The sequence below is a fragment of the Taudactylus pleione genome, unplaced genomic scaffold (genome assembly GCF_031769625.1).
Source record: "Taudactylus pleione unplaced genomic scaffold, aTauple2 ptg000199l, whole genome shotgun sequence".
Classification (NCBI taxonomy): domain Eukaryota; kingdom Metazoa; phylum Chordata; class Amphibia; order Anura; family Myobatrachidae; genus Taudactylus; species Taudactylus pleione.
Genome location: NW_028284601.1, coordinates 2227847 through 2372025, shown reverse-complemented (window position 1 = coordinate 2372025; position 144179 = coordinate 2227847). Strand labels below are relative to the sequence as shown.

At 46.4% G+C, this 144179-nt stretch overlaps 1 protein-coding gene across 1 annotated transcript; it reads left to right on the top strand.

Moving 5' to 3' along the window:
* The first annotated feature begins 36289 nt into the window (after nt 1–36289).
* LOC148518693 (leucine-rich repeat and fibronectin type III domain-containing protein 1-like protein) lies at nt 36290–112669 on the top strand. The gene is made up of 5 exons (XM_088477146.1): nt 36290–37506; nt 50850–52241; nt 84601–85097; nt 86420–86494; nt 112285–112669. The coding sequence occupies exons 2-4, from the start codon at nt 50860–50862 to the stop codon at nt 86476–86478; spliced, it is 1938 nt and encodes a 645-aa protein (XP_088333272.1). The 5' UTR covers nt 36290–37506; nt 50850–50859; the 3' UTR covers nt 86479–86494; nt 112285–112669.
* The last annotated feature ends 31510 nt before the right edge of the window (nt 112670–144179 follow it).

Genomic DNA, 144179 nt, shown 5'->3' with positions numbered 1-144179 from the left:
CGTTTGTGGGCGGTCCTACTGACATCACTGTTAGAGCAGGAAGTCCACTCGGCATTGCGAGTGCTGAGACCCTACCTTAGGGTCTCCTCGCAATGCCGATGGTCGCGATAATCGCGACCATTGCCAGGCCGCTCGCACTAGCTGTAGGTGGTCACCCACAGCTTTGTGAGTGGCCTGTAGGCCAAAACTATAAAAAAAAACAGCCCGCCCTGATTCAGAGCGAGCGCTCGCAAATAGCAAGCACCTCTGAATCAGGGCCACAGTGCAGGGTACATTGTGGGTTGGATACAGTGCAGGTCGTATATAGTGTTGGATACAGTGTGGGTTGGATACAGTGCAGTTCGGATACAGTGCAGTATACAGTGTGGGTTGGATACATTGCAGGTCGGATATAGGGCTGGATTCAGACCCGCTTGCTAGTTGCTTTCGCACGCACCCAGCGTATGCAAATCTTGCAAAGACAGGTGATCGCATGGCAAGGCATTAGCACGCCCACTATGTCTTGGCGGACGAGCACTTTGTGTATGCAGACGCCCACCAGCCTGTCTTAAGATGCCCACATGCGCACGTCATCTCCAGGAAGTGTATGCAGCCATCGAACCCATACACAGCACTTGTGGCTGACCATACCCTACCGCAAGCACTTCAGTGTAATATTCAACCAAGTGACGTGTACTATGATGCTGTCTCTTAATTATACACTCCTCGGAAACGGCATTAAGACGCTCAGGCACGCCTGCGTTCGCACCTCCACTCCCCCATTTTTAATGGCCAGCCCCTGTCATCCCCCATTAATAGCTTCTCCTGTCACTCATTCAGCCGAACTGTCTATACCCGTCGAGCGAATGTTTCCTGATCGCTCGGACTGCTTCGCACACGCGCACTGCGATGCATGCGCAGAATGCAAAAATCACCTGGCTGGGTGCGTACGGGCCCATAGTGCAGTACATAGTGTGGGTTGGATACAGTGCAGGTTACAGTGCAGGTTGGATACAGTGTGGGTTGGATAAACCAATAGTGCACTTACTGTGACAGCGGTGTTGGCAATGCGGGGATGCTGGCGGTGTCCTCTGTAGGAGAATGCCAGTGGCGTTCTCAGTGCGCAGGTGCTGGTGGTGTTGGCAATGTGGGTGTGTCAGTGGTGTCCTCAGTGTGGGAGTGCCGGCAGTGTCGGCAGTGCAGGGGGGGACTGACTGTGTCCTCGGTACAGGGGGCAACAGTGTGGGGGTGCTGGCAGTGTCCTCAGTGCAGGGTGCTGGCAGTGTCAGCAGAGTGGGGGTACCTGCGGTGTCCTCAGTGTGGAGATGCTGGTGGTGTCAGCAGTGCAGGGGTGCCAGCGTTATCCTCAGTGAGGGGGAGCTGGTGGTGTCGGCAGTGCAGGGGTGCCAATGTTGTCCTCAGTGAGGGTGTGCTGGCGGTGTCGGCAGTGCCAGCGGTGTCCTCAGTGCGGGGATGCTGTCGGTGTTGGCAGTGAGAGGGTGCCAGCGGTGTCCTCACTGCGGGGGTGCTGGCAGTGCCCTCAGTGTGGGGGTGCCAGCAGTGTCCTTAGTACGGGGTATCGGCAGTGTGGCGTTCAGACAGTGTCCTCAGTATGTTGGGGCAGTGTTCTCAGTGTAGGGTGCCAGCGGTGTCGGCAGAGCGGCGTGCCAGCGGTGTCCTCAGTGCGGGGGTGCTGGCGGTGTCAGCAGTGCAGGAGTGCCGGCAGTCTCCGGGTGCTGATGTTTTCCTCAGTACGAGGGGTGGCAGTGTCCTCAGTGCAGGGTGCCAGCAGTGTCCTCAGTGCGGGGGTGCCGGCAGTGTCCTCAGTGCGTGGATGCCGGCAGTGTCGGCAGTGTGAGGGTGTCGATGGTGTCCTCAGTATGGTGGCAGCAGTGCAGAGTGCTGGCAGTGTCCTCATTACAGGGTGCCGGCGGTGTCAACAATGCGGGGGTGCCAGTGGTGTCAGCAGCGGGGGTGCCGGCGGTGTCTGCAACAGGGGGGGCATCGGTGTCAGTGCGGGGGGATGGTTAACATCTTTCCTTCTCTTCTACCTCGGGTCACGCATGCGCACAGCCGCCGGGGAGGAAGTAAGGAGGCGACGGAGGGATCCGCTAGGATCCCTCTTCGCATCCCCAGAACTCCTTCCCATAGGAAGGACCAGGGATCCAAGAACAAGCGCTGTCTGCAGATGGAGCTTGTTCTCAGCAGCAAACTCCGAAAACTTTCAGTTTTCGGAGTTTGCTGAATACCAAGGGGGTCCTATCGTACCACTGATGATGAATGGCCCGGTAACTTAAATATGCAGGAACTAGCGTTTCTACATGGCTACCGGGCCATTTATCATTTGATGAATAGGCCTCTGAGTCTCTTATTATAGCAGTGAGTCTCTTATTATAGCAGTGAGCCTTTTTTATAGTAATGTCGTCTTATTATAGCTGCAAGACTTTTATTATAACAGTGAGTTTATATTATAGCAGCAAGTCTTTTATTATAGTAGTGTCGTATTTTATTATAGTTGCAAGACCTTTACTATACTTTAATATAGCAGTGAGTCTCGTATTATAGCAATGAGCTTTTTATTATAGCAGTGAGTATTTTATTATAGCATTGTGTCTTTTATTATAACAGTGAGTTTTTATTATAGCAGTGAGACTTTTATTATAGCAGTGAAACTTTTATTATAGCAGTTAGACTTTTTTTTTATAGCTTAGACACTTTCATTGTAACAGTGAGACTTTTATTATAGTACCTATTGGCAGAGTTAGCAGAATTGGCCAGGTAGTACTTTGAACCCTAGAAGGACTAGAGCGCTGGGTTGCCCAGCAGGTATGTAAGTTCGTCCACATAGTAGGCAACTTAACCAGGTTTCAGGTTCATTAACCAGGTAGCATGCAGGTGGCTTTAGTTTAGACACAGGGTTAAACAGGCTATTTGTATGTTAGATGCAGCCTGGAGAGATTGGGCATGCTGGATGTTATAGTGCACCAAATGGTAATGGGGCATACACCCTGGTGGTGTGTAGTGGTATGCTCCTTAAAACAAATGGTGGTGGTATAGAGTAACAGGGAGACCTATGGGGCCATGTATGGCTCTATAGCTGGAGATAATCTCAGGAGCACGTCCATGTGGTATGTGTTGAAAGTGGAGTGCGCTACTGCGCAGACTCCAGTCTTCCTGTTTCTCCATGGAGGCTTCATATCCTGTCACAAGATGGATGCCAAGCTTACTACTGAGCATGTGCAGGGACCATCTTCTCTTTACTGTATAGAGTGACATAGTGGGAGACAGAAGTCTCCTACTTAGCTCCTATGACAGACCTGGTTGCATTTAAAGCTTTTCCAGCATCCCTGTACCACGGTATCCAGATGATAGACATCAAAAGGTCAGGGCCGAAACTAGGATTTTTGTCACCAGGGGCAAGACAGTAATTTGGCGCCCCCCATGTAATTCCCCCTGCAGTAGTGCCCATATTGTAATGCCCCCATAGTAATGCCCATATGTTAATACCCCCATAGTAATGCCCTTGTAGTGCCCACCATACAGTAATGCCCCTGTAGTGCCCATGCTCCCATATTAATGCCCCTGTAGTGCCCATGCTTTCATAGTAATGCCCCTGTAGTGCCCATGCTCTCATAGTAATGCCCCTGTATTGCCCATGCCCCCATAGTAATATCCCTGTAGTGCCCTTACAGTAATGCCCCTGTAGTGCTCATGCCCCAATAGTAATGCCCCTGTAGTGCTCATGCCCCATTAGTAATGCCCCTTATTGCCTATGCCCCCATAGTAATGCCCCTGTGGTAATGCCCCTGCCCCCATAATAATGCCCCTGTAGTGCAGCTTATTAAAAAAAAAAATACTTACCTTGAACCCCGCTCCTGCATCCAGCGTCGCGTCCGGTCCGCCGGCTGCTCCTTGGAACTATGGGGGAGATGTCATGACGTCTCCCCCATAGTGCCCGTGGGGAGAGCCGGAAGCTGGAGTTCGGGAGAGAACTCCAGCCTCCGGCTCCGGCTACACCGCGTCGCTGCAGAGAAGGAGCCGGGCGCCCGCTGGTAATAAATATTACCAGCGGACGTCCGGCTTGGAGCCTCTCTGCAGCGCCGGGCTGGAGGTCACTGGCACCAGGTACAGTGGCTCACCCGGTGCACGTGCACCTCCAGCCCCCCCCCTAGTTGCGGCCCTGAAAAGGTAGACCGTAAATAGGTCGTCAGGGACTTAGGTCAACAGGGTCAAAAGGTTGACAGGTCAAAAAGTTGATAGGTAAATGGTTGACAGGATCCAAAGGTCAGAAGGTCAACAGACAAATAGTGGGTAGGGTCAAAAGGTCAAGAAGCAAATAGGTGACACAGAAAACGTTGACACATGATTTTTCATGCTCTTTAGGGTTAGGATAAGGCACTTGGAAGAAGGTTAGGCTGCGGAGGAGGATGGTTAGGCTTAGACACTAAGGGGAGGGTTAAGGTGGTTATGATTATTAGGGTTAAAATATATTTAAAAAAATTGTGTCTACCTTTTTTGTGTCGACCTTTTGACCCTGGTGACCTAAGTCCATGTCGACCATATACATGTCAAGCTTTTGACCCCGTCGACTATTTACCTGTCAACCTTTTGACCTTGTTGCCTATTCACTTTCTACCTTCTGGTGTATATCTACTGAAGTCTCTATCAATGTCACTTACCTGGGGGTATATTTCATACTCGCCTACTTTTTTCATCTCCTCTGTCCGGGAGTAGCCCAGAGAGGAGATCCAGCTTGCTACTTCGGGGGGACGGGCTCTGACGCCATCATAAATTATGCAGTTTTGCATCTTTTTAGTCCCGTCCCCTCCACACAGAGCGGCGATTCCTATTTCTATCTACCCCAATCTGCCTACTTTACTAGGAAGTGGACGGAATGTGGAAGATCTGGCCACTGTTCTGGGGGTGCTGGGGGCTACGCAAAAAATTGAGAGCCTACCACAACTTCCGGGAGAGTATGTAAGTATGGTATATTTACTAAGTGGCGGATTTTGTATGGCAGTTTACTGGCAGGAGACCGCACAGAAGGCAAGCTTCTTATAATATATTGAATACATATAATACATTTGACATTGGTTCACCTTAGATGTTCTTAACAGTAGAAGTATAGAAACCCCTGGATTTATTAAACGGCGGACTTGAAAACCATCACAAAACCGCTCACAAACCCGTCCAAATAAATCACCTGAATTAGGTAGGCATGTTTGTAGAAAGCTCCCCCTCCCCCCATATCCCTAGGATCTGTGCAGGCTTCTGTGTTAAAATTTGTGAAAAATAATTTTAAAAAATGTTGTCTAGGGTTAGTTGACATTATGGCAACTGGGACCCCACGCTGAGTATCTCCCTGCAAGAGTGTTACCAGCAATGGCGTCTCAGATCTGCGCTGGGTGTAGGATTACTCAGAAGGCTGATCAACTAATCTGTGACCAATGCTGCGCCTTTGTACGTAGTCGCTTGGATTTGCAAAGACGCCAGTGGGCGGCTCAATACAAATCCTGGCGGCTGCGAGATTTGCATATTTTTGCACAGCCGCTGCATATAAATTAGCAGCTGCGGTGGCAGTATTAGCATCCATCTCTAAATGAGGCCATTTGTGTTCCACTTTTTCCTAAAAACTGACTGTTCGCGTTTCACTTGCATTTGTTGGATCGGAGAGAGATAAAGCGGAGAAAGATAAAGTACCAACCAATCAGCTCCTAACTGTCACCTTTTAGGCTGGATTTAAAAAATGACAGTTAGGTGTTGTCACACTAGACCCGTGTCAATATCATCCAATGCCTCCAATTAACCAATGAGGTTCATAAACCAGGTACAATCATCAGAAGGTATGCATCCCGACTGTCTAATCCCGGCAAGGGTCTAATGACAGGCGTCGAAATCCCGACGCCTGTCATTTTACCTACGCCAGGAGCCCGACATCCTGATCAAAGGTATGCCGGGCGCCAGGCACGGACAGCGGCGGGGCGGAGGGTTAGGTTAGGGGCTCCCGGAGAGACTTAGGGTTAGGCCTTCCCCGGGAGGGTTAGGCTAGGGCATGGGGGGTTAGGGTTGGGCACTTAGAGGGGGGGTTAGGGTTAAGCACTTGGGGGGGAGGTTAGGGCTAGGCACAACTAAGGGAGGGTTAGGTTAGTCAATAGGAAAATACTTAGAACCGCCGGTCTTCCAGCGTCGGCATTAGAACCGCCGGGCGTGCGTCCGGCGGTAAATCATACCAATCCCCATTAGAAGGGGTGTGGACATGCATCAAACAACCTGGGTTGCCCCATTTGCACTAACACACAAAAAAGGGTTTTCCCAGGTCCATACCTCGGTTAGAGAGGAAAAACAGATAGGTAATTATTAGGGATGGTCATCGGAAACCGATAGTTGGCAACCATCATTGTTTCTGATTTGATGGAAGTATTTTTTCCATCGAATACCGGGAACTCGATGGTTGCCAGCCATCAGATGCAGCTTTACGATGCCCATCCGATGGCTGGCTTCGTGGGTAAAGCACATACCGCTGCTATGCATATCAGAGCAGCGGGTGAGCAGTGGGAAAATAAATGCCGTGCCCATGCGCACGGCATCTATTCTCTGTATATGGGGAGCATGGGGGCAGCCCAGCATCTCGGAGAGTGCTGGGCACTCTCCCACAGTAACGTGAACGGGGGAGCCAAAGGCTCCGCCCCCTTTCACAGACTCTCCGCCCCCTACCACCAGTAAATGAAATAGTTTTTGCCATCGAATTCTTTTGATGTAATGGTTAGTTACCATCACATCGAAAGTTTCAATGGTGTAAGCCCAGCCATCAATTGATGGTGGGCTTCCGATGTTCATCCCTAGTAATTATTTGGCATGACTTTTTTTAAATTGAGTATTTTTTATTGAAAATGTTTTCCAATTGAATAATACAATATAACGATAAAACAAAACAAACAAAAAACAACAATAGTTATCACACATCAAAATTGAAAAACATATCCATCATGTATATACAACACCGAATATAAATAACATATTCGCAAACTGCAGTGCATAGCAGAGAAAAAGACAAACAACATTTACAGCATATATAAACATATTATATAAGTATATGAAAAAAAAAAAGAATAACAGACTGTGGGCCTGATTCACTATGGATCGCTATTGTGCTTATACGCAGGCAATGCAGTTGCGAATATCAGCGGTGACATGTACATTTCTGCATACGCATTGCGATCTCAGCCTGATATAAAGACGCAGACTTCCCCATACTCAAATCTGTATTCTTTGACAACATATAGAAACAATCGGTAACATCGAGTAACATCGGACAGTTAGGGGAGCCCAGACCTTACTCAGGAATTGCTTACTTTTGCACACGCTATGATGCCTCAGGCGGCATCTGGTATCACAGTGGATAATTTATACACGCCCCTGCAACGGCATTGAAACTCACTGGCACCCCTGCGTTCACCCGACCACTCCGCCGTCACCATCGACAAATGGCACTTCCTGTCAATCCCTCTGTGTGGCCTCTGCAATCGATGTTTCCATCGTAGTGTCTGGCTTGTGCACACGCACTGAAATACATGCGCAGTGCGATTTAATCAACTGATTGTGTGCGTATAAGCAACTGCGTTCCTTGCTGAATCAGCCCCTCAGGGCAGAATAGTATCAAAATCATCCAGTACAGAATACACAATATATTTTACGCTGGAGCATTAACACTTAAATGTTACAGCACATAATGTAGAAGCCTCCATTCCCAATATGTATTAGATAATCAGATATAAACATCAGTGAGCAAAATCCAACCATCGTCTGACTCCCAATCAATAAACATAACATAAAATTTAGAGTCTAGATAAAGTATGCTGATCCGGCGGCAACTTAGCATATGTGCATTGTAACCATCTCTGCCAAATTCGGTCAAACTTAGATTCAGTTTTACAAGTAGTAATAAAAATACCGCTCATGAGATATTGTGGGATTAACTAGAGCAACCCATGTTTGAAACTCAGGACCCGTAGTAGCCATCCACGCTCTCGCTATACATACTTTGGTCAAGGTACATAAATTATTGTCTAGTGTACCTATCAAAAACCTCCTCGGCCAAAGTACCAAGAGTACAAACTTCTGGAGTCAAAGCAGATTGGGGTATATTTGATGATGTAATCACTCCAATTACCTGGTCCCAGAAACTGTGCTCCTTTGGTCAGGACCAAAGGAGATTCCAAAAGGTTCCTTGGGAACACCCACATTTAGGACAAATATCATCAGCACACCCCCCAAAGTTGAAGCAGACATACAGGTGTGAGGTAAGTCCCGTGTAGTATAAATAATTGGATTTACTGGAATCTAATAGCCGCCGTGGATTCTCTTGGACTACAAAGGGCCAGAGACCGATATTCATCACACATTGAGCCAACCTCCACCACACACTTTTGTTTAAGACTTGGAGGGTTAGATGAATGGTGAGCATTCATAATAAAGGAGTAAAGACATGAGAGAGAGCTCTAGCAGTGTTTAGAGACAATAGAAACAACTTGAGCACAGAATCCTGTAACATTAGAGGTACACCAATAAAATTGTGTATTTTTAAAGCGTGTCTAAGCTGTAAATATCTGAAGAATAGTGTATGGGGAAGATTGAATTTACTACGTAATTGAGTAAATGATTTTAGAACATTATCGTCATTGACCTATCTCAACGGGAAGCAGTCGGGAAGCCAGGTACAATCATTAGAAGGTATCCCGACTGTCTAATCCCGACAAGGGTCTAATAACAGGCGTCGAAATCCCGACGCCTGTCATTTGACTTACGCCGGGAGCCCGACGCCCGGCATCCCGATTGAAGGTAAGCCGGGCGCGGACAGCCGCGCGGGGGGGTGGACAGGGTTAGGTTTAGGGCTCCCGGGGGGGACTTAGGGATAGGCACCCCCCTGGGAGGGATAGGTATAGGCTAGATAAAGGAGGGGTTAGGGTTAGGCACCCCCCAGGAGATTTAGGTTTAGGCAGTGGGGAAGGGGGGGTTAGAGTTAGGCACTGGGGGGGAGGTTAGGGCTAGGCACCCCGAAGGGAGGGTTAGGGGGGGGGAAATTAGGGTTACTTACCTTTAGCAGCAGTTGGGTTCTTCACCCCTGCCGGGCTTGCGTTGTCAGGATTTGATTTGCAGCTGGCGGTTATACATACCGATTCCGTCTTAACACAGTTATTCCTCTGCTATCCCATGCTGCTTCCGCCTCTAAGTGTGACAGTTCTGGCAACGCTTTAGCATTCCATTAGGAGGTCTTCATAAAACATAAATTTACCTGTACTTGTTTGGTTGCCTACACTCTACAACATTTGGCTGATCAAATAAAGTGTTATTGTCCATTGTAATACATCTACCAATGTATTCTATAAGATGTATTATCATTATTATTAGTAGTAGTATTATTATTATTATAAGATGTATTATTATTATTATTATTATTATTAGTATTATTATTATTATATTCGTTAATTTTGCTTTAATACATTGGAATGAACTGAGCTGCTCTGAGAGATGAGGCATTTATTTATTTCACAAAAAACCATGACATGATAATGCAACAAAAACACCAAGGTTATGAATCATAGCACAAATATTTCTTACAAAGAAAGCTAAATAAAAGTGTTATATTTATCCCTGTGATAAAAGGCAAAGTGCTGCCACTATGACCCGACTTTTCTCTGTTGATTAAAACTGTACAATAAGAGTAACCCAGCATAAAGGTTTAGTCATTAAACGTAGCCAGTATAGGAAGATTGTTCCCACACGGAATTGCTATCCTTTTGCTGAAATTAAATAATAATTTGAATAAACCCCTTTGAAATAAGCCATTGTAATATCTACAGTATATAATAAAACATGTTAAAAGCACCTACTTATTGTGCCAATTGTAAATGTTTAGAAATACAGTTATAACTGCTTCAGTGTCATTGGGGCTAATTCAGTTTGTGTTTAGAATTAGCCCTGTGTTGGCTACGTAATCAGAATGACCATCCTCACCACCAGATGTGATTTGTCTTTGATGACAGTGATTTATTCCATTGGAGAATATTTTTAAGCTAAGTTATATGATACAAGTGGGCAAAGCTTGGTTATTTTAACATTACATCAGCCTTCTACAACACTGACTACCCCATCCTCCTGCAAATCTCCAGGCCAGTGTCGGACCTGGGCATGAAGAACCCACCGGGAGAATGAAGTGGTAGGGTCCCGTGCTTACGGGGTGTGGTCATCCACCAGAGGGGGTGTGGCCAACAACCATAGATGCTTGGCTAACCAATTAGCAAATCTTAGTGTACTTTCTATAAAAAGGAACCAAGCACCCATGTTGATCAGTGGTCCTGCTCCAACAGGTAACCGGTCATCTAATAGAGTAACAACATATAATTTGAGGTCTGGAACCTGACATATAGAGGAAGGAGTGTTGGTACCTCAGGTGGTGATGCCCACAGGGGATTTCCCCTGTACCCCTGTGGGCCAGTCCATCCCTGCTAGAGTCCATCTGTCTCATTGATACTGCACTTATGGTTCACCTCTAACATGTCCAACTGCTTGTTATCTATCTGTACTCCTGAATCCACCTAGCCCTCACTCTCCCTGTCAGTGCCCTTACGGATCAGTCCTTGGCTCCCTTCTCTTCTTCTTCTATGCTTTTACCTTTGAGAGATTATCAGCTTTTTTTTTACCTCCATTACCATTATGTTTATATCACCAAATTTCACTTCTCTTCCCCTGACCTCTCCCAGTTCACCAACTGTCTACCTCTCATCTCCTGATGGATGGCCCAGCCATTCCTTAAACTCAACAACTCTAAAATGGAAATGATTGTCTTCCATCTTATAAGTCCCCCTCTCTATATAATGTTCCCCAAGTGTAATGTCTAGGTGTCATCCTGGACTCTACACCCCCCTCCACCAACATTTAGTACATCTCCCAATCTTGCAACCTCCACCTCTGTAACATTTTTAGGATTAGGCTTTTTCTTACCCTGGAAGACTTCTAGCACAGCCTGCAAATGATAGTGAGAAGCTGATTGGTTGGTACTCTCACTTCATTTTATCTCTCACATGGCTTAGTACATCTACAGTACCCCTGTGCTTTATTGAATGAAGTTTAAATTCCTCCCCCTCAACTACATATCCATCAACCACGTTCAACACCCCCCCACATCTCCAACTTCATTCCCTCAATCGCATTGTAATATTTATCTAGCTATAAATGGGTGACTTGGCAACAGCGGAGGGTACCTGATTGAAATGCCCTCCAGGGCTCTTACATCCTATCCTGGATTCACTTCCAGCATGCCCATCTGCTATCAAGCCACCAGCCATAGGTCACATAGCAAGATTATGAATGTGCTATCTTAGTGTTTGGTGCTGCCCGTTCCTTGCTTGCCAGTCACTACCATTGCCTTAGTTAAGCAAGCCTTGCTGCCAACTTGCATGCTTTGTTCCAGTAACCATCTATTACACTCAGGGGGGGAGATGTATCACACCTAGAAGAGAGATAAAGTAGAAAAGTGTCCCATAGCAACCAATCAGCTTCTGTCTTTTTATAGACTGTTCTAGATAAATGATAGCTCGAAGCTGATTGGTTGCTATGGGTAACTATAACTACTTCACTTTATCTCAAAGGTTGGATACATTTCCCCCTCAGACTCTGCCACCTTCTCCCTGTCCACTCCCTTCCTGACTCTTGATTCACTCACCTGCGAGAGGCGCTGCTGGGAGCAGACAGGAATAAAAGCCCTTTGCCTGGGTTATGGCTGGTGCAATTATGGGCTTTCCCCTCTATCACCCTCCCTGTGCCCACTTGCACATGAACACCATGGGTGCCAACATTATACATATTTTAAAATTGTGGCTCTGACAAGGAGCTGGGCACTCGCACCCCAGCTAGAACAGTAACCTTTTCCCTGCAGCCCGGGTTTTTCTGTCACTTTAAGATCCAGCCAATAGCGGGAGAGAGGTTGTTGCTGGGCACAAAAGGTGCCAATACGAAAGATATTTTAAGATTAAGTTGATTAAAGCATAACCACAGAACAACATTAAGATGTACTTGAGCCTTATTATTTGGATTTTCCTCAGAAAGCTCATCTAAGCGCTCGTCTGTTAGAGGAAATGAGTGCGTTTGTACATTCCATTTCTACAAATATGTCACATCATAAAAAGTTACTTCATCTGCCACTGATAATATTTTAAGACATTATCTGGCTAGTCCATTTTACAGGCATCAATTTCCCACGGCCGGCTTAAGCTCCAGCAGTACAGAACAGCAAATATAAGCCGCGCTTTTATGTCAAAACCATTACACATTTTATTTCGCCCTCATATTATGGTGGTTATCTTATTTTTCGGTATTTTAAAATCGGCTACATTGCTGTATGGTACACAGTTAGGCTTCAAATGTCTATAATACATTCATAATAACTGGCTGTGAGAATCTTGCAATAACGGCAATAAAAACAGGACACCTTAAAATTTACCATTCGTTTAATCCAGGGATGGGGAACCTCAGGCCCGGGGGCCGTATAAGGCCATGGAATCATTTGGTCTGGCCCTCAGAGTTTTTTTCTGCTAGCCTCATCTGGCTAGCAGGGTGCATAGAATGGCACCCTGCAACCAGAATCTATGCAGCAGTGCCGCCTGGAGCATCCTTAGGATGCTTCAGACGGTCACACCGCTGCCCTTACAGCTCCTCAGAGCATCCTCAGGATGTTCCAGGCATTGCTGTAATCACCAGCAATTGTGGCCCGCCCCCATGTGACATCACATGGAGGGGGTGTGGCCTGCACCAGGCTCACAAATAATGTTATATATATCAAAATGTCCCTCGGCAGAAAAAAGGTTCCCCACCCTAATCGATGCACAAACAGAGGGCCTGATTCATAAACGGACGCACAGACGACAGATCCAGCGATTGTTGCTAATTAACATGCGTGAACACCGTACTGCACATGGGCAGTGATTACTTTGCAATTACGCACGCACAGACTCCCACTTGCAAAGTGAGTGACAGGTAGTCAGCGTTTGGGTGGTAACAGGGGGGAGTGTTAGAAAAATTCACCCTCTGACGAAACCGCCATTACCTACAGCGGAGACACACATAAGGGTCTCCCTTACATGCTACAAGCTGGTCTAATGTATAATATACAGTGTTCCTGTCAGGTACCGGGAAACCACACATGAGACTGCAATTGCAATTGCAAAGTTATATCAGCTCCGTGAGTGATGAACATGGAGCTCCGTCTGATCTCAGCAGAGGGGTTGTGACACTCTCTTCAACAGCCGGCCGGCGGTAAGCAGTTACCATTTCTGACTATTATATGAGAGTCAGTCTCAAACTCATGTGTTTTGGATGGTGTTACAAACCATCGGGGTGGAAGAGTCTATCACTGAACCAGTGTCATGGAATATTCTAACAGGTCAATTGATTACCTGCTACAATTTGATTGCCGGAAATTTGATGTGTGGGCACTTATGGTGCGTACACACTGGGCGATTAAAGTGGACGACTGAACGATAACGATATCGTTATCGTTCAGTCGTCCACTTTATCGTCCATTTTTAACACAAAAAAGATGAACGATGACGACGACGCGCGTTCCCGCGGGTCGTTCGTCATCCTCGTTCATCGGGCTGACATGCAGGCCAACCTGACGACCTCGTCAGGTTGCTGCATGTCAGGGAATGGGTGAGAGAGCCCGGCGCTGAACGATATCGCTAATGATATCGTTCAGTGGCTGTGCTCAATGTCATGAACGACATTGAGCACAGCCTGCCGGGGACACACTAGACGATATCGCTCAGGGAGCATATCGTCTAGTGTGTATGCACCTTTAGTTACAAATACCATATAAAACACCCTGAGGTGTTTGAATTACAAGCCGTGTCACTATCGGCGATACTATTATTATTTTTTACCTGGATGACAGAGACTATTTTTCATGAAACCATAGTATTGATATTACACATTGTCACAGGAGACACCTTCTGCGGAGGTGGATCTCCTATGTACAGATATGAGAGATTATTAATACTTAGTACCAGCTTATATTTTATGTATGTGTGTTATTTTTATTTACTTATTTCATCTGCATTTCCTTGTGTTATTTAAACATATATTAAAGTGTTATTTTTTTTATATCAAGCTCTTTTTTGTCTTGTTAAGTTAATTTATACAAATAATATTGCTGACCAATTTAGGCATATAACATTTAATACCAACTGATATCTAATCCAGGCTTTTTTATCTTGAACCCAAGGTGTATATTGCAGATATATCACGTTTAGGAGGATTCAGTATGATTTACCGCCGACAGCGGCATCCCGGCAGCAGTGAAAATCCCGATCATCGAGAGGTAAGTATTCACTAACCCAGGGCCGCAACTAGGGGGGGGCTAGAGGTGCACGTGCACCGGGTGCCAGAACTCAGGGGGTGAAAAAGGGCTGATTCGAGGTGGCTTGGAGGCTGCAGATTCAGAAAACTGCCATCTAAAAATGGCCACTGCCAAGGAAGAGACAGATGCTAGAGGTCCTTATTGGACCTCTAGTGTCTGTCTCCTCCTTGGCGGTGGCCATTTTTGGATGGCCGCTTTCAGCAAATTTCATGCAGACTAGCCCCCCGCATGGACTCTGATGAAAATGGGCATCCAAAAATGGGCACTGCCAAGGAGGAGACAGATGCTAGAGGTCCTATTGGACCTCATAGCAACGAGCATGAAACCCCCTGGCAACAAGCATGTAACCCCTAGCAACGAGCATGGAACCCCTGGTAATGAGCATAAAATCCCTGACAATGAGCAGATAATTTTAAAGTAATTAGAAGCCTTACTGTGGGGCATAAAATGGTGTCAGGCAAATATGTAAGTGGCACTTTGGTAATAGGCATTACAGTGTGTGGCGTAATATGTAATGGGCATTATGGTGTGTGGAATAATGTAAGTCACTATACCAGGGATGTCTGACTAGTGCACTGCCTTATGGAGGAGCAAGGACAAAATCTAGGTACGGGAAGGGAGGTGGCGCAAAATTGCTGCCTTGCACCGGGTGACAGATATCCTAGTTTCGGCCCTGACTAACCTATCCTCCCCCCTAACCCTAACCTTCCCTTAGGGGTGCCTAACCCTAACCTCCCCCCCAAGTGCCTAACCCTAATCCCCCCTCTAAGTGCCTAAACCTAACCCCCCTTCCCCACCACCTAAATCTAAGTATTCCGGGGGGTGCCTAACCCTAACCTCCCCCCGGAGGTGCCTAACACTCCCTTCCCCTAGCCTAAACCTAACCTCCTGGGGGGAGCCTAACCCTAAGTCCCCCCTGGAAACCCTAAACCAAACCCTCCCCCCCGTGGCTGTTTGCACCCGGCGCCCAGCTTACCTTCGATCGGTAAGCCGGGTGTCGGGCTCCCGGCATAGGTAAAATGACAGGCATCGGGATTTTGACGCCTGTCATTTAGCCCTTGCCGGGATTATACAGTCGGGAAGCCGACTGCTTCCCGATTAGGAGCAGCTTATCAAACCATCAGTATATTATTTAGGAATCTCTATCATATGTGCGCCTGAATTGTATATATGATTATATATATATATATATATATATATATGTATACATATAGTTTTGTGCATGGGTTAGAAAAATGCAGGCGGGTCTGACCTTTCAAATGCCGTTTCATGGACGTGCATAAATTAGTCATAGCGATCTAGCAATGACATTGCTTGAAGGAGTGGTCAGTTTATCAGTATATATTGGCTCATGTGCTTGATGACAGCCTCTTAGGTGATGGATCTTTGAAACCCACCATCCCACCCGTTAATGAATTTTGTTGTGTCACACTAACCTTTTCTTTCCCAAATAGGGGAGGCGCAGCATGGCGGGAGTACGCTGCAGCTCAGTGGCTTTATGTGGCGTAAGATAACTTTGTGGGGGCACTTGCCCTCGACTGTCCCTGGCAAATTTGTCCTTCTCTGTGCGGGGGGTCCCGGGCGCTTTTAGTTCGTAAGCGCCTCGGATTGGCCCAGAGTGGAAGTGGGACCCTCACATCGTTAGTGCGTATTGAGCGGGGACGTGTCAGTCGTTCCCCGAGTATTTGAGTGAAAGAAGGCTGGAACTGAGTCTGCAGCGTCTCTTGCCACCCTGGTTAGGTGAATTAATTATAAATAAAAGCTGTGACCTTTTAGCCAAGCTCTTGTTGTCTATGTCGTTATTTATCAGTTTAATGAAGTAAGCTATACAAGGTTGTTAAGGGTTTGAAGCAATAAACTTATGTATTATCTTATCAAACTTGAACTGCCCAGCATGTCGACAGTAGCCATGTTAGCATTGATCATGTGTGGTACCCCCAAGTTTGTTCCGAAATAGGGGTCCCCCAATATTTTTTTTTATATATGTACACATAGATATACTGCAGCCCCATTCCATATAATAGGCAGGTATAGTGAACTCTGACTGACCTTGGTCTCCCTGAACCCCACTGAGCATGTGCAGACAAGGAGGTAGAAAGTGCCCCTTGGTCAGCGACCCATTTTTGGAGGGAAAATCCTGCCCCATTGATTGGTAGCCTGGCTGTCCAAGCAGAGATCCCTGTAGGCGCCCTGTTGCTGGGTCCCCTCTGTCCACTCATAGATGCTGGACCGACAGGGAGGAGAGTGAGGGAGAGCTTATATAATACCTTCCTCTAGGCTGTCAGTGCCGAGTCTGGGAGGAATTTCTGTAGAAAGAGTCTGGGGAAGAATTTCTGTAAAAGGAGTCTGGGAGGAATTTCTAAAAAAGGATTGTCTATGAGTTGCTGTGGAGTGTCCCTGGATCTGTACAAATAGGGCCGGTGAACTACTGCTTCCAGCATAACCCTTGTTATTTTTCTCAGTAGGGCCAAGTATTAGCAAAGACTGTGTTAAGTGCTGCAAATCTGCCGGTGAACTGCTGCTTCCAGCATAGCCTAATTGTTGTCTCTATGTTTCTCAGCAAAGGCTCAAAGACTGTGTTAAAACTGTTGCAAGTTGCCGGTGAACTACTGCTTCCAGCATAGCCTAAGTGTTGTCCCTATTTTTCATAGCAAAGGCTCAAAGACTCTGTTTAAACTATTGCAGGTTGCTGGTGCACTACTGATATAAGCCTAACCTGCATGTGTTTTTCCCACGTTTTACCCAGCAAAAGGGAGTGTTAGCACAGACTGTATTTCACAGCTATAGACTGCCGGAGCACCATTGATTCAAGCTAGACCAGCAGGTTTAATATTTAGCTCTCTCATTTGTTTTTTTTGGTAAAGTTCTGCAGGAATTGTGGTTCTTGCTGGTTACACATTGCTTGCCAGCTGGGGTCACCGGTAGGTGACGGGGAGGTAATAAATAAATACCTTGTCATTGAATAGTGTAATTAATTTCATTCCATCTGTAAATGGTAAATATCTCCTGTCATTTGTTGTTAATTATTAACAAATAATAAAATTGCGTTGCACCTTCCCTCCTGACTGGTCATTGTGTCTGCAAAAGTCACGGTGTGTCCTATCTGAACACGGGGAAATTGGCTACCGAAGCAATCCGAAACACACCTGAACCTGGTGCTAGTGGTGCAGCACCGTACAAACCAGTCAGTACATCACACATGTCTACAGTGCTGCTGTGTGATAAGTTATAGCTGGACATTGGTCAGATTGTCACAAACTCATGTAGTCCTGAGCGTCTCCCATACATTGTATATGCACATGCTTCTATCTGAACCAACGACTACGACAGCCAGAGCTGGGTTGAGGCTTTGGGGGACCCGGGGAACTTAAGACTGGGGGGGCCCTAAAGAGCAATATTGGGAACGCAGGAATAGGTGCTTGGGCACAAGCCATCAGCACATACATGAAAAAACATGTTCACACATCATGTCATGCAGAGAGCATGTACATTGCTTTTCTAGCTGATGGGCTGCCCACTGCTTCACAAGCACAGAAGATAAGAGCGTTCCCTCCCTACCTTTCCTCCTCGCAGGACACTGCAGTTTTTTGGGTACTGTCCCACCGTTTCACCCACAACTGCAACTGCAATTTTGTGTTTGTGTGGGGAGGGGGGTGGGGGGGGAGTTAGGTGGCCCCCTCTCACCTGCTGCTCTCCATAGCAGAACAAGCAGTGAATAGGAGATGTGCGCTTGCACGTGACATCTATTCATTGGAGACAGGGGCTGGGCATGCCTCCAGCGTGATGAAAATGAGGGAGGTGAGGCTTACTGGGTTGACATTTCTCATGAAGCCATGACCCTTACCGCAAGGCCATGCTCATTGCAGTGAGGCCCCTTTTCAGCCACATATGCTTTCAGTGTGTCCAAAAGTACCTACTCTTCTTTACAGAATGTTGGAAGGTATTAATTTCTACACCTGCACACATACAGGCACATAACATAAAAATAAACAAACAAACATAAAAGTCTCAGCACTCCTTGTGCTAATCAGTCAGCAATGGCTTGTAGCCACAATTTGAGCATGCTCTCCCGGCATAGCCCTTGGACCCTAGCACTACAACACTGTGTCCCTACTTCCTGGCTGCAACTCAGCATCAGGGCAAGGAGCATCAAGTGTGTGGGTGTTGTAAACCCTTTCTGTTCTCCAGTGATTATTCCTGCTGGGTCTGTGTAAATGTGAAAACCTGGAATTCCACACCTGCTAATGGAGAACACACATGTTTCACTCCAGCCTCCCTTGGAGGGAGCTGCTTCCACCAGAATGTGGGCAATGCAGTTGAGAGACAATCCGTCTCACCACAATACATAGATACAGACAGTGCCCTCTCCCTGAATCTTCCCGGTTGGCTTATAGATGGTCTTTCTCAATCTGTGTTTGCAGCAGCAGTAGCTCCTCCCGTCCTCTCTCCCATGTTGCTGCCTCTGTCTGTTTAGTGCTGTGGAGCCCTGTCCCCTAGTCAGTCTCCACTTCCCTCTTGTCTTTTCCAGCTCGCAGTGCAGCAGTGGTGCTGAGAAGGGGGGGAGCGGGTACTAATTACATGGGCCCGGGCTGCTGGAGGGGCCCAGCGCCGCCCCCCCTCCATCTTAAATCACAGCAGCTCACCACACGCTGCTGTGTGCTGGGCTGCAGTGGGAGACTGCAGCTGCAGCAGTCTCCTATTCCTGTGGGGGGGCAATCATGCTGTTCACGCTCCCCCGCATCTTTGTGTTGAGCTGAGGGGCTCACAGCGCCACCCTCCGCAACGCTACGCGGCAAAAATATATTTTTTTTTACACAGAAAAACCCTCCAAAGGGGGCGTGGCCATGCCTCCCACTATTAGGCCAAGCCCCCTACACCCGGGGCCGGCTGGCTTCTCTACGCCCCTGCAGTGCAGTTCTGGTTTACACTGCAGCTGTAATTAAAGAATGGGGGGCCCTGAGAGAGGAGAGCCTGGGGTATTTGTCTCCTGTGCCTCCCTCCCCTAATCGTGCTTTCTCTAGAACACACACACCTCGAAGTGTTGGTCTCCTTAATGAGGAATTTCCCAGCCTGTGGTAGCATCATCATACCTGCGGCCTACCAGGGCTCTAATGCAAGGGGGCCTGTTATGCTGCCTACAGCAAGTGGTGCTTCTAATCCACCATTAGAACAGGGAAAAGCAGCTGTTTGTATAAAGGAGACTTCTGTGCACAAGGCAGCTGATTATGCCTCGGTCTGATATTGTGCAGATGGATTGATTTACTGGATTGTATAAGAGTGCTTACACACATAGCGATGTGCTCACAATCCCACAATGTACACGATTTCCCCCTGAACTCTCCCGGGAGCTCCCCGGCAGTCATGGGCATGATTCGGGCTGAAAAAGCTGCCAATGTGACACACGATCTATCGTGCCTACTAAACTATCCAGTGTATCGTGACTTGAGATTGTCAGATCTACACTACAGCACGGCAGATCTGAAGATGCGATGTGTGACCTGCGGGGACGGGCATCGCATCGTGATCGTGAGTGGGGTCTCACGATTTGGGCATATTTTACATGATCTGTCGTTCCGATGCGTCGGAATCGGCCAGATCGGGTAAAATATCGCCGTGTGTAGGCACCTTAATACCTCCAAGCAATTTTCACCATATATACAATACATTGCACTATATTTCTTGCTTCCATGTAGGGTTATATTTTCAGAAAGATTTGTTTGGTTTCATTGTCTTTGGATACAACATAAAGCAGCTTTCTGGTCAGGGGTGTATCTAGGGATCCGAGCGCCCCTGGCAGAGTAGGGGACTAGCGCTCTCTCCCATTTTTTTAGGTATCATTACACTCTGTACTAAATGGAAGTGCAGTACATGACGTGAGAGTATGACAGGAATTGCTGCAGTAATATAGGTTGCATGCCAGGCATTAGGGAAGCTCCTGACAGTAATAAGGGGATGACTAAAGTAATGGTTTGGAAATTAAACTTGCTAAGTAGAACTCCCTCGTCGTCCAGCGCTGATGCTTCTGACTGAGAGATCAGCAGCAGCACAACCTTTAGACAGACATAACTGGGTGCGGCTGGCTCGGCGCTCCCCCCCTCGGCCAGCGCCCCTGGTGACTGCCAACCTGGCCAATAGGAAGATACGTCCCTGTTTCTGGATACAAATACATCAAATGGAGAGAGCAGAACAGAGCTATGTCATATCCATGGGCATAAACAGAACCATCCGAAACCAATTTGGTGCCCTAGGCAAGATTTTGGCTGGTGGCCCCTAGCAGATAATCCCACCACCAAGCTTAATGTTGCATTCAATATGAAAATTTGCACTCCAATGAATTCCTTAGCATTTCCTTTGAAACCCAACCAATTTGAAAAATAAATTATTTTAATGTAGATTAACACTACTGTTCTCCCCCCACAGCTCAGCACAGTACCCCTCAGCCAGCACAGCACTACTCATCCAGCACCCCTCTTCCCTCACTGCACAGCACCACTCTCCCAGCACAGCACCCATCCCCCTTCACCCAGAACTGCATCCCTCATCCATCACCCGTCTGCCAGCAGAGCATCCATCGCCACTCACCCAGCACAGCACCCCTCTCCCCTCACTGCACAGCACCCATCACCCAGCACAGCACCCTTAATCCAGCACTCCTTTGCCAGAACAGCACTCATCACCCTTCACCCAGCACAACACCCCTCAACCACCACCCCTCTCTCAGCACAGCACCCATCACCCCTTACCTAGGACAGCACCCCTCATCCAGCACCCATCTCCCAGCACAGCACCCATCACCCAGCACATTACCCCTCTGCCCTCACTGCACAGCACCCCTCTCCCCTCACAGCACCGCTGCCATCACCCAGCACTCCTTTCCCTGCACAGCACTCATCACCCAGCAGCAGAGCCGGCCCTAGCCAAATTAGAGCCCTAGGCAAGATTTTGGGTGGTCCCCCCCCATGGGATCCTGAAAAAGTGTGTGGACTCACAGAAGGGGTGTGGTTTCAATGTATGTGGCCCCTTTCCCCATTGTGCTGCACCCCTCACCCAGCACAGATCACAGCACAGTACCCCTCACCCAGCACCCCTGTCCCAGCACAGCACCCCTGTTCCAGCACAGCACCCTCCATCCCTCTCCCAGCACAGCACCCTTCACACCTTTCCTAGCACAGCACCAGTGCTAACCACTAGCCATCGTCCAGATGCCCGCTTACTGTTTGCTGCTGCCAGGCCCAATCGGAGCTGTCAGCTGAGCTCCAATCATGGACGCTGCACAGTGACAGTACCAGCTGCCAAAGTCTCTGCCCAGCCAGCAGCAGGTGCCCCGGCTGTGCCTGCCTTAAACATCTTCTGGCCCTAGACGGGCTTGGGTGCCCCTAGGCATTTGCTTAGTTTGTCTATGCCTAGGGCCGGCTCTGCCCAGCAGCTCAAATCACAGCAGCAGCCAGCAACACCCATCAGCCTTCACCCACATAGCAATCCTCTTCTAGCACCCCGCACAGCACCCCTTATACAGAACCCATCGGCCCTCTCCCAGCGGTTGTGGGTAGATCCCCTTCAGTTAGATGACCCTGAGGTCATCATTTACTATCCAAGTGGACATCTATTGGGAATAGTAACCATGCCCAAAGCGTGGCAAGTGAAGCGAGACCGCAAGGGTACTAGTTTCTACTGTTAGTGGCCAGATATTACATTTGAGACAAAATAACAGCGCTTTCACTCAACGTCACGTCCGGGATCTTTAACCATCTCCCAGCACAGCACCCCTCACCCAGCAGTACAGATCACAGCCACACCCAACACCCATTACCCCTCACCTGGCCAGCGCATAGCACCAGCACCCCTCACAGCAGTGAGCTCAGCACCCCTCACTATATTTTTTATAAAACCTCTAAAACCTTTTAAAGCTGACTGGCTGGCTGCCTGTGCTTCCACCCCTGCAGTTCTTTTGCAGCTCCTGCTGAATCTTCCTGACTGCTCTTTGTGGGGATGGTACTTGCAGGCTACAGGGAGTCAGTGCAGGCTCAGCCTGCTGGACTCCGCAAGAGACGAAGGGAGGAGGAGTTGGTGTGGCCGGGCATGCGCAGCAGCCCTCCTCCATTTACCAGCGGCCATTTTTGTTGATGCCCACTGCCCATACTTGCCTACTCTACCGGGACTGTCGGGAGCCTCCCGAAAATCGGGTGCCGCTCCTGACACCCCGCAAGACTAGGCAAGTCCCCAGGAATGGATGCCGGAACCCCGCTAACCCCTGCGCCAGCCGCAAAAGTGGGCGGTGCGGGGGTGTGATGACGCGATTCGCGCTGAATCGCGTCATCGTAGCCCCGCCCCCTGCCTTATAATGCTAGTAATATTGGCATTATAAAGCGGGGGGCAGGGCCACTATGACGCGATCACGTCGGCACGCCCCCTCTCCGCCTATTTGACCCACCCCCATCCTCCCTGCTGGACTTACCTGCCAGCCCCCTCCCGGATTCTCCTGCCGAAATGTCGGCAAGTATGCCACTGCCCCCACTGTGCTGAGTCTGCTCCCTGGACCCTGCCTGCTTGCTCCCGCTGTTGCTGGCTGTGAGCTGTCCAATCAGAGCTTAAAGCTCAGATCGCAGTCGCTTACCAATTGAGCAGAGCTGCCTTCCAGGTGTCTCGGCCCCGCAAATCACCTCCGGCTGTTCCTCCACTGTCCGATCACTGTTTGCTGGAGCCAGGCCCGATCAGTGCTGTCAGCTGGGCTTCGATCGTGGACGTTGCACAGCGACAGTAGCAACTGCTAGAGTCCCTGCCCAGCCAGCAGCAGGTGCCCCGTGCTAGCCCTAGGAGTATTTGCAATGCCCCTAGGCATTTGCTTATTTTGTATATGCCTAGGGCCGGCTGTGGGCGTAAAAAGAGAAAAAATGTACATCTGTAAAGCTCAAAATGTAGTACAGTATGCAAGAAATAAAACACAATGTATTTAGTAGAAGTTGCAGTTCTGCATATACCAACTGGCCCATTTGATGCATCTGAAAATGGAAACCTCCTTTAAATAAGCTGTAATGTGTGTTGTGTGTTGCTGGAAAACATCTGACACAATTTACAAAATGAAATAAACCAGGCAAGGCTGAACAAATGAAGCCATTCCTGTGCGTGCTGGTGAATGCCGCTCCCTATGGCATCTCTTCTGTAATAAGAAAATCTTTTTATTGCTCATTAATATTACTGGATTGTGCTGACTCAACGAGAACCGAGGAGGATACAGAGGGGGAAAGCCAGACCCTGGCAGGTTCTGTGCAGTAGGGGATCGGGCAGGGAATATGATGTCAGCTGGACAGAGGAACGTCTCAAGGGCTTTCTCTGTTCCTGCTGGTTATAAATAACCTGCAAGGTGAGATCGGTGCACAAATTCCAGCTGCTGAATCCAGTCATTTACTTATTGACTCATGTACTGTACTGACTGTAGGCTCCGGGGAGAGCAGAAAAGGATCAGGAGTTAATGTGGCACTTACTGGGAATACAGAGACATGCAATTACTGTAGGGTGGTTTGGGGTTGCAGAGATTATTTATAGGAACTGTATTTTATAGATTATTCTATCAAAAACTGCTAGATAGGTAACACTATTTATAATTCGGCCCTGTTTATATACAATCCGACACCAGAGATTTGTTTTTTAAATCCGAGTTTGAACCTACAGCCGGGGCTCATTTCTACTCGGAACCCCAACTGTGATCCTAACCGGGACTCAATTCACTTGGAACCCCAAAGTTCAAGTGTGTTAATGTTTCAGGAAAACCGAACCGCATCTCTCTCTCTCTCTCTCTCTCTCTCTCTCTCTCCCCCTCTCTCTCTCTCCCCCTCTCTCCCTCTCTCCCTCTCCCTCTCCCTCTCTCTCTCTCCCTCTCCCTCTCGTACCGAGGGCCAAGTCTCACCCTGTGTGGACTGGATACCACATGGCATAAGTATAACAGACCCGGCAACCTCCTGCTTATCCCCTGGACTCACGGATCCTCTCCACACATGTATGGGCTCACCCACATGCTGGGAACACGTGGACACCTCAGGCGTTATACTTATGCCATCTGCTATCCAGTCCGCACAGGGTGAGACTTGGTACGAGTTTTCTAGATCATTCAATGTTTGTTGGAGATTTTATCTGTTTTAATAAAAGGATAATGCACTATATAGCGCTCCATTTCTGCTTATTTTAAATGATATATATATACTGAAGTGCTAAAAGTCATGGGAAGCGGCCACTCGTTGCAGACGATGTTCGCTAATGTGCGCATGTGTGTAGTTCACAGTGCACGTGCGCAAACTAGTACGAGCGATCGGAATGTGCTCGCTCGCCCTGCAAAGACAGCCCAGTGGAATGAGTGACAGTCGAGGCCATTTGTGGGTGGTCACAGGGGCAGGCCAGAAGTAATGGGGGGAGTGGAGTTGCGGACGCAGGCGTGCCAGAGTGTTTTCACGCCGTTTCTGGGGCATGCATGATTAACAGGCAGCATTATAGTACACGTCACCTGCTTGAATAATACACTTAAGTGCTCGCAGTGCTTGCGGTAGGGTACAGTCAACCACAAGCGCTGCGGTCAGAGCAGATGGAACCCGATGTACAGATAGTTGTATATGCTTCCTGGAGATGACGTATGCTAGTGGGCGGCTAAAGACAGGCTGGTCGGCATCTGTAAACACAAAGAGATCGCTCGCAAAGACATAGTGGGATTGCTTTTGCCATGCGAGCGGCTGCCTTGATGTCACTTAGCTGAATTTCCATACGCTGGGAACAAGCGGCCGCATCTAGCGATCAGGTCTGAATCAGGTCCCATGTGTGCCTGACACGAACCCAATTGAGCATTTATGAGATGTGGTGGAGAGGTCCATTTACACCCAAGATCCTGCACCTACAAATATCATGGAGCTGTGGGAAGCTAACCAGACGGCATGGGTCAACATTTCTCTAGAGGTCTTCCGTCCACTTGTGGAATTGACACCACATCGAGTTGCTGCACTTCACCAGGCTAGAGGGGGGTCCTACAGGATACTAGGCATCTATCCAGGATGCGTTCGCATCCCGGCGGTCGGGATGCCGACGCTTACATTACCAGCAACGGAATAGCGACACCGGTCAGAATCCCGGCACCAGCATTCTAACCAATGGGATGCCGAAGAAAAGTAGCAGGGTTGGCGGAAGGGTTAGGTTTAGGGGTTATGGTTAGGCACTAGGGGGAGGGTTAGGCACTAAGGGGGAAGGATTATGTTTAGGGTGTGGGGAGGGGGAGGTTAGGTTCAGGCACTAGGGGGGAGGTTAGGGGAGGCACCAAAGAGGGAGAGTTAGGGTAGGGAAAGGGGGATTGTTAGCATACCTGTCGGGATCCCAGCATCGGGATTCTGACCACCAGGATCCCGACTGTCAGCATTTCCCGATTCCATCTATCCTATGACTTTTGTCAATTCGGTGTGTGTGTGTATATATATATATATATATATATATACTGTGTATATATATATATATATATATATATATTACATATATATACACAGTGGGGCAAAAAAATATTTGGACAGCCACTGATTGTGCAAGTTGTTGCACTTTAAAAGATGAGAGAGGTCTGTAATTTCCATCATAGGTGCACGTTAACTGTGAGAGACGGAATTGGAACAAAAAATTCCGGAAATCACATTGTATGATTTTTAAGCAATTTATTTGTATATTCTTTCGGAAAAAAAATATTTGGACAATCAAAAAGTTAAACTCAATACTTTGTAAAGTAACCTCAGTTGGCAATTACAGAGGTCAAACGTTTCCTGTAGTTCTTGACAAGGTTTGCACACACTGCAGCAGGTATTTTGGCCCACTCTTCAATGCAGATCTTCTCTAGATGTGCCATGTTTTGGGGCTGTCGCCAGGCAACACAGACTTTCAACTCCCTCCACAGATTTTCTATTGGGTTGAGGTCTGGAGACTGGCTAGGCCAATCCAGGACCTTGAAATGCTTCTTACGGAGCCACTCCTTAGTTTCCCGGGTGGTGTGTTTGGGGTCATTGTCATGCTGGAAGACCCAGCCACGTTGCATCTTCAATGCTCTTGCTGAGGGAAGAAGGTTTTTCCCCAAAATGTCACGATACATGTCCCCATTCATCCTCTCGGTAATACGGATCAGTCGTCCTGTCCCCTTTGCAGAAAAGCATCCCCAAAGCATGATGTTTCCACCCCCATGCTTCACAGTGGGTATGGTGTTTTTGGGATGCCACTCATAATTCTTCTCCCTCCAAACACGGCGCGTGGAGTTTATACCAAAAAGTTCTATTTTGGTCTCATCTGACCACATGACATTCTCCCAATCCTCCTCTGGATCATCCAGATGGTCACGGGCAAACTTTAGACGGGCCTGGACATGTGCTGGCTTAAGCAGGGGGACCTTTCAGGCACTGCAGGATTTGAATCCATGACGATGTAGTGTGTTACTAATGGTAACCTTTGTGACTGTGGTCCCAGCTCTCTTGAGGTCATTGACCAGGTCCCCCCATGTAGTTCTGGGTTGATCCCTCATCATTCTCAAGATCATTGATACCCCATGAGGTGAGATTTTGCATGGAGGCCCTGGTCGAGGGAGATTGTCAGTGATCTTGTATATCTTCCATTTTTAATAATTGCGCCAAAGGTTGATCTCTTCTCACCAAGCTGCTTGCCTATTGTCGAGTAGCTCATCCAAGCCTTGTGCAGGTCTACAATTTTGTCCCTGGTGTCCTTAGACAGCTCTCTGGTCTTGGCCATGGTGGAGAGGTTGCAGTCTGACTGAGGGTGTGGACAGGTGTCTTTTATACAGTTAACCAGTTTAAACAGGTGCCATTAATACAGGTGACGAGTGGAGGATAGATGAGCTTCCTAAAGAAGAAGTAACAGGTCTGTGAAAGCCAGAATTCTTGCTGGTTGGTACCGTAGGTGTCCAAATATGTGTTTTCCGCAAGAATATACAAATAAATTGTTTAAAAATCATACAATGTGATTTCCGGAATTTTTTGTTCTGATTCTGTCTCTCACAGTTAAAGTGTACCTATGATGGAAATTACAGACCTCTCTCATCTTTTACAGTGCAACAACTTGAACAATCGGTGGCTGCCCAAATACTTTTTTGCCCATATATATATATATATATATATATATATATATATATATATATATATATTAGCAACCCGCAGTGGCAGATCTACATTTTTGGGCTCTGAAGCTTGAACTGTTATGGGGGCGCCTTTGCAACCAGTAGCAATAGGGCAACATCCAACAAGGTCCAAAGGGCCTTCCTGCCCTTGCAAGGACCTTGAGGCCCAAATAGCGGAGATGTAGAAAGCCCCCAGAGAGTCAGAGACTGTAGATAGATAGATAGATAGATAGATAGATAGATAGGTGTAGAAAACCCCAGAGAGTGAGAGATGATGATTGATAGATAGATAGATAGATAGATAGATAGATAGATAGATAGATGTGTAAAAACACTCAGATAGTGATAGATAGATAGATAGATAGATAGATAGATAGATAGATAGATAGATAGATAGATAGATGTAGAAACCCCCAGAGAGTGGGATACGATGATAGATATAGATAGTAATGGTTAGCATTACTGCCTCACAGCACTGAGGTCGTGGGTTCGATTCCCACTACGGCCCTAACTGTGCGGAGTTTGTATATTTTCCCTGTGCTTGCGTGGGTTTCCTCCATGCACTCCAGTTTCCTCGCACACTCCAAAAATATACTGGTAAGTTAATTGGCTCCCCACAAAATTGACCATAGTGTGTATGTGTGTGCGCATGTGGTAGGGAATATAGATTGTAAGCTCCACTGGGGCAGGGACAGATGTGAATGGTAAGATATTCTCTATGTAAAGTGCTGCGGAATATGTGTGTGCTATATAAATAACTGGTAATAATAATAATAGATAGATAGATAGATAGATAGATAGATAGATAGATAGATAGATAGATAGATAGATAGATAGATGTAGAAACCCCCAGAGAGTGAGAAATTATGATAGATAGATAGATAGATAGATAGATAGATAGATAGATAGATAGATAGATGTAGAACCCCCCAGAGAGTGAGAGATGATGATAGATAGATAGATAGATAGATAGATAGATAGATAGATAGATAGATAGATGTAGAAACCCCCAGAGAGTGAGAAATGATGATAGATAGATAGATAGATAGATAGATAGATAGATAGATAGATAGATAGATAGATAGATAGATAGATGTAGAAACCCCCAGAGAGTGAGAGACGATGATAGATAGAGATAGATAAATGTAAAAACCCCCAGAGAGTGAGAGACTGTAGATAGGAAGATATATGTAGAAACCCCCAGATAGTGAGAGACAATGATAGATAGATAGATAGATAGATAGATAGATAGATAGATAGATAGATAGATCACACAATGGTGTATGCACTCACAGTTACAGGCTTAACTTTGCCTGGTGCCTTCATTCATCCCTTGCAGATGGTATGTATATAGTCCTCTATATGAAGTAAAGGCATTGAAATGTTGGAATAAGATATTTCCATGTGCCTTCCATTATGTGACCTGAGTACCACTTCCTATAGAGGACTAGATAGATAGATAGATAGATCGATAGATAGATGTAGAAACCCCCCAGAGAGAGACTGTAGATAGATCAGATACAAAACCAAAACTTACTCCCTTTCTCTATAGGATCCCAGCTATTGATCCTCCTGAGTTGGGTCTCTGGAATTTCCCCTGAGTCAGGTCTCTCCACCACGATGCGTGCTCCGCCTCTGAGCTGCATGCCATACCTCAGTCAGCTCAGCTTTCAGTTTGCTGTCAGCACTGCAGGGCCGACGTCTGGCAGATGGGACAGCACAAATAGAGATGGGAGCATCTAATGGCACCTGCCAGTACTACACTCAGCAGTGCATATTCTAATGTCAATATTAAGTACTTCAACCCAGTGGCTTATGATTCTATCATTAAAATAACCTTAGTTTAATAACACATACTTAAAAACCACCATTGATTTTGTGGAAAAATTCACTCAGTAAAAATACATTTGCTTGAGGGGCCCATCCGGGGTTAGGGGCCCTGAAGCTTAAGCTCCATTAGTTTCACAGTAGATCCGCCTCTGACGTCCCGCCTTGGCTTCACAAGGGAGCAATTTTGAATTTATGGCGATAGTCTTTTTTAACCGAGTTCTTATAGGATTGCCTTGTACTGTAGATGACATTAGTCATTTTTCCTCCTGACGTCAACACGAAAATATTTAGTTTTGATACACAAAAGGGCCACAGGTCAACCCCAGCCACGATAAGTGTCTGTCCCTGTACTTTATTTATTGTCATGCCAAACCAGACTCTTACCGGTGAGGCTCCTATATTTGAATACTGAACTGCGCTGCAGCCGCCATGGTTAGAAACTATACCAGATTGTTAGCGTACAACTGACATATAATGGTCCTTTCTCGCTATGACAGAGTGACAATGACACAAAACATAGGGCTGCATATTTCAATTTATAACATACATTTCATATCTGTGTGCATGCTATTTATATCTCTTGAAACGTACCACACTTGTGTCGCACAATATTACATCAAAGCTGTTGACTTGTTCCAGCCTGCAGGAAGCTCATGAAAACACAACTGGAAAACAGAAGATTTATGTATTATTAATATTTATTTATAGAGCGCTAGCCTATTCCGTGGCAATTTATAAATGGGAGCACAGTAATAAAACAAGACAGTGAGGTAAGAGGGCCCTACTTGTAATCTATAGGGAAATAGGAATTTCATACATGCCCAAGCAGGGATATCCTTAAAACCTTGAGGTGCCTTGAGGAACGAGTTTCGGAACCTCCGGGTTAAGTAATTAAGAACCATATGTAGTTTAGAATGTAATGTTAGCAAGCAGATATAACTTGACTCTCTTAGATGATGCACTAATTAAGAGCTATGAACTGTTATCGTTCAAAAGGGTACAATATTGCATCAAATCATGGCAGCCAATCAGGCATCTGCTTACATTTTCCAAAAAGCATTACACTAACTAAAGCAAATAGCAGATTGGTTACTGTTATTTTAACGCCAATTTTAACCTTTTAGCATACCTCCCAACTGTCCCGTATTTAGCGGGACAATCCCATTTTTCTGGGACTGTCCCGCTGTCCCACCCACGGGCCACAGTGTCCCGCGGTGGGGGGGAAGTTGGGGGAAGCATACATGCTGCTCTGCTATGCACAGCATCTATTGAGAGTTTGGGGGGAAGCCCCGGGGGCTGCCCAGCATCTTGGAGATGCTGGGCACGCCCCATTAGTGATGTAAACAGGGGCGTGTCATCTGACCATGCCCCCTTTACGATTAGGCCATGCCCCCTTTTCGTGCAAGCATGCAGATCCCGACTCCCTCCCAGCAAATGTTGGGAGGTATGTTTTAGTCTGCTTGTTTTCTTGTGAGCTTACTACAATACAAATGGTGAGAACTGGTTAATTTGTTGTCCAAGCCTGGCATATTACAGGCCTATCATTCGGAAGTCTAGGGAGCCGATCCACCGCCATGTGAATACATGGTCAGCTGTAAAGCATTGGTCTTTAGCATCTCCTTGTTGTATGCAATTATCACATAACTGGTTCTATATATACTGACTCTTCAAACGTGCACCCGAACTGGCAATAAGTCTGGTCAATAATGGCTTCATCTAGAGCTGCTCTACATATAAGTGGCTCAAGTATAGGCATAGGTCTCTGGCTGCAGACCTGCAGTTTTACGGGAATTGCATGTATCTCAGGATACTTTTGGGCTGATGCTGGGACAGGGGCACTGAAAGGGGGGGATGCAGGTAGTGATTACCCAGGCCTGGTTCTCTGGGAGGGATGTGGGGAGGCTAGCCATGTCCTTGCTTTGCCGTGGCCACGCCCTGCAGCATGAAATCCCAGAACTAGGAGATGAGGAGGCAAAGCCACGCCTTCTCATGTGGCCACGCCCCTGTTGGAGATATGTGTGTACAGGCTTGATGATGTAGCAGAGTTCCTGTACACACCCAGTTACTTATCCAGTGTAGTGGTTTTATTGAAGGTAAAGCAGGTACAGCTGTAGCGGAGCTTGAGTGGAGTGGAGTGTGATACAGCTCACCAGCCGCTGAGTGTAGCGGGTAGCGGTGCAGGATCACTGGTAGGTCGCAGGTAATTGCAGGTCTCACAGGAGCTAAATGGAAGACAACTGTCTCTCACTGTGGCATTAAAACACAGTAACAAGAAGGTGTCGTGTAAGCACAGTACACAGGTTGCCGGCCATTTTGGAACAGTGAATGAAGCCTCCCTGGAGGAGTAACAAGAGGTCTGCGTAGTAATGCGCTCCAATTTCAACAGCCCCTGCAAGCTACCGGGCCAGGCAGAAGCCTCAGCAGGCTTGGTGCATATATGGAATCGGTATGTAATGCCGCCAGATGTATTGCCGGCGGACTAAATAGCGACGCTGGAAGCCCGAACCATCAGGATCCTGACCAGGGCTGGTAAGTACCCTAACCCTCCCCTCTCCCTCCCTTAGTTGTGCCTAATCCTAACCCCCCTTCCCACACCCTAAACCTAACCATCCTGAGAGGGTGCCTAACCCTAACCTCCCCCCAGTGATTCCTAACCCTAACCCCCCCTTCTCCTAGCCTAACCCTCCCCGGGGGGTGCCTAGCCCTAAGTCCCCCGAAGAGTGCCTAAAACTAACCCTCCCCCCCTGCGGCTAACAGCTAACCGTCCCCGCTTACCTTCATTCAGGATGCCAGGTGTCGGGATTTCGGCGTCTGGCTAAAGATAGGCGTTGGTATTTAGATGGCTATCTTTAGTACAGAGTCGGGCTTCCAGCGTTGGGATTCTGACGTTTGGCATTCTGGACGCCAGTAAATAAACTGCATCCCGCATATATGTGTTTTTAAAATAAGTTCTTTAAAGCTGCACACAAATTAAACCAGCTTTTTTGTCACCCAGATATACTTAAACCCAACCAAATCATTAGCCCAAGTAGCAGCGGATTTCCCACTAGGCACATGAGGCATGTGCTAGTGGGAATATTGTGACAGAATATTGTAACAGACACAGGCAGTGCAGCCTTCTGATGCCTGTCACTGCTGGGCAGCTCTGCAGCTATGCTGAACTGCAGTGCCCGCAGAGCTGGCATGGGAGTAGCAGGTGAAACATGAATCCCTGTCTGGTGACACTGGCAGTCATGATTAGAATTTGCACTTACTGGAATTCAAAAATTGCAAATATAAAGTATGTGTTTAAAGCTGGTAGTCTTCGATATATCATACGATATATCATTGTGTTGTGGATCTGAACGACATACTGTATCATACATATTGTGTAGTGTGTACGCCCGATCCATCATTCATCACATCGTCCCATCTGCTGTTCTGCTCAGAAGATGGGACGTTGCATTGAACAGCACAGTGCTGAGTGCCTAACCCTAACCTCCCCCCGTTAGTCCCTGAACCTAACCCCCCCTCCCCGCACCCTAAACCTAGCCTCCCCAGGGAGGTGCCTAACCCTAACCCCCCTAGTGGTGCCTAAGCCTAACCTCCCCCCTTCCCCTACCCTAACCCTCCCGAGGGGGTGCCTAACCCTAAGTCCCCCCGGGGTCCATAAACTTAACCCCCCCCACGGCTAGACGCTAAGACACCCATCATACCTTCGTTTGGTATGCCAAGTGTCGGGATACCGTAATGGGGCTAATGATAGACGTCGGGATTTTGACCACTATCTTTATTCCCATTTCGGGCTGTAGGTGTCGGGATATCGCGCCCGCCGGTATTCTGACTGCAACCCTTTGCAGATATAGTACCAGGAGCTAATGTACAATGTGACTGTCTCTATTAGTTCCTCCACCAACAGGTTGGGAGAAGGCATTACACTTGATGAATGAATGGTGCAGCATCACTCCAATAGCAAGCCCTTTGAGTTATATTAGGAGAAAAGTGCTATATAAATAACATTATTATTATTATTATTATTATTATTACAACTGCAGTAAGTAGACAAGATATTAGGGACATATTTACAGTATCATCAAACGGTGATATGTCATATGTCATAATTATGCCCAAACGCACAATGCGGTACAGTGACAGAGCCTTTGAAAAAGCCCCGTCCTAGAGAATTGCTAGAAGCAAAGTGACAGCTATCACTTTGCTTCCTGTTCTTACCCAGTGCACGTACTGCGCATAGAGATAACTGCTGCGACCCCTCCTTGTTACACTTACCTTCTCAACTAATGTTTCAGATAATTGATCTTTAATCTTTTACTTACATATTTGTTCAGTGCACACAACTGCTTCTCACAATTGGCCTGATTCAGCAAGGATCGCAACTGCGATAGCAATAGCGATTATGCACGCAGTCTCACTGCGATGATATGCTAATCCTCTGCGATCGCTATGCCCTTGCAGCACAGCATAAGGATGCCCACCTTACCTTACACACATCCGTCCCACCTTACCTTACACACATCCGTAACACTTAGCAAGTCTGCAAAAACATTGGCAACATGGAGTACCATCGCAGCCTCACGCACACTTGCACAAGGTCAGACCTTACTCAGAAATGGCTAACCTCATCGCACGCAGTGATAGCCCAAGCTGCGTATGGCATCGCAGTGGCTCATTTTTGCACGCCCCTGCAACGGCATTCAAATGCACTGACACGCCTGCGTTTATCACCCACAAACGATACTTCCTGTCAGTCACTCTGTGATAGCTCTGCATAGTCACTGCGATCATGCGGTCCTTGCTGAATCAGGCCCAATGACTTTTGTGCTCTAAAAGAATACAGGAAGATGTATATAAGCTTGATGAGTTTGCAGTAACAGGAAAAATTGGGTAGGTAAATAGATGAAGCCAATGTATAGGCATATCATACAGGATGACCATGCCTTAGGTCTCCTGGTCAAATCCCCTGTCATTACATTTAAACGGTTACCTCATCCATAATAACGATGGTAACTGACCTGGACTAATGTGGTATTACTTACTCGCATTCCGCTGTCTCTGGTAGAGTATAGTGGATTCCTCTTGTGGGGGTTTCCTAACAGAGGGTACCAGGGATTTTGTGTATATCTATTTTTGGAGTGCCGCCCTTTGGAACTGTGTATATTATTATTATTATTATTATTATTTATTACCAGTTATTTATATAGCGCACACATATTCCGCAGCGCTTTACAGAGAATATTTGTCCATTCACATCAGTCCCTGCCCCAGTGGAGCTTACACTCTATATTCCCTAACACACACACACACACTAGGGTTAATTTTTGTTGGGACCCAATTAACCTACCAGTATATTTTTGGAGTGTGGGAGGAAACCGGAGCACCCGGAGGAAACCCACACAAGCACAGGGAGAATATACAAACTCCACACAGATAGGGCCGTAGTGGGTATATATATTTACATATACTGTATATTATTTACCAACTGCATCCACTTCATGCCACAACCAAAATTCCATGCATATCTGTCAGCAGTGACACCATCTAAGGGTGAAAACCTGGCCGCAAAGTGACAAAGAAGCGTCAACATATAAATGAGAGTCAGTTTTCACATCAAAACTGGCCTTTACTGTATTAATCTTCTTAATGTATCAATCTATTGCACTATATATATATATATATCTATATATATATATATCTATATATATATCTATATATACATATATGTATATATATATATATATATTAATACATCCCACCATATAGTAACACATTGTCTAAGTATCAGAGATCAGCAGCATGTACTGTATTAGTATATTGTACAGGGCAGCGACACCTTACTGTACATACTGTAGTGTATTCTTGCTTTATCCCTATAATACAATAATATGCAATGCGTTCCGTGGACTCTCTGCCAGTACAACCTATGCTTACAGCAATGGTTGCTATCCTAGGTCCTGAAAACACAGGGAAGTCTGCGATTCATCCACCTCCTGTGCTGGTGAGAAAGGAGGAGTGTGAGGGGGGTGATGCACCACTCTGTCCAGCATTGAACTGGTTAAAGCTGTTTGTCACTAAATCCATAAAAGTTTGCTTATCTGGGCCAGCATTTCCCAGGGGAGAGCTTCCAGTTTGCAGTGCATGAGTGGGAGGAATGTGTAATGCCTGTGTGTGTACAGGTCAGCAGTGGTGGGTGACAAGTCATTGGCAGTGTTAATACTCCGTTAACTGATTCAGACAAGGATCAAAGTGAATCTGTGTGAGGACTGAGACTCTGAGAAATGCATTTATCTTGCGTGGAAAAGGAACCAGCCAGGAAGCCAGATATAGACAATATTTCACAGGAAGGGAGGAAGCCTCCTGGGAGATTGGAGAGGGGGCAGGATGGCAATATCAGCAAAAGCTTTAATTTCACTGCTTGTACTTGGAAGGAATTGATTTTTGAAGAATAGATCTCATCTGTATATTTGTTTGTAATTAAATAACATAGGAGAACTGGTGAGGGCATAGAGACTGATATAGGGAGACTACCCTGCTGGGATGATAGTGAATCATCCAATCAGGGGATGTGGTTACCTAGAGTCACATACAGCACTTGCTGCATATTTATAGCTTGCTGTAATATATACTGTATATAAAATAAGCCCTCACGCAGGGGCATGGACCTGCCTGCATGATTTATGATGTGCTTTTTTGATGCAGCAGACTAGGTTAACCAGGACCCATGGGTGGGCCCCTTCCTTGGTAATCTTTAAACTCTGTGGTGGTCTATGAGATGGCACTGTCAGTGAGCACAGCCTGATGAGCAGTAGAGATCCTTTCTTGAGAGCTGGTGTTGTCAGTGACTTGCAGCTTTAAGTCAGATGGTGGGAGTGCGCCTGCTCTCTTACATATGTATGAAGCGGATCATACTCCCCCACATCCAGTCTGCCAGAGACAGGCTCAAAGGAGGAACATTGAGCTGCTGCAGAGACCTGACAGCTGAGAGCTTAACACATCTCTGGGGTATAAATACAGCAAGAGCCAGGGGCTATTCAGTGCCCCCATCCCTACTCACATATTAATGAGGCCAGTAGCAGAGTGCTTGTGATTTGGACTCGTGACAGGGGTCTGCTTGGACCTGGAAAATATATATACTTCAGTCATCTGCACCCAGCAGATTGCAAGGGCTGATTTGAGAGCTGCTATGCTCTGTTGCAACAAGCTGGATTTTGCGTATCATCACAATGAATATTATTTGGTGCAGCCAAACATGGCAGGATTAATTCAGTACTGGGATAATCAGGATGCACAGGAATGAAGAGGTCCTGGCCATTATCATGTTTGAAAGACTTGGCTGCTTCTCTCAGGACCCCCTAAGCATCTAGACGTCCTGCTCTCACACACTTCCCAAATTGTTACCTCCTCCCTTACGCCCCCGTGTGTCGTGTAGTCTAAGAGTGTATATTGTGCTGAAATTCCTGAACTGGCACAGCGGGGTATATCTACAGAACACCCTGACTGTTATGCAGAGCAGCAAAGCATCCTGGCCAATTTCTCCTCTAAAACAACCTCGTAATTGTAGCATCTTCCTCTGGGGACCAAGCTTAGGACATGACCAACTTCTGTGGACCATACTATGACCATCACGGCCTTCTTTGAAAGATCCAAACTTTGATCATTTTCTTCTGGGGGACCAAATTTAATTAATTCATAGGCATCTTGAGCAACGTTTCATTCAGACCAGCCACCTTATTCTTCGGTCTACGATGACACCTTGACCAGCTTCTTCTCCATCTTCAATCTAAATTCAAAACCTGTTTACCTATCCTTCAAGACCTAGCTAACACACTGACCCCTTCCTTCTTAAGGCCAACTTTATGCTACCTCCCAGAGACACTGTAGCTCATGAGTTGCACGAGGATGAGTCTTGATCGGTCCAGTGGGTTTTATTCAGCTGCTGGCTTAAATGATCTTACTTAATATCTGTGGTGCTGATGCAAAGCTACATGATCTGGTGAGGAGTGATCCCCAAACTGCAATCAGGTCTACAGCGCTTTTGAAGATGAGATGCTCCGATCTCTTCCTGGGGCAATGAGCTGACACTTTTTTTCCTCCAGGGGACCCTGTTACAAAACTAGAGATACCCAAAATGTGAGAGGTCAAGAACACACATCAGGTACAAGAGCATGTGTTTATTGTGATAAATGGTACAGATATTCAGATATCCCAAATAACAGCACTGCGGAAAGAAAAATAATAGGGGTATATAAAGCTATTTACACATATAGCCGGCCTATGAACCATTTTTACTAGTATGTATTTATAGATCTGTGCTTGTCCGAGGCAGTCTAACGTTGTTCACAGTCCTGTCTTACCTGATTGCTGACATATTCAAGTAGATTTACTACTGTACCAAAAATTCTATTACTATGTTAATGCTTGATTAGATTAAATGCACTGTTATGGCAGGATTTAAGGGACTGTGCAAAAAGGGCCAGGCTGCTGAATTATACATGATTATAAAACCTATATATTTAGCCACGTTTCTCCTACGTGAGTGTTATTCTGATCTATATATCCCCCACGGATAGACTTGTACATGACTCCTGTCACACTGAATGGTCTTCTCTTATCCAACCCCTCAAGCCGCTCCCCTTGGGGTGAGAGATCATTTATTATTAGCAGGGTCTACCTACCATTTGGAAATGTTGCAGATCTGTTTTTGGACAGCCTATGACCTAAGAGGGGGTGTGGAACTACCAGTCCCAGCAGGTTTTGCCAGAACGTCCACAATTGCTGTTGAGCCACAGGTTGTCTGTCTCTGAAACAGTACATTATTGGGTTGAGATAACACGCAACAGCAATCACTGACCTTAAAGAAAGCTTCAGTCAACAATGTATAGTATATGATTTAAATAATAATAATAATTAAAAAAAAAGACTGCATCTATTTATATTCTTTACATGCAGCCACTAATACATACATATATGGCATATAATAATACACAGTATCAATATTACATATAGTCTATTGTAAAGCTCTTCTTGCTATTATTAACCACTGACAAACCTGCATCTGAGAGCTCGCAAAGGTTAAACATGTATTTTACTGTTGAACATAATTATTTTTGCCAGCAGGGGCAATGTTCCACGGGTGTTGTGTATTTAGTATTAACTAATTTGGGCAAACAGCTCTTATTCATGCATAATACATAGGGATCTGCTGAGAAATAAGATTAGTTGCTTGGAATGACAAATTTCATATGGTTTTTAGGGTGCATAGAAAAATATGCATAAAATATGTTTATACTCTGCATTACTAATTCAAAAATTTTATTTATTCATGCAAATTAATTAATTAGCAATTCTCCTTCCGCAGAGTTTTAACGAAGAATAATGTCAACCACCATTTCAATTTCTGTGCATCCCCTTCCTCCACGCCATTTCTGAGATGCTTTCAGCTAGTACCTTATTAATGCCCAATTCTGCTGCAAGAACAGGCAATAGAAGTTTGAAATTCAGGCTCTCTGACACATGTTGTGATGAGAGTACTAATTGGACAGCTGCCCAGCCACCCACTCAGTGCTTTCAACACAGGACTGGGCTGAGGTTTGGAATCACTTGAATTAAAAACTTCTCCTGCCTTTTCCAGACAGGGAAATCGACTTATGATTAGGTGCCAGGAGCAAATACCGTATTGCACAAATGGCTGATGGTCATTGGGTACACTGAGTTCTTCTTTACAGATAAGACAGAGGTCTCCATATCTTTCTTTATTTGTTACAATCAACACCAGTCAGCCAATTATAGGTATGTCATACTATAATCTATTTAAATTCAAGAAACTTCTTGCTGGAAGAGGAGACAGTGAAATGCGTTATGTGCTGCTGTGTAATTAGATCACTGCAGTGAATTGCACACATATAGGCCCCCATTTATCAATGAAGCATAATTCCGTTAGCACTCGCTAAAGTAGTTATGTCATCCTTTCTGGATTTAACAAACAGCGGTAATCTAAGATTACCGCTGTTTGTCGCAGCAACGTTCTCGCCATCTTTAGATGGTGAGAGCGATGCAGTCCCCATTACCGGCAATGGGGACCCGGCGAGGGGCCTTTCTGGCTTCATTGAAGCCTTGCAGGCACTGCCAGGTCCCTGTGTCATGCACATGTGCAGACAGACCATCACGAATGCACATTACACAAGACCCCCGTCGCTGGCAGTGTTAAGCTGGCCACACACTAGACCAACTTACATCCAACCAGCCAACTTGTTGATTGGTTGGAATGAAAATCTGGTAAGGAATGGGAGTAAATGATGATCAACAATTTGCTCCTAAATGCCAGAAAACAGATGATAATGGTCGTCAGACATGTTTGTTAAATGTTTGATCTAAAATATTTGTTCAAACAACAGTTTTTGTCCATTTTCCGGCGTTGCTGATTGTCATTTGCTTCCATACCTTACCAGATTTTCATTCCAACCGATCAACTAGTTGGCTGGTTGGACAGATAATCTTTAGATGTGTGGCCAGCTTTAGGCTGCCAGCAGCCCAGCGGAGCACCTCGCCGACGAGGTTCGCTGGACCTTGCCGGAAGGGTAAGTATTAGTAAATACCAGTGGCTTTTTCGTTTGTATCACAGTGATACTAAACAATGAATGCAGCTGGTGTTTGCCTTTGTTGACAAATGGGGGCCATAGTTTCTAATATATATCAATGTTATATCAAGGTACTTCTCATACTATTAGGACACTTCCAACTTTTTGTGAACCCGGCATCCTGCATAGGCCGTAGTGGTGGGTCAGAGGGTCAAACTCTCTTCTAGTTGACACCGTGCATGGGACAGAAAGAAACTGTATTGATTGGGTGCACTTTAACCAGAAAAGAGCACAGGACTTGTACAAATTAAGGGCCTCAGTTATCAACGAGTTTTATCATTCACAACGAGTGAACGATAATGGTGCTCCAGCCAATCAGCTCGCAACTGTCATCTGTTTGAAAAATGACAGTTGGGAGCTGATTGGCTGGAGCACCATTTATCATATGCAACAAGTTTTATCACTTGTTGTGAATGATAAAACTCATTGATCAATGAGGCCCTGAATCTGCAAACAGTCACTGATGTGTCATTGAATTCTAATTCAGAGAACAAAGTGCGATCATAACTGAATAACTCAACTGGTATGTACTGAATTCACCTGCAAAACTGAGAACCGTTCACTGTTTAAGTCAATACTTACGTAACAGGAAGAATTATAATTTTTGATTCAATAAATTAACTTTGAATGTATTAAATCCATATCTACAAGGGCGATTGGGATCATTGGATAAACACACACTGAATACTTCAGTAAATGAATTGATGTAATAAAGAATTAAATTCGTTAATGAATTTGGATCAGTGAGCTGAAAAGACATGGTTGAGATCAGGCTAGAGAATTCTCATGGGTTGAACAGTTTACAACATAAAAGTAACTTACATATAAACTGAAATCACACTAAATACAAATAACAATAATCGATATATCACTTAGGGGACTGTGGATAAAGCAATGTGATCAGTGTGTTTGGTCAGGATGTGAAAATCTTGTCTGTCCTTCGGTTGTTGTTGCCTTGTGTGAGCTCAGATTCTATAAGCCCGGAATAAAGGCCCAGCACCCCCCAGCTGTTCTCCCTTTTCTCTTTGCCCCTGGGAAGGAGACATATCTGATGACATCTCTTACACTGCTCTTCTCTGGCTGCCGGATTGCATTGTCCTGTGTGATAGGGGATAATAAAGCGCCATTATCTAGAATAGAAATCCTGCACAATATGTTCCCTTCTCTTGGAGATAAAAAATAATATGTTCCCTCTCACTTCTCTCCATTCTTCCTCCAATCCCATTTCATCTCAGTGTTGCTGTGATACCTGTAAGCTTTCAACTTATCCCTTTCCCATTCATTACACAGCTCTCACTTCTTATATCGCCTCTACCCAAGCTTCACCACCCATCTGTGGAAATGTGATGTTACATTCTCTACATTTACATTATCAACTTTCTCTATTTCCTTCTGATTCTATCATTTCTCTCTCTCCTTCCTCTCTCTCCTTTCCTTCATCTTCTGTAACGCTCTTGCTCTTTTCTAAGCCCTATCTCCCTCCTTATATCTCCTTTCTCTCATTCTCTCTCTTTTTCTCTTCTCTATCTTGAGCTCTTTCTCTCCCCTTCCTCTAAATATGTTTCCACTCCCACCTTTCCCTCATTCTCTCCCCTGCTCTTTTTTATACATACTCCCTCTCTATTACTCTCTCTTCTCTTCCTCTCTCCTCCCTTTCTTCCATCTCCCTCTCTCTCTCTCTTTATTTCTCTCTATCTCTTACCTTCCACTCTATCTCATTTTTCTCACTCTTTCTGTGTTCTCTCCATTCCTCTCCCCTGATCTCACTCTCTTTCCCTCCTCTCACTGTCTCTCCCCTTTTCCTTACGTGCTTTCTCTTTGCTCTCCTCTGTTTTCCATCTTTTCTTCCTCAGCCTTTGTCACTCGCTTCTTCCTATAATGGGCCAATGTCACATGAGATGACAGAACACTTCCTATGCAGACTGACCTTACTCCTTGGCTGAATGTTGGCAGTTCCCCCAGGACCATTGCTGGATTAGCTCTGGTACAGAAGTGACATTTTGAGTTGACCTCTGCGGGCACTACACTAGACTAAAGGGCAGTCCCACTTTTTACTTACAATAGTCCTCTAACCATATTATCATTTTTGTATTAATATACTGTAACTGGTAGTACTCAATAACAAGGTTTATAGGTTTGTGTAGCTATTCTTCTGTACTTTCAAAAATATGACATACTGTAAGTCACCAGAAAGTTGTCTTTCCATTCGAAAAAGAAAATCAGCAAAGAATGGACTTTTTTTTAAAGATATCTTCTTTATTAACTCTGAGACATAAATAGCACAGTATACAGGCACATATATTCAATGCACCGAAAGTGGTAGAAGAGATAACCTTACCCCCCAGCAAAATAACAGTATATGCCAGTAATAAGTCAATCATACAATAACAAAAGAGAAAGTGTAAGGGGTATATTTACTAAAGTACAGGTTTTTAGAAGTGGAGTTGTTGCCCATAGCAACCATCAGATTCTAACTATTATCTTCTAGAAAGTGCAAGATAAGTAGAATCTGGTTGCTATGGGCAACATCTACACTTCTAAAAACCTGAACTTTAGTAAATATACCCCTAAGTTTACTGAAACTAAAACTGAAAGGTCTCAGTACAAATTTTTTTTCAAATGCTCATCGAATAAATAATGGAGCATTGTTAGGTTAGTCCACATAGTGGGGCCATAGCCCCTCTTTGTGCCATAGCCATACCCCTCTCTGTGCCATAGCCATAGCCCCTCTCTGTGCCACCTTCCCAATGCATATATGCTTCTTGTAGCATTTAGTGCATTTTACTCTTTCTTGAATATTATCCCATTTTCTCTCACTATGACCCCTTACTCTCTCTCTATGACCCCTCTCTCTCTCTCTCTCTCTCTCTCTCTCTCTCTCTCTCTCTCCCCCCTCTCTCTTTCATACAATAGCTTTCTCTTTCCTACTCCACATCCCCCACTGGTAGATGTCTTAGACTTCCCCTCTTCCTGGGATTCTGTCTATCACTGTCTCCCTCCGCCTTCGTTCTTGTCTTCCTCTTATCACAGCTCATCTCTCCCTCCCAATTCCAGCCATTAGCTGGCTCCGGGCGGAGGAAATTGAGCCATTACTATAAACTCTTCATATTGAATCATGTATTTCGCCCAAAGATAATTTGCTCGTTAGCCTCTCATTAAAGGCTTGTTCTAGCTGGCAGAATTAGGGTATGGCACATTGGCTTTATAAGGTTAGCCAAATAAAAAAAAAAAGAAGTTCTGTGACAATTGGTGGTAATGCTGCACAATGTTTATTTATTTCATGGTTACAATGTCACTGCAGACTGTTTGCGTAGGGATAGGTAAAAAAAAAAAAAAAAATCAATCTATTGTGTTTCTGCTGAATGTCTGGATTACGGACGTTACAGTACAGCTGAGTCACATGTTGTCTGAGACACACTGACAATTTGTTTTACTGGGTCTATATCTTTCATCAAAGCATTGATGGGCATTAGGGAACGGAGAAGTCACCCAAAGGGCGTAACGATACATTTGGTGCTCTAGGCCGCTGAGGTGGCAACGAATCTTATGGGAATCCGGGGGAAAGCGCTCTGCATGCATTCCAATTACAGTCTGTAGCTGCTGAGTCCGGTTGCTGCCTGAGCTGTAGGTTGAGAGGGTGTTTATAGTTCAGCACCTGTGTGAATTGGATAGATATATAATTACAGTATTCCTCTGACGGAAAACAACACAAGCATACTGGAAGGTTAATGTGGTCGAGAATCTAGGCTGTATGCTCCACTAGGGTAGAGACTGATGTGAATGCTTGTAATATCCTTTGTAAAGCACTATGTAAATTGTTTGCATTATATAAACACTATTATAATTATTTTAATTATTATTATTATTATTATAATAACACTAGTATGTCAAGTGACTACATTCAGAATTTGGTGACGAATCCCAATAACAATATATACCCCTCGCTCACTCCCTGTGATATTCCTGTGAACGCTGCAAAAAGCACGACAACAATATGCTATTATGCTATGTACTGTAGACACTATTGATGACATGAAGGTAATGACTGACTTTTACTATAGTTTAGAATAAAATATATACATAATTAAACAGGAAAAATGCCCCCCCCCCTTCCCCAACTAGGAAAAATCAGCCCCTTGCTAAAAGCACAGGGGCTCCTCGATGTGCGCAGTGGGTGTTGTGGTAATAAATCGTTTAAAGATATTTTTAGTTGGACCCGGATAGATGGACCACTTTAGGAATGTGAGTGGTAACTGAGCATTCATTTAAGAATTAAAAGTGCAGTGATATCGAAGTACAATCCATCAGTATTTCATTAAAAAAAAAAGTAAAAATTGTCACCAAAGTAAACGCTTTGGTGACAATTCAGAACCAAAATTAAGATCTGTGGGTTTAGCTGGCATGAGCTGAGAATGTCTGAGCCTGGAGATCCCTGTTCATTTGCTGATGCTCATTGTTTATACACTACACAGTTCAGTCCCCCAGGATTTGACTTTTCCCAGGATGTCAGTAAGCCCCATCTAGCCGCCTAGGGGCTCCGTGACCATGTCATAGTTGTTAATGGATTTTTTTGCTCTTGAAGCTGATCTTGCATAATGAATGTGCTATTCCACCTGATAGGGGCTTCTATTTTCAGCTTCAGCAGTGGCCGTTTTTCATTACACTGGTTTATATACTGTATATATATATATATATATATATATCTTTTTCAGTACTAGAAAATGGACGCGTATGGGAATGTGACCAATAGAGATAAAAAATTATTCACTGTAGTTAAGTCTATTAGAAAGACGGCCAGTTAACCGGCATAACCTGAATTTAGAATACACTAGTGTTTTGTTTATTTACAAAAAGACAACAGGGTTCTGGGATGACCACAGCGTTGGTGATGATCAGATCCAAAAATAAGATATATGAGAAGATTACTGGAGCCAGGCTTTTGGCATTGGCTACTGCACAACCATATCGATAATCGCACACGAGACATGGATCAGCAACTCCTCTAAGCCGTCGACATAAGACCTCCACTAAATTGCCATTGGCTGTTAGTAGGCACCATCCAGCAGTCTGAATTACTCCATACCATAGCTGTTGAGGGCTCTGGTGAAGCCACATAACCCATACTATTGAAACCACGGTTTCTCGTGTGGGGGAGGGGGAGGTCCTCCATTTTCCTCTTGTGCAACGGCAAATTCCAAACCAACTCCTGGGCTGTATAGGATCAGTTTTTGGATCCACACCAAAAATATGCTCTGATCAAGAAGCACTGAATACAGGTGGAATGGGGCAGCTGGACTGCAGCCTAGGGAATAATGACTGGGGAGAAAATGGCAAAGTAACCTAAACCATTAGTCTAGTCACCACTCCCGATTTGCAATTAATTAAGAAAAATCTCTACAGTTTCATGAAGTGACAACAGAGTGTTTTATTTTGTTTGTCCACCATTGTCCCAGCTGTATTTATGGACTATAATCTCAGTCAAATTTGAATTTGCGAAAACAGTGTGAAGGAGGTTGGGTACGGGATGCCGGCGTTTGGGATCCCGATGCCGGCATCCCAAAACGGTTAGGATACCAACGCTTGTTGGTCAGTATCCTAAACCTTTCCCTCTCCCCCTAACCTTCCCTCCCCGGTGCCTAAACCTAACCTCCCCCCTAGTGCTTAAACCTAACCTCCCCCTCTGCGTACCCTAAACCTAACCCTCCATCCTTAGTGTCTAACCCTAACCCCCTCTAATGCCTAACCATAATCCTTAACCCTCCCATTAACCCCAGTACTTATCATTGGGATGCCAGGATTCTGACAGGTGTTGGGATTCCGGTGCCGGAATTCTAAGCGCTGGCATCCTGACTGTCGGTATATTGTCCGCATCTCGCGAAATGAAAAGTTGGAACTCAAATATGGAGAAGCGTATATACTAATTATATAATGTTTCAATATCAATCAAAATGCATTCAATAATCCTTCGTACAGTATTTGAACATGCATTGTAAGGAAAATTATCTGTACACCCTATTGTACTGTAGAATATTATTGTTCTTCAAAACAAACTCGGTAATGTTACCAGTAGACGAGCCCAGAACCTGCAGTCTCCTGACCTTACTTCAAAGCTGAGGTTTGGCTTTGTGGCTGTTGAGCAGCTAAAAGCTTTGGCTGGCAGGTTATGCTGGGACTAAAATCTCAATACAAGCTGTAGATCCACAAGTTGAGAAAGGTTAATATATTTTCCAATGTATAATATGGCATAGCAGCACACTGATATTTGCTTTTAATAAAGTAGAGAAAGAGACAAATGCCTGGGTCCATTTATTTCACTTCTTTCTCAGCTACCTGGAGTTTTGGGAAGACAAAATATTATGTGTTTTAAAGGGTGAGTCTCCTCTTTCAAGTGTAATGCAGAGTTAAAAAGTTCATATTGAAAAATGAAATACTTGCCGACTAACATTAGCCCAAATCCTAAAGCTAAACCTACATCAAGTTCTGATCTTAGACCTGGCCCAAAGCTTAGTCAAAGAGTGGTTATAAATATCTTTGAAGATCCAAAATTGTCCCAAGTCCTAGAAGATCTCTGATCTCTCTCCTCATGTTCCACACTGGTGACTATAAATCTATTTGAAGCTCCAGAATTGTCCAGAGTCATATAAAACCTTTCATGTTGCTCCTCAATCCCATATTGCTGACCATAAATCTCTATGAAGTTCTGTCTGAATCTAAAATTTCTAAGCTTTTTTTTGAAGTTCTAAAACAGTAAAAATCCCTCACAGAGTAATTAGTACTAGTGAAAATACTTTTGCTCTCTTGATAAAGTCTACTTTTCGGATACAGTCAAGAGTTTCACTAATGGTTTTAAAAGCATATTAAAGGCCCAAATAATGTGATATTCACCCTAGATAAAATAAAGTCTTCAAACTGCCTTACTGTCATATTTTACTTATTTATTACTAATTCATATTTATTTATATAGGACTAGCATATTTCATTGCGCTTTACAATTGACATGAACAGTAATAAAACAACTGTCAAGCTGCATAAACACGGTACGATCTATTCCACCAACGACTTGAAAGATATCTTTCAGTGAAGTCATACTGCCACATCTCTGAACAGGCAAAGTTGTCGATATCGTGCAAGTTGGCTTGCATGTACGGACAATCATAGATATTGTTATCGTTCATGCGGGAACTCGCCTCGTTGTCTGTTCACTGCATAAATATGAATGATATGAATGAAATATCGTTGAACGATATCATTATCGTTCATAGATATCATACCGTTTGTACGCACCTTAAAATTGTTTGGTGGGGTATATACTGTATTCCAGTCACATAGCAGAGTTGGCCTAGGGTCAGAGTATTATCAGTATGGAAAGAAAACACATGTAGATTTTGTGGTGAACTGTGTAGAGGGGACATAATTCAGTAGAAGAGCACATGGAGATTTCAGGGAACACGTGAAGGTTTGGGCACTAGAGGCAAGTTTTGTCGTGCGGGGGTGGGCATTCCACAGATGGGTGTGGCTCGAATAAAGCCCTGTAACTATGGGAGCAGGTAATGCATGTGGATGAGAGATGCAGAAGGGTCAAGATGCGAGATATTTTGAGACAAGGGGCTCTATTTACTACAATCCGCATATTGAATGCGGATTGTAGTGTGATATTACCGAGTGAATTCGCATTGCGAATTCAGGCAATATCACAGGGATTGTGATAAAGCTCTGTCCCTGCGGATCCCATCCACACTCTAGTCGCAGTATTTTTGGAAAAAATACAGCGACTAAGAGCCCGCACATGCGCCGACCCACCGTCGCTGCTACCCCCCACCTATGCTAAGCCCCGCCCAGAGTGATCGCGGACCCCCACGACCTCCCCTCCCTTCATTACACTTACCTGCATCCTTCTGGCCTCCGGTGATCTTCTCCGGGCTTCCCGATCAGGTGATCTCCCATACTGCACTGGGACCCGATCACCTGATGACAGGGCCGCAGTGCACTATGGGAGACCAGCTGGCCAGAGAGGAGCCATCACCGGAGGCCCGATCACCGGTCCCTGGATTCAGGTAAGTAAAAAAAAAGTTTCAATTTTTTTTTTCTTTTTTTTACAGCAATCAGCTTACGGTCTGTTTAGACCACATAGCTGATTACTGGTACCGGCTCCCGCCTCTGCTCTCCCCGTTAGAGCAGAGTGGGAGCCCGGTAACTGGGGGAGACCCTGGATAACGCCATCTCCAGGTGGCGTTATTATCACAGGGCTTCCCCCGGTATTTTTTTACAATTTATTTTTAGTAACTCTGGTCGGATCACATTTCCCATTACAATTATGGGAAATGCGATCTGCTTTACTAAAAATAAGTGATACTAGGGGTTGGAGTAGAATTTTACTAATTCTACTCCAATTGCCCTGTAATAACTACAGGTGAAACTAAAATAATGTGAAAAGGGTGTGAAAACACCCTTTTTCACTTTATTTTAGTAAAAATAATGTTAATAAATAGAGCCCAAGGGGAGAGATGTATGTTGGAGCAATTTTGTTTATGGCCTTGTACTGTATGTTAGTAGAGGCATTTTCTATTAGATTTGGTAAAAATACAGGCAGCCAATGTTAGGACTTACAGAGCGGGGTCTAACTGTAAAATAGATTGTAGGGAAAGCTCAGTAAGGAGTATATTGCAATAATCAATGTGAGAGATAATGAGTGTATATATTAAATTTTTTCAGTGTCTTGTGCAAAATACGTATGTGCGGATTCTAAATACAGTCAGGTCCATAAATATTGGGACATTGACAGAATTTTCATATTTTGGCCTCTATTCACCACCACAATGGCTTTGAAATGAAACAAACAAGATGTGCTTTAACTGCAGACTTTCAGATTTAATTTGAGGGTAATTACATTCAAATCAGGTGAATGGTGTAGGAATTACAACGGTTTCTATATGTGCCTCCCACTTTTAAGGGGCCAAAAGTAATGGGACAAACTAAACAATCCTAAATCTAACTTTCACGTTTTAATACTTTGTTGCAAATCCTTTACAGGCAATTGCAGCCTGAAGTCTGGAACGCATAGACATCACCAGATGCTGGGTTTCATCCCTGGTGTTGCTCTGCCAGGCCTCTACTGCAAATGTCTTCAGTTCCTGCTTGTTCTTGGGGCATTTTCACTTCAGTTTTGTCTTCATCAAGTGAAATGCATGCTCAATCGGATTCAGGTCAGGGGATTGACTTGGCCATTGCAGAACATTCCACTTTTTAGCCTTAAAAAACTCTTTGGTTGCTTTTGCAGTATGCTTTGGGTCATTGTCCATCTGCACTGTGAAGCGCCGTCCAATGAGTTCTGAAGCATTTGACTGAATATAAGTATATAATATTGCCCGAAACACTTCAGAATTCATTCTGCTGCTTTTGTCAGAAGTCACATCATCAATAAATACAAGGGAACCAGTTCCATTGGCAGCCATACATGCCCACGCCATGACACTACCACCACCGTACTTCACTGATGAGGTGGTATGTTTTGGATCATGAGCAGTTCCTTTCCTTCTCTTCTCTTCCCATCACTCTGGTACAAGTTGATCTTTGTCTTATCTGTCCATAGGATGTTGTTCCAGAACTGTTATGGCTTTTTTAGATGTTGTTTGGAAAACTCTAATCTGGTCTTCCTGTTTTTGTGGCTCACCAATGGTTTGCATCTTGTGGTGAACCCTCTATATTCACTCTTGTGAAGTCTTCTCTTGATTGTTGACTTTGACACATATACATCTACCTCCTGGAGAGTGTTCTTGATTTGGCCAACTGTTGTGAAGGGGTTTTTCTTCACCAGGGAAATAATTATTTTGTCATCCACCACAGTTGTTTTCTGTGGTCTTCCGGGTCTTTTGGTGTTGCTGAGCTCTCCGGTGCGTTTTTTCTTTTTAAGAATGTTCCAAACAGTTGATTTCGCCACACCTAATGTTTTTGCTATCTCTCTAATGGGTTTGTTTTGATATTTCAGCATAATGATGGCTTGCTTCACTGATAGTGACAGCTCTTTGAATCTCATATTGAGAGTCCGACAGCAACTGATTCCAAATGCAAATGTCACACCTAGAATCAACTCCAGACCTTTTACCTGCTTATTTGATAATGAAATAACAAGGGAATAGCCCACACCTGTCCATGAAATAGCTTTTGAGTTGACAGTCTCATTACTTTTGGCCCCTTAAAATGTGGGAGGCACATATAGAAATCGTTGTAATTCCTACACCGTTCACCCAATTTGGATGTAATTACCCTCAAATTAAATCTGAAAGTCTGCAGTTAAAGAACATCTTGTTTGTTTCATTTCAAAACCATTGTGGTGGTGAATAGAGGACAAAATCAGAAAATTCTGTCAATGTCCCAATATTTATGGACCTGACTGTATATATCTTAGATGTAGCAATAATGTACAAATAATCATTATCTGAACTATATATATATTCATGTATAAGAATGAAAGAGAACAGAGTACAGCTGACTATACCAGTGACTTTGGGCACGGCCACATATTGCTACCGATGCTATTACGTTACTTGCTCCAATTTAGAAACTACTGCTCCATAATTTAGGTTGTGTTGCTGTGTAATATTTTACAACATTACTGATCCAGGGAACACCCATCTCATTTTATCAACGGATTTGCAAGGATTACTTAATCTAATAAATACATAAAAAAAATAAGTTTATAATATATCTAAAGTTTAACTCTAGCAGGCAGTGCCATTTTCTGTAGACCTGAATTTATATATGGATGAAAGTGTATGCATCTGTAGCACTTCTATTTAAAACTGTAGTCAATGGGCAATAAAGATACTAATGTACTAATTCATATGTGCTTTGTTCTCAACAGCTCCTGAATCATGAAGGGGGTCTTCCTCTGGATTATCACACTCATCTCGGGTGTAACAGTTGCACAGATGTGCCCCAAAAGATGTTTGTGCCAGAACCTTGCCCCATCCTTGGCAATCCTGTGTGCCAAAACTGGACTCCTGTTTGTACCTTCAGTAATAGACCGGCGGACAGTGGAGCTGAGGCTCACTGACAATTTCATCACAGTGATTCGCAGAAAAGACTTCACCAACATGACCCGACTTCTTCACCTCACACTGTCTAGAAACACCATCAGCCACATCACACCTTACACCTTTGCCGACCTTCGTGGCTTACGGGCCCTACACCTGGACAACAACCGTATACTTTCCATGGGAGATGAGCAGCTCAGAGGACTACAAAACCTGAGACATCTTATCCTCAGCAACAACCAACTCAGCAACATCTCTCCGGGGTCGTTCCAGGATTTTGTGGGCACCTTGGAAGACCTGGACCTCTCTTACAACAATCTGGCTCAGGTCCCCTGGCAGACCATCTCAAAACTGACCAATGTAAATTCTCTGAGCCTTGATCACAACCTGATCGACTTTGTGCCTGGAGGTGTCTTCACTAACCTTCATAAACTGGCTAGGCTGGACATGACATCAAACAAACTGAAGACCATTCCCCCAGATCCTTTATTCCTGCGCATCCCAGTCTATGCCAAGTCGAAAGGGTCACCCCTCTCATCACTTGTCCTGGGGTTTGGGGGAAATCCTTTGCACTGCAATTGTGAACTGCTATGGCTTAGGCGGGTAACTAGGGAGGATGACTTAGAAACCTGTGCATCACCCCCTAATCTTTTAGGGAAATATTTCTGGAGTATAGCGGAAGAAGAATTCATGTGTGACCCTCCTGTGATCACTCACCACTCTTCTCACAATGGGGTCATGGAGGGAGAGGCAGTTATCCTAAAATGCAAAGCTGTTGGTGACCCAGAGCCTTCCATTCACTGGGTGTCACCAGAAGGGAAAGTTTTTTCAAATTCCTCCCGAGCTGTCTCCTATGAGAATGGGACACTCGAGATTTCCATCACTACCATCAGAGACAATGGCTTGTTTACTTGCATTGCCTCAAATACTGCTGGGGATGCCACTGCATCTATAGGGTTGACTGTGAGCCCCCTACCTCACCCTGCCAATGCCAGTCAAAGGGGGTACAGACCAGATAAGGGGCCTTCGGACATCCTCACACAAGCTAAGCCCGGAGCTTCCAATAATGACTCGGTCAGCCACCCAGAGCGAAAGGTGATAACTGCAGAGTTGAGTCACAGTTCGGCTCTCATACAATGGTTTTTAGATCGGAACATACCTGGGATTCGGATGTACCAAATCCAGTACAACAGCTCCATAGATGACAGTCTAATTTACAGGTGAGTTGTACAGGACCAAAGATGGCTGTGCATAGCAAATAGTATTATATACATTACTGTACATACAAATGTCGATCTTCAGATGTATTTCAGTTATTAGCTTGTATGTGTCCTCATGCAACTTTTCACTTATGTACTGCTACATATTTCTGGCTTCTGTGTGTTCCTTTCATCCATGTCTAGTAAGTTTTGGACCTGTTATATACGTACCAGGTCCTGTTCTGGCCCTGACTGCTGCTACTTACTATGAGTAATCTGCTATGGTCTGTCCCATCTGTCTGTTGCACATGTCAGTCTCAGGAAAGACTATAGCGCAGTATATAGATTATATAGATGCTGAGTTGTTTATTCTCGTTGCCCTGGGATACGAGACAACGCTGTTGTGCTCTACCCCTTGTATCCAGATTTGTGTAAATCTAGGTAATGGAAAAAGACACTGGGCCTGATTCAGAGCCGGACGCTCTGAAGGAGAGCTCGCTCTGAATCAGGGAGTTGTTTTTTTTTTTTGGTGCGGCCTCCGGGCCGCTCGCAAAGCTGTGGGTGACCACTCACAGCTATTGCGATCGGCCAGGTGATGGTCGCGATGGTCTCGACCATCGCGACCATCGGGGCTTGCGACGAGACCCTTGCGGTAGGGTTTCGTTCCCGCAAGCCCCAGTGAGCTTCCGGCTCTTAATAGAGCCGGAAGCTCACCACTGATATCACTCATGCATGCGCAGTGGCCAAACATCGACCCGTTCACGAGCGCATAGTGCTTGCGAGCGGGTCTGAATCAGGTCCACAGGGCCTTAATCAGAGGCGGACATACTGCTGATGTTTGTGCAGTAGAGTGATTATTTGCTACTGCGCCGGTGCAAAATGTCCTGAAACCCCAACAGTGCAGGCATAACCCTGAGTGTACGACTCCACACACTTTTGAGTACAGAGTTGCAAGCACTGGAAACAGTTAGACAAGAACATGGGTTCCTGGGAGGTGGCGTGAAGTGAACGCAATAAAAGGCCGTCTCTGGGGCATGTATGGGGAATGTCCAGGATGTGTCAGTGAACGCAGGGCTGCAGCTACAGAGGCCATGATTAGCCAGAGTTCAGAAGGAGACACTGCGGCTGCCCTAGACTGGTGCAAGTGTTGATGGTGGACGCGATGGTGGAGTGTTTGGAACCACTGATGGATGTGCACTGTCCAAGGGCTTTGAAAGTAGGTGTCTCAGGGCTTGCACTGACCAGCGCACACTAATACACAAGGGGGAGGCTGAAACTAGTATTTGCATATTACCGCTGGTCCGCAAAAAATCACAACCATGGCAGCATTAGTGTCAAGCTCTGAATCAGGGAAAGGGTGTAGTATGCCGGCGGTTCAAATCCCAACAGCAGAAGCCCAGCAGAGGTGAAGATCCCTATCGCTAATAAGGTAAGTATAACTAAACCTATTTTCCCCCCTAACCCTCCCTTAGTAGTGCCTAACCTCCACCCCCCCAAGTGCCTAACCCTAACCACCCTCTAAGTGCCTAAACCTAACCCCCCCCTTCCCTGCAGCCTATGCCTAAGTCTCCCGGGGGGGTGTCTAGCCCTTACCTCCCCCCGGGGGAGCCTATCCCTAACCCCCCCTTCAACCAAACACCTAAACCTAACCACCCGAGGGTGTGCCTAACCCTAAGTCCCCCCTGGAGCCCTTAACCTAACCCTTCCCCTCCGCGGCTGTCCTCGCCCAGCTTACCTTCATTCCCTATGCCGGGAGCCCGACACCGGTATTTCGACGCCTGTCATTAGTACCTTGCTGGGATTAGACAGTCAGGAAACCGGCGGTCGGTATTTAGACCGTCAGCTTCCTGACTACATCCCGACAAACAAATCTCTGTATTTAGTCATACTTGCCAACTCTCACTGAAATAGCAGCAATCTCCCTGTCTCCCTGAGGAGTCTAATAATCTCCCTGATTGCACCGTACCCCCATTATGAAGCTGTTATATTAAAAAAGAACAGAAATATACACATTCAAATGGGATCATCAGTATCATTTTCCTGCATTGGTTATAAGGCAGAATGGGGGAGATGTATTATAGCGGCACATAACGTACCGCTTCCTGCTTCGCCACTTTACCGAGGCGAAGCAGGAAGCACTAACAATGAGATGTATAAACATCTCATCGGCCGGAGAGGGGGAGCGTTAACTCCCCCCTCCAGCGCTCCTCGCTACAGACCACAGCGCATCAGCCTAGTGCTGATGCGCTGGGTCTCAGTCCTGGCCGGTTCCTCTGAGCATGTGCGGGATCTCGCAAGTATCGCGAGATCCCCGCGTGCAGCCTGGAGTCAGCAGCAGCCCCAGCAGGGACAGCGCTGTACCTGCTGAGGGGATAGGCTAGTGCCAGGCTGTAGCTGTCGATAGTGAGCTGAACGGTCAGGTGATCTGACCGTTCATACATGCCCTGCCGATCAGCGCTACTATCTTGTAGATAGCAGCGCCGATAATGACAGGCCGGTCATTTACCGCGCAGCCCCCCGATCAAACATCGGGGAAAAGCTGTATCAGTGCACATAACTAACTGCTTCAGGGCTCATGTACATTTGGATGTAAGTGAATTTTATGGCACGCCTCTCAGATGTAGCAGTACACGCCCACTTTACACACACGCTCATAGGTGTAGCTCTTTACAATCTCCCTGAAATGCTTTTTCAAAAGTAGGCAAGTACTGTATGTATTTACTAAATGTTGCAGTAGGGAATGTACAAGCAAATAAATCAAAGTCATCTGAAGGTGAAAAAAGCTTTAACCCTGCAAAGACTGCAGTCTATCAAATATACAGCAACTTAACACATACTCTATTCTCTAATGACTGAACTAGCAACCACACATCAACCAAACATAGGGCCTGATACAGCAACGATTGCTATTGCGATCGCAATAGCGATTAAGCATGCAGTCTCACTGCGAAGATATGCTAATGATTGCAATCGCAATGCCATATGCAGTCTAACATAAGGACGCCCCCTTACCCAGAGCCGGCGCCAACCATTAGGCAGATTTAGGCATCTGCCTAGAGGCGCTGGAGGGAGCCACTCACCGCCCTGCTGTTTTATTGACAGTGGTGTACTAACCATAATGGCCTGCGTAAATTCCGAGCGGTGGCTGTGGCACTTGTAAAGCCAGCCGCGGCTACCGCTATGTCAGACACTGGGACAGAGTGACTGCATACCCTCCAACTATACCGATATAGCCGGTACAGTACCATTTTTTAAAGGTCTGTACCGGCAACAGGGGCTGTACCATTTTGTACCGGTGGGGTACAATCTCCTGAATTCTTTAGCAGTGCTGCTGGGACGCAGGACTACCACAGCGCTGCTGAGTGACAGGCGGCTCCGCTCCGTCCTCCCTGGTAGTCTGTAGTGCAGTCAGCACTGACGCTGATGTAATCACGCCAGCGCCGGTGATCAGAAGTCAGAGCCCAGCCAGTGCCTACTGCCTCTAGCCCCCATGTACAGCCCTGTGGACACGCCCCTTTAAATGTAATCGCGCCCCCTTTTGATCGTGTACCGGGTTTTCTCAATGAAATGTTGGAGGGTATATGACTGTGCTGCGTCAGTGCTGCACTGCACACTGTCTCCTCACTCCCCGGGCCCGCAGCATCTGGCGGGTTCAGGGCAGGCTGCCGCTGCCTGCTTTGTTATCAGTGTGCAGTGCTGCACATTGGTCACCGTCTCCTCACTCATGGTGGCCACACTGTGACCAGAATGCCTGTCGGCTTGCTTCCACTTGTTTACAAGTGAACTGTAATCCCTGTGGTGCTCGCCCCATGGCCTCCTCTATACTTCCCTTTGCTCCTCCTCTCAAAGACCAGGTGCAGGGATGCCGCCCGGGTTGAGAAGAGCCTGAGAAGAGACTCAAGTCACAAGTGTGGGTAAGTGTAAACGTTGTGCACAGTGGTTTTTTTTACATAGTTGTTTTGGGAGGGGGCATTTCACTATTTGATAGTGGTGGGGGTCGGTTGGCAGAAAATTTGCCTAGGGTGCCGCAACACCTGGCACCGGCCCTGCCCTTACCTTACACACATCCGTAATACCTAACAAGACTGCACAACCATTGGTAACATCGAGTACAATCACAGCGTCCATACTTGCACAAGGTCTGACCTTACTCAGGAACTGCGCAGTGAAAGCCCAAGCTGCATATGGCATTGCAATGGCTAATTTATGCACACCACTGCAACGCCGTTCAAACGCACTGGCACGCCTGTGTTTCGCTGACCACCCCCATGTCACCTCCCCCAAACGGTACTCCCTGTCAATCACTCTGCGATGGGTCTGCATAGTCACTGCGATGCATGCGCAGAAAGCGACAAACGGCCGATTGCGTTCGTGATCGCAATAGCGATCCTTGCTGAATCAGTCCCATAGACACTGCTCACACCTACAGTAGGTGAGCTTCTACCAGTTACACAGGAGCAACACTTACCCTTGTCCTACTCTGAGCAAAGCCTCACGCAGGGGTTTGGCAACAACTTGTGTTTAATATCTCACACACCTAGGGCCTGATTTAGCACGGATCGCTATTGTGATCGCAGCTGCGTAATCGCACGCAGTTCTGCTGCGAAAATATGCTAATGTTTGCAACCGCTCAGCCAGCACAGAGACGCCCACTACCGCTTTCTCACGTCCGCATCCCCTCGCAACCCTGCGTATACATCGGTAACATCGAGTAACATCGGCCCCTCGCGCATAATTACAGCAGCCCTGACCTGTCTCAGAAATTGAATGCCTCGTCGCACGCAGAAAGTACTCAAGCTGCGTATGACGTCGCAGTGGCTAATTTATGCACGCCCAGGAAATGGTGTTCAAACAGACAGGCACACCGCGTTCCTCCTACCACTCCCCCGTCACCACCCCCAAACGCTGACGTCCCGTCACTCACTCTGCAATGGCTTTCTATCTGCGTGCGTGGTCGCAGTGCGATAGCAATGCTATCCTGCGCACTGAGGTGCATACGCACGCGCAGTACACACCATCGCCCGATCTGTGTACGCAGTTGCTTTTGCGATCCATGCTGAATCAGGCCCATAATCCTACAACTGCTGAACTCAGCAAGATACAGAATAAATAAATGCAGATGAGTAAGTCAAACAGCAGCAGACAAGTGACCCGAACTCTTTGCATCACAAAACATGTCACACTCTCCTAGCAGTCACACATAATAATAAGTCACATACTTGATTAACTCCAAGCTACTGTATATGTTACAGAGCAAATAAATGTAGGTTATAAGCGTTCCAGAATATACATCTGTGGCGGAATATAACAGGGGTCAAGGGATCGCTCTCAACCATTCAAACAAGTGGTGCAATTATTACTCTGACAAGATAATGAAGTGAGTTTGGGGTGAGGATCTTACTAGTTATTCCAATACAACATGAGAGTTTCTCATTGAGACTTCCATGTAATATACTGTCTAAAAGTGAGGCAATTACTGTCTATGATGATAGGGTTCTGGGTCACCTAAACCACCCCCGCACTACCCCATGGTTTCTCTGATATATAGACCCTGCTGGGAGACATGTCCTGGCAGGGCCGGACTCACCATCGGGCACTTCTGGCAAATGCCAGAAGGGCCGATAGCCTCAGGGCCGGCTCGAGGAGGGCGAAGTGCCCCCACTGTTCACCCCACCCCGCAGGATACAAGCAGGCCCGCTGAGAGCCGTGGCGGGCCCGGGTAATAGGGGGCGTGGCCTAATCGCGGGAGGCGTGGCCATGCCCCCTTCATGAAAAAAAAAAAGATTTGCAGCGCCGCTACTCGGCGCTGCGAGCTGGGGAGGGGTGCGCTCTGGGCCCCCTCAGCCCTGCTCAAAGCCAGGGGGGCGCGATCAGTGTGATTGCTCCCCCCCACAGGCATAGGAGACTGCTGTGGCTGCTGCTCAGCACACGCTGTGAGCTAGGCTGCTGTGAGGGAGGGGGAGCGGCGCCGGACCCGAGCCCACGCCGGGCCCCTCAGGTAGCCCGGGGCCCTGGCAATCTGTACCCGCTCCCCCCCCCTCTCGGCGCCCCTGGATACAAGTTATGTGTCCAGATAGAGGGAAGGGCACACCCCCTTCTCGAGCGGCTGCGCTTATGGCGTGCGCACAGTGCGAACTGCCAGGGCTGAACTGCAGCCCCAGTCAACCCCTGTGTCATGTGCTGATTTTAAGGATGTGGGACGCATCTTCAGGTATCCTCCAGACAGTGGCGTAACAAGGGTATTTGGAGCCCAGGGCAAATTTGAAAAGGGACCCCCCCCTCATCACCCCGATATGTGCGGGAAAAAATGGGCGTGGTCACTTAAAAATGGGGCGTGTCAACATGACACACCCCTTTATTTTCACGCTGAACATTCCTATCCATATGCACCTTAACCCCAATAGTACCCCTTATACAGTACCCCCAGTATGCAGTTGTGGTCCCTCTTATACAGGCCCATAGTAGTGCCCCTTATACAGTATCCCCAGTAGTGGTCCCCCTTATACAGCCCCCAATTAGTTCCCCTTACTCAGTGCCCCCAAATGCAGTGCCCTATGTAGTGTTCCCAGTAGTGGTATCCCCTTATGCAGTGCCCTTTATATAGTGCCCCCAGTAGTAGTCCCCCCCCCTATGCAGTGCCCTTTATATAGTGCTCCCAGCAGTAGTCCCCCCCATGCAGTTTTCCCAGTAGTGGTCCCTCTTATGCAGGCACCCAGTAGTGATCCCCCCTATCTAGTGCCCCCTGTAGTGGTCCCCCCAGTGCAGTGCCCCTAGCAGTAAGCCCCTTATATAGTGCCCCCAGCAGTAGTACCCCCCCTCCCATGCAGTGCCCCCAGTAGTGGTCCCCCTGATGCAGGCCCCCAGTAGTGACCCCCCCTATCCAGTGGTCCCTGTAGTGGTCCTTCCTGTTATTGCCCCCAGTAGTGGTCCCCCCAGTGCAGTGCCCCTAGTAGTAGGCCCCTTTTATAATGCCCCCAGTAGTAGTCCCCCCCCCTCCCATGCAGTGCCCCCAGTAGTGGTCCCCCTGATGCAGGCCCCCAGTAGTGATCCCCCCTATCCAGTGCCCCCTGTAGTGGTCCTTCCTATTATTGCTCCCAGTTGTGGTCCCCCCAGTGCAGTGCCCCTAGTAGTAGGCCCCTTTGATAATGCCCCCAGTAGTGGTCCCCAGTTGAGGTTCCCCCTCCCGATTAAGTGCCCCCAGTAATAGCCCCCCCAGTAGAGGTCCTCCCAATAATGGTGCCCCCAGTAATAGCCCCCCCCCAGTATTGGTCCTCCCAATAATGGTGCCCCCAGTAGTAGCCACCCCCTCCCCCGTTGTGCCCCCAAGTAGTGCAGGCAGGTTTTAAAAAAAATAAAATAAAATTATACTTACCTGAATCCACGCTGCTGCTGCTCCGGTCCGCGACACCACTCCCGCCGCCGACCGCCAGTCCTCCCGGGCTGGCGCGCTCAGCATTATGGGACAGACGTCATGATGTCATGACGTCTGTCCCATTACCCACTGCAGGAGCCGGACGGAAGCCTGGCTCTTGCAGTGGGTGCTGCAGCAGTCAATGAGAGTCTAGCTGACTCTCATTGGCTGCTGTTTAACACATGCATCGCCGCCAGCGCTGGCGGCGATGCGTGTGTTATGCACAGCCTGAGCCCGCCTCCTGGCGCTATTGGGCAAGCGCTCAGGGGGAGGGAACGGGCTCAGGTGTGCAGCACAGGACCGGCGCTGGAAGCCTAGCGCCGGTCCTGTGTACATGTGTAGTGCTGACCGCACTCAGGGCCTGATTCAGAGCCGCTCGTAAGCGGCCACTCGTTCGCTCCGAGCGATGTTCGCACATCTGCGCATGCGTATGGGTCGTAATGCGCATGCGCCAACCAGTCAGTGCGGTCGGAAATCGTGTGTACGAAAAATTGCGAGTGCCTGCTAATTTGAGTGACAGGATGAGGCGTTTGTGGGTGGTAACAGGGGAAGGTGCTTGAAAACGGGGAGTGGAGATCCGAACGCAGGCGTGCCAAACTGTCAAAACGGGCGTTTTAAGGGTGTGCATAATTAACAAAGCAGCGTCATCGACCACGTCACTTGGTTGTTTCTTAGCCTGAACTGTTCGCATGATTGCGGTAGGAAAATCCAACCACAAGCACTGCAAGCAGTTCAGACGCCTTTCGATGTACTCGATTAATCTAATAAATAGCGGAGATGACGTATGATGCGAGCAGCCAGGGGGCTCAATTTAAATAGCCGGCCCCTTTTTCTGAACGAGCGAACGCAATTAGCGTCCGGCTCTGAATCAGGCCCTCACTGCGGTCGGCGCTACACTGGTGGCTAACTAGGGTGGGCCGGACCGTGGCCGGCGGTGCCCCCTTGCGCCGCAGGTCCCACTGGGCCCAGGGCACGCACCCTGCCCAACCCCCCCTAGTTACGCCACTGCCTCCAGACAACCTTCCATCGAGGTACAGCTGTCACCATGCCAGCAAGTGTGGTGCTTCCACGGCCATGCTCCCTGTGCCGAAACAATTTACAGTCAAAACCCAAATTTACTAATCAGCGTATTTGACTATTTACATTTGGTGGTGAGACTCACCAATTTCTGACGTGTGGAGATCAGTCGGATTTGCTCCGTTTACAATAGACTCTGCTGTCATATCAAAGCATGAATTTACTGACAGCAGTGGATTCAAAGCACTGCACGGATTAGTATGATCTGTGCAGGCTTTGGTGTTTAAAGGAATAAAGGGTTAGTATAAAAAATGGTGTGGGGGCCCCCCAAAAAAGAGCATAGCCAGCCCCTGAACTCTGAGCCCGGTCTGGTACTGGAGAATCGGAGGACAACCTGGTGTGGAGTCCACTCTATTTTCCATAACCAGCACTGGGCTGAACCAACCAGGGAGCTTACACTATAGCAGGGAGACACATAGCATAGGGTCCCCCTGCCTTAAAGTAAAACCCAGGTCCAAATGCAGGAAGGGGGAGGGGGTTCCATATATACATATATATGTATATATATATATACACAGTATATACATAAATATATATATGTATGAACACTGAGTGTGCATGTGTATATTGTGTATATATATATATATATATATATATATACAGTATATATGTGAGACACATACAGCATACATACATACATACACACACAGCATACTTCCAAACACACACACACACGCGCAGAGCATATACTGTATACACATAACATACCCACACCCTAGGTGCCGGGCTGCTGCTGTTGGGCGCTGTGATCCTCATCTTTCTCGATCCCTCTGGGAGAGCTGTGATTGTGGTGTGTTGCCCGACCACTGCCGGTTCAGCTGTCAGCGCTTCCGTGTCAGAGTGTATGAAAGCCATCTAACGCAAAAGCGCTGATAGCTGAACAGGCTTCATTTAATATTGTTCTTTACCAGTGCTTAAAGTGGTGGAACTCCCCCCACCCCCGATGCTTTTTCCATAAAGGGACAGTGCGTGCCATTGGAGCGCGGCGGAAAAATGGCCATAGTCTCAAAATAAAGGGGCGTGGTCACATAATAGTATTCCCAATTCAAATTACACTACACAGTAGCACAATCTTATTCACATTACATTGCACATAGTGCCCCTGATTCACATTACACCACATAATAGTGTCCCTTATTCATGTTAAGACACACAGCAGTGCCCCTTTTACACAATGCACACAGTAATAGTGCCCCTAATGCACATACTGCCCACAGAAGTAGTGCCCTTATACAATGCCCACAGCAGCAGTGCCCCTTACACGTAATGCATACAGCAGTGGTGCCCATTATGCAATTCCCACTGTAGTGGTGCCCCTTATACAATGCCCACAGCAGTAGTTCCCCTTACACATAACGCCAACAGCAGTAGCGCCCCTTATGCAATGTCCACTGTAGTGGTGCCCCTTATGCAGTGCCTCCAGTAGTGGTGCCCCTTATGTAGTGATCCCAGTAGTGGTGCCCCTTATTCAGTGCCCACAGTGGCAGTGCCCCTTATGCAGTGCTCCCAGTAGTAGTGCACCTTATGTAGTGCCCACAGTGGTAGTGCCCCTTATGCAGAACCCCCCTATGCAATGCCCCCAGTTGTAATGCCTCTGTATTAATGCTCCCTGTAGTAGTGCCCCCAATTGTAAGTGCCCCCAGTGGTAATGCCCACAGTAGTATTGCCACCTGCATTAATGCCCCCTTAAGTAAGGCCCCCAATAGTGACCCCCTGTAGAAGTAATGCCCCCTGTAGTAATGCCCTCAATAAAAATGTCCCCTTCAGTAATGCCCCCAGTGGTAATGCCCCCTGCAGTAATACCCACAATAGTAATGCCCCCTTCAGAAGTAATGCCCCCTGCACACACACAAAAACAGTCACAATACTTACCTTAAGCCCCGCTCCTGCATCTGCAGCTGTCCGACAGTTTGCTCCTTGGAACTATGGGAGAGACGTCAAGAGCCCCTATGTCCGGCAGAAGGAGCTGGACAGGAACGGTGGGATCCAAAAGGATCCCTCATCGCAACCCGGACCTTATTCCCATAGGGAAGGAGCGGGTTGCGATGCCGGAGCAGGAGCATTTGCCACCTGAAGATGGCGAATGCTCTAGCAGTCAAGCTCGAAAATATTATATTTTCAGAGTCTGATGAATTCTGTCCCCATACTAGTGTATGGGGACAGCGGGCCATTACGCAAGAGGAAGGTAAGTAGGAGATATCTGTGATACTAGTGTATGGGGACAGCGGGCTATTCCGCAAGAGGAAGGTAAGTAGGAGATATCTGTGATACTAGTTTATGGGGACAGCGGGCCATTCCGCCTGAGGAAGGTAAGCAGGAGATATCTGTGATATTTCCTGCTTTACCTTCTTGATGAATGGCTCAATAACTTAATTTTTACAATTGCAGGTAAAAATGTGCATTTTCACCTGCTTTTGTGAAAATTAAGTGATAATGAATAGACCCCATAGACACTATTCTCTCCTGGCTGTACTCTAGTCATAGAATCACCAAAACACAGACACTACTCTCTCCTGGCTCTACTCTTGGGGAAGGGGCAGGTCAGCTGGGGACAGGGTGAGGGGGCCCCTATGTGTGGGGACCCCGGGACGACCGCCCCTGTCGCCCTCCCTATAATCCGGTACTCTAGTCATAGAATCACCAAACACAGACACTACTCTCTCCTGGCTGAATTCCAGTCAGAGACACTAAACACAGACACTACTCTCTCCTGGCTGCACTCTAGTCATAGAATCACCAAACACAGACACTACTCTCTCCTGGCTGTACTCTAGTCATAGAATCACCAAACACAGACACTACTTTCTCCTGGCTGAATTCCAGCCAGAGACACTAAACACAGACACTACTCTCTCCTGGCTGTACTCTAGTCATATAATCACCAAACACAGACACTACTCTCTCCTTGCTGTACTCTAATCATAGAATCACCAAACACAGACACTACTCTCTCCTGGCTGTACTCTAGTCATATAATCACCAAACACAGACACTACTCTCTCCTGGCTGAATTCTAGTCAGAGACACTAAACACAGACACTACTCTCTCCTGGCTGTACTCTAGTCATAGCATCACCATACACAGACACTACTCTCTCCTTGCTGTACTCTAATCATAGAATCACCAAACATAGACACTACTCTCTCCTGGCTGAATTCCAGTCAGAGACACTAAACACAGACACTACTCTGTCCTGGCTGTACTCTAGTCATAGAATCACCAAACACAGACACTACTCTCTCCTGGCTGTACTCTAGTCACAGAATCACCAAACACAGACACTACTCTCTCCTGGCTCTACTCTAGTCATAGAATCACCAAACACAGACACTACTCTCTCCTGGCTGTACTCTAGTCATGGAATCACCAAACACAGACATTACTCTCTCCTGGCTGTACTCTAGTCATAGAATCACCAAACACAGACTCTACTCTCTCCTGGCTGTACTCAGGTCATGAATTCACCAAACACAGACATTACTCTCTCCTGGCTGTACTCTAGTCATGGAATCACCAAACATAGACATTACTCTCTCCTGGCTGTACTCTAGACATAGAATCACCAAACACAGACACTACTCTCTCCTGGCTGTACTCTAGTCATGGAATCACCAAACACAGACACTACTCTCTCCTGGCTGTACTCAGGTCATGAATTCACCAAACACAGACATTACTCTCTCCTGGCTGTACTCTAGTCATAGAATCACCAAACACAGACACTACTCTCTCTTGGCTATAGTCTAGTCATAGCATCACCAAACACAGACACTACTCTCTCTTGGCTGTACTCTAGTCATGGAATCACCAAACATAGACATTACTTTCTCCTGGCTGAATTCCAGTCAGAGACACCAAACACAGACAATACTCCCTCCTTGCTAAATTCCATTAACTGAGATGCCGAACGCAGACAATGCTCTCTCCTGAGAGAACTCCAGTCAGAGACACCAAACACAGTCACTACTCTCTCCTGTCTGCACTCTAATCATCTAGCCACCAAAGAGAGTGGGCCTGATTCAGAGCCGCTCGTAAGCGGCTGCTAGCTCGCTCCGAGCGATATTCGCACATCTGCGCATGCGTATGGGTCGTACTGCGCATGCGCCAACCAGTCATTGCGGTTGGAAATTGTGTGCTCGCAAAACAGCGAGGGCCTGCTAATTTGAGTGACAGAATGAGGCGTTTGTGGGTGATAACAGGGGAAGGTGCTTGAAAACGGGGAGTGGAGATCCGAACGCAGGCGTGCCAAACGGTCAAAATGGGCGTTTAATGGGTGTGCATAATTAACAAAGCAGCGTCAACGACCACATCACTTGGTTGTCTTTTAGCCTGAACTGCTCGCAGTGATTGCGGGAAGTAAAACCTGCCACAAGCACTGCGAGCAGTTCAGACGCCTTTCGATGTACTCGATTAATCTAATAAATAGCGGAGATGACGTATGATGCGAACGGCCAGGGGGCGTCTTTACAAAATAGCGAGCGCATGTTTAGTTTGCTCGCTCAGACATAGAGGCGTCAACAGACCGCAATGAGCGAGCGCTCAATTTAAATAGCCGGACCCTTTTTCTGAAAGACCGTTCGCAAATAGCGTCCGGCTCTGAATCAGGCCCTGTGTTCTATCCTTGCAGTGCTTTAGTCATAGAGCCACCAAACACAGACACTACTCTCTCCTGAGAGAACTCCAGTCAGATACACCAAACACAGACACTACTCTCTCCTGGCTGTACTCTAATCATAAAGCCACCAAACACAGACACTACTCTCTCCTGAGAGAACTCCAGTCAGATACACCAAACCTCTCTCCTGAGAGTACCTCAGTCACAGGGACAGCAAGCACAGATACTACAGTATTATCTCCTGGCTGAACTCCAGTCTCAGACACCAAACACAGACACCACTTTCTCCTAAGAGAATCCCAGTCACAGACACCAAACACAGACACTACTCTCTCCTGGCTGAACTCCAGAAAGAGACACCAAACACAGACACTACTCTCTCCTGACTAAACTCCAGTAACTGAGATAGAAAATGCTGGCTGAACTCCATTCAGAGACAACAAACATAAATACTATTCTATCCTTGCTGTAATCCCGTCACAGAGCCACCAAACACAGACACTACTCTCTCCTGGCTGAACTCCAGTAAGAGACACCAAACACAGACACTACTCTCTCCTGGCTAAACTCCAGTAACTGAGATGGCAAACGTAGGCGTTACTCTCTCCTGGCTGAACTCCAGTCAGAGACAACAAAAATAAATACTATTCTATCCTTGCTGTAATCTCGTCACAGAGCCACCAAACGCAGACACTACTCTCTCCTGAAAGAACTCCAGTCAGAGACACCAAACACAGGGCCTGATTCAGCTTCAGACGGAATTGCAAAGCTGCTCGCAAGCATCTTTGCAATTCCATCTGTGATTATGTGGTAATGCAGCAGGAGGCATCACGCCTCCTGCTGCATTACGTATCCGAGCTGTATTGTCCAACACAGCATCGGATACTTTGCGGGACATCGGCCGACTAAGATGACCCATGGGGTCACGCAGCCGGCCGCCGCAGTTAAGCTGAAGAAGCCAGGAGATCTCCATCAGCTGACGTAGATCCTGGCTTCTTCCCTCCCTCCCAACGGCAGCGATACACGTATGCATCGCAGTGCGCGTGCTCGAGCTAGCTATTGCAATGGGAACTGTGTTTGCAGAGGCTACGCAGGCCCAGAGCAGAGTGATTGCCATGAAGTGCCGTTTGTGGGTGGTGACGAGAGGGACGCAGGCATTTCAACGCCATTGCAAGGGCGTGCATAAACTATCCACTGCGTGGCCTTAAGCAGCCAAAACACTGATAGCGTGTGGGGATGTTTGCAATTTCTGAGTAAGGTCAGGGCTTGTGCTAGTGTGCATATGGGTCCGATGTTACTCGATGTTACCGATTTTTCAGCTTATCAGGAATCTCCGCGTGCTCAGGACCTATTCTGCGAGTGTGAAGAATGGGTCCTGCTAAAACGCACACAAGCCCTTGAATGCCTCTGCCTGACTGACAGGAAAAGGCATTTAAGGAGTGGTGTGGGGGCGGCCGGCATTCCCGGAAACGGGGTGTGTCCATCCCGTTTTACAGGAGTGGCCAGCCCAGGGAATGCGTGGATGTACGCAGTCTGCTGGGCTTGCAAGCCGGCCAGCCTGCGTAAGCTGAGGCTTACTCAGCTGGCCAGCTGCCTGGCGCCGTCCACCATCGTGACCATCGACCACCGATGGTCGCAGTGCTGGGATTGCAAATGCAGCGGGGGGTGTCATACACCTCCTGCTGCATTTGCATTATTGCAAGGATCGCAATTGCAAAGCTGCCTGCCTTGCTGAATCAGGCCCACACACACTACTCTCTACTAGCTAAAATCAAGTCACAGAGACTAGACACTATTCTCGTCTTGATGAAGGGCTTGATTCATTGCGGATCGCTATTGCGATTACAATAATGCACGCAGTCCCAGTGCTAATGTTTGCAATCGCAGTGCCATCGCAGCCTAACATAAGGGCGCCCACTTACCCTTTCTCACATCCGTAATGCGTTGCAAGTCTGTGAAATCATCGGGAACATTGAGTACCATCGCAGCCTCACGCATACTTGCACAAGGTCTGACCTTACTCAGAAATTGCTAACTTCATCGCACGTACTGAAAGCCCAAGCTGCGCATGGCATCGTAGTAGGTAATTTATGCACGCCCCTGTAACGGCGTTCAAAAGCACAGGCATGACTGCATTTTGCCGACCACCCCCCATAACCCCCCCCCCAAATGGTCACTTCCTATCAATCACTCTGCAATGGGTCTGCGTAGTCACTGCTGCTGGACAGGCAGCCATACTCCATCTGCGCCAGGTCTGACCAGTCGCAGACTCAGCAGCTCTGATGACACGCAGAGAGCTCTCATGCTGCTAAAGAGATCGTAATGCCTCGTTTATGCACGCCCATGAAATGGCGTGTAAACGGTCAGACGCACCTGCGTCTACCTAACCCACCCCTCCTGTTACCTCCCCCAAACACTGGCTACCTGTCAGTCACTTTGCGAGTGGGTAGTCTGTGCGTACATAATCGCAATGCAATCACTGAACATGCGCAGTACGGCGTTCACACATGCGCATTAGCAAACAATCGTTCCATCTGCGTAAATATCACCATTGCGTCCGTCTCTAAATAGGGGAACACAGGTAGTACTCTCACAGCTAATCTCCAAACACATACTGTAGACACCAAACACAGGGCCTGATTCAGAGCTGAACGCTCTGACCAGAGCGCTCGCTCTGAATCAGGGCCCTCCTATCTTTTTTTGGAGCGTCCTCATGGACGCTCGCATAGCTGTGGGTTACCACCCACATGCTATAGCGAGCGTCCATGATGATGGTCGCAATGGTCTTGACCATCGCGACCATCGGGCTTGCGACGGAGACCCTGCGGTAGGGTCTCGCTGCCGCAAGCCCTGGAGTGATTTTGGCTCTATCAGAGCCAAAATCACTCCTACTGACATCACTAGTGATGTCAGTGGGGCCAGCTTGAGACAGTAGGCGTTCCCATGGGAACGCCTCCGTCTGGCAGGCACGCCCCCGGCACGCCCACCAAAGGGGGCGTGCTGTCAATCAACATCGACAGCACGCCCCCTTTGGTGCGAGACCCGGAGCGATGGTGAGCCCATCGCTCACCGGGTCTCGCGCATCCGCACAACGGAGCTCCCTCCGTCATGCGCATGCGCAGTGGGGAACATCGACCTGCTTGCGAGCGTCCTGCCACTCGCGAGCGGGTCTGAATGACCCCCACAGACCTTACTCTCTCTTCAGAGAACTCCGGTCGCAGGAACATCAAACACAGGGCCTGATTCAGCAAGGATCGCAACCGCGATTTCGCACGCAATCGGCTGATTGTTGCGTTCTGTGTATGCATCGCAGTGCGGATGCGCGGACACTCCACTGCGATTGGGACTGCATTCCCAGTGACTATGAAGACCCATTGCAGAGTGATTAACAGCAGTGGCGTAACTAAGGGGGGTCGAGCAAGGCAAGTGCCCTGGGCACCGTAGGCCACTGTACCGGCCCGTCTTAGTTAGTCAGTGTAGTACCAACTGCAGTGAGTGCGGTCAGCACTACACATTATACACAGGATCGGGGCTAGGCTTCCCTGTGCCTAGCGCCGGTCCTGTGCTGCACAGCCGAGCCCCTTCTCTCCCCCTGAACGCTTACCCAATAGTGCCAGGAGGAGGGTGGGAGGCGGGCTCAGGCTGTGCATTTTTACACACACATCGCCACCAGCGCGGTGGAGATGTGTGTGTTAACCAGTTCAAACAGACTCTCATTGGCTGCTGCTGCTGCTGCTGCAAGATCCTGGCTGGAGCTCACTCATGAGCTCCGCCTTCCGACTCTTGCAGTGGGTAATGGGAGAGTTGTCCCGGGAGGACTGACGTACGGCGGGAGCAGTGACCGGAGCTGGAGCGTGGATTCAGGTAAGTGTATTTTTTTTCTTACTTGTATTTGTCTGCACTAATCGGAGGGGAGGGGAAGGGGGCACTACTGGGGGGGCTTCTAGGCCTCTACTGGGGGCACGACTACTACTACTGGGGGCACTGCATCGGGAAGGGGGACCTCTACTGGGGACTACTACTGGGGGGGACTGCTAATGGGGGGACTATATAAGGGGCTTACTACTGCACTTGGGGGACCCTACAGGGGGCACTACATTGGGAGGACCAGGACCACTACAGGGGGCACTATATAAGGGGCACTGGATAGGGGGGATCACTACTAGGGGCCTGCATAAGGGGGACCACTACTGGGGGCACTGCATAGGGGGGACTACCAGTGGCGTAACTAGGGTATTTGGAGCCCAGGGCAAATTAGAAAAGGGAGCCCTCCCCCAACATCCCGAGATGTGCGCGCGCCTCTGGCGCACGGTGAAAAAAAATGGGCGTGGTCACTTAAAAATGGGGCGTGTCAACATGACACACCCCTTTATTTTCACGCTGAACATTCCTATCCATATGCACCTTAACCCCAGTAGTACCCCTTACACAGTACCCCCAGTATGCAGTTGTGGTCCCTCTTATGCAGGCCCATAGTAGTGCCCCTTATACAGTATCCCCAGTAGTGGTCCCCCCAAATGCAGTGCCCCACGTAGTGTTCCCCCTTATGCAGTGCCCCCAGTAGCAGTCCCCACAATGCAGTGCGCCCAGTAGCGGTATCCCCTTATGCAGTGCCCTTTATATGGTACCCCCAGTAGTAGTCCCCCCCCTATGCAGTGCCCTTTATATAGTGCCCCCAGCAGTAGTCCCCCCCATGCAGTTTTGCCAGTAGTGGTCCCCTTGTGCAGGCACCCTGTAGTAATCCCCCCTATCCAGTGCCCCCTGTAGTGGCCCTTCCTATTATTGCCCCCAGTAGTGGTCCCCCGAGTGCAGTGCCTCTAGTAGTAGGCCCCTTTTATAATGCCCCCAGTGATAGTTCCCCCCCAAGTAGTAGTCCCCAGTAGAGTAGGTCCTCCCAATGGCGCCCCCAGTAGTAGCCACCCCTCCCCCAGTAGAGGTCCCCCCAGTAGTAGCCACCCCTCCCCCAGTAGAGGTCCCCCCAGTAGTAGCCACCACTCCCCTAGTAGAGGTCCCCCCAGTAGTAGCCACCCCTCCCCCAGTAGAGGTCCCCCCAGTAGTGGCCACCCCCCTCCCCCGTTGTGCAGATAGGTTAAAAAAAAAAAAAAAATATATATATATATATATATAAAAATATACTTACCTGAATCTCTGCTTCTGGTCCTGGTCCTGGTTGCGACGCCGCTCCCGCCCGGGCTGGCGCGCTCAGCATTATGGGACAGACATCATGACGTCTGTCCCATTACCCACTGCAGGAGCCGGACGGAAGTCCGGCTCTTGCAGTGGGTGCTGCAGCAGTCAATGAGAGTCTATCTGACTCTCATTTTCTGCTGTTTAACACACGCATCGCTGCCAGCGCTGGCGGCGATGCGTGTGTTATGCACAGCCTGAGCCCGCCTCCTGGCTCAGGCGTGCAGCACAGGACCGGCGCTGGAAGCCTAGCGCCGGTCCTGTGTAAATGTGTAGCACTGACCGCACTCATTGCGGTCGGCGCTACACTGGCTAACTAGGGCAGGCGTGCCGGTACCGTGGCCGGCGGCGCCCCCCCGCGCCGCCGGTCCAACGGCGCCCAGGGCACACACCCTGCCCGACCCCCCCTAGTTACGCCACTGGGGACTACTACTGGGGGCACTATATAAAGGGCACTGCATAGGGGGAACCACTACTGGGGGCACTGCATAGGGGGGACTGTATAAAGGGGACCACTACTGGGGGCACTGTATAAGAGGCACTACTAGGGGCCTGCATAAGAGGGACCACTACTGGGGACATTGTATACTGGGGGTACTGTATAAGGGACACTACTGGGGGCCTGCATAAGTGGGACCACTACTGGGGACATTGTATACTGGGGGTACTGTATAAGGGGCACTACTGGGGGCCTGCATAAGAGGGACCACTACTGGGGACATTGTATACTGAGGGTACTGTATAAGGGGCACTACTGGGGGCCTGCATAAGAGGGACCACTACTGGGGACATTGTATACTGGGGGTACTGAATAAGGGGCACTACTGGGGTTAAGGTGCATATGGAAAGGATTGTTCAGAGTGACAAGAAAGGGGTGTATCATGTTGATACGCCCCATTTTTAAGTGACCACGCCCCGTTTTTGCAGTGCGCGGATTTGGCGCGCACATAGGGTGGGGGGGGGCTCCATATTTAATTTTGTCCTGGGCTCCAAATACCCTAGTTATGCCACTGACAGGAAGTACTGTTTTGGGGAGGTGATGGGTGGGTGGTTGGTGATACGCAGGAGTGTCAGTGCGTTTGAACGCCATTGCAGGGGTGTGCATAAATTAGCCACTGCGATGCCCTACGCAGCTTGCGTACTCATAGCGTGTGACGAGGTTAGCAATTCCTAAGTGAGGTCAGACCTTGCAAGTGGCTGCGATTGTACTCGATGTTACCAATGGTTTTGCAGTCTTGCTAAGTAATACGGATGTGTGTAAGGTAAGGTGGGCGTCCTTATGTTGTGCTGGTACGGCATAGTGATCTCAGAGGATTAGCATATCATCGCAGTGAGACTGCGTGCGTAATCGCTATTGCAATCGCAGTTGCGATCTGTACTGAATCAGGCCCACAATCACTACTCTCTTCTTGCTGAACTCCAGTCACAGAGATCCCAAAATTAGACACCATTCTGTTGTGGTTGAACTTCAGTAACAGAGATGCCAAATAAGGAAAGTACTGTCTTCCGGCTAAACTAACAGTCTCAAAACCACCAAATGTAACCACTTCCATATCCCCATATGAGACCTGATGTAACAGTGCTCTCTGCCAAACAGATCTGAAAAATGCTGCTGAATGACACCAGGAGAGGAGGACGGGAGAAGTGCGTGTGCAGGTTTAGTGATGTGCTCATAAAGGGGCCTATTCATCATCACTTCATTTTCACAAAAGCAGGTGCAAAATGCACATTTATACCTGCAATTGTAAGAATTAAGTTATTGGGGCATTCATCAAGAAGTTAAAGCAGGAGATATCACTACTCTGACAGAATGGCCCGCTGTCCTCATACACTAGTATCACAGATATCTGCTTCTTACCTTCCTCTGGCAGAAAGGCCCGCTGTCCCCATACACTAGTATCACTGATATCTCCTACTTACCTTCCTCTGGCGGAATGGCCCGCTGTCCCCATACACTATTATCACTGATATCTCCTACTTACCTTCCTCTGGCGAAATGGCCCGCTGTCCCCATACACTAGTATCACTGATATCTCCTACTTACCTTCCTCTGGCGGAACAGCCTGCTGTCCCCATACTCTAGTATCACTGATATCTCCTACTTACCTTCCTCTGGCGGAATGGCCAGCTGTCCCCATACACTATTATCACTGATATCTCCTACTTACCTTCCTCTGGCGAAATGGCCCGCTGTCCCCATACACTAGTATCACTGATATCTCCTACTTACCTTCCTCTGGCAGAATGGCCCGCTGTCCCCATACACTAGTATCACAGATATCTCCTACTTATCTTCCTCTGGCGGAATGGCCCGCTGTCCCCATACACTAGTATCACTGATATCTCCTACTTACCTTCCTCTGGCGGAATGACCCGCTGTCCCCATACACTAGTATCACTGATATCTCCTACTTACCTTCCTCTGGCAGAATAGCCCGCTGTCCCCATACACTAGTATCACAGATATCTCCTACTTACCTTCCTCTGGCGGAATGGCCCACTGTCCCCATACACTAGTATCACTGATATCTCCTACTTACCTTCCTCTGGCGGAATAGCCCGCTGTCCCCATACACTAGTATCACAGATATCTCCTACTTACCTTCCTCTGGCGGAATGGCCCGCTGTCCCCATACACTAGTATCACAGATATCTGCTTCTTACCTTCCTCTGGCAGAATGGCCCGCTGTCCCCATATACTAGTATCACTGATATCTCCTACTTACCTTCCTCTGATACTAGTGTCCTCATACACTAGTATCACAGATATCTCTACTTACCTTCCTCTGGCGGAATGGCCCGCTGTCCTCATACACTAGTATCACAGATATCTACTTCTTACCTTCCTCTGGCGGAATGACCCGCTGTCCCCATACACTAGTATCACAGATATCTCCTACTTACCTTCCTCTGGCGGAATGGCCCGCTGTCCTCATACACTAGTATCACAGATATCTCCTGCTTACCTTCATCTGGCGGAATGGCCCGCTGTCCCCATACACTAGAATCACAGATATCTACTTCTTACCTTCCTCTGGCAGAATAGCCCACTGTCCCCATACACTAGTATCACTGATATCTCCTACTTACCTTCCTCTGGCGGAATAGTCCGCTGTCCCCATACACTAGTATCATAGATATCTCCTACTTACCTTCCTCTGGCGGAATGGCCCGCTGTCCCCATACACTAGTATCACAGATATCTGCTTCTTACCTTCCTCTGGCAGAATGGCCCGCTGTCCCCATATACTAGTATCACTGATATCTCCTACTTACCTTCCTCTGATACTAGTGTCCTCATACACTAGTATCACAGATATCTCCTACTTACCTTCCTCTGGCGGAATGGCCCGCTGTCCTCATACACTAGTATCACAGATATCTCCTACTTACCTTCCTCTGGCGGAATGGCCCGCTGTCCTCATACACTAGTATCACAGATATCTCCTGCTTACCTTCATCTGGCGGAATGGCCCGCTGTCCCAATACACTAGAATCACAGATATCTACTTCTTACCTTCCTCTGGCGGAATGGCCCGCTGTCCCAATACACTAGTATCACAGATATCTCCTACTTACCTTCCTCTGGCGGAAAGGCCCGCTGTCCTCATACACTAGTATCACAGATATCTCCTACTTACCTTCCTCTGGCGGAATGGCCCGCTGTCCCCATACACTAGTATCACAGATATCTCCTGCTTACCTTCCTCTGGCGAAATGGCCGCTGTCCCCATACACTAGTATCACAGATATCTCCTACTTACCTTCCTCTGGTGGAATAGCCCGCTGTCCCCATACACTAGTATCACAGATATCTCTACTTACCTTCCTCTGGCGGAATGGTCCGCTGTCCCCATACACTAGTATCACAGAGTTCTTACCTTCCTCTGGCGGAATGACCCGCTGTCCCCATACACTAGTATCACAGATATCTCCTACTTACCTTCCTCTGGCGGAATGGCCCGCTGTCCTCATACACTAGTATCACAGATATCTCCTGCTTACCTTCATCTGGCGGAATGGCCCGCTGTCCCCATACACTAGAATCACAGATATCTACTTCTTACCTTCCTCTGGCGGAATGGCCCGCTGTCCTCATACACTAGTATCACAGATATCTCCTGCTTACCTTCATCTGGCGGAATGGCCCGCTGTCCCCATACACTAGTATCACAGATATCTCCCGCTTACCTTCCTCTGGCGAAATGGCCGCTGTCCCCATATACACTAGTATCACAGATATCCCCTGCTTACCTTCCTCTCCTGGAATGGCCCGCTGTCCCCATAAACTAGTATGGGATCAGTATTTATCAAGCTCCTGTCCGGCTCCTTCCGCCGGATGGCGGGGCTCTTGTGCTCTTGCGAGACCTATAGGTCACACATGCTTGCTCTCGTCACTGATCCGGCAGTGACAAGGAGCAGTGAAGCCGCTTGTGGGGGCAGCTGATATCGCATGAGCTGTCACCGCCTCGGAGCAATGATGAATTGCTCTGGCAGCCGCGGCGAGTTAGGATGTTAATTATCGGGGTCCGATAACTAACATGATGAATAGGCCCCAAAGAGCCCAAGTCTAAAAGATTGGAGCAAACACCTAAAAAACAACAACAAGTACCTTTGGATCTGCAACAAGCCATGTTGTAATGCAAGTGGTACAAATGCTTTTGTGTGTAGCCCAGAAATACTACATAGCGTTATTATTATACTACAATGAAGATCTGAGTTTGGACAACCTCTCAAATCTAAATCTCTCTGCACAGTTTATATCTGTCCCCAGTTGCAGTGCAGCATGGTTTTGCCAAGATGCAAAATCACTTGCTCTTTTTTTGCATTGTTCCCAATTCAGAATCAGTCCCATAAGCTCATCAGTCTGACTGCAGATGTCGTCTAGTTAGACTGAGGATTGTAACATTTGTGGGTCCCAGAAAGCTGGTATAAAGCTTATGTAAGCATTAATATATTACTGTACAGAGAGGGCCCCCTGGAACAAGTTGTTTTACAGTAGCCTCTAACCTATACTTATAAGTTGTAATGTTTGTGTCTGTACATAGAATCTTGTTTGGAGAAATGTAATCCTTGGGACTGTGTATGAAGTAACTATGGAGACAAAACATTTGTTTGCTGAATTTAGTCTGTCTGTCTGTTAGTTGCGGCATTGCTAAAAAACGACAGGATGAATTTGGATTGCGTTTTCAATATTGCATAAGAAATTGCAGTCTAGTTACACCAATATTATCACAACAACCAATGTACTACTAGATTTCTTGAAATACTAAAACACATCCTAAATCTATAAAACAGGTGTTGGCCATATCTGTGTAAAATTCCTATATGTCACCTTTTACCTGGTGTTAGTATGAAAATATGCATGTACCGGTAATATTGAAATACTTTAGCGCACCTCACCTGTATAACACATATTTTTGTGCTTTTTTTTTTAATCTCCTGTGTTTGGTGAATACCCTATCATCACAAATCTGTGCTGCAAAATATGACCTTAGCGCCCTGCATGTGTCATGCTAACCCACTGTACAGTTCTATTGGTGTAATCTTTAAATACCACCATCTGATTTCTCTATTCTCCTGTGTTATATCTCACACAATTAATGATAATAATGTATGAGGAGAATAATCAATTAAAAGTGATGGCAACTACACCTACTCTCAAACGATATACTGTATTGCAACTCTACGCTTTCGACCATCTCATATGTTAACTTTGCCAAATGATACGTAAGTATCAAAAACAGACTCAACTACAGAAAGCAACCTAGACTCAAAGCTTCATTGAGCCCTCTCGGACTCACTGTGTCTAAACGAAAAATCCAGTTGCATTCCAATTGCAAGAGTTTCCTCGACCTGTCCCCCCTCCGCATGGACGGTGATCATGATCAATACCTTAACATGGCCATGTGATGTTTAGCTTCTGCAAAGCGTCTGGCCACTGCTTGTTCGCTAGTCCCAGACACTAATGCAGCGCCGATGGCTGGCCTATGTTGTGCCATCCTCTCTTTAAATTACCTGTCCATCTTGCCCACATAGTGTAGGCACCATGGGCAAGACAGAAGGTACACAACAAACATGGATGTACATGTCACAGGATATTTGATGGAGAATAATCTACCTGAATATGGATGTGCAAATGTACTACCAAAGATCATGTAGGTGAACGTAGCATATCCAGTACATTTGTAACATCCACCCCTTTTCACAATACCAGCATATGTATGCCAATTGGTTATATCTGTTTTCACAACAAGGTCTTTGATGTTGGGACCCCTCGAAAAACTTGACATGATTCTGACATTTTTCAGGCTTTGTAGATCAGGGTCTGTAGTTACTATGGACAATAATTCTTTAGCTCTTTTAATAAGTGGATAAGTGGCTTGCTCACGAGTTAGTAGCCCCAAGCATCTTTTTGTGTTAATCCCTGAAGGAAAAAACTGCAAATATTGTTTACAAAGACATGTTGTTATCAGTGTCTACAATATGAAATATACAATGCAATTTTAGATGCCACTACTATCATTGTAAAATTAGTTCCGCTGAGCAATAACAGACATCCAAGCGAGCAAAGCTGCGGGCAAACGCTAGTTGGGAAATAAAATTCAAAAACATGTAAAATGATGCAGCTTGCTTCTGGTAGAGCGAAGGAGTCAAGTTCCACAATAGTATTTAATCTATCTTTCACTTCTTTCTATAACCCTGGCACCCACCAGGCACCACCTATTCAACAAGGGTCTTGTTGTCCCAAGGGCTGGCCCAATATCCTGATGGATTGTAGCACTGTGCTGACCGGACAGGGGCTAGTTTCCTTTTACAGTACCACAGTGGGACTTTGGATCAGAGCCAGGTCATCCATTGCAATAGCCTAGGCTCCCGCCTAGAGTCCAGTGATCAGCGAGGGGCCTGCGTTACTCTATTTTCACTTGATCATTTTTGAGAAATGGAGGATGCAGAAGGGAGGAGCAAACCGGTATTTTGCTTAGAGCCTCTTTGGGAGCGATTCAAATGTTTTGCCAGCGGCTTCTATTTTAAGACGCCTGACCGAGCAATAATTGAATTGCTCCGTCGGGTGTCTTAAAAAAAAAGCCGTCTGCAAAACATTTGAATCGCCTCAATTGTTGCTCCGTCAGGACACGATAGCCGCTGATGCCAGCATTTCTGCTTGAACCCTCAGGACCCCCTCTGTGGCAGGCGAGTATGAGAGAAGCACTGCACAGGTCAGCATTAAAGGATATAGGGGTCTATGTACTAAGGGGCACTATAGTGCGGTGTAAAAACCACTACTGCATACCACTGTAAAGCAGGAGCAGGCTACCACGGTTGTTACTAATAACAGACCCACCGAGGAGGGTGAATGTTAATACCAGGCACACACTAAGGGTCCCGTCGCTAACGAGGTCGATACACACTAGACATCATCTAGTGCGGAGGTTCCCAAACGTGGTCCTCAAGACTCCCCAACAGTTCAGGTTTTAGAGATATCAATGGTTGAGCAGAGGTGGTTAAATCAAGTTGAGGTACTAATTAAGTCACCTGTGATCAACCATGGATATCTCTAAAACCAGAAATGTTGGGGAGCCTTGAGGACTGTGTTTGGGAACCTCTGGTCTAGTGTGTACTGGCAGGGCCGGCCCTAGCCCAAATTTTTTGGTAAGTGAGTATATTTTTGGCGCCCCCAGGCATATTGTTGCGCATGCCCATACAAATTAAGGGACAGTGTTCTCATCCAAAAAGCCATAACCATGACACACACCCCTTTCTCCTCACTCTGGGAACAGTCCTTTCCATTCCATATGCACCTTAATGCAGTCCCCCCAGTAGTGCCCTTTATACAGTACCCCCAGTATGCAATGCCCCCCAGTAGTGGTCCCTCTTATGCATTTCCCAAGTAGTGCCCCTTATACAGTACCCCCAGTATGCAATGCCCCCCAGTAGTAGTCCCTCTTATGCAGGCCCCAAGTAGTGCCCCTTATACATTGCCCCAGTAGTGGTCGCCCTTACGCAGGCCCCCAGTAATGACCCCCCTATGAAGTGCCCCTTATACAGTGCCCCCTAGTAGTTGCCCCCACTGTGCAGTGCCCCTTGTGCCCCCAGTAGTAAGCCTCTTATATAGTGCCCCCAGTAGTAGTCCCCCCTGTGCAGTACCCCTTGTGCCCCAGGAGTGGTCTCCCTTATGCAGTCCCTCAGTAGTAGTCCCCCTTATGCAGTGCCCCTGTAGTGGTCCCCCTATGTAGTGCCCCTTGTGCCCCAGGAGTGGTCCCCCTTCTGCAGGACTTCAGTAGTGCCCCCAGAAGTGATCCCCCTTATGCAGTTACCCTTTTACATTGCCCCCAGTAGTATTCCCCCCAGTAGTGGTACCCCTTATGCAGTGCCCCTTATATAGTGTCCCCAGTAGTAGTCCCCCCATACAGTGCCCCCAATAGTGGTACCCCTTATGCTGTTCCCTTTGAATAATGTCCCCAGTTATAATATCCCCCCTATGCAGTGCCCCCAGTATTGCCCTTTATATAGTACCCCCACTAGTGGTTTCCCGATGCAGTGCCCCCAGTGGAGATCCCCCCTATGCAGTGCCCCCAATAGTAGCATCCCCTTTTTAGTGCCCCTAGTAGTAGTCCCCCCTTTGTAGTGCCCCTAGTAGTAGTCCCTCCTTTGTGGTGCCCCTAGTAGTAGTCCCCCCTTGTTGTTCTCCCAGTGGAGATCCCCCCCTATACAGTGCCCCCAGTAGTAGCCCCCCTTTGTAGTGCCCCTAGTAGTAGTCCCTTTGTAGTGCCCCTAGTAGTAGTCCACCCTTTGCAGTGCCCCTAGTAGTAGTCCCCCTCTTGTTGTTCCCCCAGTGGAGGTCCCCCCCTATGCAGTGCCCCCAGTAGTAGCCCAACCTTTGTAGTGCCCCTAGTTGTAATCCCCATTTGTAGTGCCAGTAGTAGTAGTCCCCCCCTTGTTGTGCCCCCAGTGGAGGTCCTCCCCTATGCAATGTCCCCAGTAGTAGCCCCCCCTATGCAGTGCCCCTGGTAGTAGCCCCCCCTTGTAGAGCCCCTAGTAGTAGTCCCCCCTTGTAGAGCCCCTAGTAGTAGTCCCCCCCTTGTAGAGCCCCTAGTAGTAGTCCCCCCTTGTAGTGCCCTACCCCAGTAGACACACATGTAATAAAAAAAAAACCCCACTTACTTGAATCCTCGCTCCGGCTCCTGCTCCCGCTGCTGCCATCTGCTCCTCCGTCCATCCTCCCAGGCCGGGCCACTCTGCATTGCGCGAGCCAGAAGATGGAGCTCATGAGTGAGCTCCAGCCCGGCTCCGGCATTGGGCGCAGTAGTCAATGAGTCTGACAGACTCTCATTGGCTGCTAATTAAAACAAACACAGTGCTGATGGCTCCCAGCGGCTGTGTGTTTGTCACTGTGTAGTGCTGACCGAACTCCGTCCGGTCAGCACTACACGCGCGGTACAGCTGTGTCGCAGAGACACAGTCTGCCCGCAGCCCGCATGGTCGCAGCTGAGGTGCTCTCCACCATGTGGCGCCCTACTCAGCTGCGTACCATGCGTATGTGTAGAACCTGCCCTGTCTACCGGCCTTAAGACTGGACTCACCAGGTCTCCAGAGTCCCATCCTATGCAAAGGAAACAGAGAGGTTTTTTACCCAAAAAACTTTATTGACACACGACCAAAGTTACAGAGCTCATGTCCAGCTTCTCCAGTGAGGAGAAGCAGATACCAGCAGCTACAGGAGGCGGTATCAGCGCTGAAGAAAACACCCGATAGTGCCCTCTCCTCTTTGTAACACCTGAGACACATATGTGTCTATGGCAGCGCTAAGTGACCCAGGGGCAGTGCATTATTGTAGCCTACATTTGGCGTTGGCAGACTGCAGACAGAGAAAATCCTTTTAGTACATGCTGAGAAGTGGCATGTACAGGGATTTTTAGCATTTTTCCCCTTTTTCTCCTGTTAGTACACAGACCCCACAGTGTTAAAAACGAGAAAAACTAGCCGGGGGATAAGGCTACAACAGGGAGACGCACAGCATGGGGTACCCCTGCCATAATGGCAACCAGCCTCCAACTGGTCAGCCCAGGGCTGGAATTCATTGCAAAGATGGCATCCCCCCAAACTTGGGTCCACCCTCCAAGGAAACAACCAGCCCTGGGCTAAAAACCAAGGGCACCTCCACGCACCCCCTGGGCTTTGGGTATGTGGGTAATAAATAGTTAAATAATCCCAGCAAGCCTGCCTCGGCATGATGGCACTTATGGAACAACAAGTGCCAGCATGCCCGGACATTAAGAGCCCGCTAGTTCCTGTTGTCCGTCTGTAATGAAAATGCAGGACACTAACACAGCATGTTGTAATCCTTTATTAAAGAAAAAAAAACACCCACCATACATCCCAATTCCACCACATAAATACTTACCAAATTCTTGGAAGGGCTCCTCTTTGTTCCAAGTAGGCATCCATGGGTCTTGGCAAAATAGCAAACCGAAAGGAACCCAACGGACAGGCTGCTGGCACAGCCACCACGAAATGAGAGGACACTGCCATGAATGGGGAGGCGCTGATTGGCTGAGAGAGAACACTACCATACTGTAGCAACCAATCCCAGTGTGAAGGCACCGGGTTTATGTGTGCATTATTTTCGCCTACTGGCCCTCGTCGCCTTGAGAAAGGCAACTGCAAATAGCTCCGCACGGTACCCCTGGTCTTTTATGAGTTCAAGGATCACACAGTAAGCACGCAATAGCAAGGTACAAGAGCACCTTTATTACATACACACTATGTAAACCGTAACCACACTATGTAAAGTATATACAGGTAGCACTAACATTAACCACATTTAAAGACTAAGGCCCTCATTCAGAGCCGCTCGTTAGCGGCAGTACGCTCGTTCCGAGCGATGTTTGCACATCTGCGCATGCGTACGCTTTTTAGTACGCATGCGCGAACCAGTCAGTGCGGCCGAAAATCCTTTGTACGCTATATAGCGAGTGCCTGCTATTTTGAGTGACAGAATGAGGCGTATGTGGGTGGTAACAGGGGAAGGTGCTTGAAAATGGGGAGTGGAGATCCGAACGCAGGCGTGCTTAAAGGTCAAAACGGGCGTTTTATGGGTGTGTATATTTAAAACAGCAGCGTCATTGACCACGTCACTGGGTTATTTTATAGCCAGAACTGCACGCAAATTTGTGGTAGCAAACACCAACCACAAGAATAGCGAGCAGTTCATACGCTGGTCGATGTACTCGATTAATCTAATAAATAGCGGACATGACGTAGGATGCGTGCGGCCAGGGGGCGTTTTTAACAAATAAACGAGCGTATGTTTTGCTCGTTCGTTCAGACTTAGAGGTGTGAACACACTGCAATGTGCGTACGGATCATTTAAATAGCCACCCCTTGATTTTAAACGAACGACCGCAAATAGCGTGCGGCTCTGAATGAGGGCCTAAGACTATTATCAAAACCACACAAAGTAACACTTCCCACCTAGACAGTAAATAATCACCTCAGGACTATGGCCCTGATTCAGAGCTGAACGCTCTGAGCAGAACGCTCGCTCTGAATCAGGGCCATCCTATTTAAATGTGGAGCGGCCTTATGGACGCTGGCATAGCTGTGGGTTACCACCCACAGCTTATGCGAGCGTCCATGATGATGGTCGCGATGGTCAAGACCATCGCGACCATCGGGCTTGCGACGAGACCCATTACTGATGTCAGTGGGGCCGGACTCAGACGGTAGGTGTTCCCATGGGAATGCCTCCGTCTGGCCGCCACGCCCCCAGCACGCCCACCAAAGGGGGCGTGCTGTCAGTCACCATCTACAGCACGCCCCCTTTGGTGCGAGACCCCGAGCGACGTATTTGTCGTTGCTCGCCGGGTCTCGCGCATGCGCACGATGGAGCTCCCTCCGTCGTGCGCATGCGCATTCTCACAACATCGACCCGCTTGAGAGCGAACTTTGCTCGCGAGCGGGTCTGAATGACCCCCTATGTGCGCATGGACCGCGGCACAGCTGTGAGACTCCGGGGGCACGGTGCTGCTGGGAGAGGTACTGCTGAATGACTTGCTGGTCCCGGCCGCTTGGCCCGAAGGGATTCCGCTACTCGCGAGAGTAGAGCACGCTGTGAAAGTCACCCAGCTCCAGCTGGCCCACTAACAGCTCCGGATAGAGCAGTAAGTTTTGGCTGCGTATCTGTCCCTGGTCTCCCTTCGATGAAGTCCGTTGCTGGAAGTCGGTAGGGTCTGCAATCCTGGCTGGGTCTGGAGGTGCCTCAGACCCACATCCACATCAGTCCTGCCTCGCTGGTCAGGTACCAAGAACAAAGAACCCAGAAACCTGGCTTTAGCCCCTTTTTATCTACCCAGCCCTGTGCAGAGATTGGGTGGATTTTGAATCCCCAGATGTAATTGTCCCTGAGCTGCTGGGACCCCCTGCTGGGCTGGTGCCTGTGTGTATAGTTTATGGCCAGCCCGCATTCCTGAGGTGGGGACTGGGCTAGGAGTGAATAACAGGCAGGAGAGTTCCCCTGGTCCACTGGGTGCAATTTAAGAACCAAGATATTTACCCACACATTGCAGATTACTGAAAGGCGCCTGCAGTTGTCCCGGTAACTATTCCGTGTGATCCCCGTGCAAGCAATAACGGGGATCATCACATAAGGGATCCTCACACCCAGGCTCTCTCAGTCAATCAGCGCTTCCCCATTCGTAACCACCCCACCTCACCTCCAAGACCCATTAGCAGTCACACACTCTGCATTGTCTGCCACTTAATAACCATATATGTACATAAAGTAAGATATAACTAGTAAATGTGCATGATAAAAACATTACAAAAGTCAACAAACATTTCACAGAATAGCAGTGAACCTGTTCCTGTTTTCATAATTTTTGCCTACTTTCAGATGAAAAGTAAAACTGAATCCATCTTTGCTAAAAGAGTATTGTTGCTTCGTAATCGCCAACCAAAGTGTTCACGGTCAGAAATATTTGAAGAACAGATGAAACATTATTTAGTATATAATGAAAAAATCAGAACACAGAGGGAATTTGCTTACTACCGTAATTCAGGTTATCCGGACAGTTATCTGGGCATTGTGGGTGCAATTATGGCTGATTTGGATTCAACTCTGTATTGGACCCATTATATACATGCTAGCATGTTTGACCCATCATTCGCAGCGCTAGGCATTGTGTGCGCCATATTGCCTCATCCACTCTGTGTCTCTATAGCCCCCATCCCTCAATGTTGGTGCCACAAGTGGAATGGGCAGAAGTGCCGCAAATGGGGGTGGAGGGCCTGTAGATCCCGCCAGTGGGGGGAGGAGCAGGAGTATGGTGGGGGTGGGCTGGGGGCTGACAGGGCTGCAGGCAGTGCTGGCTGTCTTGGAAGGGGGTGGGGTCTCTCCTCATCTCTACTCCGCAACAGTGGAGACAGAATTTAGGCTGATAATATTTTATATACAAAAAAGCACTCCTACATTCTAGAATAAGGGAACCATTTATTGCAACATACATAGATACCATACCTTTAATCAGGGCTATCTTAACATATGAGCACACTGGGCAGCTGCCTAGGGCCCAAAGATTCTAGGGGCCTTCAAAGATGCTCCCCAGCTGCTGATTGTGAATTACCCACAATCAGAGCGGCCAGGCAGCATTCTCCACTCTACAAATTATCATTCATACATTGAAATGTCTAAAGGTTTCATTTTAGTGATTGACCATTCATGTTTTTATTCTCGTGAATGGGTGGGTAGGGGCCCCATTGCTTTGCCAAGGGCCTACAATGCTGTTACAATGGCCCTGTCTATGGTAGATTTGGCTACCCAAACATAAGTAATGATGATGCTATCCAAGAGACTGCAGCCACAAAATGTATTTGGTCTAGATGTACTTCTTTTGGAGACCTTATGATGTTCTCAGTTAAGGAATCATATATACTGTATAGAAGGGAATACTCATCTGTACTCGCTGTATAGGGCCTCCATAGCAGCATCGCTATGATTCAGTACATGTGCACCTCATGCCAATACCTCATTGCTTTTACGGGTGCACTCATGATATCAAGATGGTTAACTTTTGTCCTCTTTATGTAGGATGATTCCCCCGAGTAATAGAAGCTTCTTGATCAATGACTTGGCTCCTGGACGTGAATATGACCTCTGTGTCCTGGCTGTCTATGATGATGGAATGACCTCACTGACTGCCACACGGGTGGTGGGATGTGTCCAGTTCAACACAAAGGAGGAGAGTGGACAGTGCCGGCCGATCCATACCCAGTTCCTGGGAGGCACTATGATCATCATCATTGGAGGGATAATTGTAGCCTCCGTGTTGGTCTTCATCATCATCCTAATGATCAGATACAAAGTGTACAGCGGTCAGGAGGAAGGGGGCAAAGCCAGGGTCAGTAATGTGTATTCTCAAACCAACGGGCAACAAGGCATGGCCATGGCCAATTCATGTGCCAAGCTGACAGGGGCTCCAGAGGAACTGACATTGACCACAGATTTCACCACAGAAGAAGAGGCGTCACCCGGCACAAAGCCAGCACAGAACGCATATGAGATGAGAAGTAGCAAGTCCAAGCAAAGTAAGTGAGCACTGGACGTTATAAGGAATATTCATTTGAAAGGGATAACTGGACCCAAAACTAAATGACATAAAATAATGAGAGAAATAGTAAGTAAAATAATAACATAATGACATAAATAAAAACACCTATATAACTGCCTTCAGCACACGCCATTCTACTCACATCTCTCCATGTTATTTCAGTCATTGAGCAAAATTCAAGACTAAGGGGTCTATTTACTAGACGGGCATATTTAGGAGGCTTACCCACTGTACTGGGTGCCTGGAAGCGCCACCTGACAGGGACAGTAGGCATGTAAGATTCAGAGGTGGACGCAGTGTTGATGTTGCATGGAAGCGGCCGAGGTTTTCAGTCTGCATGTGCATCCCGATGGTTACCGCCGGAAGCCACAGGATGAATTTGGACACAGGGTGGTGGAATGTTAGTGGGCGTTTCTGGGTGGTAACAAGGTGGTGGCTAGCCAGACGTGGGCGCCGACTGCATCTTTTGCCGCAGTTGCACTAGCATAGGGCTGGTGCAATATGCAGGGTGGATTATATGCACAGCAGCGCAGCCGGTGGACATGTGTTGGAAGTCCACTGGCCGTGGCATTGTGGCATTAGCATATAGACACAGACGCGCTGCTGCAATAGCGTGCATCTTTAACTCAGGAACAAAAATGTTTCCTTTTGTGTGGAGTGTACAATAATAGGAGCAAGTTTAGAGCACAGGGGCTGACTCAGAGCTGGACACATACATGGTCTATTCTACTCACTTCTTTATGCTAATGACAGCATGCGCCCATGTATTCCAAAGATCCATGTGTCTGCATGTGGAAGGCCACCCCGCCCACTGTTTTTATATCCGCAGCTGTCACCATAATTACCAGGACTAGCGCCCACCCTATGCTTGGTGCAAAAGGTCTAAGACAGGCGCCCCATCTCCATCCGCACGCTGCGATTAAGCATGGAGTGTGGGCTTACATGCCCATGACGTCAATGCTCAACACCCATTTACAGCTCATTCACAAAGAGAGTGCTCCAATGACGGATGGATCAATCCACCCACAATTGCTTTTTCCGCCGTGTGCATACACCTTGTCTGGCGCATGCGTGGATGGGAATTTCTTTCTACACCGCATGCACAGTTTGCGGATATCCACGAGATCCCTGCACACTTGTGTCCGACTCAGAATCAGGCCCACAGTCTGCAAGTAATGGTAACGGAATAGGGGTTTTACAATACTTCATTGCGTCCTATGAAACTAGGCAGCTGCCCAGTTTCAACATTTGAGACCAACCCACGCTGGTCACTGATAATATTTTTTTGTGCTTTAACAGTTTTACAAAATTCTACGGAGAAGAGGAAGTCCTGTGAGTGGACAGACATCAACATCTGATGGGGCCACTAGCAAGGTAGGATGGACTGGCTTCTGCTGTAGTGACTGATGAGAGGATGCTGGTTATTAATGACAACATCACAGTGAAATATTTAAAGCTTTGAGGACACTAAAGTCTTTTATTTGTGCATAGTGCTAATGATGGGACCCTGATATTTGTGCAAATCAGTACAATTCCATTCTAGTACTTGTAGTAGGCTTTCTGCTTGCCAATATTTGTTACACACCCAGAATGCGATTCAGTTCAATGTGATGGTCGTGACGTAATGTCATTCATTCAGAATCCATATGATATACCGGCGGACGGGATGCCAGCAGTCAGAAGACCGACAGCGGCATCCAAATTGGTGAAGATCCCGATGGGCCGGTAATTAACCGAACCCTCCACCTCTCCCTCCCTACCCACCCTCCACCGGTGGTGCCTAACCCTAACCTCTCCCCAGTGGTGCCTAACCCTAACCTCTCACCGGTGGTGCCTAACCCTAACCTCTCCCCAGTGGTGCCTAACCCTAACCTCTCCCTGGTGTTGCCTAACACTAACCTCCCTCCGATGGTGCCTAAACCTAACCCCCCCTTCCCGCACCCTAAACCTAACACTCCCCGGGCGGTGCCTAACCCTAACATCCCCCCAGTGGTGCCTAACCCTTAACCCCCTCCCCGCTGCCTAAAACTAACCCTTCCTGGTCGGTGCCTAACCCACCCCAGCAGGTCCCTAAACCTAATCCCCAGATACTGGGCCAAACCCTAAGCCTAACCCGCATACTTACTTTTGGGATGCCAGCGGTTGGGACGCGGACGTCGGTATCTTGATCGTCGGGATTCCAGCGTCGGTATCCTGACATCCGGCATTCCGTCCGCCAGCATCTTGACTGGATCCCATTCATCAAGTGTATAAAGTGGCCCATTTACTAATTATCATTTTGTGACATAATAATTATGCAGCAATAACAAATGGCCCTTCGCTATTAGATCACTCTACTATCAATTGCCGGCAGCCGCCACACTACTGCATGTGTTCCGTCTGCTGACTGCGCATGTGCGAGAATGCCGCATCCCACGAATCCCTCTCCTGGCGCTTTTTTCAAAATATATCCTATAGACTACAATGGCTAACGCCATATTCAGATGCATTCCAGACATTGGTGAATTGGACCAGAAAGCAGCCTCCATAGATTTGCGGTAGATAATGGAAAATGCTGTAGATATCTCCAAAATCTGCTCCGGTCCCCTGTAGACACATTTGGGGGACACGTATTATTATTTGCAGGGAACCCACCGAAAATGGGTTTTTATGGGGAATATATTGCATATAATAATTGATTAATAGGCCCCTTAATATCCCTACAGAACCCTTACAGAGAGCGCTGGTCACTGACACGGAGGAGAATTAGCTGGAAAGTTTGTACGTACAGTATGAAGCTGTCGGCTGATGTTCTCCAATGTCTGTGTTACGCTATGAGTGTAGCATTCGACTATAGGTAAAAAGCAGGATTTACTCAGTGCTGTAAGTAAAGTATATAAATCAAGGGAAAGAATAGAAGAACAGCGGCTTATGAATCATTAGATGAGTCTATATTTAGTCCAGCATGTAATAAGATCAAGATACAATTGTATCTGAATTTAATTGATTCTAATCACAGAAAATGGTGTAACAGTATAAACAGTATCTAAAAAAAAGACAATTCAAGTGTTTTCAGATTTACACTGTCGGGTGTTGTGCTGACTAACAGTATTAGTGCTGTATAGTCTGAAGGTGTCTTAGGAATAGTCTCATGACTCTCAGCCAAAACCATCCTGTATTATTTATAACAGGGATGTAACAGATTTTGGGGCCTATTCATCAACACTAAAATAACGTTTTAAGGACATTTTCCTTAAATACCATTATTTTAGTATTCATGAAGTATCTTAACACAGGAGATATCAATGATATCTCCTGGTTAAGTCCCCCTGCGTTAATTTCCACACTCCCCATACATTAGTACATTAGTATGGGGATATGGAAATTATGCTATTCATCAAATTCCGAAAATCATGTATTTTCGGAATTTGATGGAGTTACTATACGTCACTGTGAGGTGGCGAATAGCAGGTAACACTTAACTGCGTCAGTGTGGACAGGTCCCACGGCGTCTCCCTCCGGCGCTCTGGTGTATCCTCTGGCTCCGGTGGCTGGTCTGACACTGTGTTCTCCCAGCAGAACACAATAAAGTTTAGAAAAGAAAAAAAAAACGTTTTTTTTTTCTTCTTCTAAACTGTACTGTGTGCTGCTGGGAGAACACAGTGTCAGACCAGCCACCGGAGCCGGAACCGCTGCAGCGGGCAGGTAAGTGCGGGACAGGGGGGAGGTGAGCAGAGGGGTGATTGGGGGGGCACACAAAATTACCGCAGCTGTAGGCAGTGCTGCACATGCGCTGGTTTTACGAATGTAACAGTGCATGCGCAGCACGGATTCCAGCTGCGGTAAGGTAGAGTAGATAAGGAAAACTATCTATTTCCAGAAAAGCTGCATCGCAAAAATGACAGCTTTTTGAAATAGATAGTTATGGAGAGGAGGAATGATGAGTTCCTACGGTAATTAGGTAGAGCTCCATGCGAGTTCTAAACCTAATTACTGTACCTCCATCAAATTTTAAGTTATGATGAATAAGCCCCTTTATCACTCTGTGCAGATAAAGGATAGAAGATACAATATTATACAGTACATAGATGGAGCCGCATGGTGTGCAGTCAATATACAAAGAATCATAGTAATTTACTGGTGGACTGAGTGACAAAAAACAAGAGACTCATTCATGATTTATATATATATATATTATATATATATATATATATAATATATATATATATATATATTATTTTTTTTTCCACAATACGGCACTCAGCGTAATATAACGTATACTTGCCCGGGTGCCCTCCTCACTGTAGCTGGAATTCCCAGACACACTGTAAAATACAAATCCCACTGGTGGCACTCCGGAAAGACACACTGGAAACACTTACCTCTGACTATTCACAGCTAAGTGTTTCCAGTGTGTCATTCCAGAGTGCCGCCAGTGGGATTTATATATATATATATATATATATATATTCAAGGTGAAAATGGAAAGGCACTCAGAGACGCAAATAACTTCAAGCAACTACAATGATGAGATCAACGTTTCGGAGAGAACCTCCTTTATCAAGACTGTATAATAAAAGAAAAAGACAAACATCCATTAAATAGACTTGGCTTACCACCCTCGTGACATGTGCAAGCAATTCCAACCGACGGCTGAATCCCGCTGACGTCACACCTGCGACTCGGAAAAGCCGGGGACTCCCTGTGGGGGAGTGGTTAGACAGTGACGGTAGTGAAAGGACCATCACCAGGGAAACATGTAAACAACAACGCTACGAAGCACGGCCAAACACCGTGCTATTACAAGGTGAAGAAGCAAACTAATATTATCCATGCATCAATATAATAGCCTGAAAGGAGATAAACCTGCATAAATTCATAGCAATGAAAGCAAGACATAGAATGCATGAAGGATATAACAGCAAACTGATGTAACATCTGAGGCAGGTATATGATCATGTAAATAGTATTAATGAAAAGAATCAGCAATAATATCAAGCACTGATATCAAGTATCTGTGCATATAACTCCCTGAGGAATCAGCGGAGAAAACAGCAAATAACATAGACATCACAAAAAACATGAAAACACAAGAGATTAATTCAGTCCCCTGGGTTGGACCGTCTACAATCTGTGGATCCATTGTGCTTCCTTTTGCAGTAAAATGCGTTCACGATCACCTCCCCTAGGATTAGGGGGCACATAATCGATCATTTTGTATCTGATAGTTGATAGATTGTGTTGGAAATCTTTAAAGTGTCTAGGTACAGGCTGGTCAATCTGTTTGCCATCTAGGGCCGCTCTAATACTGGACCTATGTAGGGCCATGCGTTCTTTCATTTGTCTTGATGTTTTCCCTATGTAAAACAATCCACAGGGGCATCTTATAAAATAAACGACAAAACGACTAGAGCATGTCAAGGCATGATGAATTTTGTAGATTTTGCCAGATCTAGGGTGAGAAAAAGTGTCCCCAGTTTCTAAGAAACTGCACGTGGTACAGCCTGTACATCTGTAATTACCCGGCTTACGAGTCAAAAAATGAGCCGGCTTGTTGCTACCCAACAGACTGATATCATTTTTAACAATGTAATCCTTGATATTCCGACCACGCCGGTAGGAGGGTAAAATGGCACAATTGTTTTCCTGCAGTTTTTTAGGTTTGCAAACCTAAAAAACTGCAGGAAAACAACATTATCTGGACGATGAATTACACTACAGCAAGTCCAGAGATAATTAAAAAAGCCAGAAACATCTGGCCCATCATTGCTGATAATCCTCAAAATCCAGCCTTACAAAATTGTGCCATTTTACCCTCCTACCGGCGTGGTCGGAATATCAAGGATTACATTGTTAAAAATGATATCAGTCTGTTGGGTAGCAACAAGCCGGCTCATTTTTTGACTCGTAAGCCGGGTAATTACAGATGTACAGGCTGTACCACGTGCAGTTTCTTAGAAACTGGGGACACTTTTTCTCACCCTAGATCTGGCAAAATCTACAAAATTCATCATGCCTTGACATGCTCTAGTCGTTTTGTCGTTTATTTTATAAGATGCCCCTGTGGATTGTTTTACATAGGGAAAACATCAAGACAAATGAAAGAACGCATGGCCCTACATAGGTCCAGTATTAGAGCGGCCCTAGATGGCAAACAGATTGACCAGCCTGTACCTAGACACTTTAAAGATTTCCAACACAATCTATCAACTATCAGATACAAAATGATCGATTATGTGCCCCCTAATCCTAGGGGAGGTGATCGTGAACGCATTTTACTGCAAAAGGAAGCACAATGGATCCACAGATTGCAGACGGTCCAACCCAGGGGACTGAATGAATCTCTTGTGTTTTCATGTTTTTTGTGATGTCTATGTTATTTGCTGTTTTCTCCGCTGATTCCTCAGGGAGTTATATGCACAGATACTTGATATCAGTGCTTGATATTATTGCTGATTCTTTTCATTAATACTATTTACATGATCATATACCTGCCTCAGATGTTACATCAGTTTGCTGTTATATCCTTCATGCATTCTATGTCTTGCTTTCATTGCTATGAATTTATGCAGGTTTATCTCCTTTCAGGCTATTATATTGATGCATGGATTATATTAGTTTGCTTCTTCACCTTGTAATAGCACGGTGTTTGGCCGTGCTTCGTAGCGTTGTTGTTTACATGTTTCCCTGGTGATGGTCCTTTCACTACCGTCACTGTCTAACCACTCCCCCACAGGGAGTCCCCGGCTTTTCCGAGTCGCAGGAGTGACGTCAGCGGGATTCAGCCGTCGGTTGGAATTGCTTGCACATGTCACGAGGGTGGTAAGCCAAGTCTATTTAATGTATGTTTGTCTTTTTCTTTTATTATACAGTCTTGATAAAGGAGGTTCTCTCCGAAACGTTGATCTCATCATTGTAGTTGCTTGAAGTTATTTGCGTCTCTGAGTGCCTTTCCATTTTCACCTTGAATATACAATTTTTTGGGTTGTGGCACCGGAGCTACCCTAATGGAAAGTTATATATGAGTGCCGGTCTAAACGTTGTCTTTATATATATATATATATATATATATACACAGTGGAGAGGGGGATGAGTTGCAGTAGGGCGACTGGTTTGCTTTAATATCATATGTCAATAGGTAAATAACATTATTATGCGCCACAAGGGTTCCGCAACGCCTTACAAAGTACAGAAACAAATGAGCACACAAGACAACAGTTATTAACAGTACACACAATGCAGGACAAGTACATGATTTATAAACAATGCTGCATAACACCTTAATAGGCAACAGGGTGTCAGTAACCAAGTTTTAGGTGCCATTGTAAATGAAAGTAAAAGTAAGGCAAGAAGAAGCACGTGAGGAAAGAGGGCCCTGCTCGCGAGAGCTTTCATTCTAAGGGGAGGGTCAGACAAACAGGGGTGACACAGACGGACTAGATAGTGAGGAAGGAGCATAGAGTAGTGGGTTAGGATGAGCGCTGGAAAGCATTGAGGAAGAAATGGGTCTTGAGAGCCCATTTGAAGATTAAGAGCCAGGAATCCAAGTGATGGAGGAATTTTGAACGAAAGCCAGTGAGACAAAAAAAGGCAGCTACTCGAAGAAGATGGAAGAGGCAAATATCATTAGTGTTGAATGGAAAGAATGAGATGGAGGGTTCAGAAGGTAAGACTTGGTAGGAGTGACCCAAGGATAGCAGGACCCCAAGACCACCACCCTGGAAACCTCCAGGCCAGGGTGTGTGAGAGATTGTGAACATTCCATGTAGTGCATAAATATAATAATTACAATAAAAGGTGCCAGTGCAAAATAAATATATATAAAAAACTATTTAATTTAGAAACAGAGATAAAAAACCTTTTAAATATCAGGCTTTTCTTATTCAGATATTTGTAAACAGTAATTATAAAAACGGATAAAAAATCAAGAGGCAGTTCATACAATAATGCGGTTTAAATGGAAGTAAAAATTGGAAGTGAAAAAACAGTAGATAAATATAGCAGCTTATCTGATTAAACGAGAAAGGTATTTCTTCCAAAGTTCATGAGGCATGTGTCAAACTCTCTGTCAAAGTCAAATAATTAGGTATGATCGCTTACAATTATTATCTGACTATATTGTCGTCTATAGTCTGATGACGAGTTACTTGGACGCTACTTTGCATTGGTGCAATCCAATGCGCACAAATGCGAATGCACACATGTATTCACACACATACACACATTCACAGATGCACATATGCGAATTCCAGACACAGATGCACATATGCGAACGCACACATGTATTCACACACACACACACATACACAGATGCACATATGCGAATTCCAGACACAGATGCACATATGCGAACGCACACATATAAAATGGTTCCCACACATTATAGATAATAACCAGAGTTATTAAAGGTATTGTTAGCTAATAATTATGATGTAAAATGTACTTAAAGGAGATCTAAGGTTCAGAATACAGTGGACATGTCATGTTTGGTATCATACTAAATCCCTGTTTATTTGCTGACATCCGTTTCTATCGGCAAAGAAGTCGCATCATGCGACCGCTAGTTATGGATGATAGGGAGTTATTGAGTAGAATGTTATTACTAGTATGCAGTGTTGTAGCCAGTTTAACCAGTTCTTCGGCGGGAAGCTACACAATGTGACTGTTGGAAGACATACCCTTGATGACACCATATGAACTGACCAATGACCAAATTGACCAGAAGCAAGAACCAATGAAAACCTGTCAATTTGTCCCTTTGTTAACTCTGAAACCTGTAAGGTATATAGGCTGTGTCCTGACCCCAGTGTACACACATCTTCTTTGCGACCACAGACTTCTGGACTGAATGATTGTATACTAGAACCAGTGCGCACACATATGTATCGACTGTACTATTTCATTGCTTTTTACTCTAATTGTTAAACTTACATCGTGTTACCCTTTTTTTACATAAATAATTTTTGTGCTATGGAACCACACGATTAGACTGGAAAGCAATTCTTTCTAAAGCGACTTGCACCACAAATTAGCGACTAAACGGCATTCATGGATGGGGGCTCGCGACTGATATCACGCTACCAGAGATCACGCATAGTGTACGGATTTCGGTCCCTCAATAAAGGGTGGACGAGACATATACGGGTAAGGATGCAATCTGTTCAAAGCCTGTTTAGCACTTTATCTTGTGAAACCGAATATCCGTTTCTATGTAATTTAAGGATCTAGGGACAAGAGAGAAAAGTCATTTCTTTTATTGTCACTTTTGCGCTGCAGTAGGCAATTTGCACATAGCGTATGCGTCTTCCCTGTATTGCTGCCACATTTTTAAACAATCGTTTTGATAGATAGTCTTGTTGTATTTATAGCGTGATTACTTGTTAAAACCTCTGAATAGTTATTGTCACTTGGGAAAGAAATTTTTCTGCGCAGAAAACAAGGTGGGATTTGAATGTGAACGTGTGCTTGTGATATGAAAAGAAAAGGTTTTTGTACTGTTGAAAATAGACAGGGCCGGTAAGATGTCCAAGATGTGGGTAGGACAGCCGTAGCAGTATACATAGCAGATATAACTGGGCGAGAAACCGGAGGTTGTTTCTCGGCCGAAGCCCCAATAGTAATCGCAAAGTCCATTGATAAGTTTTAGTGTCTCTGGGCAATGCGATTGGACCGCATGGTTGTATAAACTGTGATTGTGACTTGGGGGTCGTGGGAGGAAATCACTGGCAAGGTTAAGTGTTAATGGAATACTTAAATTCTACCAGTCGAGGAAGCGGTCGGACAAAGCTTGGTTAATTTGTCCGGAAAGCAGAATAATTACATAGGCTATTTTCTGTTTCCTCGTTGTGTACGCTAACCAAAAAAACGCTTAGCGGTCGGCTGTGCACAGTGGGTGGAAGTGAGTGGACGCAGCTTATTTAATTCGTCCACCGGTCGAAGTCCCTAGTGAAAGAAGTGAAAGCGTTGTCCCAGATGGGTGCTAAGCAGTCGCTAGGGATGGTCGATGAGGTGCTGCTTATGGATGGGCCGATTGGATCGGCAAAGTATGTAATGCATGTGAAGTATGGCACGTATGCTACGGCGTACTGCGACATATGGGTCAAGATGACCACAGTATGTATGTATGAGACCATTTACCCAAGGTTGGCAGTTTCGATTTGCAGGTATTAAGTAATGTTAGAGATAACATATGTTTAGTCAAATCATTGAAGAAAAGAGTAAAGTATAATGACTGTTTAAAGCTGTGGCTGCACGAGGGGAACACGTGGAAAAATAGTGCGCTGCAAAGTGGCGCGCCGCAATATAGTTTACTCATGTGGCAAAGTAGCACACCGCAAAGTAGCGTACTCACGCCACAAGGTAGCACACTGCAAGGTAGCGCTACCACGCATAAAGAAGAGAGCACATGCGCATCTCTGCCGCCCTATGCGACCGCAGGTGAAAATACAGCCGATACCAAAAATAAAAAAATGGTAAGAAGTAACTTATATCCTGTATTAAGTCACCTTAAGGAAAACGTTGTTGTAGAAGATGATGAACCCACTGTAATTTCAGCGATTGCCCATGCTGTTCATATGCTAGATGTTCCACAGAGACAAGGAAAGGGAGCGATCCAACCAGCAGGGGCAGTGGTTGAAATTGGTGAGAGTAGTGGAGACCGTAGTAGAAGAGGTAACATCTATAGTACCGAAACAATAAGTCCAGTAATTAATCCTGAACATAGTGATGTGGTAGGTATACATCCTGTCCGTACAATAGCAGTTCCCAATGGGAAACCGGACAAAGATGGTATAGTTCCTATAAGGATTGTAGGAATGCACTGTCCATGGACAAGAGCAGAATTGCACTCAATTATGTCAGACATCCCAGATCCTAGGAAAGAGTTGGCCAAATGTCAGAAATTTGTGAAAGATTTAGGTAATGCTCATGAGCCAACTAATAAAGATTGGCTAGTGGTGTTAAGGGCATGTCTTCTTTCCAATACTGATGTACAAAAATTTATTGTGGATTGTATATTGGAGGAGGATGAATCCTTAACGGAGGAGGATAACCAGGTAAACATCAAGCGAATAATCACACAATGGGCCATATACTTTCCAGTGGTAGTGAACTGGAGTAATATCTTCACTATTAAACAAAAAGATAGTGAATCTGCAGCAGAGTATTTCCCCAGAGCGCTGCTAACAATAACCCAGTACACAGGGATAGCAGATATTAAAGATGATGTACACCGCAGGGAGGTAGCTGTTATGGTACTAATGGATGGTCTCAAAGATAATCTAAAGACCAGGGTGCAAACCTCTCTACCTAACTAGAGAGGAATTACTGTAGATGCTATAGAACATGACAAAAACATATCCAGGAAGAAAGAGGCACAGAGTGAGAGGTTAATGACAGTGAGCATTCAGCCTCTAGAGGGATTACCTACACAGTCACAAACTTATTCAGGCTCTAGAGGGATTACCTACACAGTCACAAACTTATAACACATACCAACAACGAAGTTATACAGTAAGGTGTTTTAATTGCAATAAAGAAGGACACCTAAAGAGGGATTGTAAGGTGAGAAATTGGGGGCCACCAAAGAAGGGAACACATAGATACACACAGAGAGAGCACTCACAAGATTCAGGAAATTTCCAGCGGTTACCTGCTCACATAGTGACAGCCAATACTCTGCTGGAGGATGATAGTCAGTGCTAGTGGTCAGGTCATACCTGTAGTCTACAGCCAGTCAGGTTAACTGAGAATATTAGGAAAGAAACTACAATGACAGTTGATATATCTGGTACTAAACACATTTTTCTTGTAGATACAGGGGCGACCAGATCCGTGATAAATTCTCCATTTAATTTACAGGTTACCAACAAGTCCATATCAGCAATGGGGGTAACGGGGAGAGTACAGCATTACCCTTTAACCAAATCTGCAGAGGTTACTATCGGGCCGCTGCATACTAGACATTTATTTCTCCTGGCAGCGGCGGCTCCTACTAACCTACTGGGAAGGGATTTGCTGTGTAAAATGGGATGTGTCATATTCTGTACCACTGATGGTATATTCCTAGATATACCAGAGAAGTTTGCGCATGAGGTACAGGATATATTGGATACACCACAAAGGTTAATGCTGCATTCTGCCATTCTAGAACAAAGTCCATCTCAGGTAAAAGAGATGTTATTGCAAATGCCGGGTTCCCTCTGGACCAAAGATGGACAAGACACTGGATTGATGGCAAACGTAGCTCCTGTAATGGTTAACTTAAAGAATGGTAGGCAGGCTCCAAAAATACCTCAGTACCCATTAAAGCCAGAGGTGGAGCTAGGGGTGTAACCCATAATTGAGAGGTTACTGCAACAGAGGATTTTAATTTGTACAGCAAGTTCAGCCAATAGTCCCATTTTTCCAGTGAAGAAGAGTGGTGGGAGGGGCTATAGATTAGTACAGGACCTTAGAGGAATTAACAAAGTTGTTGAAAGCCAATTCCCCGTAGTGCCCATTCCAGCTGTCATCCTCATGCAGATTCCACCATATGCTACTCATTTCACTGTCATTGATTTATGTTCTGCTTTCTTCTCTGTCCCTCTTCACCCTGACTGTCAATATCTATTTGCATTCTCCTACAGAGGGGTACAATATACATAGACATGATTGCCCCAGGGCTTCATAGATAGCCCCAGTATTTTCTCCCAGGCCTTACACGACTGTTTGCAATCTTTTCAACCAAGCAATGGGTCTGTCCTTATTCAATATGTAGATGATTTGTTGTTGTGCTCTGATTCGTTTATGTCATGTTTAAATGATACTAAACTGTTGTTGCTTCATCTTTCACAAACAGGGCACAAGGTTGCAAAGGACAAATTACAGCCATGCCAGACTAGGGTCAAATACTTGGGACACTGGGCCTGATTCAGACCTGCTCGCAAGCGCTTTGCACTCGCAAGCGGGTCAATTGTGGGCCAGTGCGCTGTGCATGTGCAGGCCCCGGAGCGAGCGCAAAAAGCACTCGCTCTGGTGCTTGCAACAAATGGGGCGGCTGTCGATGTTGATAGACAGCTCACCCCGTTTTGTAGGCGGGGAGGGGGTGTGGCTGGGCAAACAGAGGCGTTCCTGCAGGAACGCCTGCCATTTGTGGGCGGCCCTACTGACATCACTCGTGATGTCAGTAGGTGGAGTTCCTGCTCTATTAGAGCAGGAAGTCCACTGGGGTTTGTGGCAATGAGACCCTACCACAAGGGTCTCGTCGCAAGCCCAATGGTCGCGATGGTCTCGACCATCGCGACCATCACCTGGCCGCTTGCATAAGCTGTGGGTGGTAACCTACAGCTATGCGAGTGGCCAGGAGGCCGCAACTAAAAAAACAAGTGGCCGCCCTGATTCCGAGCAAGCGCTCGCTTTTGCGAGCGGCTCTGAATCAGGCCCACTATCTAACCCAGGGACTAAGACACTTGACAACGGACAGAATTCAGGCCATACAGACCATGACACTGCCGCAAAACCAGCAGCAGATCCGTACCTTCTTGGGGATGTGTGGATACTGCAGGACGTGGATCCCAGGTTTTTCTATTTTGGCATTACCATTGTAGGACTTAATTTCATCCTCAAAACCCGACCATGTCATACACACTGAAGAAACAGAGCAGGCTTTCGTTAACCTTAAGGATAGTCTGACAAAAGCACCTGCCTTGGGAATACCAGATTATGAAAAACCCTCTGAATTATATTGTACATAAGCTGATGGATGCTCAGCAGGTGTCCTCACACAGAAACATGGTGACGCTAGCAGACCTGTAGCATGCTACATTACACAATTGGACACTGTGGCAAGATCACTCCCAACGTGTTTAGGAAGTGTAGCTGCAACTGCTCTTCTGGTAAATAAGAGTGAGGTGTATTAGGGCATAATACAACTGTCTATGCACCACATGCAGTATCTGCTTTGTTAAATTCAGCCCAAACCAGACATGTCTCTTCAGCAAGGTTCACAAAATCGGGAACTAGCTCTGATGGCACCTGCAAACATCACCATTAAACAGTGCAATACATTAAAGCCAGCAACGTACTTACCATATGTGCCTCGAGATGCACAAAGGGAGGAAGGAGGTGAGTTTCTGGTGGAAGGTGAGTTCTGCAGGTATACTGATGCACATGATTGTATGGAATATTTGAATCAGACCTTTACTGCAATACCTGACATACGTGATACACATTTAGAAAATGTAGATGTGACATTTTACACGGATGGGAGTTGTCATAGACAAACTGACACTGCAGAGTTATGTACAGGTTATGCTGTTGTAGATGACGAGGATGTCATAGAGGCTGAACCCCTTGGTCCACATCACTCAGCCCAGGTGGCTGAACTAGTGGCATTAAGAAGAGCGTGTGAGTTGGCAGAAGGCAAATCAGCTAATATATACACTGACTCTAGGTACGCCTTTGGGGTAGTACATGATTGTGGGGCTCTTTGGCGTCTTAGGAACTTTATGACAGCAGCAGGCACACCAGTAGCACATTCACACCACATAAAAGGACTTCTGACAGCAATACAGTTACCGAAGGCAGTAGCCATCATCAAATGCAAAGCCCACACATGCGAAGAAGACCTGGTGTCGATGGGAAATAACAAAGCAGATGAAGCTGCCAAATGGGCAGCAGGGTTACATGTAAACATACCAACTAACAAAGTGATGGTCTTCCAGACAATAGACACACAGAAATTAATTGAAATGCAAGATTTATGTTCCCTACAGGAAAAGGTGGTCTGGAGACCGAAGGGATGTGGTCAAGAGTCCTCTGGACTCTGGAGAGATGGATAAGGTAGGCCTGTTGCTCCCAGGGTATACTACCCAAGCCTGGCTGAGGCAGCGCACGGTCTGACTCACCTGGGAAAAGAAGGTATGTGCAAGTTGTTCAGAGCATATTGGTGTGCACCGGGCTTTTCTTCTCAAGCTGGAAGGAGGGCAATGTCCTGTCTGATTTGTTTGAGGAAAAATGTCGGGAACACAATACCAACTGAGCCATCCCATATCCCTCTGACAGATGGACCTTTTCAAGTAATACAAATTGACTTCATCCAATTACCACCTTGCAGGAATCTCAAGTATGGATTAGTTTGTACTGATGTATTTTCTAAATGGGTAGAGGCATATCCAGCTGCCACTAACACAGCTTTTTTTACTGCTAAGAAGATTGTTCAGGAGTTTTTATGCAGGTACGGTATCCCAGGAATCATAGAAAGTGATAGGGGTACTCATTTCACTGGTGATGTGTTCCAGAACATGTGTAAACTTATGGGAATCAATAGTAGACTTCACACCCCCTACCGACCACAAGCCAGTGCAAAGAGTGAACGGTACCATTAAGAATAAACTGAGTAAGATCATTGCTGAAACTGGATTAGGATGGCCAAAAGCCTTACCGCTAGTCCTCCATAGCATCAGAACCACTCCCAGACCTCCTCTTAATCTTTACCCCTTTGAAATACTGTTTGGAAGGCAACCTCATTTAATTATAAGTCCACAGGATGATTTGAAGAGTAATAATGAGGTTACTGTGCAATATCTTATAAAAATGAGCAGACAATTGAAACAACAGCAACAGAAACTGAAAATGTTGTTACCTGGTATGCCAGAAACAAACTGTCATGATGTTGAACCTGGAGAATATGTTATGATCCAAAATTTCTTACGCTCAGGTTGTTTGACAGACCGGTGGGGAGGTCCGTATCAGGTGTTGATGACAAGTACCACATCTTTGTAGGTAGCAGAAAGAGATACCTGGGTCCATTCCACTCACTGCAGAAAGGTCAACCACCCAAAGGAGGTACAAGGCGAAGTCGAGACAGACAACGTGGACCTGTCGATTGCGAACCTGTTCCGGGAGAACTAGAGACTGCAGTGAAAACACCTGAGCCAGAGATGTGTGCAGACCGCTATCCCAGAAATGGAGTGGTGATTTGTTTCTCTTTCTTGTTCCACGGTTCTTCTCATTTTCTTTTGTTTCAGGATTTCCTATTTCTGTGACGGAGGACAGATGACGGAGAGGGAGGCCGATTGTGATGTCGATAGAGTGAAATCGGTGGAGAGAGTGATAGAACAATCAGGGCAACATATGGTCAAACTCAGTTCAGGGATTATTAAGAGATCTGTTAGCCATGGAATTCGGAGACAGTGTGAGGGGCTATTGTCTGAGGAATATTGTATTTGTGAGTACTGTGGATCCCTAGTTGATGAGAAATGCATCCAACGATGCCAGTCCAAGAGTAATCTGTATTTGGGCGGGCATCCTTTAGAGGATTACCATTCCTTAGTGGGTAAGGTCTTAAACCAGACTGAATGTTGGGTGTGCACTCACGTGCCTCAGGGACAACATAATGTAGGATTAGTACCATTCCATTTAAATTTCTCTGAGGTCCTTGAATTACGGGGAGGGAGGTCCATAGACAGGAAGTATAACATCACGAGGTCCCCTATTTTAAAGCTACACCAATACTCCATAGATCGGTCTTTGCTGTGTCTAAACATATCATACATAGAAAGACTGGAGAATTGGGAAGCTGACATTGGATCAGACAATGGCTCACCACACCAGTAGTGATGAACCCCAGAGACGAGGACATAGGAACAGACCGAATGTGGTATCTATTGGAAAAGTTCCTATGGGTTATTGTCGAAATGTTATTAAGGCTGAAACGTGTCTTGAGCAGATGAGGACAATGGGCATAGGTAGTTTTGTTAAAACTTTGTGATATTGTGCAGGATTGTAATATACCTTATGTCCTCCCAGATAATGTATACTATGTTTGCGGAAGAAGGGCGTATTAATGGTTATCTCTGAGTTCCAAGGGTTTATGTTTTATAGGTAAATTGGTCCAAGAGGTAATGACCCTTACACATGATGAAATGATTGGTATCCATAAAACCGCACCACCTCCATACATACACACGCATTATGAACATCGTGACAAAACAAATATGATCCCTGCTGAAGAACATATAGCCACACAGTTGATTAGTGAAACGACTGGTTTCCAAATTTTGGTAGCATTAGATCCCACCAGAATCACTCGGGGAACTTTCAATTTTAGATACATCCAAGACCTGGCTAAACTAATAGACAATATCACCGAGATGTATGATGACACTTTCAGGTATACGGGTAAGGAGCTACAGGTTTATAAAAAGGAATTGGTACAATATATACTAGTGTTAAACTATCTGACATCTATTACTGGTGGATATTGTGTGACTTTGGCCACCCAATTTGGTGTCAAATGTTGCACATACATCACCAATAATAGTAATGACCCCAAAGAGGTGACTGGCCGGAGAATGGATCAAATCCTACAACTAAAATGGGAATTTCAGAAGGACCATAATACTTCCTTGTATGAGACTGAGGTAAAGGTAGAGGAATGGTTCTTGTGGTTAAACCCTGTAAAATGGTTCTCTGGTCATGTATAATAAAACATACTGTAAATGTTCCATTAACCATCATAGATAATGTAGTCTCATTTCCCCCAAACTTCCTTTATAGGTTCGATGAGGTCCCACATCCTAGCAATTGTCCCCTATAGATCCGCTGAGTGCGTATAAGGGTTGTTTTACCCTTTCCTGAGGCGCACTATTGACGGTTCAATTACCAAATTGTGTCATACCGTTTAGAACATTAGATAATAATTTGTTATGCATAACTAAATAGTTTAAAAATAGAATGTGATAGTTTTATGTTTGATAACAAAGGGTGGACTGTCAAAGTCAAATAATTGGGTATGATCGCTTACAATTATTATCTGACTATATAGCCATCTATATTCTGATGACGAGGTACTTGAATGCTACTTTGCATCTGTGCAATCCAATGCGCACAAATGCGAACGCACACACATACACAGATGCACATATGCGAATTCCACACACAGACGCACATATGCGAACGCACACATATAAAATGGTTCCCACACATTATAGATAATAACCAGAGTCATTAAAGGTATTGTTAGCTAATAATTATGATGTGAAATGTACTTAAAGGAGATCTAAGGTTCAGAATACAGTGGACATGTCATGTTTGGTATCATACTAAATCCCTGTTTATTTGCAGATATCAATTTCTATCGGCAAAGAAGACGCATCATGCGTCCGCTAGTTATGGATGATAGGGAGTTATTGAGTAGAATGTTATTACTTGTATGCAGTGTTGTAGCCAGTTTTAACCAGTTCTTTGGCGGGAAGCCACACAATGTTACTGTTGGAAGACTGAGCCATACCCCTGATGACACCGTATGAACTGACCAATGACCAGAATGACCAGAAGCAAGAACCAATGAAAACCTGTCAATTTGTCCCTTAGTTAACTCTGAAACCTGTAAGGTATATAGGCTTGTGTCCTGACCCCAGTGTACGACATCTTCTTTGCGACTTGTGGACTGAATGTATACTGGGACCAGTGCGCACACATATGTATCGACTGTACTATTTCACTGCTTTTTACTCTAATTGTTAAACTTACATCGTGTTACCCTTTTTTTACATAAATAACTTTTGTGCCTTGGAACCATACGATTAGACTGGAAAGCAATTCTTTCTAAAGCAACTTGCACAGCAAATTAGCGACTAAACGGCATTCATAACTTCCAACGCGTTTCGTCCTAAGACTTCATCTATCCCCGGCTGCTATATTTATTTACTGTTTTTTCACTTCCAATTTTGAATCCATTTAAACCTCATTATTGTATGAACTGCCTCTTGATTTTTTATCCGTTTTTTAAATTACTGTTTAAAAATATTTGAATAAGAAAAGCCTGATATTTAAAAGGTTTTTTATCTCTGTTTCTAAATTAAATTGTTTTTTTATATATATTTATTTTGCACTGGCATTTTTTATTGTAATTATTATATTCATGCACTACATGGAATGTTAATTACCTATTGGCACGATATTATAGCAAACCAGTCGCCCTATTGTCAACTCATCCCCCTCTCCACTGTTTCCTAATACCTACACTAGTTTTCCAATGTTGATTTGGAGCTGACGCCTGAATATTCTAGGCTTAGGTTGCTATACTTAAATATTACATTGACCACACATTCTCACTTCATTGTTAAAGAATATTGGCGCCACATCCACCTGCTTATATATATATATATATATATATATATACACTTATAGTTATTTATGTATACATTCCTAAATTCTATATTAGATGGATGAAGATTCCTACCATTTTTTTTATTTTTTTTTATTTTGTATTGTTGGTACTAGAATAGAAAAGTGGTGGAAATGGGAGTAAAAGTAAGGGTCCAGATAGGTGACTGGAGAAAGTATAAACCCTATAGTGTTACTGCTAATGTGGACGCTGCATATGCTACCAGTAGAATATTTGTAGTTTATTATTGGTGAGTACCCGCTCTTATTGTTCTGTTGGCCAACTTTTGTTTCCTCTAGTCCAGGGGTGGGGAACCTTTTTTCTGCCTAGGGCCGTTTTGATATAAATAACATTATTTGCAGGCCCAGCCCCCTCTATATGATGTCACATGGGGGTGGGGCCACAATAGCCAGTGATTACAGCAATGCCCGGAGCATCCTCAGGATGCTCCGAGGAGCTGTAAGGGCCCATTCACTTGTAGATGCGGGGACGACGGCACGATTACGACATCGTAATCGTGCCATCGTCTCCCTAGGGGTGAAGTGCATACACTGAACGTTCAGTGTATGCACATCAATCATCTGGGCAATCTGACGACGGTCGTCAGTTTGACCGTTATGTTCGGGCGATGATAGATGTCGGAAACGACCAGCGGGCGTTCGCCTCGCTGGTCGTTTTAGACATTTAAGTGCCCGATTTGCAGCTGATAACTGAGTGATTGTACGATTACGATGTCGTAATCATGCAATCGCTCAGTATTATGGCTGAGGATGCTCCAGGTGGCACTGTTGCATCGATTCTGGCTGCAGGGTGCCATTCTAGGCCCCCTGCTAGACAGATGAGGCTAGCAGAAAAAAGCTCAGAGGGCTAGACCAAATGATTCCGCAGGCCTTATACGGACCCCGCGCCTGAGGTTACCCATCCCTGCTCTAATTCATGGTGCTCTGGTCACTCACATATGATGGTGCGAGGTGATATAGTTCTCCTGCTTGGATTCCCGGGGAGTAACACAGGTAGTCTGTCGGCACATGAGGTGAATACTTGTGGGTATGGCCCAAAAATGCTGTTTCTAGGGAATATACGGCAAATATTATTTAATAAAAAGGCCCCTTAAACCATTGTACCTATGTTTTCCAAGTAGGCTGTGAAAATTCACATTTCTACTTGCGTCAGTATTTTGTAAGCTATATACATTTACCATTCGGCTGCTCGATATGTCTGGCCAGACATCACAACTGGGCCGGCATTTAATTTTCCCTGACCAGTTGTGATGTCAGTTAAGCGGCCCCTGCAGCCAGTGTACGGGTGATTGGCGGGTATATATATCGGCACTGGCTGTGCTGCAGGGCTGACCTGATATGTCTGTGACCGACGTCGTTCAGAGACATATCGGGAAAGCACTCCCACCAATGCGCTAATGCGTTGCCAATATTTATCATTCATACTGTATCTAGTAGTGTGTACCAAGCATAAGGGGCTGTATTTACTACAATCCGCATTTTGAATGCAGATTGTAGTGTGATAATACCGACTGAATTCGCATTGCGAATTCAGGGAATATCACAGGGATTTACTAAAAATCCCATGCAGGGACAGAGCTTGCGATAAAGCTCTGTCCCTGTGAATCCCCTCTGCACACTAATCATGGTATTTTCGCAAAAAATACCATAAGTGCCAGCGCATGCACCAACCGGCCGCCGCTAAGCCCCGCCCCCACGATCGAGCCCCCCCCGCGACCACCCTCACTTAATTGCACTTACCTGCAGTGATCGGGGGCTCTGGTGATGTCCTCCTTGGCTCTGGTCAGCTGACATCCCACCCTGCACTGGGACCTGGTCACCTGATGACCGGGTCCCAGTGCATGATGGGAGACCAGCTGACTGGAGGGAGGACATCACCGAAGCGCCAATCTCCGGTCCCTAGACTCAAGTAAGCTTTTTTTTTTACTGTATTTTTTTTTTAAGCAGTGATCAGCGTGTGGTCTGTTTAGACAGCGTGTGGTCTGTTTAGCTGATCACTGGGGCCGGCTGCGGGCTCTGCTCTGCCTGTTAGAGCGGAGCAGGAGTCCGGTAACCGGAGAAGACCTTGGATAACGCCACCTCCAGGTTATTATCACAGGGCCTCCCCCGTTATTTTTTTCACAATTTACTTTTAATAACTACCAGGCAGATCACATTTCCCATTACAATCATGGGAAATGTGATCTGATTACTAAAAATAAGTGATAATTAGGGGTTGGAGTAGAATTTTACGAATTCTACTCCAATTGCCCTTCAGTAACTTTAGGTGAAACTAATATAATGTGAAAAGGCTGTGAAAACACTCTTTTTCACTTGATTTTAGTAAAAATGATGATAATAAAAAGAGCTCATAATAATAATGATAATAAATAGAGTCCAAGGTGAGAAGTAGCAAAGGTGCAATGCTTGAGGGGTGGGTGCAGTTTCCAGCTGGGAGAGGGACGTATCCTGAATAAGATGTCCCCAGGGCTTACGCCTGCCCTGTTAATAAATGTATAGGTAACCTTTCCAAGAGCTTGGCAGAAATGGAAATATTTGCAGAAGAATTGTGAGATTATGAGGGGGGGGGGGGGGGAGGGGGATTTTTTTCTTCTATACACCACGGACTTCCTGTCAGTAAACTTGTCATGACAGGCAGCCTGCTTTTGCAGAAAATGACTGATGACAGTGAACTATAACTTACATTTAAATGCTCATCAAATGAAATTACAATGTCAAACATATCAAGTTGAGAATTGGATGGTTTTTACACATAAATATGTGAATGTTATTAGTCGATTCTTTTGTACATGGCAGCTTGTGTTATGGGGGTAAATTTACTAAACTGAGAGTTCTTACAAGTGGAGATGTTGCCTATAGCAGCCAATCAGAAGCTAGCTATTATCTTCTAGAAGGTGCTAGTTAAATGTTAAGTAGTATCTGATTGGTTGCTGTGGGCAACATCTCCACTTGTAAAAACTCTCACTTTAATAAATATACCCCTTAAAGTGCATACACACGTAACGATTTTTTGAACGATTTAACTATAACGACGTCATTCAATCGTTGAAAAAATCGTTCAGTTTCTGAGTTATAACGATGAAAGATCATGCGCGTTCCCGTTTGTAGTTTGTAGTTCATTCTGACTGACCAACTGAACGATTTTCATTAAGGGAAGTTACAAAAATCGTTCGTAGTTCAAAAAATACACTTTAAAAAATCTGACAGATAATCTGACAGAAAATCGTTCATAAAATCGTTCATAAAATCGTAACAAAACAGTTGTGTGTGTATGCAGCTTTAAGTTGCATACACACGTAAAGAATTTCTGTCCAACCATCCAACTAGTTGATTGGTTGGAATGTACAGTCAGGTGCATAAATATTGGGACATTGACAGAATTTTCATATTTTGGCCTCTATTCACCACCACAATGGCTTTGAAATTAAACAAACAAGATGTGCTTTAACTGTAGAATTTCAGATTTAATTTGAGGGTAATTACATCCAAATCAGGTGAACGGTGTAGGAATTACAACGGTTTCTATATGTGCCTCCCACTTTTTAAGGGGCCAAAAGTAAAGGGACAAACTAAACAATCCTAAATCAAACTTTCACTTTTTAATACTTTGTTGCAAATCATTTGCAGGCAATTACAGCCTGAAGTCTGGAACGCATAGACATCACCAGACGCTGGGTTTCATCCTTGGTGATGCTCTGCCAGGCCTCTACTGCAAATGTCTTCAGTTCCTGCTTGTTCTTGGGGCATTTTCCCTTCAGTTTTGTCTTCATCAAGTGAAATGCATGCTCAATCGGATTCAGGTCAGGGGATTGACTTGGCCATTGCATAACATTCCACTTTTTAGCCTTAAAAAACGCTTTGGTTGCTTTTGCAGTATGCTTCGGGTCATTGTCCATCTGCACTGTGAAGCGCCGTCCAATGAGTTCTGAAGCATTTGACTGAATATGAGCATATAATATTGCCCGAAAACACTTCATTCTGCTGCTTTTGTCAGCAGTCACATCATCAATAAATACAAGGGAACCAGTTCCATTGGCAGCCATACATGCCCACGCCATGACACTACCACCACCATGCTTCACTGATAAGGTGGTATGTTTTGGATCATGAGCAGTTCCTTTCCTTCTCCATACTCTTCTCTTCGCATCACTCTGGTGCAAGTTGATCTTTGTCTCATCTGTCCATAGGATGTTGTTCCAGAACTGTAATGGCTTTTTTAGATGTTGTTTTTCAAACTCTAATTTGGTCTTCCTGTTTTGTGGCTCACCAATGGTTTACATCTTGTGGTGAACCCTCTATATTCACTCTTGTGAAGTATTCTCTTGATTGTTGACTTTGACACATATACACCTACCTCCTTGAGAGTGTTCTTGATTTGGCCAACTGTTGTGAAGGGGTTTTTCTTCACCAGGGAAATAATTCTTCTGTCATCCACCACAGTTGTTTTCATTGATCTTCTGGGTATTTTGGTGTTGCTGAGCTCTCCGGTGCGTTCTTTCTTTTTAAGAATGTTCCAAACAGTTGATTTGGCCACAACTAATGTTTTTGCTATCTCTCTGATGGGTTTATTTTGATTTTTCAGCCTAATGATGGCTTGCTTCACTGATAGTGACAGCTCTTTGGATCTCATATTGAGAGTCGACAGCAACTGATTGCTGTCGAAATGCAAATGTCACACCTAGAATCAACTCCAGACCTTTTACCTGCTTAATTGATAATGAAATAACGAGGGAATAACCCACACCTGTCCATGAAATAGCTTTTGAGTTGATAGTCCCATTACTTTTGGCCCCTTAAAAAGTGGGAGGCACATAAAGAAACCGTTGTAATTCCTACACTGTTCACCTGATTTGGATGTAATTACCCTCAAATTAAATCTGAAAGTCTGCAGTTAAAGCACATCTTGTTTGTTTCATTTCAAAACCATTGTGGTGGTGAATAGAGGCCAAAATATGAAAATTCTGTCAATGTCCCAATATTTATGCACCTGACTGTATATCTGGTAAGGAATGGGAGTAAATGATGATCAGCAATTAGCTCCTAAATGCCAGAAAACAGATGAAAACGGTTGTCAGACAAGTTTGTTAAATGTTTGATCAAAACAATTTGTTCAAACAACAGTTTTTGTCCATTTTCCGGCGTTTGGGAGCAAATTGCTGATTGTCATTTGCTTTCATACCTTACCAGATTTTCATTCCAACCAATCAACTAGTTGGATGGTTAGACATAAAATCTTTACATGTATATGCAGGTTAAGGCTTAGTGGTCCTGTAAATGTTAGCAGAGGGCAGACAAGCTCAGATGGTAGATGGGGGGGTCTTCTGCTATACTAGGGCAAGTCTTGCCAGTGTACTTATTAAAATAGGACCTGTCCACGGGAGTGTTCCATCTTGCTGAATTCCATGAATCTCTATGGAATCCCACCTATGGTGTCCATATAGACAGCAATGATAAGAGTATTATGGATGCACTGTTATCTGGACAAAGTGGTCTTTGTAGAAGGTTCTCATGGTAAACTTTGAACGTCATTGCTGTCTGTGTGGCTTAAAGGGGATACAAAAAATAGTTTAAACAAACGTGATCCACATTAAATAGGGCAGCACTGAAACAATGGTGATTATCACAGATCACCCCAATATCAGTATACAAACAAACAAAATGTTTCTATGCGCTCCTAATAGGAATTTGATTTTCAACTCTAGAATTTAGTAATAGTTCAAAAAAGTAACAGTTTACGTGTCCACGATGATTCCGTTTAAAACAAGTGATAATATCACTGTTCAGTAGGTCCAACTGGGTGGCTGTAATATACCACTGTAAATATGGGTATATAAGACATTCCTTATGAATTTGTATCAAAGAATCCTTTAAAAATAAAAATATAACCAGTTCAATGCAGATTCATCACTCCAAGAATTTTTCAATTATATTCCTTCTTTAGACGTGGCTTCTCTTTTATGCAGACTTCTTATGGTATATGTCCATGTAAAACAAAAAGAGGGTTGCCACCATAGCATAAAATCATTTACACTTTATTGGAATATAATTAAAACAAATGAATGGGATCGTATCGAATATGACCTTTTGAGAAAGGTACACTTTAACACATAGTGCAAAGGGATGAGATAGACTACGTGGTGGAATGTTTTTATGAACAAGCGCCTGCTTGAAGCAATGCATGCTGGGGGATAGTCTAATGGACATATACCATAAGAAGTCTGCATAAAACAGAAGCCACGTCTAAAGAAGGAATATAATTGAAAAATTCTTGAGTGATGAATCTGCAGTGAACTGGTTATATTTTTATTTTAAAGGATTCTTTGATACAAATTCATAAGGAATGTCTTATATACCCATATTTACAGTGGTATATTACAGCCACCAAGTTGGACCCACTGAACAGTGATATTATCACTTGTTTTAAACTGAATCATCGTGGACACGTAAACTGTTACTTTTTTGAACTATTACTAAATTCTAGAGTTGAAAATAAAATTCCTATTAGGAGCGCATAGAAACTGTTTGTTTGTTTGTAAGCTTAAAGGGGATGCTGAAGGGATCATTTGAACTGTTGGAGTCACTACAAGCTTATTCACCTCACTACAAGCTTATTCATCTAGGGGCCTATTCATCAACACTAAAATAACGTTTAAAGACATTTTCCTTAATTACCGTTATTTTAGTATTCATGAACACACTTAACACAGGAGATATTACTGATATCTCCTGGTTAAGTCCGCCTGTGTTAATTTCCACACTCCCCATACATTAGTACATTAGTATGGGGATATGGAAATGATGCTATTCATCAAATTCCGAAAATTATGTATTTTCGGAATTTGATGGAGTTACTATCCGCCACTCCGAATGGCAATAAGCAGGTGACACTTACCTGTGTCAGCATGGTCAGGTCCTCCTCCGCTCCCTCCGGCGTTCCCTGGTCCCTCCTCTGGCTCCGGTGGCTGTTCTGACACTGTGTTCCCCAGGCAGAACACAGTAAAGTTTAGAAAAATAAAAAAATGTTTTTTTTTTTTTTCTAAACTTTACTGTGTTCTGCCTGGAGAACACAGTGTCAGAACAAGTGACGGAGCCGGAGGCGGCTGCAGCGGGCAGGTAAGTCGGTGACGGGGAGGAGGTGAGCGGAGGGGGGTGGTTGGGGGGTACACACAGAATTACCACAGCTGTAGGCAGTGCTGTGCATGTGCTGCTTTTACGGATGTAACAGCGCATGCGCAGCACAGATTACAGCTGCGGTAAGTTAGTGTAGAGAGGGAAAAGTATCTATTTCCTGAAAAGCTGTCATCGCAATAATTACTGCTTTTCGAAATAGATAGTTATGGGGCGGAGGAATGATGAATTCCTCCGGTAATTAGGTAGAACTCCATGTGAGTTCTAAACCTAATTACCTCCAGATAAATTTTAGTTCTGATGAATAGGCCCCCTAGTTTTCTTATTAGAACATTAGGACACAGTGAGATTTATCAAACCTTCTAAAGAGGACAAGTGGAAGTGTTTTTTATAGCAACCAATCAGATTCCCCCCATTAGTTTGGCCATGCTATTAGGGTAGAGGTGTTGCTTTAGGGAGCAATACTAAGATTTATAGACCAATTACTGTTCCATGAAAACATAATGATATGTTTTTACTGCAAGTTTGATTTACGTTTAAGTGGAAATGTGCTGATTTTTATGACAGCCACAATGCAACAGAAACATTCCACGTCTTGGTAGGAACGGAAAGAAGTAGCTCTACCTAAGTGCCTTTAACTTACTAGTGTCCTACATCACTGCCCCAGGCGCCTACTCAACTTGAGATGTGTAACTTCTCTATGAGAGAATCCAATCTCAGAACCCTCGTAAAAATGACTACTTGAAGAGAACGAGAGCAGTTTGATTTCTAGACCAGAGAACACAGTGCCAAGGGATGGGACTTCCCAGCTTCTTAGATAAGCCTATCATAAATTATTTATTGCAACAATGATTTATTTAGTGTTTGTTTGTGTTTGCTGTTATAAGGACGAAGAGTTGGCTGGTTGCGGAATGCCGGAAGCCATCTCGGCTATCAGAGGGTTAAAAGCTGATTCATCGCTGAGAGGTTTTAACGAGACTGCTTCCTGGCCCTCTCATCTGCAGACGGATCGCTGTAAAGGACTTGTTTCCATGGAAATGAGCTGGATAAAGTTTTCTGACCCCCGCCACCCCCCCTCCCCGCTTCTTTTCACATTCTTATAAACATGGTCACCCCCACCCAAGAACACAAAAAACTCTTTACTTCAAACCATCTTGGACAGTAACGTTACCGAATCCATTTCTAATCTCCGCTAGACCTGAAAATGTTTTCTAGTTTTTTATATATATTTTGTAACTCACCCAGATGTTTTGTAATAAAATCTCTCCAGAAGAGGTTGGAGTCGTGAATTTCTGCACACCCACAAGTAGGTCACATAAGATGTTATGAGCAGAGCTTTGTCTAGCAGCCCACAAACACGACACCTACCACAATAGCCGCTATACCAAGGACATAAATAAAAGCCGGAGAGTCTGTAGCTGCACGGTGGGAGTAGTGAATTAGTGAAACAACGTCTCTGAAGGGGTTGAAGGAGCCTGGTACAATAGCACCTGTTTTGTTTTCCCACATGAAACACCTCAATAGTTTACCATCCAGCGGAGAATGATAAAGGCACGTGGTTAGAATGATGTGTCGCATTGACAAGAATGTTCTGTCTGTACTTTGCTTTAGGGCTTTGGAATTGGCAAAAAATATATCAAAAAGCCAAATATAGAATAATGTAGGTTAATTGGATTCTGACACAACCTTAACCTTAGTGTGTGTGTGTATGTGGCAGGGAATATAGATTGTGGCAGGGACTGCTGTGAATATTTTCTGTAAATTGCTGCGAAACGTGAGGTTTTAGGACGGTTAGGATTAGGTTGCGGGAGGGGACGGTTAGGCTGCCAATGGGGATGGTTAAGGTTAGGCTGCGGGATGGGTGGTTAGGGTTTGGGTTAAGGTGAGAATTCTCACAGACATGCATCAGGATTTTGACCGTCAGGATTCTGGAGCCAGCAAAGTGACCACCAGGATTCTGACTGCCTGGATATTATACCCAATCAGAGGGGAAAAGCTGTGGCGTTAGAAGGAGTAGTGGTAAGTTGCAATTAAAAAAATTAGCTTTAAGGGCACGCTTGAAGGCTGGGAGAATGCATGTATGTCTAATGAAGTGAGGGAGGGCATTCCAGAGGTTAGGAGCAGCCCGGGAGAAATCCTGAATGTGTGAGTTCGAAGTGGTGGTCAGGGAGGATGAGAGATGTACAAAGGATCTGCAAGGTTATTATTGTAATTACATTTTATTTCTAGGATGCCACAAGTGTTCTGCAGCACCGTACAAACAGCAAAACAATAAGACAATACAAGGTAAAACAGTACAGTACAAATAGCACTACAAATCTCAAAACAGCCACTGATGCAATGTGTGCAATTGAAATGTACAGCATCAGCTGAAGCCGGTAGCTTTCAGCATGGGCACAAATGGGATCAGTATGTATGACCACCGGCCCCCTAGTGCACAACCCCCCAAGTGCATAAACCTAACCCCCCCCCATTCCCGCAGCCTAAATCTATGTCTCCCTGGGGGTGCCTAACCCTAACCCCCCCTTCCCCTAGCCTAAACCTCCTGGGGTGGTGCCTAACCCTAAGTCCCCCCCGGGAGCCCCTAACCTAACCCTACCCCCCCGCAGCTGTTCGTGCCTGCCGCTTCGTTCGGTATGCCGGGTGTCGGGCTCCCGGCGTAGGGATAATGATAGGCATCGGGATTTCGACGCCTATCATTAGACCCCTGTGGGGATTAGACAGTCGGGAAGCCGGCGGTCAGCATTTGGACCATTGGCTTCCTGACTGCATCCCCAAATAATGGGTCTAGTTCTTCTGAAAAAAAAAACCAGATGATTGGAGTCCAGGGGCAGAGAGCCAAAGGTGGATGTGTGGCTCGGGTACAAGAGAAGTAGCTGATGAGGACAGGAGGAGGGCCCTGCTCATGGAGCTTACAGTCTAAAGGGAAGGGGTAGACAAACGGAAGACATAAGGAGTGAGCAAGTGTAAGGGGAGCAAAGGGCAGAAAGCAGGAGTGAGAAAATTTGAGACTGCAAAGGGATGAGGTAGACTAAGTGGTGGAATGGTTTTATGAACAAGAACCCGCTTGAAGCAATGCAGGCTGGGGGATAGTCTAATGGAACAAGGGAGGTTGTTCCTATGGTGGGGGGCAGCTCGGGAGAAATCTTGAATTTTGGAGTTAGATGTGTTAACTAGAGGGGAGGAAGGCGACGGTCATTGGCCAACCCGAGAGGGTGGGAGGGAGTGTAAGGAGATGAGGTTGGAGATGTAGGGAGCTGTGGAGTTGCAGAGGGACTTGTATTGGATAGTTCGGAGTTTGAAAAGGATTCTGTAGGAGAAGGGGAGCCAGTGAAGGACTGTGCAGAGCGCAGAGGCAGATGTGGAGTGGCAGGAGAGGAAGGTAAGTCTAGCTGCAGCATTAAGTACAGATTGGAGAGAAGCAAGATAGGAGCAGGGGAGTCCAGTGAGGAGAAGGTTACAGTAGTCAAGGTGAGAGATGATCAGTGAGTGGATGATGGTTTCGGTGGCATCCTGGGAGAGGAAGAGTCTTAGTCAAGCAATGATGCAGAGCTGGAAATGACAAAATAGTGCAAGAGATTGAATGTGTGGGGTGAAGGAGAGGGAAGAGTCAAGAATGACTCCCAGGCAGAGTTGGGGAACAGAGGAGATAGTGGTGTCATTGACAGAGAGAGAGAGGTCGGGAGGAGAGGAGACTGTAGATGGAGGGAAGACAATGAGTTCAGTTTTGGCCATGTTGAGTTTGACAAAGCTTTTGGATATCCAGGAGGAGAAGGCAGAGAGGCAACTATACACCTGAGAGAGAAGGGAAGGGAAGAATTTAGGAGAGGAGATGTAGAGTTGAGTGTCATCAGCAAAGAGGTGATACTGTAGGCCAAAGGAACTGATGAGTTTACCCAGACAGGAGGTGTACCGAGAAAAGAGTAGAGGGCCAAGGACAGAACCCTGGGGGACGCCCATGGGAAGGATGAATGGGGGGAGGTGGAACCAGAGGTAGAGACCGAGAAGGAGCGGTCGCGAGGTAGTTGACTAAGAAAGTATGGTGTCAGAGAGGCCTATGGTCTGGAGAGTGCGCAGTAGGAGAGGGTGATCCATGGTGTTAAAGGCCACAGAGAGGTCCAGGAGGACAATGAGGGAGAAGTGGCCCCTGGATTTAGCCAAGACAAGATTATTAACGACTTTAGTTAGTTTATTGGTGGTTATAGGGCACCACAAGTGAAGAAGTAGGAAGTATTGTAAAGGTGAGTACACACCGACCCTGGAAACTGCAGACCAAGCGGCAGATTGTTAAGCCAATACATACTTACCAATCTGCCACTCGATGTATCTGCGCTGACATCACAACTTGGCTCACATTTAAATTTGCCCACTCAGTTGAGACATCAGTCACCGGCGGTCCCTGCAGCAATCGTTCGGGCGGGCGGTGGGTTGCCTGTACACAGCCAAACATGCCGATATGCTGTACTGCAAGATATATCAGCATCGGCTGTGCTGCAGGACAGATTCGATATGTTCACAGACATACCGCCTCTACACACCCACTGATGCACTATGCGATATGTTGTTAATCGGGTGATTGTACAACATATCGCATAGTGGGCCTGATTCAGAGACAGATGCTAATACGAACGCAGCTGCAAAAATAAGCTAATGTCAGCAAAGATCACCTGAGTGTAAAGATACGCATTGCAGCCTTCTCACCTGCGTGTGATTACACATACCTACGTAAACACCCAAATGCCAGTAGTCTATCACTCACTTGGCGAAGGATTCCTCTATGAGTGCGTGATCGCAATGGCAAACAATCGCTTGATCTGCGATAAAATTGCATTAGCGTCCGTCTCTTAATTAGGCCCTGTGTGTACCCAGACTAAATCCGCACTAAGAGGGTCATTCAGACCCACTCGCGAGCGGCAGTATACTCGCAAGTGGGTCGATGGTCCTCACTGTGACGGAGGGAGCTCCGTCGTGCGCATGGGCGAGACCCGGCGAGCGAAGGACTTTCCATCGCTCCAAGTCTCGCACAAAAGGGGGCATGCTGTCGATGTTGATTGACAGCACGCCCCCTTTGGTGGGCGTGCCGGGGGCGTGCCTGCCAGACGGAGGCGTTCCCATGGGAACGCCTACCGTCTGAAGCCGGCCCCACTGACATCACTAGTGATGTCAGTGGGAGTGATTTTGGCTCTGATAGAGCCAAAATCACTCCTGGGCTTGTGGTTGAGAAACCCGACCACAGGGTTTCACTCGCAAGTCCAATGGTCGCGATGGTCAAGACCATCGCGACCATCTTGTTGGACGCTCGTATATGCTGTGGGTGGTGACCCACAGCTATACGAGCGTCCAGGAGGACGCTCCATATTAATGGAGGAGGGCCCTGATTCAGAGCGAGCGCTCTGGTCAGAGCGTCCGGCTCTGAATCATGGCCCAAATGAAGTATTATAAATCAGAACTCAATGAACCTGCACCCAACAAAGTAGTCAGTGGGGGACGGGGAATATAAGCACACTGGTGGCAGTGCTAGTAGGAGAGAATGAGGGCAGTGGGCCCTGTTTGTGAGGACTTACAGTCTTTAGAGGAATGTTCCTTTCCCGATAGTCATAGGCCCTTTCTTTTTTTGTCCCCAGTAAAAAATAAAATAAAACCTCTGCACTACAGCACATTTCCCTGGAGGGGGCAGTCAGGTCGGAATGCACAGCTAAGTGGGCAGTGTGGGAGGCGTGATGCTGCAAATGTATCATTGTGATGGTGCGTCTTAACGCAAATCGCATCAGCAGGCAGCCTGGACTATCCACTTCACTTGTGGACAGGGTGGCGGCCCACTTCACTCGGGAAGTGGGCGGCTGTGGATAGCGTTCCGGGAGACTTGACTACTTTTCCGGTTGTTCGGGAGAGCCATCTGAGATTCTTGAGTCTCCTGGATGTTCCGAGAAAGTACGCAAATGCCACAGCAATGTTTTCAAACTCAGGGCCTGATTCAGCAAGCAACGCAATGTTGCGTGTGTGTATATACTAATCATACATATGCACGCTAATCACAGCACAAAGCTACATACACCCATCAAAATCAATTCCGCCCACCTCTCTCTACGTACAGGCTGAGTAGTCCGCAAGTTAGCAGAAGCATTGGTCACCTCGCGAACCATCTAAACCATATGCACACTAGTGGTTGACATGACCCCACTGAAGGAGTTGAGAGATTCCTGCATGAAGAGAGACGCCTGGCTGCGTGCGGCACAGCAGTAGCTAATTTATACACGCTCCTGCAACGGCGTTGCAATGCACTGGCACGCCTGCGTTTGCCGATTGCTAACCCTAACCTCCCCCCAGGGGTGCCTAAACCTACCCCCCCCCTCCTTCCACCCTATACCTAACATTCCCAGGCTGGTGCCTAACCCTAAGTCCCCCCTGGGGGTCCCTAAACCTATCCCCCCTCCCCTCCTGCAGCTCAGTGCTAACCCTGCTCAACTTACCTTCATTCGGGAAGCCATCCTTCTAGATTTAGGCGTCGGGATTTAGACGGGCGCTGGGATTTTGACTGTATCCCACTGAGAAGATCTGTAAAATATGCACTGTTAGTGGTCCCTGAATACCAGTTTAGTTAAACACTGCATTACAGCATGGGCTGGGTACGGGATGCCGATGCCAGGGATCCTGGCAGTCAGAATCCCGATGCCAACATCCCGACAGGGTTAGGATACCGACACCTGTCGGCAAGTATCCTAACCCTACCCCTAACCTCCCACCCCTAGTGCCTAAACCTAACCCTCCCCCCCAGTGCTTAATCCTAACCATCACCCTAGTGTCTAACCCCTAACCCTCCCCCTAACCCTACTACTTACTGACTTTTTGAGACTTTTTAGAGCTGGACTTATAAAGCAATCATTTACAATTGCTACATCAGCCAGAGCATACAGTTATTATGTAGATTTTAGTATCTTTTCCACACAAAGGTGAATACTAAAAGTAAGCAGAAAAACAGACAGTAAGCTGCTTAGACTCTGAATTATAAATATAGGCAGCCTGTTTATTAGCCAGCTTTTGTAGGATTAATGGTGCAGCCAAAATAAGATTTTGCCTCTCTCGCTTCCCATTTGTTTGCTTTTGTCCTATGGAGATGAAAGAAGGACATTTGTTAAAGTGCTATTTACTGATGCCGGCGTTTTTTGAGTGATCTTCCTAAAACGATCAGATTTACTAAATGCTGCTGGGAAAAAAAAAAAGGCTGAAACGCTGTTTTTTCAAATCATCACAGTCGACATTTTTTTTCTGTCAAAAAAGCGAAATGTAGATATGTACCAGGGGCTGTGGTTTGCCAGACCCCAGGAGATAACACCAGTACAAAGATGTGCTTGTGCGAGGTGATGTACAGTAGCCCACGCCATATGCTGTTCAATTAACCCTGGCTGTCAGAACATGTAAAAACACACAATCCAGAAAAATAATGTAATGGTGCACCAGGGCATTCTCACACTTGTAGTGCAAAAAGGTGTTCCTAGAAGAAAAAACAAATGTTCGCCTTTGGTGTATTTAGAATTAAACTGTGTACCCTCAATATAAAAAATATCGAAATGTTGGGATCTCCTTCTCTTTCCACATAATCTATATGGGAGGAAAAGAAAGAACCCACAAAGGCAACACGGACTGCTCCAAATGAGAAATTTGTTAATATTTGTTAACCTTCCCTACTTAATAGTCAGGCCATCAACAATAGTGTTCTGATAGATGTGAGACTGCACCTGATTGGCCGATTGGTAGGACTATACAGTACTCACCCTCCAGAAACTTGTCAGCACTGACCTAGAAACAACGGTCCTGATTCTGAGTTGGGGGCAAAGCATACTTGCCTACCTTTAATTTTTCCTCCCCCGAGTCCCCGGGAGAAGCCCAGGGAGGAGAAGCAGGTGGGTGGCGATGGGGGTGGGGCCTGACGGTTTGAATAATTAAACCCTATCCCTCGTGGTAAATTATAGCAAATAGTGCATATTTAAATAGGGGGTGGGGCCAATCTACTCAGGGACCCCCGATCTCCTTTAAAATTCTCCCCATTCTGCCTACTCTACCGGGGGTGCAGGGGGTTACCCGAAAAATCATGAGCCTCCAGCGACCTCCTGGAGAGTAGGCATGTAGGGGGTAAAGCAGAAAAGAAAAATGTAAATGTCAAAATCATGTTGCACTGCAGGCGGGGGAGAAGAAATATGTGCAGGGAGATTTGTCCAATCGCAAATCTAAATTGCAGTGTAAATGTAAAGCTGACTAGTACAGTATGTGTGGGCTACATGCAGAAGCAGCCTGTATTTACCCTGTAAAAAGCATAAATGTATTTGCACCAGACTTGCCGTCACTTTAATTCTCCTTTCTGGGAGAAGCCACGAGAGGAAATGAAGCTGACCCATTTAGGGGGCGTGGCTGAAATTTTTACATCTTTAGGCCCCACCCCTTTGCTGCACAATGCTACAATTTGCAGGTCTGTGAGTAGGGGAGGGGCTAAAATGAAGCGACCATCATTTTAGCCTCACCCCCTCCCTACTGACTCATGATTCCCGGTAATTATCTCCTCATTCTGCCCACTTCACTAGGATGTGGTCAGGATGCGGAAGATCCACCCACTTTTACGGAAGTGCAGGGGACAACCTGAAAAATCACGAGTCTTCCAGAACTTCCGGAGGAGTAGATGAGTATGAATTGCACACCTTACTTTGCACAAATGGTTTGTCCTGGTGCACAGTTACATGTACAGTACTTGCTCTTTTTTGCTTTACTCCTAACTCAGAATCAGACCTAGTATGACCTAAACCACCAAATTGGAAGCTGCAAATGGACATCTATGACTAGAAATATTGCAGCTTGTGAGAAGCAGTGGAGGTGTGACAATTGCTGTGTGGGTATGTCTGTTGCTTTGTGGGTGTGGCCAGTGCTATGTGGGTGTGGCCAGTGCCATTTAAGCATGTATCAGCCCCACTTCCCCCTAGGGGGTAGATGTACTATGCATTGGAGAGAGATAAAGTACCAGCCAATCAGCTCCTAATTACCATGGTACAGGCTGTGTTTGAAAAATGCCAGTTAAGAGCTGATTGGTTGGTGCTTTATCTTTCTCAACTTTATCTCTCTCCAAGGCTTAGTACATCTACCCAGAAATATGTTATAGCTTGTGACGTCATGATGTCATGCCGTGCTGCACCGCTGAGACTCAGAGGAGCCATGGCCCAGCACTAAGAGGAGCAGCAGCCACAAGACAATAAGGTAAGTGACTAGGCTTGAGCCAGAAGGATGTAAGGAGCTGGAGATAGACAGGGGCCTGGAGTGATACAAGGGGGCCTGGAGAGACACAGTGGGATGACATGGGGGACCTGAAGATACTCAGAGGTGACATGGGTAGGCCTAGAGTGACACAGGGGTCCTGGAGTGACACAGGGGAGTCTAGAGAGACACAGGGGAGCCTGGAAAGACAAAGGGAGGGCCTGAAGAGACACAAGGGGTCCTGGAGAGACACAGAAGAGGCCTGGAGAGACACAGGGAGGTGTAGAGAGGCATGGGAGGGCCTGGAGAAACACAGGGTAGTCCTGGAGTGACAAGGTGGGCTTGGAGTAACACAATTGGAGCCTGTAAACACACAGAGGAGGCCTGGAGTGACACAGGGTGGCCTGGAGTGACACATGGTGGCCTGGAGAAAAACAGAGGAGCCTGCAGTGACAAGGGGGGAGCCTGGAGTGACACAGGGGAGCCTGAAGAGATACAGTGGGTGACATGGAGAGGCCTGGAGAAACACAGAGGAGGCCAGGAGTTACACAGGGTGGGCCTGGAGTGACACAGGGAGAGTCTGGAGAGACACAGAGGAAGCCTGGAGTGACACAGGGGGAGCCTAGAGTGATACAGGGGGGCCTGGAGTGTGACAGGGGAGTCTGGAGTGACTCAAGGGGGAGGGGCACTGGTCACTTACTATGGCAGGGGCGCTCAGACCCCAGATACACCCTGGTGCCACAAGGTGTGTTTGAGGAAGGTTTAAGTGGGACTCGTGCACCTCGCCTCCTCTTCCACCGCCCCTCCTTCCCTCAAACACGATACCAATTTGGCAAGCTATATCCTTTCCAAATCAAAGAATCAAAGTGTGGCCTGATTACTCATTGAAGCCTGGGCCTCTGGTGAGTGAACCACAGTTAGGGCTCTATTTACTACAATCCGCATATTGAATGCAGATTGTAGTGTGATATTATCGACTGAATTCGCATTGCGAATTCAGGCAATATCACAGGGATTTACTACAAATCCCTTGCAGGGACAGAGCTTGCAAGAAAGCTCTGTCCCTGCAAATCCCCTCCGCACACTAGTCACGGTATTTTCACAAAAAATACCGTGACAAAGTCCCGCGCATGCGCCGACCGGCCGCTGCTACCCCCGCAGCTTTAAGCCCCGCCCAGTCATTAAGCCCCGCGATCGTGTAACTCCCCCGACCCCCCCCTCAACCCCCCCCTCCCTTAATAGCACTTACCTGCATGATCCGGGCCTCTGGTGATGTCCTACATGCCTCCGATCAGGTGATCTCCCATACTGCACTGGGACCCGATCACCTGATGACCAGGCCACAGTGCACTATGGGAGACCAGCTGATCGGAGGGGAGACATCACCGGAGGCCCGATCACCGGTCCCTGGAGTCAGGTAAAAAAAAATTTGACAATTTTTTTTCTTTTTTTACAGTAATCAGCTCGCGGTCTGTTTAGACCACACAGCTGATTCCTGGGACCGACTCCCGGCTCTGCTCTCCCCGTTAGAGCAGAGTAGGAGGCCGTTAACCGGGGGAGTCCCTGGATAACGCCACCTCCAGGTGGTGTTATTATCACAGGGCTTTCCCCGATATTTTTTTACAATTTATTTTTAGTAACTCTGGTCGGATCACATTTCCCATTACAATTATGGGAAATGCGATCTGATTACTAAAAATAAGTAATACTTAGGGGTTGCAGTAGAATTTTACAAATTCTACTCCAATTGCCCTGTAATAACTATAGGTGATACTAAAATAATGTGAAAAGGGTGTGAAAACACCCTTATTCACTTTATTTTAGTAAAAATAATGTTAATAAACAGAGCCCTTAGGGCTCTATTTACTACAATCCGCATATTGAATGCAGACTGTAGTGTGATATTAACGACTGAGGCCCTGATTCAGAGCCGGACGCTCTGACCAGAGCGCTCGCTCTGAATCAGGGCCGTCCTAGTTAAATTTGGAGCGGCCTTTTGGACGCTCGCATAGCTGTGGGTTACCACCCACAGCTTATGCGAGCATCCATGATGATGATCGCGATGGCCAAGACCATCGCGACCATCGGGCTTGCGACGAGACCCTGCGGTAGGGTCTCGCTGCCGCAAGCCCTGGAGTGATTTTGGCTCTATCAGAGCCAAAATCACTATGTCACTAGTGATGTCAGTGGGGCCGGACCCAGATGGTAGGCGTTCCCTAGTGATGTCAGTGGGGCCGGACCCAGACGGTAGGCGTTCCCATGGGAACGCCTCCGTCTGGCAGCCACGCCCCCGGCACGCCCACCAAAGGGGGCGTGCTGTCACTCACTATGGACAGCACGCCCCCTTTGGTGCGAGACCCGGAGCGACAGCTTGGCTGTCGCTATCCGGGTCTCGCGCATGCGCACGACGGAGCTCCCTCCGTCGTGAGCATGCTTATTTGGGTACCATCGACACGCTTGCGAGCGTCCTGCGCTCGCGAGCGGGTCTGAATGAGACCCACAATTCGCTTTGCGAATTCAGGCAATATCACAGGGATTTACTACAAATCCCTTGCAGGGACAGAGCTTGTGATAAAGCTCTGTCCCTGCGAATTGACTTCGGAAACCTTATCACGGTATTTTCGCAAAAAATACAGTGACTAAGTGCCCGCGCATGCACCGGCTGGCCGCCGCTGCTACCCCCACCCCGGTGCTAAGCCCTGCCCCCGGCGCTAAGCCCTGCCCCGCGATCGTGGACCCCTGCGACCCCTCCCCCCCTCGCAACCCCCCTCTCCCTTAATTACACTTGCCTGCATGATCCGGGCCTCCGGTGATGTTCTGCATACCTCCGGTCAGGTGATCTCCCATACTGCACTGGGACCCGATCACCTGATGACCGGAGGGGAGTCATCAGCGGAGGCCCGATCACCGGTCCCTGGAGTCAGGTAAGCCAATTTTTTTTTTTACTATTTGTTTTTCTTTTTTTTACAGTAATCAGCTTGCGGTCTGTTTAGACCACACAGCTGATTACTGGGACCGACTCCCGGCTCTGCTCTCCCCGTTAGAGCAGGGCAGGAGTCCGGTAACCGGGGAGACCCTGGATAATGCCACCTCCAGGTGGCGTTATTATCACAGGGCTTTCCCCAATATTTTTTCACATTTTATTTTTAGAAACTCTGGTCGGATCACATTTCCCATTACAATTATGGGAAATGCGATCTGCTTTACTAAAAATGTGATACTTAGGGGTTGGAGTAGAATTTTACGAATTCTACTCCAATTGCCTTGTAATAACTATAGGTGATACTAAAATAATGTGAAAAGGTTGTGAAAACACCCTTTTTCACTTTATTTTAGTCAAAATAATGTTAATAAATAGAGCCCTTAGAAACCTATTTATCAACATTATTTTTACTAAAATATAGTGAAAACAGATGTTTTCACACCCTTTTCACAATATTTAAGTATAACACAGATGTACTAAAGGGCAGTTAGAAGAGAAATCACATAGTTCTCCTCCAAGCCATTATTATAATTATTTTTTAGTAAGCAGATCACATTTTTTGTAATTGTAATAGGAAATGCGATCTGCTCAGATTTACTAACCTGCAATTGTAAAAAAATAAATAAATAAGGAGGGAGCCTGTGTGATAATAATGTCAGCTTCACCTGGCGTTATACAGGCTCCCTCCAGTCTGCAGTCGCGATAAGGCTATGTTTTTACTTCAGGGAGAGAGCTTTGCAGCTCTCCCCTCCCCCTCTCCTTCCGTCCAAGCTCCGTCTGACTGTGTGTAGTGTTTCCCCAAAGCAGCAGCAGCAGCAAGAAGACTCCGTGAGACTGTGCTGCATCCAGGGGCATATTAAGAGAGAAGGGGGCCCGTGTTCACTCCCCGTCCGGGGCCCCCCCCCCTCTCTCCGGTTGCCGTCAGTGAACTGACAGCGGCAGTAGACTCTGGGCACTAGAGTTTGCCAGGAGACTACTGCGCATGCGCAGTCCACCGGGAAAATTGCGTTTTTTGTAGCGCTACTCCATGGGACATCAGAGAGGTAAGTATGAAAAAAAAAGTATGGGTGCAGGGCATACTTGCCGACATTCAGCTCCCTCCTTCCGGGAGGGAGCTGAATGCCTGCATTGTGTGGGGGGCGTGGCCAGGCTATGATGTCGTTTTGGGGGCGGGGCAGGGGGCGGGGCCGCACGTTCGCGTCATCGTGGCCCCGCCCCCTCTTCACAATGCCAGAAAAAGGCATTGTGAAGCAGGGGGCGGAGCCACGATGACGCGATTCAGAGTGAATCGCGTCATCGGGCCCCCCGGCAGCGGGGTTTTTTACTAGTAGTCTGGGGGGGGTAGGCGGCAGCCGGGAAGCTTGCCTGCCTTTCCGGGGGGTCGGGAGCGGCACCCAATATTCAGGAGGCTCCCGACCAAATCGGGAGGGTAGGCAAGCCTGGTGCAGGGTGTTCGGTGCAGTACCCCCCCTTGACCCAGGTACCCGTGTGCACCACACACCCTGCACACCCATTATAAATGCGCACCTTGCTGCATCACTGAAAGGTGTGTGACAGTGCCTTGTCCTGCATTTTCTCTTCCAGTAGCATAATCTGTGCTGCTTGCATGTATAGCTTACCAGCAAACAGCCATTACTTTATTATTATTCTAATGCTGCTAACAGTGACAGCTCAATGAGATACCGAGGCCGACTTCTGGGTGGTCCTTAAAGCTGCGCATGACTGTTCTAATAACAGCGTATGCGCAGTAACAGGAGGTCTATCGCAAATGCGAATAGACCAAGCTGGAAGCAGGGAGAGGGATTCGCCGGGACAGGGCTTTAATGGCAATTTCACACCTGCTGGTTTTCACCAGCCGGCAAAAACCGGGCGTTTTTTTGCCGTGTAGTATTTTTAATAATGCTTGCAAACAGATGGGTCCTTTCAGACGGCACGGACACGGCTGGAATATCCACTGACAAGGATGGCTGCCGTGCACATGTCCGAGCCTTCACTGCAAGTCAGTGAAGCACAAATTCCAATGTTTCTTTTCACACACACACACCGGCTTTTTATTGCATTGTACCCGCCCACAACGCCATCTGCTGCTGCTGCGCATCCCTACTACTTTAAAAAAAAAACCAAAGCATAAAAACGGCTTAAAGACGTTGCATATGAAAGGCACTGATTGCCGGAAAAAAACGTCCGGCTTTGGACGTTTTTTTCCTGGCCGGTCAAAACCAGCCGTGAAAAACCGCGTGTGAAATAGCCCTACAAGCTCTGTCCCGGCGTACGGATTTTCTTACATTCAGGTGATAATAGGAGTTTTTGCAATGCAATAAAAATCTTTATTTTCACTACAAATCTGCAATTAAATTGCGTATTATGATAAATAGAGCCCTTAGGGCACTATATGCTACAATCCGCATTAAAATGCAGATTGTAGCGTGATATTACCGCATTGCGAATTCAGGCAATATCACAGAGAATTATTAAAAATCCTTTGCAGGGACAGAGCTTGCAATAAAGCTCTGTCCCTGCGAATCCCCTCCGCGGCCTTGTCACTGTATTGTTTGGAAAAAATACAGTGACAAGCTGCCGCGCAAGCGCCGACCGGCCACCACTACCACTCTGTGCGATCGCGGCCCCCCCATGACTGCCACCTCCCCACCGTGGACCCCCGCGACCAGGTCAGCTGACTGGGTCACAGTGCAGGATGGGAGACCAGCTGACTGGAGCCACAGAGGACATCACTGGAGCCCCGATCACCGGCCCTGGACTCAGGTAAGTTTTTTTTTTCCTTTTTTATTTTAGCAGTGATCAGTGTGTGGTCTGTTTAGACCACACAGCTGGTCACTGGGGCCGACTTCGGGTTCTGCCTGTTAGAGCAGAGCAGGAATCTGGTAACTGGGGGAGACCCTGGATAACGCCATCTCCAGGTAGCGTTATTATCACAGGGCTTCTCCTGGTAATTTTTCACATTTAATTTTTAGTAAATCCCAGGCTGATCACATTTCCCATTACAATTATAGGAAATGCGATCTGATTACTAAAAATAAGTGATAATTAGGACTTGGAGTCGAATTTTACGAATTCTACTCCAATTGCCCTTTAGTAAATTTAGGTGGTACTAAAATAATGTGAAAAAGTTGTGAAAACACCCTTTGGGCTCTAGTTACTACAATCCACAGAGGGAATTCAGATTGTAGTGTGATATTACCGACTGAATTCACATTACTAATTAAGGGGGGAGTATTAGCACTTTTGAGCCAAAAACACCTAAGGGGGAGTATTAGCACTTTTGAGACAAAAACACCTAAGGGGGGAGTATTACCACTTTTGGCAAGTGCCCGCGTGACAAGTGCCCGCGCATGTGCCGACCGGCTGCCGCTAAGCCCCACCCCCGCCACTAAGCCCCGCCCACCGCGATCGTGGACCCCCTCCCTTAATTACACTTACCTGCAGTGATCGGTGCCCCGGTGATGTCCTCCATGGCTCCAGGCAGCTGACATCCCATCCTGCACTTGGACCCGGTCAGGGGATGACCAGGCTCAAGTGCAAGATAGGAGACCAGCTAACCGGAGGCAGGACATCACCAGAGCCCCAATCATCGGACCATGGACTCAGGTAAGTTTTCTTTTTTTCCTAATTTTTTTTTCTTTTTTTTGGCAGTGATCAGCGTGTGGTCTGTTTAGACCACACAGCTGATCACTGGGGCCGGCTCTGGGCTCTGCTCCGGCCGTTAGAGCAGAGCAGGAGTCCGGTAACCGGGGAAGACCCTGGATAACGCCACCTCCAGGTGGCATTATTATCACAGGGCTTTCCCCGGTATTTTTTCACAATTTATTTTTAGTAACTTTGGCCAGATCACATTTCCCATTACAATTATGGGAAATGCGATCTGATTACTAAAAATAAGTGATAATTAGGGCTTGGAATAGAATTTTACGAATGCTACTCCAATTGCCCTTTAGTAACTTTAGGTGACACTAAAATAATGTGAAATGGGTGTGAAAACACCCCTTTTCACTTTATTTTAGTAAAAATAATGTTAATAAATAGAGCCCTTTGTCACTTTATTAGGGTAAAAATAATGTTAATAAATAGAGCTCTTATGGCTGTATTTACTACAATCCGCATATTGAATGCAGATTGTAGTGTGATATTATCGACTGAATTCGCATTGCAAATTCAGGCAATATCACAGGGATTTACTACAAATCCCTTGCAGGGACAGAGCTTGCGAGAAAGCTCTGTCCCTGCGAACCCCCTCCGCACACCAGTCACGGTATTTTCGCAAAAAATACCGTGACAAAGTGCCCACGCATGCGCTGACCGTCTGCCGCTGCTACACCCCCAGTGCTAAGCCTCGCCCTGTCATTAAGCCCCACCCCCCATGATCGCGGACCCCCTCGCAACTCCCCCACGACCCCCCCTCCCTTAATAGCACTTACCTGCAGTTATCGGTGCTCCGGTAATGTCTTCCATGCCTCCGGTCAGCTGATATCCCATACTGTACTGGGACCTGATCACTTGAAGACCGGGCCGCAGTGCACCATGGGAGACCAGCTGACCAGAGGGAGAACATCACCAGAGCCCCGACCACTGGTCCAATGAGTCAGGTAAGTAAATTTTATGTTTTTTTACTTTTTTTTTAGCAGAGATCAGCTTGCGGTCTGTTTAGGCCACACAGCTGATTACTGGGACAAGTTTTGGGCTCTGTTCTGCCTTTTAGAGCAGAGTAGGAGCCCGGTAACCGGGGGAGACCCTGGATAACGCCATCTCCAGGTGGCGGTATTATCACTCACAGGGCCTCCCCGGTATTTTTTTACAATTTATTTTTAGTAACTTTGGTCGGATCACATTTCCGATTACAATTATGGGAAATGCGATCTGCTTACTAAAAATAAGTGATACTTAGGGCTTGGAGTAGAATTTTATGAATTCTACTCCTATTGCCCTGTAGTAACTATAGGTGATACTAAAATAATGTGAAAAGGGTGTTTTCACACCCTTTTCACATTATTTTAGTTTCACCTGTAGTTATTACAGGGCAATTGGAGTAGAATTAGTAAAATTCTACTCCAACCCCCAGTATCACTTATTTTTAGTAAAGCAGATCGCATTTCCCATAATTGTAATGGGAAATGTGATCTGTGTGCAAGTTACTAAAAATAAATTGTAAAAAAATACCGGGGGAAGCCCTGTGATAATAACGCCACCTGGTGGTGGCGTTATCCAGGGTCTTTCCCGGTTACCGGGCTCCCACTCTGCTCTAACGGGGAGAGCAGAGGCGGGAGCCGGTACCAGTAATCAGCTGTGTGGTCTAAGCAGACCGCAAGCTGATTGCTGTAAAAAAAAGAAAAAAAAAATTAAACATTTTTTTTTTTTACTTACCTGACTCCAGGGACCGGTGATCGGGCCTCCGGTGATGGCTCCTCTCCGGTCAGCTGGTCTCCCATAGTGCACTGTGGCCCGGTCATCAGGTGATCGGGCCCCAGTGCAGTATGGGAGATCACCTGATCGGGAAGCCCGGAGAAGACCACCGGAGGCCAGGAGGATGCAGGTAAGTGTAATGAAGGGAGGGGGGGTCGCGGGGGTTTGCAGTCACAGGGGGCAGGGCTTAGCGCCAGGGGGCGGGGCTTAGCATCGGTGGGGGGGTAGTAGCGGTGGTCGGCCGGCGCATGTGCGGGCTCTTAGTCGCGGTATTTTTTCAGAAAATACCGCGACTAGAGTGCGGATGGGATCCGCAGGGACAGAGCTTTATCACAAGCTCTGTCCCTGCAAGGGATTTATAGTAAATCCCTGTGATATTGCCTGAATTCGCAATGCGAATTCACTCGGTAATATCACACTACAATCCGCATTCAATATGCGGATTGTAGTAAATAGAGCCCCAAGTCCTGCTCACAGTCAAATAACAGTATAACATTCTGAAGCATGTTCCAGACTCCAGATTATAGAGCAAATTGGCTTCAAAACAAGATGGAGAATGAAAGCCACTAACACTTATGGTAGACGAAAGCTGAATAGACTTGAGTATAGATAATAATACTTTTTTTTGCTGCTTGGTTGTGGTATGACAGCCTTGTTGCTGGGTAGTTTCTGTTGTTGCGAGGCCTGATCAGATGGTTTGACGAACCAATCAATTTTGTTGGAGGGAGGGGTTAGCTAGTTGGTATTTATTAGCCTGATTTGGATTTAATTCGCAACCCACCATACCGCCCGTTATTGTTCTGTTGTGTCGCACTAACATTTTCTTTTCCCAACTTAGGGGAGGTGCAGCATGGCTGGAGTACGCTGCAGCTCAGTGGCTTTATGTGGCGCAAGATAACTTTGTGGGGGAACTTGCCCACGATGCCCCTGGTGAATTTGTCCTTCTCTGTGCGTGGGAACCCAGGCACTTTTGTACGGAAGCACCTCGGATTGGCCCAGGAGGGAAGTGGAACTCTCGCATCATTAGTGCGTCTATAGGGGGGACATTTTAGGCGTCCTCTGAGTATTTGAGTGAGGTAAAAGCTAGAATTCAGCTTGCAGCGTCTCTTTGCCACCCTGGTTAGGTTAATTAATTTAATTATAAATAAAAAGCTGTGACCTTTTAGCCAAGCTCTGGTGTCTGTGTCTTTATTTTTAGTTAATTTAAGTAAGCTAATCAAAGTGTTAAGGTGTTTAGGAAATAAACCAATGTAGATCTTATAGAGTTATAGTACCCATTTATTCATTTTGTACTTTTTTGTATATGTTGCTATCACGGTGGCACTCAGAAACTCTCTGGCTTGCAATGTTGAGCATCTAGCACCCAAAAAGAAAAATGCTGCCTACCCCTGTTCTATACTATTATGTACTACTCTCTGATACAGTAGGCTGTTTGTAACCTGGGTGCCGTTATATAGTTTTTAATACCATAGACTGCCTCATGAAATCCTGGTTGCCATTATATAGTTTATTATGTCATAGCTTGTCCTGTAATAACCTGGGTGCTGGTATATAGTTTATGTTACCATGGCTGCCCTGCAGGGACGCTGAGACATTCATGGGGCACCCGGGTACAGATGGGGGCGTGGCTAAATCTGGCCATGCCCCCTCCAAATAAATCACTGTAAAATACACTGGGCTGGGCTTCCGTCTCTCCAACAGGCGGGACCCGGATAATTAGTAAAAGCACCCACCCCCTCCTGCTTCTTGGCACCCCTGCTGTACCATGATAGCCTGGGTGCTGCTGTGTACTTTATGATTCCTTGTTTGGATGTCATCTACTCAGTTAATAGACGAGCAGCAATTCTTGCACTGTAATTACAGTTATTATTACAGAAGATGATGCCCTATCTAAATGCAGACCGGTCTTTTTTATTTATTTAGTTTTGAAATGTGAAATTTGTTTTCAGATATTTCAGTCAGAAATGATTGGAATAACAGTGATCATAGCAGGGTGTATTATGGACCAAACGCCGGCTAATACTGATTACATTAGAATACTCCATTTAAGGCAGGCAAATTGTGCTTTTAAGCCAACATTGCAGAATGTTCATTGGTATTTAAAGGTTACGGATAAGAGTATTGAAGAAAAGTAAATATTGTGAATGCCCTGTTTGAAGATACAGTACATAGAAAGGTTACTGTTTGAATTAAGTGCAGGCTGAGAGAAGATCACTCTGTTCATGAATTACAAATGGGTTTTATTGTTAGTGTGTACAGAGGGTCTCCTGCCGAGCTAGATGAATACCAGCTGCATTTCCTGCATGGAAGGGAACCATATACTCGCCAGCATGCAGATATGCGCTCATCTTGCGCTCACCGCCTATCTGTACGCTTGATCTGTCACTAGTCATCATCAGTAGTAAAGTATTTTTTCTTTTTGGTAGGCTGGGGGCATTGGGTACGGGATGCCGGCTCTCAGGATCCTGGCACTCAGAATCCTAATGCCGGCATCTTGACTTGGTTTGGATACCGATACCTGTTGGTAAGTATTCTAACCCTACCTCTAAACCTAACCCTGCCCTGCATCCTAAACCCAACCTCTGCCCCTAGTGTCTAACCCTAACCCTCCCCAGGGGCGTTTCTAGAGTGGAGGGGGCCCATGTGCAGTCTCCGACATGGGCCCCCTCCTCTCTGTCTGACGGCCGGCAGCACACTGAGCTGTGCCCATTATAGATACACCCCTGACCCTCCCCCTAGTGCCTAACCCTCCCCCTAAACCCACTACTTACTGTCTGGATGCCGGCGGTCGAGTTCCCCGGCAAAATTTTTTTAGAAAAATCCAGACTGGCTAAGGAAGCGGTAAGTTCTAAACTTTGTTCTTGTTGTATATTAGTTACCTTACCTTAGTACCTGTATTCTACATATAATGCTGATAGGTACCTGCTATGATTAAAGACACCTGTGCTGCGGTTGTTATGCTATTACCCTTGTATAGCATTCATCGCAGTGTTGCACCTTTCCACCTGATTTACTGACTTATGCTAATGTAACACTCCGCAGCGCTTATGCAGGACTTCATGCATCTGGACGTGCCAAGCCGCGCCGCCCACTGATATTATGCTGCCGCCGGGACCATCGTCATTAGTATCGGCACATGCACCAGCCCCATGCACGGTGCAAGAAATCCACCATATACAGCTTTCCCTTCCCCGTTGCATAGGACCCAGAGTCACACGAAGCATTAGATACACGTACATGACATTACCACCAGACAAGGCGGTTCTGCGTGCTTGCATTGTTTCCGCCCAGCGGCTGCCCCTAAATGCCCAGTTTCATGGAACTACAGATCAGGCCATGTTCTGGCCAACTAGGAACAGGACGGACAAACGCAAAATGTGTAAATACGCATCTGTATTGAAAAACTCGCCAACTGCACCCGTGCACAGAGATTTGTCCGACTCGGAATTAGGCCCTTAGTGTTGTCATTTTAACCATGTCGACATAATTGTATTTTGACATATTGGTTTTCGGCCTAACGTCCATGTTGGTATTCTGCATGATGACACTCAGAACCTGTTGACATTCAGGTGTCGACCTTCTGAATGTCAAGTAGCTGACCGGATACCCACCATATGATGAAGTCATATTTTAGTGTACTGTAGCAAGCCATCTGCATGAGGTCACCTTCATGTAGCAGAAGGGCATACGCAATTTGATTTTATGGGGTGTATTTACTAAAGTGCGGATTATTAGAAGTGGAGTTGTTGCCCATAGCAACAATCAGATTCTAGCTATTATCTTCTTGAAGGTGCGAAATAATAGATAAGTAGAATCTGATTGGTTGCTGTGTGCGTGCGTTTTTTTTCCAACTTCGCTTAAAAGTAGTTTAGTGTTTAGTAGAGGGCATTTGGCATTATAGTTATCCAGTCACAATAAACACTTGTTGCACAAAGCTAATTAAATTGTTATGCTATTACATTGATAGTAGTTGCAGTAACTAGCACTATGCTCTCTGATCCTCACAGAAGGTCACATGCTTCACTCCCCCACACCACCTGCTGCTTCCCAGGTATTCCATTTAGAGGTGCCCATATGGTGCAGTAAGTATAACAGATGCCCTGTGCAGAATAAGTGATTACCAGATAATCAGTGCTGAAACACTTATCTACAGATTATAGCAATCTTGTTTTTTCAAACCCCAACTGATAACTCTGCTGAAAACCTTTGCATCACGTTTCAGGATTGGCATAAAACTCACCAAGGAGAAGTGGTGTCCTTAGGGGGGGGCTGCTGCTGCACCGGGTGACACCGCCCGAGGGGTTGACACCAAAATGAAAGCTTCTCTGCTATTTTGGCGTCACCGCCTTGGAGGGTTAACCAGGCAGCGCTGAGAGCAATGATGGATGACACCCGCGTACAATAATCAGCCTTCACATTAAGAATGGGATACATGAAAACACTGGGCCTGATTGTGAGTCGGAAGCAGACATGTCTTATGCTAATTCCGTTGCCAATTTTTCAATTACTGAGATGATCACTTGCAGCATCTTACAGCTGTGTAAATCCGTCTTGATGCCACTAGACGCACCCTTGGTCGCACCATTGAAACGTGCACCAGCGCTTTGGCTTACAATGGCCTCCTATGCAAGCAGCTATGCATCTTTAGACGCAGCCGGTGTAAGCAACACGCTCGTGACATGTCGGAGTCTGCCTAGCTGCCCTCCTGTTATCTCCCAGGTATGCCCACTAAAACCCACAGTCCCCGTCTCAGTGTGGTAACAATCAGGACCCATACGTAGTGTTACTCGGTCACATGTACAGTACTTACCCTATGTGCAATGGTACTCACAGGGCTTGAAAAAGACGGACGTGATGTATTGTGGCATCGCATGTGTAGCAACGTTTCGTTTCTCACTGTGGGGTATATTACCTAAAGTGAGAGTTTTCAGAAGTGGAGATGTTGCCCATAGCAACCAATCATATTCTACTTAACATTTAACTAGCACCTTCTAGAAGATTATAGCTAGAATCTAATTGGTTGCCATGGACAACATCTCCACATCTAAAAACTCTCACTTTAGTAAATATAACCCTGTGTGTGTGTGATGTTTCATTTTCAGAGAGTACCTACTACGTCCTGGTGATGAAATATGGTGAATTCGTTCTCCAGTCAGAATCCTGCTCTGGTTAGCAGAACGATCAAGGGAATTGTATATTAAGTAGTTGTGTATTATTTCGGTGTTAGCTGGGAAAGGACCAAACTCTGTGCAATTAGAATAGATCACCGCTGACCAGCCCATCAGGCTAATAATCCATCTGCTTAATGGATATTCTGGTCCAACAGATCAGATCCTATCCAACAGGGCATTAGTTGTGGGGGCCACGCAAATGCCAATTTACAGTAGGTCAGTAATGACTACATATTACAGGTAAAATGAATGACCCAGATATGACTAGAATCATGTTTACGCAGCGACAGTGCACCTGCCATGGGGCTGGTGCATGTGGTGGTGCACCTATAGTGGAGTGTTTTGAATGATCGACTGTGTTACAGCGCACAGAGACACTGACAGTGGGCGTCTCAGGGCTTGCACATTCAGGTGCACGCTAGGACACGAGGCGAGGGGAAGGCATATTATCACCGTTGCAGCTCTGCAAAGAGATGCAGCCGCAATGGTGACTGAGTGAACCTCTAAAACAAGCCCTAAGGTGTCTATTTACTAAGGCTTAGATGGATATAAAGTGAACGGAGATAAAGTACCGGCCAATCAGCTCCTAAATGCCATGTCACAGGCTGTGTGTGAAAAATGACAGTTAGGAGCTGGTTGGTTGGTACTTTATCCCCGTTCACTTTATCTCCTTCCAAGGCTTATTAAACAGACCCCTAAGTTTGATAGCATTGATAACGTAAAATATAAGGGGGTTACAAATAGGCAATTTGTATCTAATGAAGTTGAGCATTGGGGTGTAATCAGCCTGGAATAATTGGTGGTGTTGCCTAGTAATTATTTCTCCAAAAAGAGTAATAGAAAAAGAATTTCAGGGAAACTGAATGTTAAGCTCCAAGGTTTTTTTTAATGTATTAAGGAAGATGGAAAAAATGTACCCTCTATTTTGGAGTTATGCTTTTCTTTCTGAAAGGTTTTTTCTTTTTGTCTTCCTAATTTGTTAAATAAATTTGGAGGCAAAATGTTTGTATTGGTCAGGGTCCCTAACACATCTGGGTTTAATCTCTTGGCACCAAAGGTCTCAATGCATAATGAAAAAAATTAAGGTGGAGAGAGAACACCCATCTGGTACCAGTTCCCAACCTAGACATGGACGGGTGTGATACCCTGCCGTTGTGGGATATCACTTAGCTGTACCTCCCACATGACCTATGAACCACAGCTGCAGTGGAGTCATGGCTGTGAGGAATTACAAGCTCCGCAATACAATGGGAGCAGGTTGCCATGGCAGCTGAGACCCTGACTTGTAGGCTGGACCTGGCTTAGGAACAGTGCAGCACAGTGTGGAGTAACAAGTCTCAGGTGGGGCAGCTGCCCAGGGTGAGCCAGCAGATATAAAAGGAGACCCCCCCTGACCATTAAGTGGATTGTGAGGTACCTCTCTGAGGAGAGGAGCTGTTCCCTTTGCTAAAACTGACAGTCTCTGAGGAGAGATTTTGGACTCTGGGCCTGATTCAGACCTGCTCACGAGCACTGAGTGCTCGCAAACCGGTCGATGTTGGGCCAGTGCGCATGCGCACAACTGAACCGGCTCCGTCGTGTGCATGCGCGAGACCTGGATAGCGACGGGCAAGCCATCGCTATGGGTCTCGCTACAAGGGGGGCGTGCTGTCGATGGTGAGTGACAGCATGCCCCCTTTGGTGGGCGTGCCGGGGGTGTGGCTGCACAGATGGAGGCGTTCCCATGGGAACGCCTACCGTCTGGGGCCAGCCCCACTGACATCACAAGTGATGACAGTGAGAGTGCTTTTGGCTCTGATAGAGCCAAAAGCACTCCAGGGCTTGCGGCAGACGAGACCCTACCACAAGGGTCTCGTCACAAGCCCGATGGTCGCGATGGTCTTGACCATCGCGACCATCTTTTTGGCCGCTCGCTATAGCTGTGGGTGGTCACCCACAGCTATGCGAGCGGCCAGGAGACCGCTCTAAAATCAGGAAGGACGGCCCTGATTTAGAGCGAGCGCTCTGTCAGAGCGTCCGGCTCTGAATCAAGGTCTCTGTTTACTAACTTGCTGATTGAGACTGGAGGGGAGGATTGGAACTGGAGAGAACTGTCTGACCAATCGGTAATTTTAGCCCCGTCTGCTGTGACTGGCCTGCCAAGGGGAGTGGAGTTCTGCTGAGGACGTGTTGAAGAAGAGCTGACTGCTGATTAAAGTGAAAGCTGCATCCTGTCTTGGAAGGTTCGACGCGGTGAGGAAATAAAGTAACATTTTATTTCTTCCTCACGCCGTGATACTAGAAGCATCTGCTTCTAGTATCAGGCGTTACTGCTGTTTTGAGTGATATGCAGCGCTGCAACACACTACAGTTTTGGGCCTGAGAGTGCACACAAAGACCATCTTCTGTGACCCGGGTTGCCAACTTGCAAGACACTTGTTTAGGGACCAGAACTGTCTTTAGTGACTGGGGGGCCTATTCATCATAACTAAAATTTCTCTGGAGGTAATTAGGTTTAGAACTCATATGCAGTCCTACCTAATTACCAGAGGAATTCATCATTCCTCCTCTCCTTAAGTATCTATTCCGAAAAGCTATCATTTTTGCGATGACAGCTTTTCAAGAAATAGATACCTTTCCCTGCCTATACCTACCTTATCGCAGCTGTAATCAGTGCTGCGTATGCGCCGTTCCATTCACAAAAGCGGCGCATGCGCAGCACAGATTACAGCTGCAATAATTCTGTGTCCACCCACCTCTACCCCCCTTCACTTACCTGGCCGGCAGTAGCCGCCGACCCCGACCTCTCGGAGTCGGTCTGCAGTCGACAGCATGGCCAGGCAGAGGAAGCTGAATATTTTTTTTTTTAAAACTTTTTTTTGTTCTCACAGCCGCAATGCTGGCAGAGCAGCCGGAGCCTAGAAAGGGACCAGAATGACGGAGGGAGCCGGCGGAGGACCTGCCTAGCCGAAAGCAGGCAAGTATCACCCGCTGTACGCCACCTCACAGTGACAGATAGTAACACCGTCAAATTCCGAAAATTCATAATTTTCATAATTTGATGAACAGCATAATTTCCATATCCCCATACTAATGTACTAATGTATGGGGAGTGTGGAAATGAACACAGGCGGACTTAACCAGGAGATATCTCCTGTGTTAAGTGTCTTGATGAAAACTAAAAAAAAAATGGTAATTAAGGAAAATGTTCTTAAAACTGTTATTTTAGTGTTGATGAATAGGCCCCAGGGACATTTAATCAATTTAGGGATGCAGATAGTTATTTTAATAGAAGTTATTTAAGTGTATCGTGTCAGAGTGAACTTTTCCTCTATGCGTCATTTCACTAAGAACTTGTACTAAGTGCTTTACAGAACAGGTGGACTTGAAGGTCCCTGGATTTCAAGCCCACCATTCCCTTCCTTTTTGTGATGCACATCATCATTTTATATAAAGAACAACGGTAGTTGTATTCATCTTATCATTGTGAATATTATACATAGTGCTCCATAAATATCACAACACATTCTGTTGATTGCTCTAGGAACATAAGGGAGATTACCTTTTTTATGTGACGGCTTTTGATGTTCTCCTTCGATTTCAGTTTGTTAGTTGATTATGAATCGGTTTTGTTGCTTTTCACATAAAGATTCTGATTAAAGCACCGTAGGCTTCTTTCTGTTTATTCACCTAACAACACATAAAGCTTCCTCCCAATTAGAAAAGCTGCCTATGATTTATTTTCAATTGTAATTTTTTTTCTTCTGGAGCTGTGCAAGTTGCTGTATGAGAATGGATTTATGGACAGTGTGTTGGATACAGTGTGTTGTGAGGCAGATTTTATTCTTGACCCTCTTGATAGGGATGGCCATCGGCGGGGTGTCCAGCGATGGTTACCATTGATGGGGCCATCGGTGGTTACCATGTAAGGCACACAATCCATCTATGGTGAACCATTGATGGTTTGCACCCCTCAAAGGCCACCGCTGCGGGGGAGAACGGCGGGCAGCGGGCCAATCAAAAAACAGGGGCGGGGTTTAGCAGAGCCGGGGACGGGGCTAAGCTCCGTCCCATCTGAAAAAAAAGAAAACATTGGCTCCCACTCGATCATCGACGGCTAAGAACCATTGGCTCTTATCCATCATAAAAATATTCAACATCACCATAAACCATTGATGATTTTGGACAATGGCCATCCCTTATCTCTTATATGCCTCATGTAATTGTGGTGAAAATGTAGCCAGCCTTTTAAATAGTGGAGTGGACAAGTGTAGAAGTTGCCCATATCACCCAATGAGCTTTGAGGTAACATTTATCAAGTACATAGAATGATAGGTAGAAGCTGATTGGTTACTATGGGTAACTTTTCCACTTCTCCTCTCCTTGATACATCTGCCCTGCAGTGTGTCTTTAAAGTGTTTCTATAAATTGAGGTATTAAGCAAGGTCTGTTTCAGTCTGTGATTAATTATCCTGTTTTTTGTTTTATTTAATATGAAAGAAGGAGAAGCATAATATGATGTAGGAAATCTCCAGAAAACCAATGAGGGATGGCTGTTCTTGTTATAAAGACGAGCAGGCTATAGTTCCCAGTAAAGACTAGTCCTGAATAGGTAGATGTAGATTCAGATATGTGCAGATCAATTAACCACCAATAGATCTTGTTGTAAAATCTGTGTTTTTCTAGATATTAATTTATGCATGAGAAACATATTTAATTGGGCTTCATCAGTTCCCAAAGCTCGAATTTCTAACTGTCTGAAGACGTATAGAGTTGGTGGGAACTGCAGCAGTCAGTGTTCTGGGCGGTTTGATGTTCGGAAGAACAATTCTAGGCCCCCAAACCATTAGGCCTGAGGTTAGGGAAGCAATCAATGACCCGGAACCCATGTCTTGGTTTGAGTGAAGGATAGCAGCCCATAATTATGTGGCAATGGCACTTGGCAGCTCTACGTCTAGGTGAGTTGGCTTGTGGGAACGAACACAGCCAGGCACTCTCCAGGTCCTTCTCTGACAGAGCTAGCCTGGCTTAATGGAAGAGCTGCCCCAATATCCTCCAGTACCGCCATATGTGGAGCTGATCTGAATTAAAACACATCTGATACAATCAGGGGAGGATTAGGTCACCGGGAAAGTGGGAAGGTACCGGCTGGGCCAGTCCCATCATCTTCTCTGCCGGGTCGGTTGACACTACATGTTGCTGTTAGGTGATTATTGAAGGGGGGGAGTTCTGTGATGTGGTTTTTAGAGGTTGAAGAATGCATTGAAGGGGGGGGGGTTGCTGTGGGAGGTGGACATTGAAGTGGCTGGGGGGGAGGGGTGCTGTGACCAGACCTGCTCCCCAAACTCTTTCCTGTCACCCACCACATCTGCCCCACAGTCTCTACCCTGTCACCCACTACATCTACCCCACAGACTCTCTCACCCTGTCACCCACCACACCTGTCCCCGCAGACTCTCTCACCCTGTCACCCACCACACCTGTCCTCACAGACTCTCTCACCCTGTCATCCACCACACCTGTCCCTGCAGACTTTCTCAACCACAAGTACTGTCCCCGCAGACTCTATCATCCTATCACCTACCAGACCTGTCCCTGCAGACACTCTCATCCTGTCATCCACCAGACCTGTCCCCGCAGACTCTCTCACCCTGTCACCTACCAGACCTGTCCCTGCAGACTCTCACCCTGTCATCCACCACACCTGTCCCTGCAGACTCTCTCACCTACCAGACTTGTGCCTGCAGACACTCTCACTGTCACCCACCAGACCTGCACAACAGATTCTCTCACCCTGCGAAACACTAGACCTGTCCCCGCAGACAGTGCTGCAAAGTCGGGGCCACTTGAGCATTAGCTCCCCAGTCTAAAAGTTGCCAGCCAGCCCTTGGTTCCCTCCCTCAGCTTCAACCGCCTGTCCAACCCCTGTCTCCGTGGGATGGGTGGGGCCATCACCTGGGGCTGCTGGAGGTGAGCTGAACCATGCAAGGAGGAGAGGTGTGACCCCTGCTTCTCACTACTACTCCCATTCTGCATACTTCTTCCTACCTTTATTCCCATCCTGCCCCCTGCTTCTAATACTACTCACAACCTGACCCCTGCTTCTCACTACTACTCTCAGTCTGCACACTTCTTCCTACCTTTATTTATTCCCAACCTGACCCCTGCTTCTACTACTACTCCCAACCTGACCCCTGCTTCTCACTACTGCTCCCATCCTGCCCACTATTTTTCATTTCTACTTCCATCCTGCCCCCTGCTTCCCACTATTACTCCTATCCTGCCCCCTGCTTCCCACTATTACTCCTATCCTGCCCACTGCTTACCACTATTACTCCTATCCTGTCCACTGCTTACCACTATTACTCCTGTCCTGTCCCCTGCTTCACACTATTACTCCTATCCTGCCCCCTGTTTACCACTATTACTCCTATCCTGTCCCCTGCTTCACACTACTACTACTACTACTCCCATTCTGTCCCCTGCTTCCTAGATATACAGTATCACCCAGACCAGGGACATACACTACCCATCCTACCACCTTACCCCATCCCTCCACACTGACCACCATACCCCCCATGGACATACACTCCCCAGCCTACACCCCCTGCCCCCTCCTTGCCTCAGGGACATACACTCCGTACCCTACCTCCCGACCCCCTAGATACAGAAACCCCCCCAACCCACCCCCCCACACACCCCCTGCCAAGGGACATACACTCCACCCCCTACCCCCTGGTCCCTTAGACACAGTACCCCTCCAAATCAGGGACATACACTATTCACCCTATTCAGGGGTGTAATGAATGCAGGGTGTGTGGTGCACACGGGCCCCTGGGTCCAGGGGGGTCACACTGCACACCCTGCACCCATACTTTTTAATACTTACCTCTTTGAAGTCCCACATTGGCTTTAGCAGCGCTGCGCAAAACGCCTGGAAGATGGCCTCTGCGGCCATTTTCCCAGCATTTTGCGCATGCACAGTAGGGAAATCGCTGGAAAAATGGCGGTCATGCCATTTTCCCGGTGACCTGCGCAGTAGACTCTGGGCACAGACTAGTGCCCAGAGTGTACTGCTGCGGTCAGTCTGCTTCCGGCCGCCGGGGAGAGGGGAGGGGGCCCTGGAGAGGAGGAGGCCAGTGTTTGTTTTGTTTTTTTTTTCCTGTCGGGGGTCACTGTGTTTTACATTTTTCCTGTTGAAGCTAATGTGTTTGTTTTGCTTTTTTTTTTCCTGTGGGGGCCGATGTGTTTTATATTTTCCTGTGGGGGCTAATGTGCTTTTTTATTCCCTATCGGAGTCAATGTGTCTGTTTTTTTATTTTCCTGTGGGGTCCAATGAGTTTTATTTGTTTCCTATTTAGGCCAATGTGTTTGTTTTTTTTCCTGTGGGGGCCAATGTGTTTTATTGTTTTCTGTAAGGGTCAATGTATTTTAATTTTTTTCCTGTGTGGGCCAATGTGTTTTATTTTTTTCCTTTCGGGGCTTATATGTTTTATTTTTTTTGTGGGGGCCAATGTGTTTGTTTTCTGTGGGGGGGGGCAATATGTTTTTATTTCCTATTGAGGCAAATGTGTTTGTTTTTTTTCCTGTGGGAGCCAATTTGTTTTATTTTCTGTGGGGACCAATGTGTGTGTATTTTCCTATGGGGACATGATTGCAGCGTCTGTAGACACTGAAAGTGGGTATCTCAGTCCTTGCATATTTGGTTGTACGTCAGGGAAGGGCATTGTAGTGGCATTACCCTAAAGTCGCAGATGCAACTGCTGCAAAAAACGCAAGGAATTCAGTAACAGGCCCTATGAGGAGGGATCCCGCTCCCTCAACAAGCCCCACCCCCTCAACAGACTCCGCCGCCGTAAGGGCTGCTTCCATACATTTCCTGGGCTGGTTTTCCATCCCAATCTTCCATTTATATGTATGTTCTGCTTTGGCTTGGGTAGTGGATGTGTTATTACGGTGCAATACACATGGTTCAGTGCATACTTGCCGACATTCAGCTCCCTCCTTCCGGGAGGGAGCTGAATGCCTGCATACAGTGGGGGGCGTGGCCGGGAACTGACTCTGTATGGGGGCGGGACCACGTGATCGCGCCATCATGGCCCCACTCACTCTTCACATGCCGAAAATAAAGGCATTGTGAAGCAGGGGGCGGAGCCACGATGACGCGATTCAGCGCGAATCTCGTCATCGGGCCCCCCCGCTGCGGGGGTTTCTAGTAGTAGTCCGGGGGGACAGGCTTGCCTGCCTCTCCGGAGGGTCGGGAGCGGCACCAGATATTCGGGAGGCTCCCGACCAAATCGGGAGGTTAGGCAAACCTGGTTCAGTGCAGCTTTTTATTATCCGTCTCATTCTCATCTGTAGGTTCCACGTTTTGAATTAGGAGGAAAGAAAAGAACACCCTGTAGCCAATTAAATCATTGGTATGTTCACAGCAGTACAGATGATTTCAGAATAAGTGTGTACTGATCTTGAGGGAGGTATGGAATAAAAATAAACATATGGCGACCACCAAAGTGCAACAATATAACAATAATAGAGACTGTTTAAGAAGTATATTTTCCAGGGCCCCTTTAATAAATATTGTCTCATGTTGATTGTATATTTATTTTCAGGAAGCTGCCAAACAATACTGTTCCTTGTAAGCATTATCACCTACTACACTGTAATGACAGGGATGTACAGTATACCCAATGGGCATTCTTATATGATTACTGTTCTCTATTGCCCGGCAACATCATTGGTGTAGACACATTGTGCGCTAATCTATTGTATATAACTTAATCAGTAGTGCATGATAGCAATGTACAAAGCTTTAGCTCTCACTCGGAGGCTATAATTATAAAGACATCGGCCTCCACATTACTGCCTGACAAGTTAATGGAGGAGATTCACTAAGTGGTGACACTGCTCTCCAATTAGCACTGCTCATCTCCCACGTTATCCAGGGGCGCCTCTTTATTAAATTATTAGAGTGTAGATACTGACAGTGTTGTTGCCGCTATTTAGTTCTTTGTTCTGATGCTTATCAGACACACTATTATTTTATCGAATTCACCGAGATTGAATAAGACAACCTAATAAAATAGGCTGTAGAGTTTAAATGGGATTAATTTATTTTTTAAAACCCCTGCATTTCATAATAAGGTGATCTGCAAATAACTGTTATTACTGTCAGCTAGAGAAATAAGTATATATTGTCTGCCCCCCCCCCCTCAATCTTGTTTCTAGCTTTTCCTCTTGCACTCGGATGTTGCCCATAGCAACCAATCAGATTTTATTTATCATTTATCTAGCACCTTCAGGATTAAGATAATAGCGAGAATCTGACTGGTTGCTATGGGCAACATCTCCACTTCTAAAATCCTGCATTTTAGTAAATATACCCTTACAGTCCAAAAGCATAATGGTAGTTTAGTGAGTGTGCACTGGGGTGCAGTGTTACTAGAAATGTGTTTTTTGGTTTTGGCTCTAATTAATAGGGCCATATTCAATATGGGGCGAAAAGTCAGTCATTTTCGCCTATTTCCAATATCCCCGTATTCAATTTCATTGACCTTTCGCTGGTGCGAAAAGCCAATGTAAAAAAACAGGGATAATTTTTCGCTTGCCTTTAGCAGGCGAAAAAAAGTACAGAATTCGGGTTAAGGGGTGCAGGCTTAAAAAAAATAGCCTGCACCCCTGGGAATGTTTCCTAAAAATGGTCTGTGTTAAAAAAATGTTTTTTTTAAAAAAAAATAGGGACACCCCAAAAGATTTATTTAAATTTTGGGTTTCAAAAAAAAAAAATAGGGAACACACTTCTAAATTAGCGGAATGGAGTCCAGAGGGGTTCCCTTATATGCGGCAGATGTTTTCTTCATTGCGGGAGTGGCGGCAGGTGCATGTTTGCAGAATTTAAAAAATCATTTAAGGGACTTAAAAATATGCTTGCACCCATTTTCATGTACCCCAAATTTGATGGGCATAGTTAATTTTCCCCCAAAAAACTTCTAAATGC

What these genes read in the sequence shown, in the direction of transcription:
- LOC148518693 (XM_088477146.1), top strand. Translation starts at nt 50,860, where the DNA reads ATGAAGGGGGTCTTCCTCTGGATTATCACACTCATCTCGGGTGTAACA. An exon ending in GATGACAGTCTAATTTACAG is followed by an intron (nt 52,242 to 84,600) that starts GTGAGTTGTACA and finishes CTCTTTATGTAG; the next exon opens with GATGATTCCCCCGAGTAATA. An exon ending in AAGTAGCAAGTCCAAGCAAA is followed by an intron (nt 85,098 to 86,419) that starts GTAAGTGAGCAC and finishes GTGCTTTAACAG; the next exon opens with TTTTACAAAATTCTACGGAG.